Genomic DNA, 144,179 nt, shown 5'->3' on the forward strand with positions numbered 1-144,179 from the left:
GGTGGTCTTTTCAGTTATCCTTTAACCAGTTTCTGTGGGCTCTGGTTATCTATCCACCACTTGATCTTGGAGTGGGAAATACTATGTGAAGAGAGCTAAATCATTAAACGGACTCGTTTCCATGCCAAGGTTAAACTCACTTAAAATTCGGCAAAGTTTAGCCAATCCCCGAGACATTTTCCCAACATGACTCCACCTACATCTTTATAGGTTATTATAAAGCATTGAACCCTTGTGCTGAGAGCTTTTCTTTGGTGTATGGAACCTGCAAATTCATTTCTTCAGCACATTCTACTAGACTGAGTCATAAGAATGGCCACTTTAGGGTTGGAGATACTAGGAGTCACACTAGCCATGTTAGGCTGGATTGTTGGCATTGTGTCCTGTGCGTTGCCCATGTGGAAAGTCACAGCTTTCATCGGGGTGAATATTGTAACAGCGCAGACCATCTGGGAAGGAATCTGGATGAGCTGTGTTGTTCAGAGCACCGGACAGATGCAATGCAAAGTCTACGACTCGATGTTGGCGCTCAGCTCAGACTTACAGGCGGCCCGAGCTCTCTGCGTGATCACCATCGTGATGGGAGTGCTCGGGCTCCTGCTCGCCATCATGGGGGCCAAGTGCACTAGATGCGTGGAAGAGGAGCGCGTCAAGGCCCGAGTTATGATCACTGCTGGGGTCACCTTCATTTGCGCGGCAGTCATGCTCTTGATCCCTGTGTGTTGGTCTGCTCACAGTATCATCAGGGACTTCTACAACCCCATCATCATCGAGGCTCAGAAAAGGGAGATTGGTGCATCTCTTTACATGGGATGGGGGGCCTCTGCCCTTCTGCTCATTGGAGGGGGCATTCTCTGCTGCAGCTGCCCCCCACAGGAGGAGAACAGGTACGTCCCACCCAGCAGGATGGTTTACTCTGCCACACACTCTGCAGCACCCAATGACTTTGACAAAAGAGACTATGTGTGAATGAACAGACTCTTTCTGAGATGAAATCTCACACTCGCTTCGCTCATTTGTGTCTTGAGGACAGAACATGATGATGCAACAAGGACACGTGTGTTTCTGTACAGTGAGTTCTGCTACATTGCCTGAACGTATCAGATATATTTTCTTTGTTTTATTTTTATGTCCTGTGTTTTGTCAGATGCCATTACTCAGTTTATACAACAAGTTCTGAAGATTAATAATTATTGTGTTATTTGTGATAAGTATATTCATAATATGTATATTAATAATGATTATTGTGTTGAACACCAAATCCAACTTTTGTATCTTTTATTCCATGTCCGCTAGCTTTGTGGTCACTCCTAAATTTGAGCAAGTACGCATTTTAAATGTATAAAATATATAATAAAGTCTTTCTCTTCTGAGAAAAAAGACCAAAAATATTAAGACCCATCTTGTACTTGCCATCCTGAAAAGAACAGTGAAGTCCCTTATTTTGGCCGAAATTATGCCTATTGTTCCTTTTCACAGCAAATTGCTTAAGGGGAATCAATCCCCCCCATATTGACAGCTTTGTGTCCCATATTTATGCATTCAAAATGCTCTATAGCATCCCGTATTCATGTGTTGAAAAGCTGGCAACCCTAACTGTGACGTTCACTAAAGACTATTGGCTATTTTGAAGAAAAACAATGCCCCACCACAATGCCCCACCCCAAATTACTTTTTCAATTGGAAATACATCAACACAGCAAAGACAGCTGACCTTATCAAGTCTTTAATGTTTTGTTTCTAATTATTATAATTTATTTTCAGTGTTTCATTTTTTGTATTTTTTATTTTTTTATTTTTTTTATGTTTTATTAAATGAGGGATTACAGGTTTCATTTCAATGTTTTTTATGCTTGGCAGTAAATTTGACTTATTTTGTGACATTAAATAGTAACACTTTCCATAAATGTTCCCTTTGTTAAGGACTTATAAAGGGGTTTGTTAATGACTAATAATTCATTTACAAATGTATTATAAATGATTGATATTTGGTTACAACAACATGCAAAATCACTTACCACAAGGTTCCATTTGTTAACATAGTTAATGCATTAAGTATCATGAACAAGCAATGAACAATATATATTTTACAACATTTATTAATCTTTTTTAATGTTAATTAATAAAAATACAATTGTAAATGTTATTTCATGTTAGTTAATATTGCATTAACTGTTAACAAATACAACTTTTGCTTTTAAAGATGTATTAGTATATGTTGAAATTAGCATTAACTAAGATTCATAAATGCTTAATAAGTATTGTTCATTGTTTGCTCATGTTAACTAATGTTTTTAACTAACATTAACACATGGAACCTTATTGTAAAGTGTTATCCAACATGCATACTGTAAATAGGGTGACTTTCACGTAATACCTGACAAATAGTGTGCCATTTTACATCATGTTATAAATGCTTAATAACACCTTTTAAATATTATTATGTTATAAATGCTTAATAACATTTATTCAACATTATTAACCTATGAAAATCTTAATATAAAGTTGACACATATGAATAATTTATTAAGGAGTTACAAACATAGAAATGTAAGATACATGATGTGCAGTGTGGTTTAATGGTCAACAAGCTAAATTATGTGATGTAAGCTGTGAATAATCATGAAGACCTGAAAAGTGATTTTGAGGAGGACTTTAGGTAACTACAACTAGATAAAACCAACGTGACAAGGAAAGTGACATGAAAAGTGAGACAAGACATTACAGTAATGAATATAAACACAAAGCGGACTGTAAAATGGCATAATCCCTCCTGTAATCCCACTAGTCTATTTTACTACATTAGGTTTTTGATTAATGCATGTATGAATAAGCGTGTTTATTGAGTATTTATAACATATAAGCTTTAATGCTCACTATTTTGCAGGTATTGCATGAAAGTCACCATTTTTGTTCATGTTGTTAAAACTGCATTTCAATAATTTATTGTGTATTTTGTAAATGACTTATTAGTCATTAATGAACCCTTTTATAAACTCTTAAGAAAGGGAACATTAATGTGTTACCCAATACATTTTCAAAGTGGAACAAAAATACTCCTCCTGTTGATGTTGTTTTTATAGCACACACAATGTTTTGGATACTACAATAAAACATTTTATTTTTATTTGACAGTTTCTTGGTATTCTAAATTTCAAGTTACTGCAATAAAGAATAATAACTGTACGCCACTGTCCTCTCGTATCTGTTTAAAATAGCCATTGTTAAATTAGCCATAATTAGAAACATCACAAACTATTATATTGATAGTCCATGTTTTGTTTTTTTGTTTTTTCTGAATGGAGATCAAATTACTTTGTTTGAAAAATGTCTTTGAAACAGTCCTTATTTTTTAAATGTATTTTTTAACAAAGTTCAGTATTACTTACTGTGCCATCTTTCTTGAGTCTTCTCTGCAACACATTGAAGAACAGGCAGTTAAAGAAACCTTCATGGCCCCAATAATGAGGTGATGAGTTGAAGCCTCTGTCAACGTCTCAAAGGTCTATTCGCTCTCTGCACAAGAATCTTGTCTTTGTCAGGACCTTAATCCAACTGTCCAAACCAGCCCTGGACAATGGGCCTGTTTCAGGGATGAAGATAAAGACCAGACAGGCATTTTTCATCACTGGGTTATGGAATGTGGAAGAAGTACATTAGTCTCTTATCCGTCCCTCTGAGATGATCCATGCAGCTGAAAGTACAAAGATCTGAAGTGATTTCAGTTTTATATGAGTACGGGATTCTGTCAAAACAAAATCAAACTCTGGTGAACTATTTAGACATGTAAAGTCACATTAAAGATAAAAAGGTTTTAACAGAAATGTTTTAACTTCTTCATTGTCAACAAATGATTGGCAAACAATAGGATGCTTATGCAGATAATCTTTCAAAGGATTTTAGGTAAATTTCTGTTTCATCCAGTTTCCAAAACACGATCACACGGGAAGTCGGCTTGTTGTTTCCGATACTTCCGTTAATTTCCCCTGTGGCGTGACCAGAAACACATCATGTCAGCAGTGTGGGAGACCTGTGTTCGGATCCTTCATTGAAACCAGGGAGTAATTGCATTCATATAATCAGTGACACTGTGATTCAGAGGTTGCATTTTTTCCTCTAACATTACATTTTACTCCACTGATGGTTAGGTTTAGGTTTGAGGTTTGGATTGGGGGGTTCAGTTTATAAAACATGCATTCATCTGCACTGTCTTACAGCCTGTACAGCTGAAAGAAAAAAAAAAAAAACCTCACTTCACAACTCATTTTTAAGTTCATTTTAATTGAATAGTTCATTTTAATTTTTAAAACTCAATTTTGGGGCCTGGGTAGCTCAGCAAGTAAAGACGCTGACTACCACTCCTGGAGTCGCAAGTTCGAATCCAGGGTGTGCTGAGTGACTCCAGCCAGGTCTTCAAAGCAACCAATTGGCCCGGTTGCTAGGGAGGGTAGAGTCACATGGGGTAACCTCCTCGTGGTCGCTAAAATGTGGTTCTCTCTCTCAGTGGGGTGTGTGGTGAGTTGTGCATGGATGCTGCGGAGAATAGCGTGAAGCCTCCACACATTCTATGTCTCCGTGGTAACACGCTCAGCAAGCCACTTGATGCGTGGATTGATGGTCTCAGATGCAGAGGCAGCTGAGATTCATCCTCCACCACCCAGATTGAGGTGAGTCACTACACCACCATGAGGACTTAGAGTGCACTGGGAATTGGGCATTCTAAATTTCAGAGAAAAGGGGAGAAAAACAAACAAACAAACAAACCAAAAAATTTTTTTTTTACCTGTATCAAACCTTTCTCTCAACTCACGAACCTTTACGGCAAGGAAATCAACCTTTATATTAATATTATTTATTATTATAAGTTGTATTAAAGGAAACATTAACAGTGGAGACAGGAAACAAGATGGGAAAAAGTGGGACAAAAGGCGAATGGTCGTCCACACCAAAAAAAGCACATCTACAATGTCATTAAAGACCAAGGGCTTAGTTTGTCTTCAATTTCTGTTTCCCACAGACTATGGGAGTGCAAATAGCTGCGTGGTATGGCAGGTGCTATTTACACCTAGTGCACTGCAAATAGTCACTCTTTTATATACTGTATATACGTATATATATATATATATATTGTATAATCTAAAGCAGGGGTGGTGAACATTTGGCCTCAAGGCCATCTGAGAATTAATTTAATCTGTTAACTGTAAAAAAAGTACTACTAATAAAATAATAATAATAATAATAACAATTCAAAATCCTGTATATTGGAAAGTCCCCTTTAATGTTTTTTTTTTCTTGATGCGTGAGCAAGTACAGAATGCACCTGTATGTTAATTTCAACCCAAAATTAGAAATTTCGACTGATTGTACGGCCCGCAAATCATTTTGTAAATACTCAAATTGCCTCTTGATGGGAAAATGTTCTTCACCCCTGATTTAAAGGAAATGCCCCAGCACCATGGCAACATGATGACACAGGACACTGACATTTTCCTACTGAATGTTCCAGTACCCTGACATCGACCCCATTTTCCCGAGTTAATGACAAGCACTATTGGGACCGGATACTCACACTTGATTTGTGTGTAAAAATGATTGTAAATGAGTCCCACTGAGTTCAGTTACTCCAATAGTCTCCACAGTAACTAGATCTCAATAGTGCTCCTTTGGGATGTGGTGGACTGGCAAATTTACAGCAACTGCAAGATGTTATCATGTCAACATGGATCCAATTTCAATGGAATGTTCCCTGCACCATCTTGAATCAATGTCATTGAATTCTGGCTGTTTTGGAGTTCTATTAGAAATGTGTAGCAAATACAGTGGCCTCTGAGTGTAGGACCTTTGACTCAATTACAACAGTGCACTGGACTGACTAAGGAATGCAAGGAGTCACGGCAACTTTACCAGCTATTTTCCTTTTGTTCCCCTGGTGTGTTGAATTGATGCTGCCTGAATAGAAGATTTTATTTTATTAAAAGACAAACATTTTATTCTTTTTCTAAATGAGTACCTTGTTCTCCTTCCTAAATTATTCCTTTTTTCCCACATTAATTCTTTGGAGTTATACTCGTACTGTATGTCAACAATGATCTCATTTGTGTCTGTTTTTATTTCTCCTCAGGTACTTCAGGAGAAACATTTGAGACAATGTCGATATTCAAATAAAATATAATTGAGAACTCAATCAAGTCTCCTGAGATGAAAAAAAAAAAACAATCTATGTGTAATAAAACTTTTCCTCTGGGCTCCCTCCCCAAACTATTCCACTTTGTGTTCTTAAGCTGAAAATCTTAACAGCAGCAGAGATACAGTATAAAGAAGACAAAAGTGGGGAAATAATGTGTGTTACCATGTTGTTTGATTAAAGCTCTAGGTTTAACCGAGCTGGGAATGTCTTTTTGTGTTGCTTGGCAACTTCATCCAAAAACTTACCCTGTGCTGTTTTAGTCTGAGATAAAAACATTCTGCAATTATAATTACATAGAGATTACAGAATGGCTAATATTTAGTGTTAAACTTAAAGGAATAGTTGACCCAAAAATGAAAATTCTCTCATCATTTACTCACCCTCATATCATTCCAGATGTGTATGACTTTCTTTCTTCTACAACACAAATGAAGATTTTTTTGAAGAATATATGCAAGTGAATGGTGATCAGCCCTTTAAAGCTTCAAAAAAGCACAGACTATCGTAGTAAAAGTAATCCATCTGACTCCAGTGGTTAAATTAATGTCTTCTAAAGATATATGATCGCTTTGGGTGAGAAACAGATCAATAGTTAAGTCCTTTGTACTATAATTGTTTACTTACGGTCGCTCTCCATGAGGGGAATCTGTTCATGCCACGAGGGGAATTTGTGTTCACAGAAGAAAGAAAGTCATACACATCTGGGATGGCATGAGAGTGAGTACATCATGAGAGAATTTTTGGATGAACTATCCCTTTAATGTAGAACTTAGTTATGTTCAACACCCCTCAAATACTTAGAAACCAAGAAACAATAAACAAAATCAATGTTTTGGAGCTCTAAGCCTCTTGATAATATTGAAGTAATATTTAAGAAATTAAATTCAATGAAACAATGTACATAGCCATTGTTTCAGAAACAATTTATGCAGATTAATAATAATAATCTGGCTTGTTTGTTTAATGCTGTAGGTAATTTAATACCTATTTTAAACTAAAGAATAAAAGATTAAAGCAAACATGACAGATATATTAAGGTCTTTCTTTCATATCCCAGGGGTTGATCTTTTTGTTATATGAAAGTCACATTAAACTGATTTAAAATCTTGTTTTATTTTTTACCATGCCTTCATTGATTTATGATACTTTTCAAATGTATTTTCATATTCAGATTATATTATATTAGTTCTGTCCCAGGCAGAGACTTTTAATATGAAACTTAGAAAATCTATTATAACAAGAGGCTTGCATACTATACTACTCAGTGATCTCAATTCAATAAAAGCTTCTTTACTTCCATTGTACTGATGCACATGTTATATATATATATATATATATAAATTTTGTCTATTAGGATACATGAAATGTTAGCTATGTTAGGTGTTCTGAGTAGTTGCTAGGGTTGCTTAGGTATTCTGAGTAGCTGAGAGGGTGTTCTGTGTGGTTGCTTAGGTGTTCTGAGTGGTTGCAAATGTGTTCTGAATAGATGATAGGGTGTTGCTATGTGGTTGCTAAGGTGTTCAGAGTAGTTGCCAGGGTGTTGCTATGTGGTTGCTTAGGTTTTTTGAGTAGTTGTTAAGGTGTTGCTATGTGGTTGCTGAGGTGTTCTGAGTAGTTGCTAAGGTGTTGATATGTGGTTGCTTAGGTGTTCTGATAAGTTGCTAGGGTGTTGCTATGTGGTTGCTAAGGTGTTCTGAATGGTTGCTAATGAGTTCTGAGTAGATGCTAGGGTGTTGCTATGTGGTTGCTAAGGTGTTCCGATTAGTTGCTAGGGTGTTCTAAATGGTTGCTTAGGTGTTCAGAGTAGTTGCTAGCATGTTGCTTTGTGGTTGCTAAGGTGTTCTGAGTAGTTGCCAGGGAATTGCGATGTGGTTGCTAAGGTGTTCTGAGTAGTTTCTAGGGTGTTCCTCTGTGGATGTTGAGGTGTTCTGAGTAGTTGCTAGGGTGTTGCTGTGTGGTTGCTTAGGTGTTCCGAGTAGTTGCTAGGGTGTCGCTATGTGGTTACTGAGGTGTTCAGTGTAGTTGCTAGCATGTTGCTATGTGGTTGCTAAGGTGTTCTGAGTAGTTGCCAGGGAATTTCAATGTTGTTGCTAATGTGTTCTGAGTAGTTGCTAGGGTGTTGCTGTGTGGTTGCTTAGGTATTCCGAGTAGTTGCTAGGGTGTTGCTATGTGGTTACTGAGGTGTTCTGAGTTGTTGCTAGGGTGTTGCTATATGGTTGCTAAGGTATTCTGAGTTATTGCTAAGATGTTCTAAGTAGATGCTAGGGTGTTGCTGTGTGGTTGCTTAGGTGTTCTGAGTAGCTGCTAGGGTGTTGCTATGTGGTTGCTGAGGTGTTCTGAGTAGTTGCTTGGGTGTTGCTATGGGGTTGCTTAGGTGTTTTGAGTAGTTACTAGGGTGTTGCTTTGTGGTTGCTGAGGTGTTCTAAGTGGTTGCTAAGGTGTTCTGAGCAGTTGCCATGGTGTTGTTATGTGGTTGCTAAGTGTTCGGAGTAGTTGCTAGGGTGTTGCTATGTGGTTGCTGGTTTCTGGCCCAAGTAAAAGGAACCCAGCCCCAAGTCTCAGTGATATTCGGGTCCCCAGAAATTTGTGGGGCACTTTTTCAATCTACGTACGATAAGTCTGATTGCTTTACAAGTAACAGCATTCCTTTTCTCAACAAACAGCATGATTTTAGGAAATCTGTTTGGGATGAGTTTATAAACCAAACCAAAAAAAGTTGTATAGGCCTACTTAGGGGTTGTTTAAATCCCTAACCTTAAGAATGAGCAAAGTACTACCAATGCTTGATTTGGGAGACCCCCCTAAAAAAAATAACATATGAGAGACCATCACTTTAATCATCACCTTCAATACATTAAATACAATTTTTGAATATACTCAAACACAGACACACTTTTATGATGTTCAAATAAATTGTTGTCTTAAAACTGAGTACTTTTCAGGAATGGAGAACAGCTTGAGTTCTGTGTTGACTAAGCCTATCCTTTGAGTAATGTCTCCATCTGAATAGACTCCACCTCTCTACCTGATCTCCACTATAAAGGACACTTGTTTTGTCACAGATGCGCATTGTTTGCTCCAAGGCATTGGGACAAATTAGGCTTATCTTGCAGGTGCCCTCACTGCTGTCCAGTTATTTCACCAGCAGCAGCTCTGGCACATCACTGGCACAGGTCCTTCAAGAAGTCATGTCTTTAGGGTTGGAGCTTGTCGGTATTGTGTTAGGTGTGCTGGGATGGCTCTTGGCCATCGTGGCTTGCACTCTCCCTATGTGGAGGGTAACAGCCTTCATCGGCTCCAACATTGTGACGGCTCAGATCATCTGGGATGGATTGTGGATGTCCTGTGTAGTCCAGAGCACTGGACAGATGCAATGTAAAGTCTACGACTCCATGCTGGCTCTCTCTCAGGATCTCCAGGCAGCTCGAGCCCTGACTGTCATCTCCATCCTTCTCACAGTCCTGGCTGTGCTGGTGTCCATCGGAGGAGCAAAGTGCACCAACTGCATTGAGGATGAGTCTTCCAAAGCGAAAGTCATGATTGTAGGAGGTGTGCTTTTCATCGTGGCCGGGTTGATGCAGCTCATTCCTGTGTCCTGGTCTGCCAACAGCATTATCCGGGACTTCTACAACCCTTTGCTGCCTGATGCCCAGAGAAGGGAGCTCGGGGCCGCACTGTACATTGGCTGGGCAGCAGCTGTGCTCTTGATCATGGGGGGCTCGTTGCTCTGTTGCTCCTGCCCTCCACAGGAGAAAAAGTACAACCCATCTAAAATGCCGTACCCTGCGTCTCGCTCCACAGCTGGTGGTGGGTATGACAGAAGAGACTATGTATGAAATAAAGAAAGGAGAACTCTTATTTCACAGTTGCAGTGTTCGATATGGGGCGTCATTTTCCAGAAGAGGGAAAATATGCCACCCAGACTCCATCATGAGGGATCATGTTTGATTAAATTGTTTGATGTTTGTTCTGTTGGTCTCTATGTAAGTATGTGTTGAGTATTAAGACTCTGTCTTAAGACTTTATCTGAAAAATCTCAACAAAACTTGATTTTCTAAACTGAAGCTGACTTTACAGTTGCTAGTCATTTGCTTTTATGTCGAACGGCTAGGATTAGGAAAGATTTTCTAACCTTGATTTGCTTGGGCACTTTTCTGAACATAAATGTTTACTTTGTGCTGACTTGTTTGAGAATTTTCACTTTTTTTACTTTTCCGATATACTCTCTTGATATACACTGTTTACTTTTAAATTCGATTTCCACTGTACAGTTCTAATTTAATGTTTTATATTGTAAATGATGCATACTGTAATTTGTATGTCATTATTATTTATACAGTATTTTCATTGAATGCATAAGAAAAAAAATTCTAATTCAGTTTTAGAAATTGGGTAACACTTAACATTAATGTTTCTTTTGTTATGTTTATAAAGAGGTTCATTAATGACCAATAACTCATTTATGAATGCATTATAAATCACTGATATGCAATTATAACAACATGAATAAAAAGGACGACTGTTATGCAATACTTCCAAATTGTGAGTCATTTTACCTCACATGTTATAAATTATTAATAACAATTTTTCAACATTAGTAAACTATGCAAATGCATTTAATGTAAAGTGGACACATATGAAGTATTTATTAAGGAGTTACCAACATTAGAAACCTGTATTTTAGTACGGTTTAATGGTCATCAGGCTTTATTATATGATATGTACAGTACTGTCCAAAAGTCTTAGGCACATAAGATGCTTCACAAAAACATTTGTCTTAAGATGGTTATTTATATTTTCAGCTTGTGTGTCAATAGGAAATATACATTTTAGACTCCCAAACATTTATTTTGCAAATAGAATGGAAGAACAGGGAGCCCTGCAACAGATGGCATGGTCCCCACAGAGCCCCCCACTGAACATCAAGTCAGTCTGGGATTACAAGAAGAGACAGAAGCAATTGAGACAGCCGAAATAGATAGAAGAACTGTGGTGAATTCTCCAAGAAGCTTGGAACATCCTATCTGCCAACAACCAAGAAAAACTGTAACCATGTATACTGTTTTTGGTGCTGTTTTGAAGGCAAAGGTGGTCACACCAAATATTAATTTAGCTTTTTTATGTTTACTGGACTTTGTATGACGTTAATTGATAAATTAAAACAATTGATGGCATTATTTTTGAAGACATCCTCACTATCCAACATTTTTCACAAGTGCCTAAAACTTCTGCACAGCACTTGTATGCTGTGAATGAGTGTAAAGTGTATTTACGGTATTAAGCATTTATAACATGTAAGTTAAAATGGTCACTATTTGGGATGTATTGCATGACAGTCACTCTTTTTATCCATGTTGTTAGATAAACTGCTAACCTGATCCTTGGGTTATTGAAGTGGTTGCAGACACACCTAAGGCCCATTGTGGCCCAGAATTGTGGGAGGAGAGATGGGAGGGTTATAAGTACTTTATTGTGAGCATTGATGCATAAAGAACAGCTGGGGACCTGTACTAGGTAATTTTGTTCTTTGTAAACGACTGATGAGGACATGTTGTACCTTCAATTCTAGTGCATCAATTCATTAATAAATCTTACCATGTTGAATTGTGGGTTTTGTATAAATGCTTGTGAGCCTCATTCTAGAATTGAGAACTGGAATTTGTTGAGGTCAATCTGATACCAAAATCACTGGACCATGTGGCCTCCAGTTAGCAACAAAGCCAAATACAACACAGTAATCCTCAAAAGATCACCTAAAAAGTGTAGCTGGCAAATGGTGGCATGGAGAGGACCAGTGTTGTGGGTAACGCATTAAAAGTAGCACGCATTACGTAATCAGATTATTTTTTCAAGTAAAGTAACACAATATTTTTTACTTTTTAAATAAAGTAATGCGTTGCTTTTATACACCTCTACTTTCCTTGTATTGCGAGAAATCCGGAGTAAAAGTATGCAAACTTTGGGGAGGAGACGTAGTGCATGATGGGCATTGTAGTTCTATAGAGTGTGAGGCCAGAGACAATGAATGGGACAAATTGGAATGCCCAGCCAAGGAGCTCTAGCACCCAACACTCAATGGATGTAGAAAGGAAGTCCCACCTTGCAGGTAAAAGAGCCAATCACCTTTTAGATACAGATATCGCCTGTCAATCAACTCGCTAACGCACATTAGCTATACAAGCCGGGAAAATTGTGTGTTTTAGCGTAATATGAGGTTAACATTCAGTTGAGTGAAACGCATGTGTTAATACACACTGCATTAAAAAATCTGTAAAATTTAGGCAGAGACTAATCTTCCACTGGCCACTATATGATACACAGGGTGAAATACTCACTCAATTCACTGACTTATGCAGCCGAACTGCTCTGTGTTACAGCTCCCCGTAATTGGGAGAATGGGATGAGAAAAGCTGACTCTGGATCAGTGGCTCCGAGCAACGTTCTACATCGATTGTGTATGCAGAGAAAAGGTCTTAGTTTCTAAAAAGATTCTACATATTTGTTTAATAATAAACTAGTTTGATTCATGAAACAATCAACTCAAAACAAGTGTGCACAGAGATGAATTAAGTGAAAAATATTCTTTTATAATCAGACACATTCCTTGAACATGTTAGGTTGGCATTCCCCACTGAATTTTATCCTGACTTTCGAAAAACATCTTAAATTGACTCTGACATTGTCGATGAGCACAGCATATGATGACATATATGATGCAGGTTCAAGTGTTGGACTTTGCTGCTTTAGGTAAGACAGTGGTTATTCTTCATTATTCATACTGGCTGCCATGTTGATGGAAAAACAAATCATGCATATTCATGTTATTGATTCTTTATTATAAATATGACGTGAAGGCCTACTTTCTAAATATCTGTTTGTTTTTACGTGAGTGTTGTACAGTAGCTAGCATGACCTGTAATGTCTTTTGTATGCAATGCATGGCTTATTTGTATGGAATGCATAGCATAGCAGAAGAGAAAGTGGCTGTGAGAAAAAAGAGAAAAAACGCAAATGTAACATAATGCTTTACATTCCATAAAAACTAACTTTTTAATTAAGTTACTTTTTTAAGGAGTAACACAATATTCTAACAATTTACTTTTAAAAGTAACGCTACCCAACACTGGAGAGTACTGAGTACACACACAACAGAGTGAAACAAATACATTTGTAAGAGGTTAATTACATATTTAATCACTGCATTAGCTTTATAATACAAATAGGAAATGCCCATGCAACAATTAAAAAATAAGAAATAGTCAGAGGCCATCTTTATTAATTCTATTGTGCAATTTGACAGATCATAAATTATTCAAATACCTGATGGAGAACCAGTTTTGGCGGCTTCTAACAGCTGCAACTTAAAATATTGATCAGGGTCTTGTATGGGTGCAAGCATCAGCATATCACTTTACCAGAGAATGTCATCTGTTTCTATAAACACAGGATCAGTGTCAGCTCAATAAAGGAAAGGGAGCTAAATTACCTGCCCTGAAAATATGAACACTGCTGATAGGGTTATTTCTGACAGCTATCGCGAAGGCAACCTTTGGTTAAACAAGAATTAAAATGCTAAAGATGTTCCTATTAAACTATTAAAAACAGATCAAGATTTATTCTAGATTTGTTTTGCTAACAAACAAAGATTAAATATAGAACTGTGAACTTGTTGCAAATTAGACACAAATGTAAGGAGAATGGTGGTGATCGTGTCAAGCAAACAAATGTGAAAAAAGATTCTAATTGCCATACTTTCAGAGTATGTACTGCATTTGATTAAGAACTTGCTTCTTGACCATTAATAAAAGTACGTTCTTTAGGTATGTAGGTGAATAGTATAAACACATACCTGGACATACTACATGCGGGAATGCGGGTATTATCATTTGACCCTTGTGTTTTTGGACCTATGATGTATAATCCGGGCTTACGGGGGCTTAAAGGAATAGCTCTCCCAAAAATGAAAATGCTCTCATCATTTACTCACCCTCATGCCATCCCAGATGTGTATGATGTTCTTTCTTCTGCAGAACACAAACAAAGACTGATCACCATTCACTTGCATTGTATGGACCTACAGAGCTTCTACATTCACGGGAAGACATGCATGTAAACACATTCAGCGGCAGATGCTGATATAAGCACAGAGATGGCGCGCAACAGCGAAGCCCGTCTGTGTTGCGCATGGTCATAGAGTAAAAACATCCCTGTAGCAATTTTTTTCCTGCAGCATCAAAATATCACTGTCAAGCCGTACTCATCTCAGTTCCATCACAGGCTCAACAGTCTTCAGATTTATCACTCATGTTTAATCGCAATATGTTTTATTACTCTTATAAATATGAGTTTAATTACATTATACTGTCATATTGATATTTTAGGTCCCCTAACCCAACCCCATTCCTTATTCCAGGTTCAATACAAGTTAAGCTCAATCAACAGCATTTGTGGTATAATGTTGATCACCACATTTCTTGTTCCTCCTTTTCTTTAAAAAAAAGCAAAAATCTGGGTAACAGTGAGACACTTACAATGGAAGTTAATGGGGGCCAATTTTAGAACGTTAAAATACTCACTGTTTCAAAAGTATAGCCACAAGACATAAACAATATGTGTGTTAACATGATTTTAGCGTGATATAATCAATTACTAACCGCTTCTGTGTAAAGTTATAGCCAATTTTACAACTTGGTTACCATGATGATATAATATCAACCCTAAAATAACTGAAAAACTTACAATTTAAACAACTTTACAGCTCAAATCATACATGAGTTTTAACAGAATTAATGTAAGTGCTTTTATAAAATTTTAAGCTTCATATTTCTGCCTTTAAACCCTCCAAAAATTGGCCCCATTCACTTCCATTGTAAGTGACTCACTGTAATCTTGATTTTTGCTTCTTTCTTCTTTTTTAAGAAAGGACGAGTCTAAATTACTTTTTGTGGTAATCAACATTATACCACAAATGCTGTCAATTGAGCTTAACTTGTATTGAACCCGGAATATTCCTTTAACCTAAGCACTTAAACAATATAAAACATGTAAGTAAAATTAATGTGACTATATTTACTTGCCTGTTATATTACATCATAAAATCAGACTGATCTCACAGTGAAATTGCAAAAAGAAGGTTGACTTTTCTTTATCTGAAATCATTTGTGCTTACCAAAATTTGAAACACTGCCGCCAGTGGCCAAAGCAGTAAGTGTTGTTGGGCGTAAGGGAACGTGTGAGCTCCATTTATCAAGTGAAATATCCACAGTGGGTGCCAAAAGCAAGTTGGAAGAGAGTTGTTTTCAGCTGTACAGGCTGTAATACAGTGAAGATGAATAGCATATTTTATAAAGTGTACCCCCCAACCCAAACCCCAAACCTAACCATCAGTGGAGTAAAAATGTCATGTTAAAGGGAAAGAAATGCATCCTCTGAATCGTCCTCATCATTGATTAAGCAAACACAATTACTTCCCAGTCTCAATGCAGGATCTGAACCCGGGTCGCCAGCACAGCTGATGCAACACACTTCCAGTCACACCACAAGAGAAGGTTAACACACTGGAGCCGATGCAAAAATGCCTGATAGGAGATGCCGCTTGTCATGAGTTGGCATAAAGTGGCTCATCCTAGGGTACTGGAGGTCTCATAAACAACATGCAGATCATATAAGCTTTGAACAGTTGTACATACATAAAAAACATATTTTAGATTAAAACCCATTAAAAATCTCACTTTCACTTCCATATTCGTCTTCTTTTGTTTTTTGTTGATTCACATTCTTTGTGCATATCGCCACCTACTGGTCAGGGCTGGTCAAAGGTGGGAATTGATAGTAAAAAGGACTTAAATATTGATCTGTTTCCCACCCATAACTATCATTTAGCTTCTGAAGATATAGATTTAACCACTGCAGTCTAATGGGTTATTTTATGTTGTATTTTTGTGCTTTTTCTACCTTCTGTGTTCTGGTCACCATTCAGTTGCATTGAATGGACCTACAGAGCTAAGTTATTCTTCTAAAATCTTCATTTGTGTTCTGCAGAAGAAAGAAAGTCATACACATTCAAGCCAAATCTACGCCCCTGATGTCAAGGCTTATTTCTTTTGAGTTTGCTGATGAATTGTCCTCTGTATTGTATCTCTGAGGGCACAATGCATTTGTCTGCACCTGTAATCAACCTCAATCTCAAACCTTCACAGAGTTCTTGACTGTTCCCTGGAAACTCTACTCTCTTCAGAACAGTGATTCCTCTGAAACTCAGGTCACATGACTGATACTGGTGAAGGCAAGGAGTGAGGGTTGCTAGGCAAAGACATGAAAACAGTGTTTCTCTGTCTGTTTAATGGGAGGAGGCTTTCAGTTTCATCTTTAGCCCATGTGGGAACAGTGACAAAAGGAGCACATTTAAAGGTTATAATTACAATTTTGATATGGATTCTCTCATCTCATTGACGATAGTGCTACCAATAACTGATCCCTTAGATCTGAAAACTGAAAACATAACTGCATCAAAACAGTCACAATGATAAAGACAAATATCAGTGATTTAACATAAAAAAGATTACATCTTTTTGCAACCATTTACTCTTGACTAGTTATCTTATTCTCACAATTGCTGCATCATTTCCTTATGTGTGCATTTGTTCACAAAGGAGACAACACTGTCAGTGAAATATCATTTCCACTACATCTCATATGTATTGCATTCCGTGGTGCAAATGACATTTGCACCACGGAATGATAAAAATTCTCCTGTGATGCATGAATACTCAGCACATTGTTTGTAGACAAATTAAAGAAACTAGTGAAAATTGTGGTTTTCTAAAATCTACAGTGCCAAAAGTGCCCAAACCCACATAGGAAAATATAATCACGCATGAAAACTTTTACAATAAATATCTCATTTATTTCTCCTAGACTTCCAGTTGAATAAAAAGGGTAAATTGAAATTTTTGAGACCCCCAGTAATCTTGCATGTGTCTCCTCTGGAGTATCACAAGAGATTCCAACGTCTCAAACTGTGCTCAGATTTGTCAAAATACCCAATTCTGCACTCCTCTGAGCAAATAAGATCTTCCCCTGTAATAGTCGTCATGGTTACTTGTGTAACCTCCGTTCCCTGATGGAGGGAACGAGATGTTGTGTCGATGTAGTGACACTAGGGGTCACTCTTGGGAGCCCGAGACACCTCTGGTCTTTGATAAAAGGCCAATAAAAATTGGCGAGTGGTATTTGCATGCTACTCCCCCGGACATACGTGTATAAAAGGAGCTGGTATGCAACCACTCATTCAGGTTTTATGCTGGGGAGCCGATATAAGGTCCAGCCATTTCAGCGGGTAGTTCAGCGTTGTGGCAGGAGGGACACAACGTCTCGTTCCCTCCATCAGAGAACGGAGGTTACACCAGTAAACACGACGTTCCCTATCTGTCACTCACTCGACGTTGTGTCGATGTAGTGACACTAGGGGTCCCTATACAAAATGCCACAATTGGCTGAACTGTGTTACGTGAACTGGCGGTGTGTGGTGGGCAGACTACTGTGTGCCTCATAGCCAGCACACCAGGTCGACACATAACCTCCCCGAACATAGTTATGAGTGTCGAACGGCCCTTTGGGGACAAGTCAACTACCCAAGAGATAGAGAGAGGCTTAACCCAGTCGTGGCCTCTTTTCCCCTTCTCTTTTTTCCACTCCCTAAAAAAGAAGGGGGATTATCTGACTGGGCTGCCAGGTCTAGTCGGGGGGGTGTCTCTCCCAAGGGGAAGACACCGCGGAGACCACACCTTGCCCAAAGAGAGGGGGGGATATTTAAGTGGAAAAATACATCACATGGTCTTTCCAACCATGTGGAGAGTCTTCAAGGTAGATCCTAACCAACGGGATAGGAGTTACTACAAACATGGAGACTGGGGCAGAGGGGCTCTGCCCAAGGAAGACGCAGTTTGCCAACAGGGAAATGAATTAGCGGAAGATATATATTGCATGGGGTTAGCCTTACAGGGAACTGCCAAATGCAGAGCACCTACCCCAGAACAGGACTCTTAGTTAGCACGTGTACTGGGCCGTCAGCGAGTCTCTCTGAAAACTCGACTGCCACAGGGCTCGGAGGAAGTCAACCAGGGAACAAAGCTTGTGAACACTACTGGGAATTAATGGCGCACATCTTCAGCTCAAAAGGAGGTGGAAGGTGCTAAGTGCAAGCGATACACCCGGCTGGCTATCCCGGGCTTATCCGCTTGTATTGCGCGCCACTACCTGGGACAAAACCGGTTCCACCCAGAGGTTGTAGAACCTTGCAAAGGTGTTGGGTGTTGCCCAGCCTGCTGCTCTGCAAATGTCTGTTAGAGAGGCACCCCTGGCCAGGGCCCAAGAAGCCACTACACCCCTGGTAGAATGGGCTCGTAGCCCTACCGGGGGCAGCATGTCCTGGGCGTGATATGCCATAGTTATGGCGTCAATGAGCCAGTGGGCGATCCTCTGCTTGGAGACAGCGCTTCCTTTCCGCTGTGCACCAAAGCAGAAAAAGAGCTGCTCAGAGATCCTAAAGCTCTGCGTGCGATCCAAATAGATGCGTAAAGCACGCACCGGACACAGCAACGACAGGGCTGGGTCTGCCTCCTCCTGGGGCAGCGCTTGCAGGTTCACCACCTGGTCCCTAAAAGGGGTGGTGGGAACCTTGGGCACATAGCCCGGTCGGGGTCTCAGGATCACGTGAGAATAACCCGGACCGAACTCCAGGCACGTTTTGCTGACATAGAATGCTTGCAGGTCTCCTACCCTCTTGATGGAAGTGAGTGCAGTCAGGAGGGCAGTCTTCAAGGAGAGTGCCTTAAGCTCGGCTGACTGTCAAGGCTCAAAGGGGGCTCTATGTAGACCCTGAAGAACTACAGAGAGGTCCCATGAGGGAACGAGGCGCGGTCTGGAGGGATTCAGCCTCCTAGCGCCTCTTAGGAACCTGATAATCAGGTCGTGCTTCCCTAAGGACTTACCGTTGACTGCGTCATGGTGTGCTGCTATGGCGGCAATGTACACCTTCAAGGTGGAAGGGGACAGCCTCCCTTCCAACCTCTCCTGCAGGAAGGAAAGCACTGAACCGACTGTGCATCTCTGGGATTCTTCCCGTCAGGAAGAACACCACTTAGCAAACAGATGGCACTTAAAGGCATACAGGCGCCTCGTAGAGGGGGCCCTAGACTGAGTGATCGTGTCTACCACCACAGGTGGTAGACCGCTTAGGTCTTCCACCTCCTGTCCATGGGCCAGATATGGAGATTCCAGAGGTCTGGTTGCGGGTGCCAGAGGGTGCCCCGTCCGTGATGACCACGCGATGTGTCCCGTGGCACCATGCCCATCTCGGGACTCGAGTCTGGAGCCAGTGCTGAAGCGGTCTCATATGCATCAACCTGAGCGGGGTGGCTACCGCTCAGGATGCCATATGCCCCAGGAGCCTCTGAAAAAGTTTCAGTGGAACCGCTGTTTTCTGTTTGAACGCCTTCAAACAGACCATCACTGACTGGGCACGCTCGTTCGTAAGGCGCGCCATCAAAGAGACTGAGTCCAGTTCCAAACCGAGAAAAGAGATGCTCTGAACCGGGAGGAGCTTGCTCTTTCCCGAGTTGAACTGAAGCCCTAGTCAGCTGAGGTGTGAGAGCACCAAGTCCCTGTGTGTGCACAACATGTCTCGAGAGTGAGCTAGGATTAGCCAGTCATCGAGATAGTTGAGAATGCGAATGCCCACCTCCCTTAACGGGGCAAGAGCAGCCTCTGCGACCTTCATGAAGACGCAAGGAGACAGGGACAGGCCGAAATGGAGGACTTTGTACTGATACGCCTGACCCTTGAATGAAAACCGCAGGAAGGGTCTGTGTCGAGGAAGGATCGAGACGTGGAAGTAGGCGTCCTTCAGGTCTACCGCAGTGAACCAATCTTGATGCTGGACGCTCGCCAGAATGCATTTTTGCATCAGTATCTTGAACGGGAGTCTGTGTAAGGCCTGGTTCAGTACTTGCAGGTCCAAGATTGGCCGCAACCCACCGCCTTTTTTCGGTACGATGAAGTCGGGGCTGTAAAACCCCTTCTTCATCACGCTGGAGGGACAGGTTCTATCACGCCCTTCCATAGGAGGGTAGCAATCTCTGCACGCAAGGTAGCAATGTTTTCGTTCTTGACCAAGGTGAAGTGAATACCGCTGAACCTGGGCGGGTGCCTGGCAAACTGAATCGCGTTGCCGAGTCGGACGGTCCGGATCAGCCATCGCGACAGATTGGAAAGCGCAAGCCACACGTTCAAGTTCTGCACAAGGGTAGTCGTGATGACGACCGTGCACACCGGGTATATGACCCAGGGAGGAAGGAAACTGCTCTTTTGCTGGACTGTTGGGCGAAATCAAACAAAAAGGTAACAAAAGATTTTCCACCCGGCCCTCCACCGGGGGATGGAGTGGTCTTCTTACCAGCTGCAGGTGAGTTCTCCGTGGGTTCTTAGGCACCGACTGTGAGACGGGTGGCGTCTGCTTCCTGCGGTGGGCTCCACGTCGGGGCCAGGCCGAAGGGGCAGGCTGCGGTGGAGCCGGTGCAGTCACCGCAGGGGGACGCCCTTGGCGACGAGTAGACGGGGTGCAGGATCTTGAGCCGCGCTGGGGTAGGATGTGCCGGATCGCCTCCGTCTGCTGCTTCACCGCCGAGAACTGCTGGGCAAAGTCCTCGACGGTGTTGCCGAATAGGCCAGCCTGGGAAATGGGGGCAGCAAGAAACCATGTCTTGTCGGCCTCACCCATCTCGACCAGGTTGAGCCAAAGGTGGTGGTCCTGGACCACTAGTGTGGCCATCATCCGCCTGAGAGACCGCGCCGTGACCTTCGTCGCTCGGAGAGCGAGGTCGGTCGCCGAGCACAGTTCCTGCATCAAATCTGGGGCGGAACTACCCTCGTGCAGTTCTTTCAACGCCTTGGCTTGATGGACCTGCAGGAGAGCCATGGCGTGCAGGGCAGAGGCGGCTTGTCCAGCAGTGCTGTAGGCTTTAGCCGTCAGGGACGATGTGAACCTACAGGGCTTGGACGGGAGCTTAGGGCATCCGCGCCAGGTGGCGGCGCTCTGCGGGCATAGGTGCACTGCGAGCGCCTTATCCACCGGTGGAATCGCCGTATAGCCCCTGGCCACCCCGCCATCGAGGGTAGTTAGAGTGGGGGAACTGCGGAAATGGGGCCGGGCAGTAAAAGGTGCCTCCCATGATTTTGTCAGCTCCTCGTGCACTTCCGGGAAGAATGGCACTGGAGTGGGGCGTGGCTGCTTTGAGCGGCGCCGCGAGCCCAGGAACCAATCATCAAGCCATAAGGGTTCAGGGGAGAGCGGAGGGTTCCACTCTAACCCGACGCTCACGGTCACCTGGGAAAGCATGTCCGTCATTTCGGCATCAGCCTGTGACTGGGCAATCGTCCCCGAGGGGGAAAGCCCAGCTGAGGCTTCTGTGTCCGACTGGACAAGCCCGCTCTCCGATGCTGCGCTCGAGAGCTCATCATCTTCGCGGGCTCTGAAGAAGAAGCCAAACTCACCGTGAGATGAGCCCGTGAACTCATCCAGAAGCCCGACTGGGTCAGACGAGCGTGCTGGGGAATGGGAGGTCCGCGGGGGGATACCCGCGGAGGCGATCCCATTGGGGTCCCCAAATTGCCCCCAGTGCTAGCCGCGCTGGCTTCATAACCATAGGTAGAAGGACCGAGGCGGGGAGCCGCTGGGGTGGCTTGCTTTCTTACGAAAGCAAGCCGCGACCGCAACGTTGCCATGGTCATGTTCTCGCAATGAGAACACGAACCATCCACAAAAGCTGCCTCCATGTGGGTCACGCCCAGACACGAAAGATAGCGATCATGACCATCTGAAGTTGAGAGATAATGACCGCAACCAGGAATAACACACAATCGGAAAGGCATCTTTAAAAAGACGCATCTTTAAAAAGACGTTCTGCTCTTTCAGAGAAATATATACTCTTTTAGAGGAAAAAAGCTCTTTCAGAAAATGTACTCTCTTGTTTTCTGCCGAAGCGCCCAGGGTAGTTCTCTGCAGTGCACCAGTGCAGAGGAGGGAGAAGCTGCTTAAATGCGCCATCAGATCCAGCAGAGGTGAATGAACAGTAGAATTCAGCTCAATGAGCATGACCGTTCGGCTCCGAAAAGAAAATCTGAATGAGTGGTTGCATACCAGCTCCTTTTATACCCGTATGTCTGGGGGAGTGGCATGCAAATACCACTCGCCAATTTTCATTGGCCTTTTATCAAAGACCAGAGGTGTCTCAGGCTCCCAAGAGTGACCCCTAGTGTCACTACATCGACACAACGTCGAGTGAGTGACAGATAGGGAAACCTAGTTATGTCATGCATGCCAAGAACAAAGAAACAACAGGTGAACTCTGAGAACAATCTTCCTTTGCGACTCTGAGTGAACCTGTGAAAAATAAGAAGCCAATTAAATATAAAATGTCTCCAAAAGAGGTCTCTGACTTTTCAGCAGTCTGCACTGACCCATGGGCCTTTACAGGATCACATTACTGACAAGATTAAATTAGCATTCTCCACTAGTCTAAAATGGGCAGCTGGACATTATATAGAGGTAGAGTTGACTTCTAATGCCTAAATTCTCCCCCAGGTATCTTCAGAGCTTTCAGATTTCAAAGCTTTCATCAACAAGAACAGTTAAGCTACACAGTGATGTAACAGACTATGAGATGCCATATTATGTCATCTATGTCAGCTCCAGGACACCAGAGGGAGCCATGGCCTCAGTTTTAGCTCACTTCAAACTGTTTTTGGCAGATAGTGCATGTCCCAGTATTGCCATTTGCATTCTTGCCTGCTTCAGTGTGCATATGTAAGTATGCTAGAAAAATGCCAACACTTAGTAGGCTACACTTAACCCACACTAAATCCACAACATCCCTAAACCTAACCACTTTTAAACACTATATAACATGAAACAAGAAAATACATGTACAGACACAATAATTTTAACTACATTACACTACAGTATAGATATTATTGAGCACCTACCGCAACCCTTATGCCCAAACCTAACCACTTCTCAACCATATAAAAGACGCAACAAGCAGATAGAAGTACTCTCACAATAATTTATTCAAAGGAATAGATTGAAACTGAAAGTTTTAATCACTGAAAATCTTACTCTTCATGAAGGCAGTCACATCTCATTAAAAAATATACATCCAAACTTTAGTATGTTGCAAGACATGCGAGAGCATTTCACATCACCAAGAAAGCTGTCTTCATGATATTTGAGCGTTATGGCAGATGGGGACCATTAAGACCTAAATTTGAATCTGTTCCTCACACAAAGCCTTCACACAGCCTCGGAATACAGCGCATGAGTAGAGGATTACTTTATGATTGTTTTAGTGGCACTTTTTTTCTCATTTTTTTAAACACACACCCTAACCAAAAGAAAACATGATTATTTTTTTGTTTTGTTTTTTTTTTTTTTTTTTTTTGCACATCAGCATAAAATGCATGAGAAAAACATGCATGAGTCCCTTCAATGATCATTCCATAGGCAACAGGCAGCATTTTCTGAAGTGCATTTTTTTATTTTTTTTATTTTTTTATTTTTTTTATGGTGTTTTCTCATTGACCAACATCTACTTCAGAACGTTGGAGAATGTGAAAAACAACGTTATTTAAAGGGATCACAGTCTGGACAGAGCAGATTCACTGGCTTTTTCTTTTTACCAGCATGTCAATTTGCATGCACTGGACTACTGTTACCTGAGGTTATTTTTTTTGTTGCCATTTTATATATGGTAAAAGGCCATGGAATCTTTACAGGCACCATAAAAAAGTCTGGAAATGTTAGGGTACAATGGGGCTAAAGGTACCATGGGGTAAAAGGCACATTTTATTTTATTTTATTTTATCCCAAAACCCTAGCAAAAATAGCAACAAAACCTTTCCTGAACCCCTGTTTGTCACTATGCACTGCAAAATTTATGATTAAGTGTCTATTAATTCCATCCCATCCCATCCCAATTATTTGAAGAAGTGCAAGTAGATGCAGTGTCCATTTATTTGACTGATTAAGGCTTTAGTTGGTCAGCAAGGTGTGCCTCAAAGTCCGGTTGGAAGCTTGGCATTTCATTTCAGTGGAGCCCATCCTAAGCCTGAGTTACAGCCAGTAGACAGTGAAATATCCCATGTCTTACTGTTAGAATTGGTAGCAGTTCATCCTCTGTGAAGTCCATCATAGAAGACTGAAATGCAGTCAGTGATCATCGAAGTGCCCCTCGTTGTCTGGCTGGCACAGGTTGCATTTAGTAGTCATCGCTCAGCGACACATTGCAGTGGGATTGGGATATCTGGCTGGATCGAAGCTGGATCTGGCAGACTCTGGAAACCTCTGGATATGTATCCAGAGGCTGAGACAGAGAAACAACTAGAATAAAATTAGCGAAGATGCCATTCACTTTAAAGGAAATTTATAGAATATGAGAAGTGTTTTGATTTGGTTAAGGTGAGGACTCTGTGGTGGCCAATTCATTGGTGAAAATGATTCCTCATGCTCCCTGAACCACTCTTACACAATTTGAGCCTGACGAATCTTGGCATTGTCAACCTCGAATATGCACGTGCCATCAGGGAAGAAAAAATCCATTGATAAGATAACCTGGTCATTCAGTACATTTAAAAACATGAGGTGTTTAGAGGTTTTTGGTCCAATAATTAGTACCTCTGTTTTGTCAGAATTGAGCAAAAGGAAATTTTTGAAACCAACTCAAATATTCTTGTTACTCCTCTACATGTCTCTGATCACTACTTTGTTCAATTCAACATGACTCTCTCATCTACATTAAAACAGACTCCACCTTTGGTTTCCTTTCGCCGTAAACTCCGTTCTCTTTCACCCTCACGCCTTTCTACTGCTGTCTCTACCTCTCTTCCCACACTAAATTTACTTTCCATGCTTGATGTAAACACTGCCACAGACACATTAAGCTCTACTTTAACGACCTGTCTACACAACATCTGTCCTATCTCCTCTAGGCCAGCACATACTACACCACCCAGCCCCTGGCTGTCTGATGTCCTTCGTGAACGTCGGACTGACATCAGGGCAGCTGAGAGGAGATGGTGGAAATCTAAAGATCCAGCAGATCTAGGTAAATATCAGTCTCTGCTTGCAACTTTTTCAGATAACATTAAATCTGCAAAAACCTCCTATTACCAGAACAAGATCAACAGCACCACAGACACTCGCAGCTTGTTTAGAACATTCAACACACTTCTTTGCCCTCCCCCTCCACCACCTGACACATCACTGACAGCAAATGTCTTTGCCACATTTTTTACTAATAAGGTTACAACCATCAGCAATACATTCTCAGCACCACTCCCTGTCAAACACCTGTCTCCTGTATGCAACTCTTCTATCTCTATGTTCTCTCCTCTGACTGACACTGAGGTCTCTAAACTCCTCCTCTCCAACCACCCTACCACCTGTTCCCTTGACCCCATTCCTTCTCACCTTCTCCAGGCCATCTCTCTGTCCATCCTACCTGCACTCAAACACATAATTAACACATCTCTACTTACAGGCACTTTTCCCACTACATTTAAGCAGGCTCGAGTAACCCCACTGCTGAAGAAACCCGCACTTAACCCCACACAAATAGAACACTACAGACCAGTTTCTCTCATCCCATTCATGGCTCACAGAACAAGCTGCTGGATGACAATCAGTCAGGCTTCAAAAGTGGACACTCCACCAAGACTGCCCTGCTGTCTGTCACTGAGTCACTGAGACAGGCGAAAGCTAAATCCAGATCATCCGTCCTGATTCTGCTGGACCTTTGACACAGTCAACCATCAGATCTTACTCTCTACCCTGTCCTCGCTGGGCATCACAGGAACTGTGCTTGACTGGTTTAATTCCTATCTCTCAGGTAGGTCCTTCAAGGTAGCCTGGAGAAGTGAGTTATCAAAGCCACACCAGCTGCTTACTGGGGTACCTCAGGGATCAGTGCTTGGGCCACTTCTCTTCTCTAGATACACAACATCACTGGGACCCATCATTCAGGCACATGGTTTCTCTTACCACTGCTATGCTGATGACACGCAACTCTACTTGTCTTTCCAACCCAATGACACCACAGTGACTGCTCGAATTTCTGCCAGCCTGGCAGACATCTCGGTCTGGATGAAGGAACACCATATGCAACTCAACCCAGCCAAGACTGAACTCCTTGTCTTTCCAGACAACCCTGCTGTTGAACACAACATCACCGTGCAGCTGGGTGCAACTACAGTAACGCCTTCTAAAATGGTCAGAAATCTAGGGGTAACTATCGACAACAAACTAAATTTTACAGACCACATCTCAAAGATCACAAGATCATGTAGATTTACACTCTACAATATCAGGAAGATAAGACCCTTCCTCTCTGAACATGCCACACAACTGCTTGTCCAGTCACTAGTCATAACTAGACTGGACTACTGTAACACTCTCATTGCAGGCCTCCCTGCATGTGCAATTTGACCCCTGCAAATGATCCAGAATGCAGCAGCACGTCTGGTCTTTAATGAACCAAAGAGAGCACATGTTACACCACTCCTTATCTCTCTCCACTGGCTGCCGGTTGATGCACGTATCAAATTCAAGGCTCTGATGCTGGCATTCAGAACAGTCATTGGGTCTGCTCCAGATACCTAAAATCATTTATGCAGAGCTGCACACCCACTAGAAGCCTGTGGTTGGCTAAGGAATGTTGCCTTGTTGTACCAACACAGAGAGGCACCAAAACACTTTCCCAGACTTTCAGCTTCATTGTACCACGTTGGTGGAATGACCTTCCCAACTCCATCCGTGAAGCTGACTCACTCTCTGTCTTCAGAAACGACTAAAAACACATCTTTTCCATGAGCACTTCATTAGAACAGTCATTAAAAATAATAATAATAATAATAATAATAATAATATATATATATATATATATATATATATATATATATATATATATATATATATATATATATGTATACAAAAAATAAAACAATTCTTGTTGCACATTAATCTGTTTTGAATACTATTCTGTTGCTTGTGAAACTTTGTAATATGGCACTTTTCATACCACTGTTTCCTTAAGATGATTCGCTTATGTCTTCCTCTTTTCTAAGTTGCTTTGGATAAAAGTGTCTGCCAAATGAATAAATGTAAATGTAAATGTACATTTCTGGTCATCCAGTCTTTAATATCATTGATACACTCTGTTAACTTGGAAAATTGCTAAATTTCCTCAGGTCTTGAGGAAATATAAAGCTGAGTTTCGTCGGCATAACAGTGACAACTAATTCCATGGTTCCTGATATTGTCTCCCAGTGGAAGCATATATAAGGAAAAAAGCAGGGGACCTAAGACTGAGCCCTGTGGCACTCCATATTTTACTTCTACTTGATCTGAAAAATCTTAATTTACACAAACATTGGTAGCTGTTAGATAAATGGGACTTAAACAAAACTAATGCCTGTCCACAAATGCCATCATAATTCTCAAGCCTATCCAAGAGAATGTTTTGATCTATGGTGTCTACATGATCTAAAAGCACTAGAAGAGAAATGTAGCTGTGATCAGATGATAAGAGCAAGTCATTTGTAACTCTGATAAGTGCAGTCTCTGTACTATGATGGGGCCTAAATCATGACTGTAAAAAATAACATATGTGGGAGGACACTACGTTTTCTAGTATTTTAGACATAAAAAGGAGATTTGAGATGGGTCTATAATTAGCCAACTCTCCAGGATCAAGCTGTGGTTTCTTGATAAACTCATCAGCAACTCACTGATCCGCAGTTCTTAGTATTATGTCCGAATAAGGCGATTATCAGTTAACTGTACTGGTGACTCGCAAACTGATCGACTCAATGTACGGTTGACTCAAGAGCTGCTGTCCCTGGATCAGTGTACTGTTGACTCGAGAACTGCTGTCCCCGGATCAGTGTACTGTCGACTTGAGAACTGCTGCCCTGGGGTCAGTGTACTTTTGACCCGAGAACTGCTGTCCCCAGATCATTGTCCTGTCAACTCGAGAACTGCTGTCCCGAGATCAGTGTATTGTTAACTCAAGAACTGTTGTGACCAGATCAACTTTATACATTAATAAAACTGTAATACAATCAAGTCATAAACATATGTCCTGTATTTCATTGTACTGTTGACTCAAGATTTGTTGTGACTGGAGTGTTCAGTCTGATTTGTAAACTATATGGAGCGCTTCATTACAAAGAAGAGTTAGGAAAAGCAGATATCACCAGTTCTAGGATAATATTACTCCCGGTAATCTGCTCATTTCGATTCGGAGTGTCATACATGTATGAGAGACAGGTTAAGATAGAGTAAATTGTTGACTTTGTGTTGACTCAAGACGCAAACTGTTTCAAACGATTCAGTCCGATTTGGTGAACTGGTTCAACTCGTTCACTAAAAAGAACCAGTTCAAAAGAAATGTCATACTAAGCATTATTACTTCAAAAGAATTAAACTTGTATCCTGCCCTTTCAGTAACATCAAAAACATCACTGTAAATTGCTATCAGATAGATAGTTAAGCCAGTCTGTCTTCTTCCTGACCTGGGCCCCAGTTAGTCAAATACTATCACTATTAAAACTATGAGACAAATTACTAGAGAGGAGAGCCCTTCCTTGGTGGGATGGAGTCCATCTCTCTTAGGCAGGTCAGGTCTACCCCAAATTTTTTTCCAATTTTCTATAAATCCTATGCTATTCTCCGGACACCACTTAGACATCCTGCCATTCAGTGACACTAATCTACTATAAACCTCGTCACCACGATGAGCAGGGAGGGGACAAGAGTATATTACAGTGTCTGACATCGTTTTTGCAAGTTCACACACCTCTTTAACATTATTTATAGTGATCTCCGACTGGCGAAGCCAGACATTATTAGTGCCGATGTGAATAACAATCTTCATGAAAGAAAATCTACATTTAGAATTTGCCAGCACCATTACATTTGATCTGATGTCATACACCCGGGCCCCGGGAAAGCATTTTACAATGGTGACTGGAGTCTCTATTTCCACGTTCCATAAAACAGAATCTCCTAAATCCAGGGTGCTTTCAACAGGCTTCTCAATGGGTGCGTCACTGAGTGGAGAGAACCTGTTGGAAACCCTAACAGGAACGGGAACCGAAGTGTGTGTGTGTTGCTTGCTGTACTACTGCAATCCGAAAATATATCTACCGGCTTCTCTTTCTCACTGATCTCTACTAGTGTTCAGATGCGTGTCTGTGAAACATTAATTTTCTCCTTTCATTTATAGCATGTAAATCCCGCATTGCTGACGGATGAAACTATAGTAAACATGTGACATGCATTGCAAGCAGCGATAACGGGGGTTAGTGCCATGACTAACTGCAGTTGTTTGTTGTAGATGTTTTGTGGTTCTTGGGCAGTGAGGGTCGATTATTGTAATCGATGCAATAATCTGTGTAAAAACGCAGAGATGAAAAAAGATGCATGCTGTATAATCACGGTGAAAGTAGAAAAAGTAGAAAAGCAGAAAAAAATGATGCACGTGGAAACAGCAGGGATTAAAGACTAAAATGCTGAAAACAGAAAATAGAAAATGCTAGCAGGCTACAAACACAAACTCAAGCCACGCACCAGCAGCAACAGGAACAAGAAGCAGCGTCACCAGAAACAGTAAGCAGCATGAGTTGAGCCTCAGTAATGATCCTTTTTTTATTCAGTACCAATAGCAGGGCATGCTGTCACACTATATGGGTTGAGTTGTTAAAACTTAAACTTCCATTAAATCAGTGGTGTAGGTTTCATTTTTAATCTTGGTGAGGGGAAATGTTCTTCCATCACTCCAACATCATAGCCACCAAAACAAAATCTATGCCTGCTTTCCAACCTACATAGGTTTTTCAGAAAAATCTAAAAAGTAAAACAATTGAGGCACAAAATGACTTAAGAAACAAAAATGGAAAAGGTAATGCACAAAAATATAAAAACCAAATATTGTCTAAATAAATTGTGATAACCTGCTCTGATAAAAATGTGACAGCATGCCCTGACCTGACTTTCATAAAAAAATAAAGCAAAAAATAATAAAAAAAGATTGTCCTGAGAGCACATTTAAACTTTTCCGCACATTTAAACCTTTCCATCTTAATAATAATAATAATAATAAATGACCCTTACTTTAATGTACTGTACTGTATATCATTGTGGTTTGATTATGTTTGCTTCTTCTCCCATGAGCTACTGTATAAGAAAAATATGATGATAGTGAAAATGTATTTTAATTTAGTTTTACAAAACCTCTGCTAGAAAAAACGCATTCTTGTGCAATTGGACTTTTGATTCCAAATCTTATATTTACTGAGATATACCGTAGCCCTTTTGACAAATTTCCCGTGTGACAACTAGCCCCGGTCTCCCCTAAATGAGTGCACCAGTGTGACGGCAAAGTTTATTTTTTATATTTTGTGAATAAAAACAAATGAGTAAGTAAATGTGTTTTGTGTTTAATGTAATCAAATATGCTGACGTAGCCTATGACAATTTGAATTCTGCTAAATGTTTCAATGAAAAATAAAAAGACACCACTAGATATTTGATCTTGTTCTCTCACTAGTACTGTTTATGTTGTTGGTAAACCCTTTGCTATGAAAGATAAGGTGGTATAAAACATTTTTGATGATAGCAAGTGTAGGACTAGGTTGGACATGGTACGTAGGTTCCTAAAATGTTGCAAGGAGACAGGCTGATGTTATAACTACGTGTCGGCAACTGATAAAATGTGACCACAACATGGGAAAAAAAACGTTTTAAAAATGCAGTTTGTTGGAATGTTATTGGTAAACCCTTTGCTTTGGAAGATAACAAAAACATTTTGACAACAACATGTATTTGTGCATTATTCACTGTGCATTATTCATATACAGCTAAAGTTTGATTATGACTTAAAACTGAAGTATGTAATTTCTGTGACACTAGCGCCACCAAATGGAATTGCAAAAAAATTTTTAAAAAAAACAACCGCTGCGCCTGAATATCCATAGTTCCCCACTAAGTATGCCAATGGAGTAGTATGTCCTCAGTATTCATGAAGCAGTACGCGAGAAATACAGAGATGACCTGCTATTTCCTGTGAGATTCTGAAGTTCGGATCGACTGGACACTTAACGATCACATGATCCCTCGGGAGCTGAGGTGACATCATGGTCAAAATGCTGGATTTAAAAGAACAGCGGTGAATCGCAAGTCAGATGACTCTTCTCAACAGCAAGTGCTACAGTACCAAGATCATTCTTCCTTCTGCTTAAATGGTGCTTGTTTAACAACACAAGAGCAGATAACTTTTGCGGTTGTTGTTCTTACGTCATATATTCGGGTCACGAGACAATGCCCACATCCCTGGATGAAGTATGTCCGAAATCTTTTAAAATTACTCGCATGCATACCTAAAAGAATGTACTGTTTTTCTGGCAGATAAGTACATCCTTCATCAAATGCACAACATACAGTGACAGTATGTGGTTTTGGATGTAGGGAATGTTTTTAAAACACTTCTGAATATGCCCCCCATCTGCCATTGGTCAATCAAACCAATAGCCCCTAAACGTGTTGCTCAAAACAGAGGAATTTTATAGTTCCATAGAGACACAGTTTACAGTTTTTGTAAAAATTAACCTATGACTGGCTTATTTATAGTTGTCTCTGAATGTTAAGATGGGATAGAAAAAAAAAGTATTTTAACATTGAAAAAGTCACATCAACTTTAAAGAGCTCAACCAACTTAAGCATGAAGTTAACAACACATGGTTTTCTCCATCAAAATTAAGTCAGTTATTTAACATACTTTAAGAAGCTATATGTAACATGTTTTATTTTAAAGGAATGTACCAGGTTCAATACAAGTTAAGCTCAATCGACAGCATTTGTGGCATAATTTTGAATACCACAAAAATTCATTTTGACTCGTCCCTCCTTTCAGTAGAGTATAGCTGCACTTGCACTCTCCGACTTGCACTCTCACTCACCTGCATTTCTCTGTCAGTTACGTCAGTTGCAATCACCACCTGCATTCTTCGCTGTTTGTGATGTCACTTGCAGTCACCACATTGGGACAAGTGTCAGATTAGAAGAACTTCCAACTGCGTATAATAATTAATGGCTTATGTATGATTTTTTGTTGTCAATATATAATTATGCTTTGTGTTATATTCCGATTTGTTTACGTATGGCTGCTCTTTGTTGGATTAGCTAACTCAACCATGAAATACATAAACTATTTAACAGTATGAGACTGTTAAGTCTCATAAGACTTCAATCTTTTGAGTCTCATAAGACTTCAACTTCAATCCTTCGCTGTCATAGGCCATAAAGAGCTAACAAAACTTACTGAAACATCAAAAGCAACAACATGAATGTTAGATCCAATACCATCTAAGCTCTTAAAAGAGGTGTTCCCTGTAATCTCAGAACCTCATCTTAATATTATTGACTCCTCCCTATCCTTAGGACATGTCCCAAGAAACTTTAAAATGGCAGTTATCAAAATTTAGATCTGTATTTGTATCTGTTTGTTTTTTCACAATGGTGTGTTTGAGTGCTTATCCTGAATTTTTCAACCAAGAGATAAATGTGAGATTACATCCGTAAAATGCCAGTGCGAATACGTCACATGAGAGACCACGTGAACTCGGCGCTCTCAAGAATGCGTGCATGGCTGCTGACCGGAAGCGATGGTTTATAGTTAAAAAGTACTTAAATATTTATCTTTTTTGCACCAACCGCTGGAGTCATATGACTGATGTTTATGCTGACTGTCTGTGATTTTTGGAGCCTCAAAAGTCAGTGAAAAAAATGCTTATTAAGAAGCCACAGCTTGATCCTGGAGAATTGCCTAATTATAGACCGATTTCAAATCTCCCATTTATGTTGAAAATACCAGAAAAGGTAGTGTCCTCCCAACTATGTTAATTTCTACAGAGAAATGGTATATATGAACAATTTCAGTCAGGGTTTAGGCCCCATCATAGTACAGAGACTGCACTTATCAGAGTTACAAATGACTTGCTCTTATCATCTGATCGTGGCTGCATTTCTCTTCTAATGCTTTTTGCTTTTAGCAAACTAGAGAGATTTAGTTAGAGTTCATTTTGACCCATTAATGAAAAAGTTCTTGTGTGATGTGGATAGGTGGGCTTCACTACATTTGTCAATGGCAGGGAAGATCAATGTTATAAAAATGAATTGTATCCCCAAATTCAATTATCTACTACAGTCTCTCCCTCTTGAAGTTACACTTTCTTATTTTAAACTGTTTGATAAACTATCTATAAGTCTTTTATTTGGAATGGTAAACTACCTTGGTTGCATTTCAGTAAGTTACATAGACCAGTCGACAAAGGAGGTTTAGGCCTCCCCAAAATTGTGTTTTATTACTATGCTTTTAGTGTCAGATACCTGGCCCATTAGTCTCTTCCACCTGAGAGAGCTCCTCCCTGGTACAACACTGAACAAGCGGTTCAGTGTTGTACCAATCTCGCCATTGCAAAGTCTTTCTATCAAATTGCCTAGAGAAGTAAAACGCATCCCATTATTTCACACTTACATTCAGTATGGACAAAGTTTTCCTGTATGTTCAGTTTTGATACTTACCTAAATGTTTCCTCAAGCATATGTATAAACAAGTCCCCCTTTTGCTGGAAAGAATGGATTGAGAGAAGTGTTGCTACACTTGGTGACCTTTATGAAAATGGAGCTTTGAGATAATTTGAAAATATAACACAGCAATTTGGGATTTCTAGGTCTAAATTTTTCAGGTATTTGCAGTTGCGCCATCTGCTTTGTACTATTTTTGGTTGTAGTACACAGCCCCCTAAAGCTGCAGACACTATCTTTATGGTGCTCACAACCTTTGGAAAGGGGCATAAAGTGTCAGTGTATTATTCCTTGTTGATTCAGAGTCTTGGTGACTGGGACTTAACAGCTCTTAAGAGGTTATGGAAAAGAGATTTGAACTTGGAATTGGAGGTTAGGAAGTGGGAAAGTATTTTTTTTTTTTTAAACTGCGTCTATGGAGGGTGTGCTGAATGACTCCAGACAGGTCTCCTAAGCAACCAAATTGGCCCGGTTGCTAGGGAGGCTAGAGTCACATGGGATAACCTCCTCGTGGTCGCGATGAGTGGTTCTCGCTCTCAGTGGGGTGCGTGAAAATTTGTGCGTGGATCGCAGAGAATAGTATGAGCCTCCAGTGCTGTGAGTCTCTGCGGTGTCATGAACAACGAGCCATGTGATAAGATGTGCGGATTGACTGTCTCAGAAGCAGAGGCAACTGAGACTTGTCCTATGCCACCCGGATTGAGGTGAGTAACCGTGCCACACGAGGACCTACTAAATGGACATAAACATGACTTGCACTGCACACAAATAACTAATATTAGCATTATATTCATGTTGTTTAGCCAGAGGGGAACTGGCCCCCACAGTGAGTCTGGTTTCTCCCAAGGTTATTTTTCTCCATTAATCAACATCTTATGGAGTTTTTTGTTCCATGCCACAGTCACCTTCGGCTTGCTCACTGGGGTTATAAATACAATTATTATTTAATTATTAAATTTTTATACACAATTTAAAATCATATTTAATCAAACTACACAATGAATACTCTGAGACTTTATAGATATTACAGTTTTCATTTTGTTGTTTTTTGCTGCATGATTTTCTGTAAAGGTGCTTTGAAACGATTTGTGTTGTGAAAAGCGCTATGCAAATAAAAATGACGACTTCAGCAGAAGAAAGCCATACACATATTAGATGGCATCAAGGTGAGTAAATGATGAGAGAATTTTCATTTTTGGGTGAAATATACACTATATTGCCAAAAGTATTCGCTCACCCATCCAAATAATTGAATTCAAGTGTTCCAATCACTTCCATGGCCACAGGTGTATAAAATGAAGCACCTAGGCATGCAGACTGCTTCTACAAACATTTGTGAAAGAATGGGCCACTCTCAGGAGCTCAGTGAATTCCAGCGTGGTACTGTGATAGGATGCCACCTGTGCAACAAGTCCAGTCATGAAATTTCCTCGCTACTAAATATTCCACAGTCAACTGTCAACTGGGAATGACAGCAACTCAGCCACGAAGTGGTAGGCCACGTAAAATGACAGAGCGGGGTCAGCGGATGCTGAGGCGCATAGTGCGCAGAGGTCACAACTTTCTGCAGAGTCAATCGCTACAGACCTCCAAAGTTCATGTGGCCTTCAGATTAGCTCAAGAACAGTGCGTAGAGAGCTTCATGGAATGGGTTTCCATGGCCGAGCAGCTGCATCTAAGCTATACATCACCAAGTGCAATGCAAAGCGTCGGATGCAGTGGTGTAAAGCACGCCGCCACTGGACTCTAGAGCAGTGGAGACGCGTTCTCTGGAGTGACGAATCATGCTTCTCCATCTGGCAATCTGATGGACGAGTCTGGGTTTGGCGGTTGCCAGGAGAATGGTACTTGTCTGACTGCATTGTGCCAACTGTGAAGTTTGGTGGAGGGAGGATTATGGTGTGGGGTTGTTTTTCAGGAGCTGGGCTTGGCCCCTTAGTTCCAGTGAAAGGAACTCTGAATGCTTCAGCATACCAAGAGATTTTGGACAATTCCATGCTCCCAACTGTTTGGGGATGGCCCCTTCTTGTTCCAACATGACTGCGCACCAGTGCACAAAGCAAGGTCCATAAAGACATGGATGAGCGAGTTTGGTGTGGAAGAACTTGACTGGCCTGCACAGAGTCCTGACCTCAACCCGATAGAGCACCTTTGGGATGAATTAGAGCGAAGACTGCGAGCCAGGCCTTCTCGTCCAACATCAGTGTCTGACCTCACAAATGTGCTTCTGGAAGAATGGTCAAAAATTCCCATAAACACACTCCTAAACCTTGTGGAAAGCCTTCCCAGAAGAGTTGAAGCTGTTATAGCTGCAAAGTGTGGGCCGATGTCATATTAAACCCTATGGATTAAGAATGGGATGTCACTTAAATTCATATGCGTCTAAAGGCAGATGAGCGAATACTTTTGGCAATATAGTGTACCTTTAACATTTAGGTCTGAAGATAACAACATGTAGAGAGAAGTCTAGTGTGGTCTAGGTGGAACTGGAACAGTCCTCTGTCCAGCTGGAAAGCATCACTTGTGTTTTCTATGTCAATGTGCACTGAGGACTTACAACATTCCTGAAATACTGCACAGGCAATCAAAATCAAACATCAATAACAAATTTATCACAAGGCTTTAACTTTTATAATATGCTCATTTTGGCATCTGTGGGGAACAGAAAAATCTACAGGACTGAAATGTAAACAGTCTTTGAAAGTATAATAACAGTTTTAAAGTCTATGACACAGCATTACCTTCTTCAGCTGGCAAGTGTGAGAGTCATGTGTGAGTAGGGATGTCACGATGTGAATTTTTGATGGTACGATTATTGTCTGATAACAAATCGTGATTTCACGATTTTTACGATTATCTGCAAATGTACCTATTATGCAACAATAAAAACCTCCACAAACATATCACAACTTAAATTTTATTGCAGCATTCGTTAGGACATGCAGTTAACATATATATTCCTACTTTTAACTGAAAACAAGTTGAAAACAAGTAGTTAAAATACTTGTATTTAAGTAGGTGCAATTTTCTCTATCTGCCCTCTGACACCAAAACGTACTGTACCTTTTCAACAAAAAAGTATGTATACCCTTTCAATAAATAAAAATAAAATATCAATTAAAAAGAAATAACCAAAAAAATAAAATAAACAACAAACAACTATAACTTAAACCATATGTTTAAACTAAAACGGTGTCAGGCTAGGGGAACCTTCTTTCTTTATTCAGTATTGTGGAACTAAATTACATTCAGGATGTTGCCTTTTTAGGCTAGGTTATGGTGAAAAAAGTGAGCATGTTCACATTTTCAACACTCAGTCTTGACCTCTGAGGGGATAATATGGGACCACATGTGCTAAACACTAGTGATGGTTCGTTTATGAACGATTCGTTCATTTTGAACTAATCTTTTATGTGACTCAGAAGAACAAGTAATCTCAGAGAGTGATTCGTTCATTTTGTGTTGGCCACGCATGTGCATTGCGCAACCTCCGTTCGTTTGTTACGTGAAAACTGCATAGGCAGAAAGGATTAGTTCACCTTTCTACTCTTTTGGTCCGAGTCGTTTGTTCTTTTGTCACATGACAGCCGTATACGTTATGCATTACTCACACAGGAAACAGAAATGATTAGTTTACCTCTCGAGTCTTCTTGTCCAAGTCGTTAGTTCTTTTGTCACGTGACAGCCATATATGCTATGCATTGCTCACACAGGAAACAGAAATTATTAGTTCACCTCTCGAGTCATCTGGTCTGAGTCGCTCATTCTTTTGTCAAGTGACAGCCATATATGCTATGCACAGTGACAAAAGAACGAACGACTCGGACAAGAAGATTCAATCCAAAGGTGAACTAATCTTTCTGTTTCTCATAATTTGTCTGCATTATCATTTTTTCCTTATTGGGACTATAATCAAAGTTTGCGTACGTAGACGTGTTGGGGTAGACTTCCAGTGAGTGGCAGTTCTGTGGATGGAAATGCCTTGTTGATGAGAGAGGTCAACAGAAAATGGGCAGACTGGTTCGAAATGACAAGTCTACGGTAACTCAGATAACCACTCTGTACAATTGTGGTGAGAAGAATATCATCTCAGAATGCTGTTCTAAGATGCGGGTTGGTGCTGTTTTGGCAGCACGAGGGGGACCTACACAATATTAGGCAGGTGGTTTTAATGTTGTGGCTGATCGGTATATACCTGACACTTCTTACGTTACTTTCTCTTCATTACTTTTAATATTCATATAATGTTATTTTCTGTATTCTGTCATTTAATATTTATAAATATACAGGACCTTAGCCCAATAATATGGCAGAACCACAATCCAATGATGGCGTCAAGATGGTACTATGGTTTTTAATGTTTATCATGGTAGCCTACATGTTAAAAAAATGGTAATGTTACTTTCCTGAAAGTGATTAGTCTAATGGCTTATTAGTTTCAACAAAACCAAACTGGTTTTGGCTGAACCAGACAGCTCCTTCAGTTTATGACTATAAAAGCTGCATTGAATTTCTATCACTGAAAGCAACGTGACCGCTGCCATTATAATTAATAAATCTGTCTACCCTGCAAGTGTGCGATGTCGGAAATGCTGTAGCAATCAAGAATTATTCTTTTGATGAACTTACAACTCAATACATGGAGTGGACTTTTTATCTGACCTGTTACTCTTCTGAGGTAACGGCACTTCGATGCTCCGGGGTGAATTCAAAACTGCATTTTTGCTTGCACCCCTTACTGGGGGTTTGTTTTGAGAGGCCTGCAATTTGTCTCAGTTCCTGGGACATATATATGGCATGTTCAATTTATTAACCGTTTAAAAACTCATTACATAATGCAAAATTAGCACAGACTCTTACAGAAGCATCCATCACAGTTCTGCTTGTCTGTAGTTCTTACAGACTAATCTCATTACTAAATGTCAGTTTAAAATACTTTTAGCCTCTAGAATTGACACCATTATATCAGACATTTTCTCACCAGATCAGACAGCCTTATTCAGGGATCTTCATTTTTCACTAACATCAGAAGGCTACTCATGTTTTGTATTCTCCTGCATCTGGAGATGCCCCAGAGATGATGATATCCTTGGATGCAGAGAAGGAATTTTAATGAGTGCAGTGGAGCTATTTATTTGCAGTATTGAAAAAAACAAAAAAACAGTTTTGGCCCAAAATATATATCATGGATTCTACTCCCAAAGCATCGGTAGTAAAAAAAACAAATTATGCTCACAATTTTTTCCACTACCAAGGAGCAAAAGGCGGGACTGTCTATTAAGCCCTCTTCTATTTGCTTAGAGTCCTAGAATTTTTAGGGATCTCCTTGAAAGGCAATGGTTGCAAGGATCCTACTGGGCTGCAAATCTAAAATCAAAAATTATTTGCTGGTGTAAGTCTCCAGGGACCGACTGGTGTAAAGCAGAAGAAAGTACCTGTATTTCCATATCTCTTTCTGCTCTAATAACAAAAATGCCCTTTTCTCCTTCTCAATATACTTCAAGTCTGGTTGTAAGTTCCACACGTAGGATATGGTCTCAGTTTAGACAAATAAACTCCTCGATCTTATCCAATTTATGGACCTTCACCACACCACACCTACTATACAAATCTAAACTGTCTATGAGATATCCTAACGTTGACAAAATGTATGATCAATGTAATTATGTTAATGCTGACTTTGTTCATAAGTTCTGGTCCTGTCGTAAGTTGTGAGACTATTGGTTATCCATATTTAAAACCATAAATTAAGCTCTTTACTTAGACATACAACCTAGTGCTGAAATTGCTGTTTTGGGGGTTCCAGGAAGTGGAGCATCAATGACGAACCATGTTATTTCATAATTTCAACATAAGGGCTAAGCGGGGATGAAGCCCCAGGGCCCAATCACACAATTACTGTTGGTTGCATTCTTGATTGACAAGTCATAAGTGTTTTGTCTGTGTTTAATGTTTAAATATAAAGAGATGATTGGGACATTTGTTTGGCTGTTTTCATTAATTATCCAATGAAAAACACTCATCAATTCGCGTAATTACGTCGGGGAACGCCTCTTCCTTTTACCCGTTGGTATCTCGGAAATGTGGCTAGGTAGAAATAGTGGTTTTCAAACATTTTCAAAAAAAGTGACAGCGGTGTACAAAAAAGAAAAAATACATTTGAAAGGGAGAAGAGGGAGACTGATCTTAAAGCAAAGATTCCAAAACTAATGGACTACTTCAGTTTATCATCGAATAAAACGTCCGTGGAAGATCCCAAGTGCAACAGCAGCAGCATGACATGCATAGCTTCACTCACTGAACCGCATGATGCTTTGGAAGTGAAAGGTAAATGAGTTAGCAATTATTGTTTAATCTTCCAATTAGTAAGATAGTTGGTTTTATGAGTGCTTATTCTACGCCTGATTTAGATGGAGAAGATGATAAAAACAGGCCGGCAGCAGCAGCGCATGTTGAAATATCACCACCACCTATGCTTCTTGATGTCGCTCACCCAGACATTGGATTGGATCATTAGACAACAGGACAAACTGACATCTACAGAACTGATCCGGGATGCTGGCCTACCATTATTGACACAGAGGAAAAATTATTGGATTGAAAAGGACCAGTTTTTCTACTTCAGAGAAAAATATAAACATCAGAAATGTGCCTTTTCAAAGAGCTTCTTCAGCTGGAAACTCACAAATGGTGAGTCTGTTCCACATGGCTGGCTCCTATATTCTCCTACCAAAGGTTCTGTATTTTGCTTTGTTTGCAAATTGTTTGGAGGAGTTTCACCATTTTCTGGATCGCCTGGATACAGTGACTGGAAACATGCTCATAGTCGCATTCCTGATCATGAGAGCACTGAACTACACAGACAGTGTAGGGTAACATGGGTATCCAGGACATCAGAAAAGGGTCAGATTGATGCGGGCCTAAGAGAACAATACAAATGTCAAATGAGTGTGGTCTTTCTTTTCGGGGTGACACTGAGACATTCGGTTCACCCAAGAATGGTAATTACATGTGAATACTTGAACTAATTGCCGAACACATAACTCGCTTTGGAAATGCGGGGAGGGGACAACCATCCTACCTGTCCAGTACAATTTGTGAGGAAATTGTCCAATTTATGGGTAAAAGTTTTAGCAGAGATTATCAACCAGATATACCTAGCAAAGTACAATTGTTGAGGACAGTGTTACGACAATGCACGCAACATGTCAGGGGTTTATAAGGGTGTGCAATCCCGTATTCGGGAGTTATGGGTGCCTTGTGCAGCACACACACTTAATTTATTGGGCATTAACAGCGTGAATTGCTGCTTTTGAGACTGACAAGTTTTTTACATTTGTGCAGACACTATTCAAATATCTGCTCCAGAGCACCCTTGCGATGGCAGGTGATCGTCAGTGGTCTACAACCAAATGAGAACAATCGAATTGAGAAGCTGAAGCCCCTGTCAGATACTCTGTGATTTGCGCATGCCTCGGCAACAAAAGTACTGTGCTACAACTATGCAAATATTCAGCGGTCTCTCATTGATTTATCAGAGGATGAAAAGCAGAATTTAGCCACACCTAACGAGGCTGGAGTGCTCGCAAATCAAATGAACAAACTGGAAACGGCTTTTCTTTGTAATTTTTGGAACTGCGTGCTTCATCATTTTGATGCAACTAGTATTATCTCACAAGACATTGACCTTGATCTTTCCAAAGCTGTGGATTTGGGTTCATCATTGAGAGATGAAGGCCTACAAAGCCAGAAGTATGTCACCTTCTGTTTCACAGGCCTACAAAAGTGATTCAGAGAAAGCAAACACGAAAAAGGCATGCAGATGAACCATCCGAACTTGATCAGGACTTGCAAATGTCTGGTAGACATAAGGTTATTGTAGAAGTTTTTAATGTGATAAATGACAGACTCACAGCAGAGCATGACAGAAGAAGTGAAGCATATAAAGACTTATCAATAAGCTTTTCACGTTCTTAAATAATATTCATATATTCACTGATCCAGAGCTTCGTTCCTGTGCTGTAAAGTTATAACAGAAATGCAATACAGGCCTACAAGAAGACTTTGCGGATAAGATTGCGCATTTTAAAGCATTTTGCAAAAAAGCACCAGCCAGGAAATTACTGCAAGAAATAAGAGCAAGGAACATTCAAAATGTTTTCCCAAATGTGGACATAGCCTTGAGGATATACCTCACATTGCCAGTCACAAATGCTTCAGGAGAGCGCTCCTTTTCAAAATGTTCTTTAATCAAAAATCGATTGCAGTCAACGATGGTACAGGAGAAACTGAACCACCTGACACGGATTTCCCTGGAATGTGACATTGTTAGAACATTGGAGTTTAAGGATATCATCAAGGATTTCTCCTCTTCTAAAGCCAGGAAGAAGACCATCTAACTGTAAGATCCCCTCTGCACTTCTTAAAGCAGCATTATGTATAAGAGTTGTTTTAAGAACGCTGTTTGCAATGATTTCATATATGGGGTTAATGTAATTATGTTGTACTTAATGTGTTTGGAATAGTTAGTATGCATACTAATTGTAGCTCCATGTGTTGGTTTCTGTGCTTGTGATTTCATATCTGGGATTGATGTAATTATGATGTTCTTAATGTGTCTGGAATAGTTAGTATGCATACAAAATGTGGCTCTGTTGTGTGCTTGACAAGCACTGCTTGTGTGAAATGCAGTTTTGTAAAAAAAAAAAAAAAAAATTGTAGAAAACATTGTGACATAGGCAACCAAGATAGGCCATGAAGGGGTCCCTTGTGGTTGCTATAGGCCCAGGGCCCTGTGTGTTCTTGATCTGGGCCTGGAGATAACCTATAACCAATGCTTGTTGTTGTTTTCTCAGTTACGTTGATATTGTGTTTATTTGGAAATATTTAGTTTATTATGTATTTTGGCAGAAGGAGGTTAATGTGGGATAACATTTTATTACTTGCAATTGTATTATCCTTATTTTTGAAGAATAAAAAAACATAAATAAAAGAAAACTGGTGTGTGGCGAAACACTATTGTGTCTCTCGTCCTGCTAGATAATTTCTGAATGCTTTTCTATCGCTGTAGGTTTATTTTACTCCTCTAAACGGAGAGCATGCACTTGAATTGAGGTTGAGATTCTCGCAACAAATACCAATAACACGAAACCTGTCAGTCTTTCGATTTTATAGATTTATAGTTTGCACGTGTCCACCCGCTGATGGCATGCAGGTCAATCACATTACTTGAAACATAGGGGGTGCTAGAACACTGAGAAAAATTAGACATCATTTACGATAGAGCTGATGATTTTTTTCTGTCACCAGATGTGGAAGAATGTCTCTGAAGCAGACTACAAAAGTCTCTAAAATTGTCGCTAGTAGCTAGATGGCTTTTTTACTCGCTAAGAGGGTCAGAAAGTCGCAAAATCTAGCAACAAAGTCGTTAAATTGGCAACAGTTGGCTGCTCCCGGGTCCTAGTGCCTGCCGAATGCAACCTCTGTCAGTGCGACTTATACAGATGTGACTTATCTGTGTTTTTTTTTTCCCTCTCAACAATGTGATTTTGACCAGATGTGACTTATACTGTATTCATGTGCGACTTTATTTCCGGAAAATAGGGTAGAAACGATTGTACATTTAAAGAGAATCTTAAACTAAGGCAGTGTAATTTGTGGATTAAATATTAAGTTGTTTTGCTGGCATTAAACATGCTTTTATCTAAAAAACGATTAGGCTACGTCTCCACTTTATACAGAGGACCCCTACTTTTTTCAGAGGCACCCTTATGATTTTGATCTAGAAACAGTTCTGGTTCCCGACACACCCCACAGTGTTGGTCTGGTTTCAGACTCACTTAGGATCCTGTCAAACCCTGGTGCATTTCCATAAAGTTCATGTTATCACAAAAGCACTTTATTAGTGCTATATTTTTTTATTAATTTGGCGCTGAGTGAATGACTCTTGCACCTCTCTTCATCACAAGCCATGGTTCATCAGATGTGTATGTCCAGGAAAAGGCGACCATCTGCTACTCGCAAACAGTCAGGAGACAACCTGTCACGTGCAATGCATTTGCAGCCCTGCTACATTCTCCTACCACTCATGGTGTATGTGTGTGTATGTTTTTGTGCATCTACAACAGCCTAAAGTTATGGTGTTTGAAAACCCTAGTGGTGTAATTAATTGACTGTCTAACAGAGTTATTTGACATTATATATTAGTTTGTCTTTTGTTAATGAAGCTTCTCCTGAATATCAAACACTTCACACCTGAAAGAACTAAATCTGTCTGGGAGTAAACTGGATGATTCAGGAATGAGGCAGCTCTCTTCTGCACTGAAGATTTCTATCAGTAAACTGGATACAGCGAGGGAATTCTGTATAATTGTGCAGTGTACGCATGTCACAAAAACAGTTCCGATCTGATGCTTTATACATATAAATGCTCACATCAATCTGATCACTTTATGTGGCGTGCATGTAAACAGTATATTAGGAATCATCAATCAGAATGATTTCATTCCGATTAAAACAAAAAGTTTCCATGCAAACACAGCTACTGTCTTTTCTCATTGGCTGTAGCTGCACGATATTGCTCTGCATTTGCATATAAAGTTAAACTTCACTCAACTTTGTCACATCTCTTGACACACCTTGTTGAAAATCAATAGACCTTTTTTACACTCCGGGTTTTGGAACGTGCAAGTAAATGTTGCAGGGTAAACTTTGACTGCGGTGAATGGGACTGAATGGGAGACCACAGCAAATATTATTTTCTCTAACCCATTTGCTCCAAGAGCAAAAGAAAAAATCCACTATTTCATTTGAATGACTTTCCAGAAGAAAAAATGTAAAATAGAGAGCGGTGGATTTAGACAGTCAGATGGGAGAAGATGCCAAATTTACTGTCACTCTCTCAGCAGCTGTAATAGAAACCCCCTCACAGCTGTGGTAATTCATTTTTTAAAACTAATTCCAGGGTAACATAACACAAAGCATAATGTTATAATGCCTGTTGCATCCAGCAGCTAAATCGCTGACAATGTGAACGGGGCTTTACAGGCTCCGATTAGGGTGGGGGTGGAGTTAGGACATCTGTTGCCTACCAGGAACAAACCCAGGCACTTTTGCACAATGGGCAACACTTCACTAATGTTTTTCCCCACTTTCTGTGGCTAATTTTGGAATATATAAATTTTCAGGTGGTACACACTCGACTCAATTGCACATCCTAGCACAGATACTGATTGTATGGAGCAGTGCATTCTTATTCAGTGCACATAATAAACAAGGGAGCGGATTTAGTGTACGGAGAATGAAGACTTCACTCGCAAGCGGTGAGCCAGGTGTGGGAGAGACAGGGGCACAACTACTGTCATCTGATCTAGTCAAAAGAGAAACCACCTGATAATGCATTTGCAATGAATTTTAAAATTTCTCTTGCCAATAAAGTTTGATATGAATTGAACCTGCCTATTTAATCCTATTATTAATAAAAGAGACAAAGTAAATGTATTTATGATGATTTTTTAATGTTTGTTGTAATGTATCATGTACTGTAATTTAATCGTGATTAATCACAGAAAACTGTGCGATTAGTAAATATTTTTAGCAATTTACAGCCCTAATCTTTATATAATTTCCTTATCAATACCCCTGTTCCCTGCACTGATGAAGCTCTATGTGCATACAAGTCCCTTGAAGCCTACAATTACTATGTTTGTGGCTATGTCAAGAGCATACAACAACATGATAGTACTGAGACCTGTCATGTCACCTTTGGAACTGTCACTGTTGACCCTGTGCAGAAAACCAATGTATCTTACAAACCATGGGTATGCATTGACAAGTTTAAAAGCTACACTATATGGACAAAAGTATTGGGCCACACCTCTTAATCACTCAATTCAGGTGTTTCATTCAGTCCCATTGCCACAGGTGTATAAAATCAAGCACCTAGCCATGCAGTCTGCCTTTACAATGAATGGGTCATTCTAAAGGGCTCACTGAATTCGAGCGTTGTACTGTAATAAGATGCCCCCATTGCAACAAGTCAGTTTGTGAAATTTCTTCCCTCCTAGATATTCCATGATCAACTGTAAATGGTAATATTGCAAACTGGAAGCGTTTAGGAACCACAGCAACTCAGCCACGAAGTGGCAGATCATGTAAAGTTACAGAGCAGGGTCGCCGAGTGCTGAGGCGCATAGTGCGTAAAAGTCGCCAACGCTCTGCTGACTCAATATCTGCAGAGTTCCAAACCTCCTCTGGCATTAACATCAGCACAAACACTGTGCCATGAAGCAGCTGGTCGAGCAGCTGTATGCAAGCCTTACATCACCAAGCACAATGCCAAGCGTCAGATGGAGTGGTGTGAAGCACGCTGCCACTGGACTCTGGAGCAGTGGAAACATGTTCTGTGGAGTGACGAAACACGCTTCTCTATCTGGCAGTCTGATGGAGGAGTCTGGGTTTGGTGAATGCCAGGAGAACGTTTCCTGCCTGACTGCATTGTGCCAACTGTAAAGTTTGGTGGAGGAGGGATAATGCTATGGGGTTGTTTTTCTGGGGTTGGCCTAGGCCGCTTAGTTCCACTCAAGGGAAATGTTAATGCCTCAGCTTACAAAAGACATTTTGGAAAATTTTATTCTTCCAACTTTGTGGAAACAGCTTGGGGAAGGTCCTTTTCTGTTCCAGCATGACTGTGCCACAGTGCACAAAGCAAGGTCCATAAAGGCATGGTTGGATGAGTTTGGTGTGGAAGAACTTGACTGGCCCGCACAAAGCCCTGACCTCAACCCTATCGAACACCTTTGGGATGAACTAGAACGGAGATTGCGAGCCAGGCCCTCTCGTCCAATATCAGTGTCTGACCTCACAAATGCTCTTCTGGAAGAATGGGCAAAAATTCCAACAGACACACTCCAAAATCTTGTAGAAAGCCTTCCCAGAAGAGTGGAAGCTGTTATAGCTGCAAAGAGGGGAGCAACTCGATATTAATGCCTATGGATTTAGAATGGGATGTCATAAAAGTTCCTGTAGGTGTAATGTGTAGGTGTCCCAATACTTTTGTCCATATTGTTGCAACTCACTACACTTGTACAGCTGGTCTTGGAGAAGCTGTAGCTGTAGACTTGAACCCGATTGAACATCTCTGGAGAGATCTGAAAATGGCTGTGCACCGACATCTCCCTATCCAACCTGATGGAGCTTGAGAGGTCCTGCAAAGAAGAATGGGAGACACTATCCAAAAATAAGTGTGCCAAGCTTGTAGCATCATACTCAAAAAGACTTGAGGCTGTAATTGGTGCCAAAGGTGCTTCAACAAAGTACTGAGCAAAGGCTGTGAATACTTATGTACATGTGATTTTTTTTTTTTTTTTTTTTTATAAATTTGCAAAGATTTCAAACAAACTTCTTTCACATTGTCATTATGGGGTATTGTTTGTAGAATTTTGAGGAAAAGAATTAATTTAATCCATTTTGGAATAAGGCTGTAACATAACAAAATGTGGAAAAAGTGAAGCGCTGTGAATACTTTTCGGATGCACTGTATAGCAGGAGTTTTATTTGTTATTGAGGGATGTTGTACACAGTTGTTCCATCAACGTGCGCTTTCCGGCAGCTATCTCTTTCGCTGTTGCATGCTGTCTTCGTGTTTATATCTGCGTCTCCCGCTGAACATGCTTAAAAGCAATATACAATATGGAACAGCCTTTCTGTATATATAACTGTGTATATATTCTGTATATATAACTGTATTCTGTGTATATAACCTACAAAATGTACAACAACATACTAATAACAAATTTGCATGATATTACAAAGATAATTATTTTAATAACACATTGTGCAGGTCAGTTACAGAAGTGTACTGTTGAGCTTAAATGCATGACAGTGTGAGCAGTGTGACTATTATAAATCCTTCATATCTGATAAAACATCAGTTGGTTGTCAAGAATGTCATTTTTTAAAGCTCTGTCTACTTGAGTACTCCATTATACTCCATTGAGACATACTTTCATGCACACATACTTGCAAACCATGTCATTGTTGCTATTTTAGAACTAAACAAATATTGCATCTTTCTCTGTAATGTTATTATATACAATGTCATAACTATAAACATGATCATCATGACCAGCATGATGTCATTGTTCATTAATTCTCTAATCCCTTACATTTGGAATTAGACAATATCAAACAAGTACCATTTAATACACAGTGTTTCTTCAGTTATAAGACCGTTGATAAGTAGAAACATTCATAACATACAATATTGTGAATCTCAGCTGTCAAGAACAGGTTTATGTCTTATTTCACCCTGAAATCAAAAGAAATACATTTTATTTTGCTTAAACGAAATGAAGCCTGTTTTTATGATCATTACGAGTTTTAGGACCCCCCCACTCTCATTACAGTAATGCATAAAAAATATCATTCTCCTTACCGTAATAAAAAAATAAAAAATAAAAATATAGATATATTATGTAATATAAGGCATCCTGTAGGTCCACAATTACAAAAAAACAAAAAACAAAAAAACAAAAAACACACAAACAAAAAATCCAGATGCATTACAGTAATTGCATATCAGGAGAAATGTGCTTAATTGTCATAAAAATAAAATAAATACAAATTAATGGTCCCAAAAATAGGCTTCTTTTTTTTTCATCCAATATATATATATTTTTCCCTTTTAATTATATTTGTTTAAAGAAAAAGTAGCCGGTTTTTAGAAACACAGATTTTTTTTTCTCATGAAAATAAAACACACACATTCTCATTACTGTAATTAAAAAAAAAAATTGATGCATTATTAAATGTATTATTTTTATACTTTTTTCACTGTAATACAAAACATAACTGTATTAGAGTAATCCGAATCGAATAAGAAGTACAAAAAGTAAAAGTACATAAGTAGTTAAAAAAAAAAGTAGAAAAAAAGTCCAGATGCATCACAGTAATGAGAAATCTCACTAAAAGTGTTGAATTGTCATGAAAACAATATTACAATGCAAATAATTTGAACAGGCTTCATTTTCTTTGAGCAAAACTTTTTTTATTTTTTATTTTTTATTTGATGTTGGGCTGAAATATGACCTGGACATATTTTTCGTTAGATTCAACCATTGTTCTTAAATAAGCAGGTCTTTTGTTTTTCCTCCATGACAGATGCAACCAGTCTGTCTATCGTCCCAAAACTATATTTTTAAATACTTGGCCAGTGTCTTTGGCATTCTTCAGCTGATCATAATCCATGAGTGTCTGATGCAGTCTCAGGTTGTGCTTCTGCGGTCCCCGTCCGTGATCATGCCGTATGGGCGCAGACGGCCTTTAAGTTCTGAGCGCTAGCATTGGAGGCTGAGCAGCAGGTTTATTTGCTTAGTTTGAGCCAGTCTCTCCAGGGCGACCCGTTCTGCTCCGAGCTCATCTCTGATATGGTGGATGGGGAACACGACGGTCGTCTGGATTTATGCAGGAAAGACATGTGACCAGTTGATCTCTTCTGAGGCAGTTGTTCTGTCTGCTGTTGACTCCTCAACTGTTGATTTATGATAATCTGGATATCATCCTGAGAGGTACACAGAAAAAAATTATTAATGGTACAGCAGCAACTTCAGCAAGCCAGAGTACAGTAGGGCTGTCGACAGGGCTTACTTTAGGAGTACACTACCATATCGAGGAATTGGTTATGCTTTGTGAATATGCTAATAAATTCACTCAAAATAACATCAGTACACAATATATTATTATAATTTCTTTATCTCTTCTTTTATCTTCTCTCATGCAGCACTGTGACAGCACATCAATCAGCTGCATTTTCTAAAGTGAACAGCAGGGGGAGACAGAGTCTAACCAGCACAAACTCTGCAAACCCAACCACACTATTCAGAGGCATTGCTTAGGTGATCCAATAATGAACACCACCGGGTGTGGTGGTGGTGTAGTGGGCTAAAGCACATAACTGGTAAGGTTGCTGGTTCAATCCCCACAGCCACCACAATTGTGTCCTTGAGCAAGGCACTTAACTCCAGGCTGCTCTGGGGATATTGTCCCTGTAATAAGTACACTGTAAGTCGCTTTGGATAAAAGCATCTGCCAAATGCATAAATGTAAATGTAAACAATTTCCGTCTGCTAAATCAATATGACAAATAGCAGGAAACAAACTGCAAGCATCAATTATTGGAATTCAGAGACGTAGTGATAGACTTTGTTAATAACTGAAAAATGGGCCAAAATATGAGCCGTCTCAGTTAATGTGCAGCAGATGGCAACCATATGTCAAAATCTCTGTGACAGCAACAGAGTCTGTAAACAGAAAAACAAGGGTCAGGTGGTCTACCTGTCAATCGATTTTGATTAAGGCAAGTGTGTTTTTGCAGTAACTAACCTGCCAGGCCTCCAGTTCTTGTGAAAGTTCTAGTTTGCGCTGAATGGCCTCCAGCAGCTGGTTGTTTAAACACATCATTTCATGTTTAGTCCTCAGCAGCTCTGCCTCCATCGCTGTCTTCCTGCATGAACGTAAAGCAAAACTCTGTCTTTTCTAGAAAAGTCAGGGCTCGAATTGAGGAGGGATGCCATCCCCCTTGTTGCAAGAAATACCAAATACCATCCCCTTTGTAAAACAACCATCGCCCCTTACCGTCCCCTTTAGATCAATTGTGTCATATATTACTTAGAACTAATCATGCAAGTAAAATATTGAATTCTCTACGTTTGATAAATAACAGACTTTAAATATTGGCGATTAGCTGACCAGAATTAGATTTTGACATGTTTGGAGTTGCTAGATTTCAAGAGGTGAAAATCCCCCATCAGATCTGTACACTTGCACAGTTTGGAAATATTCTGCCTGGGTGACGCTTTAGTTGTGCAATCTGGCAACCATGAGCGCGCGAGCTCTCTATCCACCGGCAAACAGGTATGTCGGAGTTTAGCGATGGGTTGACTTGCCCTTCTCAGTGTTCACAAGAAACTTACGCCACTGAAGGTAATGCAAGTTTTCAAAAGTTTCGCGGACTTGCAGAAATGGCAAAGAGAACAGTTAGAGGAAATCTTTTGTCTTTCTTTAAAAAGAAGAGAACAGAAAATTAGATATTGCTACAGAGTACAGTTACAACACATACATGTTTTTAATTTAAAACATTTTCGTGGTTTCACTCATAAACGCTTTTGTGCGTAGAACAACTTTTTGCACCACTGTTTAAGCATCCTTCATAGAAACAGCCCAGACGACTTCATTTAGTTTGGTTATTGGAGTAGAAACAAATGCGTGCAGTTTCTTTCATGATCAAAACATGGATTTTGTTCACAAAATTAATCATAAAATACAATAACAGAGGGTAACAGGTGTATATTATGGCCATGTTTAAGTCAATGACGTGACGCTCGTTTTTTATTAAACTAAAAATACATAAAAATGCAATTCACACTAAACGTTTTACTTGAATACACCTCTTAAGAATATTTTCAATTTTTTCTGGGGCTTAAAGTAAAATATGCCATGTGGTGTCCAGAAACAGAAAAAAGGCTCATTAAAAGCTGAAATTCTTGAAATAATAAATGTTAGCTTGACCAGACTGAACACAAAGATTACATTTCTAAGAACTTGCCATAAATGTTTTAATTTAAATTAGACTTTTATAAAGATTTCTTATTTTTAACTCCTCAGACAACCTTATTTGTCAATGACCCATAGCATTAGCGACCCCACCATCCCCTTTGAAACTGTTTTACAAATCGACCACTGAGAAAAGTGAAGTATAGAAATATGTCTATTAGAAAGAAATGCCACTCACATGACCAGTTCTATCATATCTATATTTACTTTCTCCTAAACATTTATACTGATCACAGTTCTAAGTAAATGCTCAATATTTACTTAGCAATGGCATCATCACGGTCCTTTATGGCCTGTTGAATGACTTCCTCATCCAGCACTGTCTCTGCACGCCGCTTGAGCTCGGTGTTCTCCGCTATAAGACGCTCATTCTGAGAGAGAAGAAAAATGAGTTTAATGGTTCTGAAACGTCTGACTAATGCTATTGTTGTGATCTTAATATTTCTTAAACAAGTGTAAGACATACAAGACATACAAGTGCAGCTTGGTCTGAAGATCATCTGAGTCAAATTTCATGATGATCGACAAAATTTGAAGGAGTAGCGAAAAATTTTTTCTTTAAAATTCGAAATGCCGGAAAATCTAGTCAGGCAGAAATTGAAACCATGGTATGCATTCGACTTGTCATGAACAAGGAATCAGAAGAAAAAAAGATAAATGACTTTTCTAGCCCACACGGTTCAAAAGTTATAAGTAAAATTGTAAATGCAAATTTGACCTGATGGTGGCACTAGACGGTTTGAGATTGAGATCCCAAATTTGCTACCAGGAATGTTCAGACTCTCCCTTATCTGTGTGCCAAATTATACAACTTTTTACCAAAAACTACTGTTCTATGGGCTGACATATACTTCTATGGCAGAATAGAAATAATAGGCTAATAAGAAACAAGAAAAAAAAAAATTCATGTTGACATTTAAAACATGGGTTTAGAAAACAAACCATGCTTGCCTCATTAAATATTTTAGCTTTACAGAGTCACAGAAACTTTCACATGCTGTCTAGTTTCAGCATCTGAGCATTAAAAACAGTTGAAACTGTTGCACATTTCCATCAAACAAATTAACCGGAGTGATGAGGAGACAAATAAATTGACATTTAATCACGTACAGGATATGAATTATAGATATCCATAATTCAATTTTCACTTGTTTAAATGCTTATTCTTAGTGATGGAATTACTACTAGTGAAAATGCACATTTTTGATAGCAATAATTACATTTGAAGTAGTAAAAAAAAGTGTTAATTCCATATTCACGGAAATGCCCATTTCTTTTTTTTTTTTTTAAATGGATTTTCAACTAGCAAAAAACCAACATTATTATTAATATCTGCTAAAAACTGCTTTTTTACTAGTAGAATTTCACAATGATCTCTCATGCACTCCTGTTCGAAATGCAATTAAAAATAAATAAATAAAAATATGTCTTACTATTTGAAATCCCAAATGCACATATCAGCTTCTTGCTAGTAAAAATAAAAATAAAATGATATCAATAATTACAATTTTATAGTTCAAATGTCCATTCATGATATCAACAATTGAATTACAACTAGTAAAAATGCTAATTTTTGATATCTGTTTATTTTTTTAACATGTTCCATTTGGGGTTTCAGATTTCCGGAAATGGATTTTACAGTAGAAATCATTGAATTAAAGAGTATTAAAGATATCTTAACAGGCTTTCTAACTAGTTACAATGACATCATAGATATCTGAAATGAACATTGCCACTAGGGAAAACCAAATTACAGATGTAAAAAATTTGCATTTTTACTAGTAGTACTGTGTGGCAGGGCGGAGGGCGGGGCCAGATTGTGATTCTGCACACCCGGTCCCTAATTAGGCTGATGAAGCCCGAGAGGGATAAAGGTGACCAGAGACGGTGGTGCGACAGAGAGAGAGAGTTACGGGCAGCTGCCCGACACCTGTGTGTGTGTCTGTTGGTTCAGTTATGGATTAAAATATTATTTATACTGTCAAGCCGGTTCTCACCTCCTCCTTTCCATTGAACTGTGTTACACTGGTACCGCAACCCGGGAAGGAGGAGGGATGCGCCGTAGTAGAGTCCTCGCCACTACCATCCACCCCAACGGAACAGCCACGGCCATCCGCCGACTGCGAGGGGAGGAGGGGCTCCTAACCGACCGCCTGGAGTGGTCAGGGCCGCTGAGAGGGGCGGAGGAGACCCCTACCAGCCGCTGAAACACGGGGGGGATGTATGTCATGCCGGGGGCTCCCAGGCCTGAGAGAACAAGGGAGGAATGTGACAGGGTGGAGGGCGGGCCGGGTCGTGATTCCACACACCCGGCCCCTAATTAGGCTGATGAAGCCCGAGAGAGATAAAGCCAACCGGAGACGGTGGTGCGACAGAGAGAGAGCCGATTCTCAAGCCGATTCTCGCCGCCTCCTTTCCACTGAACTGTGTTACATACTGTAATTCAATTGTTGATACTAGGAATGGACATTTGAACCAGTACAGATGTAAATATTGAAATAAAAATGTATGGTTTTACTAGTTAGTACATTGCTAAAATGTGAAATAGTAATTTAAAATAGTAAGAAATGAATATATATATATATATATATATATATATATATATATATATATATATATATATATATATATATATATATATATATACACACATACATACAGTACTGTGCAAAAATCTTAGGCACATAAGATGTTTCACAAAAGCATTTGTCTTGAGATGGTTATTTATATCTTCAGCTTTAGTGTGTCAATAGGAAATATAAATGTTAGAAAAGATTAGAATAGAAGAACCATCAACATTTTTGACCTAATATTGACCTTAACCATCTGGGGTCGACGGACGTGCCGGCGTGTCCTGCTGGATTTTTTCCTCATAACAGCGGAAACGACTTAAAATACTCCATCATTTTTGGGCATACAGATATGTGTAAGACATCATTAGAGACTATAAAGGGTCTACTTTTATTTCTGTACACTCACAATAACAACAAAACCTTGTGCTTTTGTAAAATAAATAAAATAAACAGGGTGGGCTTTCAGCAGTCTCTGTCACCGCGGGCATCTTTCTGAAACACGTCACAATAATGAACTGGAACTCTGCGAATATTTATCACACAAACATGAAACATATGTCTAAAGAAAGCTTAAAATGTCTACTTTTAAATAAAACAATTCAAATTTAAAACAAATATTCTCCTGCAATGTAATCTGAATGAAACAAAGTAATGTACAGTTTCTCCTGGCTCAGCTAATTATCGCTAATGTGATCACACCCACCAGCAGAGCGCGCTATTCATACGGTAATGTGCTGAGGAGATCAATGCAAATGGTAAACGCCCCCAACAGTGCCTTAAAAACATCAAGTTCATTCACTTTTCTGCGCGTTTGGAAGATGGCATGCTACACAGGTGAGGAAGCTCCTGGATAGTGACGAAGAATTCACATTTTCCTCAGAAGAAAAGCGGAAATCCGAAGATAAACATTTGCATTTTGAAGAGTGACTTGATCCAGCCGAGGATACAATTTTGGATGAGTAAGTCATTTAGTTTGACTTACATATTAGTTGACATGCTGTTTTATATAAACGTACATATTTTACTAGTTGGATTATTTCGAGACTTGTCAGCCAGGATTCAGAGTATTGAAATTTGAAATATGTCCTAATAGGCAAGTTTTAGTTACATTTAAATGTTATTTATGCTAAAGCAGGTTTTTCAATTGTATGCTGTATGATATAAATATGATATGTAATATGATATAAAAATAATATGAATGTTTAGATTAGATTTTAACTAGTGTTTATGCTGCCTTATTATAATCAACAAAGCTCGTGCTTGCAAATATCTGTTCGGGTGTAAATGTGTAAAATGTGCTGTAAATATGCCCATATTAGAAAATCAGCATATTAGAATGATTTCTGAAGGATCATGTGAAACTGAAGACTGCAGTAATGATGCTGAAAATTCAGCTTTGATCACAGGAATAAATTGCATTTTACAATATATTCAAATAGAAAGTTATTTTAAATTGTAAAAATATTTCACAATATCACTGTTTTTGCTCTATTTTGGATCAAATAAATGCAGCCTTGGTGAGCAGAAGAGACTTCTTTTAAAAACTTTAAAAAATCTTACAGATCTAAAACTTTTAAATGGTAGTGTAGGTCTAAAGTTTTTAAGTAAAGTCTTTATGTAAAGAAAATGTATAGTCAGATTAATTTTTAACTTAAACTTGATTTTGCGAATAAGCTACAAACAATACATTCAATCATTAAGTCTCCTCACATTCATTCTCTATCAGGGGAGGGGTCTTTGTCTCCTCATGATCATCCACGCCTCCTCGCATATGGCCTTTCTAACACTAAAAGTGTCTTACAAAAGTTAAATGACTATATTGTTTTGTATGAATGAGTGATCAGGATGGTTTTCACATCATTTTTGTAGCAAAAACTCTAGGCTACAAGATCCAGTTCTCAAAAGTCTTGTGAACAAATGTTTAGTATGTGTTATATGGCCTTATTTCAGTGACTTAAAATTTTTGTTTTTTCAAAAACCACGCATAAACGTTATTTCTCAAAAATACAAACATGTACATACATGTTGTTCACATATTATTGTAGCCCAGTTTGTGCTGAATACAGTGTTATCAGACTTTAGCCATTAATATGTTTTTAAGCAACTGAAAAAAGCACAAATGTCAAGGCATGTCAAAACTTCTCCATGGCCCAAAACACCCTCAGACCCCAGAGGGTTAAGACATGCCAGTCTATTGCATACTGTGGCAACTCAAAAACAAACACAAAGACAATGTTAAGCTTAATTTAAATAACCAAACAGCTTTCAGCAGTGTTTGATATAATGGCAAGTGATTTTATAGTACCAAATTAGCAATTTAGCATGATTACTCAAGGATAAGGTGTTGGAGTGATGGCTGCTGGAAATGGGGACTGTCTAGATTTGATCAAAAATGACTTTTTTCAAATAGTGATGGTGCTGTTTTTTACATCAGTAATGTCCTGTCTACACTTTGTGATCAGTTGAATGCCACTTTGGTGAATTAAAGTACCAATTTCCTTCCAAAACAGCAAAATCTGTACATTATTCCAAACTTTTGGCTGCCAGTGTATGTGATTGTGTTCTAAACAGGAGTGGATGACAGATCATTGTGAAATTCTGTTTTGGCTATTTTTTGTTATCTGGTCATGTAGTATTCTTTTCTGCCTGAAAGCAAGTATAACTGAGACTCAAAACAAACGCACTACTTGACTCTATTTCGAAAGTGTCTAAAGACAATTGAGAATCCTTGTAAGAAGCACAGAGAATCTTTGCTAAAAGATTCCTCAGGCTTTGCCAGGCACTACAAACAACGAGCAGGAAACCGACCCCAGGTCAGTGGCAGTGCTATTGGGCTGTTATTAGTTGCGTCTGAAAGCTTGAATGCATGAGGAATGGTCACCTGATCCCGAATCTCCTGCAGCCATTTGGTGTTCTCACATGGATCGCTCACTGCTCCCACAATGGATTTCCTCATGTCCTGCAGACACATACGATACGCAAGTTCAGCACTGCATGGCAGTCAGCCCAGGTGATTCAGTGAAGTGTCCTTTTATTAGAGGCTGATGGCAGGGCGTATCTGTCTGCAGCATCAGTATCAGGTAACACAATTATGAGCCTCTATTCCATCTCTCTTTCTGTTTCTCTCTCTCAATTGCTCCCTCTAACTACATTTGTGGCTTCATTGATGCGTGAACACACCCTGACCTGAACAATTCACTCTGACGCAATTCCCACTTCAATGCAAACAGCAGCACTCAATTACAGAAAACCAGGCCATCAAACAATGTCAACTGGGCAAAACTAGGACAACAATGCATTATCAATAGCTTAGTGGAAATTGTATTAGAGTTGGGGTACTCGAGTTCAGACTTGGACTCGAGACAGTCATGTCGAGATGTAACTTCTCAGCGTGTGCTAATTACTACTGTGTTGACTCATTATTTTCCCAAACCAGTCGGCAGATAGAAACAAAAAGAAATCTCAGTATATATTATTTCTTTAGATAAGGATAATTTTAGATAAAAGTAAACTAAATTGAAAGGACAAATTGAAAATGAAGTAGAACTAAAAAACAAAATTCAAATTCGAAACAATAATAACTCTGGTTGTAATGACTAACACAGCTTTCACTTTCTTTAATCTACACTATATTGCCAAAAGTATTCACTCACCCATCCAAATAATTGAATTCAAGTGTTCCAATCACTTCCATGGCCACAGGTGTATAAAATGAAGCACCTAGGCATGCAGACTGCTTCTACAAACATTTGTGAAAGAATGGGCCGCTCTCAGGAGCTCAGTGAATTCCAGCGTGGTACTGTGATAGGATGCCACCTGTGCAACAAGTCCAGTCGTGAAATTTCCTCGCTACTAAATATTCCACAGTCAACTGTCAGTGGTATTATAACAAAGTGGAAGCGATTGGGAATGACAGCAACTCAGCCACGAAGTGGTAGGCCATGTAAAATGACAGAGCGGGGTCAGCGGATGCTGAGGCGCATAGTGCGCAGATGTCGCCAACTTTCTGCAGAGTCAATCGCTACAGACCTCCAAAGTTCATATGGACTTCAGATTAGCTCAAGAACAGTGCGTAGAGAGCTTCATGGAATGGGTTTCCATGGCCGAGCAGCTGCATCCAAGCCATACATCACCAAGTGCAATGCAAAGCGTTGGATGCAGTGGTGAAAAGCACGCCGCCACTGGACTCTAGAGCAGTGGAGACGCGTTCTCTGGAGTGACGAATCACGCTTCTCCATCTGGCAATCTGATGGACGAGTCTGGGCTTGGCGGTTGCCAGGAGAACGGTACTTGTCTGACTGCATTGTGCCAACTGTGAAGTTTGGTGGAGGGGGATTATGGTGTGGGGTTGTTTTTCAGGAGCTGGGCTTGGCCCCTTAGTTCCAGTGAAAGGAACTCTGAATGCTTCAGCATACCAAGAGATTTTGGACAATTCCATGCTCCCAACTTTGTGGGAACAGTTTGGGGATGGCCCCTTCCTGTTCCAACATGACTGCGCACCAGTGCACAAAGCAAGGTCCATAAAGACATGGATGAGTGAGTTTGGTGTGGAAGAACTTGACTGGCCTGCACAGAGTCCTGACCTCAACCCGACAGAGCACCTTTGGGATGAATTAGAGCGAAGACTGCGAGCCAGGCCTTCTCGTCCAACATCAGTGTCTGACCTCATAAATGCGCTTCTGGAAGAATGGTCAAAAATTCCCATAAACGCTAAACCTTGTAGAAAGCCTTCCCAGAAGAGTTGAAGCTGTTATAGCTGCAAAGGGTGGGCCGATGTCATATTAAACCCTATGGATTAAGAATGGGATGTCACTTAAGTTCATATGCGTCTAAAGGCAGATGAGCGAATACTTTTGGCAATATAGTGTATGTTTGAGTGGAGGGGGAAAAGCAACTAATTGAAATGTCAACAGAACGCAATAAGAAGTGTGCTGAAGGACAGTTTGTCTTCATGTACCTAAAGCATATGCTTTCATTCTGAAACCACTTTGAAATTTGTTCAGCAGGATACTAATCATAAAATATAGAGGTGTTTTTGTTACATTTATATTGACCATTGTGTTTTCTTAGTTCTGAAAGTTAAAATAAGCTTAAAATATTGATGTTGAGTTTACGGTTACAATTTGAATTCAGATTCATGAACAGATTCATTCGGACTCGGACTCGCCTCGGACTCGACTGTTTAATGACTCGGACTCGACTAAGGTGGACTCAAACCCAACACTAAATTGTATAATAACCAAACATTTTTGTCCATTAATAATGTAGCATTACATTGTGTGATATCTAACTCTTAATTTTGTAAATTTATAATAATACATTTTTGAGCTCACAGAAGGTGTTCCCATGTATGCTGGACACTTGTTGACTGTTTTTCTTCACTTTGCACATTAATTAACCCTTACCTAACCTAACCCTAACAAATATTTTTATTTTATATAGACATTCATATGTTGGCACAATGTATAGCCATCTACAACTAATTAATAAAAAATAAAAAATAAAATAATAATAAGCATAATTCTTCGTAATAAAAGATTTTAACCCTTGTGCGACCTTATTTTTCAATGATTTTGGCTGTGTTAATGCCAACGGCATAAATTATGCCAAAGGTGTGTATTTTTTGGGAAATTTTGATATTTCAACCTCAGTTCCTATAATACATCTATAATACACTGTGTACACAAAATAGTTACACTCAGGACCTTCAGGACAAAAATGTCCCCATTGAAACCCATTAAAACTGCAATATTTGATCCCAGTGCCATTAAAGTATGAAATCATGAATTCTATGATATTATGCTTTCATTCTGGAGCCCTGGCTTCAAAATTTACATTTGCAATATTTTCCACCAGATGGCACCATTTTTCTCATGTTTAGCCTATGGAGCAAATACATGCTTTTTTCCTATTTTCTGTTTGCTGTATTATAGAGCACTGCAGGCCAACTGAATAAATGATGCAGCTATAATTGTGTGGGTGTGTTGGTATGGATGTCAGAGTATGTTTTGTATGTGTATTGAGAAGTGTGTAAAAAACAACAGTGGCATTATGTAAACAAACTGGTATTTAAAGGGTTAAAATCCTGAAAATGAATGAATATTTGGTAGTTATGATCAGAACTGATTTTGGTTAAAAAAAATTAACTCATTGAAAGTGGAAAATAATATTAATATATAATATTATTATGGTAGTTTTTTTGACACAGACATTTTTGTCCTCTACGGACCTCTGAGTAACTTTTTTTATTGACGCACAAGGGTTAAAGATAACGAGAAACAAATTAAATCAAGTGTGTCCAAATCTATAAAAAAATTTATTAAATTAAATTAGCACTTTCATTTGACACAATATTTACTTAAAATTCTCTCAAAAAAAGATCTGAAAACAGGAAATGTATACTCTTTCATTCAGAGTTTTGACTTTTGCTAATTGGCCAATGCTGATATTCACAAGATGATCAAATATCATCCAATTAATTGCACTTGCTAAAATCTCATTCTGTTACTAATAAACAGTAAGGTAAGTTCATTTGAAACTGAAGCTACAAGCCATGAAGGTTCCATTGTAAATGTCTCACTGTAACCTCAATTTTTGCTTTTTTTTTTTTTAAAAGGAGGGACAAGGCAAAATACATTTTTGTGGTAATCAACATTATGCCACAAATGCTGTTGATTGAGCTTAACTTGTATTGAACCCGGAATATTCCTTTAAGGCTGCGCGGGACTCCAGTGAATCATTTATGTGAACTAGTTCAGTTACATAAACAACCTAAAACAACTGACTCCTTAAAATGAATCCTTATGCAACGTTAAATATAACAGAATTATTTATTTTAACCGGTTCATTTATACGAACTGTCCGAAAGGATGATTCACTTAAATGATTCGGTTTTCCCAGCACTACGAGAGAGAGGATGGTTTAGGTGAGTGTGATTTTACAAGCCATGAAGACAAATAAGTTGTAACTGATATGGTGTCAGGGAAGATGTATGCCAAAGTGTTTCAATGTGAATCAGTGTCATCTGTCCAAACAATTCAATTTGAGTTCCACTGAAATATGAGACGGTAACACAAATGGAAGAGCGGCAGATAACGTGTCAGCTATTGTCATGTAAGTGTCCCAAAGAAGTTTCACCTGTAGTGTATCACAGTGTGCGATTCTTTTTGCTGTTTGCTTCAGTTGCATCAGCATGCCCTGCAGGCTGTCATGCGAGTTGTGCTCAGCCTCTGAACTGCAGGTCACGGGTCGCAGTATTTCCAGGATGTAGTGCAATTCCTGGGAGACCTGCAGGAAAAGCGGTGCGTTTGTTTGACAGTACTTCTACTTCTGGCATTATCAGGTTACTGCAGGAGGGATTGTGTTAAATGCTTGAGTGGATCACCTGTTCTCTGTCCAGACTCCAGCCTGTGGGCTCCAGACTGTGCTCAAGCTCTGAGAGTAATGACGAGTCGTTGTGACTTTTCTCCTGGAGGGCCACTTCCTCCTGGAGCTCCTCGACCTGACAATGCAGCTCCTGAGCCCGAGAACGAACCACCTCCACCTCACGACAGGCCTCTGCCAGCTACCATCAAGATAAACACCTTAGCACTAATGTACAGTAGGGTCCAAAGTGAAAATGCTACTATTTTGCATTCTTTTAAAATATAAAACTCTGGTTTTTTTTTTTTATAACAAATTATATTGTCAGCATAACATTTTGAGTGAAAAGTTGAATTGAAAAATTGACATTAATTTCAGAATGTCTTAGTACTTGTATTTGGAATGTCCCTCTTTTGCTTTTAATGGCAGCAAGCACCTGAGCTGACATGTTTTCCAGCATGATTTGCGAATGTTCCAAGAGCATCTTGTGTGTGTTCAATGAAAACAAGGACATTTTACATTTTGTACATAGGGGTTAACATGATCTATGTCATTAATTTGCATACATTTGATTAGCGACACATGTAGAAAGAGTTCTGAATCTTAAGTATTTAACCTCATAACTCATCTTTGTTTTCACTTTGTCAAAAACCTTAAACTTCAAAGTGGTCTTAGAGTTTTGGACCACCCTGTACGTGGGTCACTGACAAATAAGGTTGTCCGAGATGATAAAAATAAGAAATCTTTTAAAAATCTACTTTAAAATACATGCCAATTTAATAGAAAATGAGTCTTTGTGTCAGTAGTTTTTTTCTTAAAAAAAAACAAAAAACAAAATAAATAAATAAATAAAATAAATTAAATGACTTTAAAAATGTCAAGTTGTGTAACCATCAAGTAAGAGGTATTAGAATACTTTCAAAACATTTTTTTTTTTTTAGGTAAAAAATTAAAATAAGAAGTTTAAAATAACAATAAAATATTATTCCAAACTACTTATTACAAAATGTCTTGCTTTTTCCCCCCAAACATTTCAGCTTTTAATGAGATTTAAATATTTATTTATTTATTTTTTAATTTCTCTGGACGGTTACACCACAGCCTTAGAAAAATATCAAAATTACTTTGAACTCAGAAATTGAAAACATGCATCATAGTATGGTGTATTTTACTGTAAGTACTTTTTTTGTGTTAATTGCATTTTTAACCTTCCTGAAATGTTCGGTCATTTTTGACCGAAATTACTTTTGCAGATTTAATAAAAATAGTTTCCTTTATCTGAGAGGAACAAGACTTGGTGACTTTTCCTCAAGTCCAAAGTGGACCTTTCCTCCACTGTGGACTTGATTGGATAAGTCTAAGTAGTCATAAAAAACTGTCACCTTTACTCTACATGGTCAAAATTGACTGACAAAAGGATATGAATGGGAGAGACTATAACACAGAGCAATTATTTGTAATAGATTTTGGGTGAGACCATAACATGACCACGACACAGAACACTCGAGAACACACCCACACACTGAAATAAATGAGGGAGACTAACACAGCCAGAAGGCAGAATGCACAACACAACTTGAACTCGAACACACATGCACCCTTGCATGCGAGCGCACACATGCACCCACACACAAAGTCTGAGTGTGTGTGTATGTTTTGCACTCTGCGTGTATTATAGTCTCACCCCTTCATTTCTGTGTAATTGTTCAGCATTGTGGCTAATCTCTCTGCTTATTACTGTTCATTTTCTTAACATTATTATTAATTTACTTTGAGTTGTCAATTTTGATATTTGAAATAAATTATTGGTGTCAAAATTATTTATCTATGTCTTCTCTTTGTAACACCATGGTCAGGTTTGATGTGAAATTATTGCAAAAATGGACACTTCAAAACAATTTAAAAAACAAATGCTAAACTGACAAATATTAGTTTGATAAATGTCTAAATATTTATCCAAATGCATAACTTGTGAAAAAATTCAGAATTACTACACAGTAGGCGGCTGCACAGAACAATGCAGCCATCTACTGGCTATTGTAGTCATTGTTTGATTTTCATGTCTTGTTTTTTTTCCACACCAGATTTCAGCAATCTGCCCCAATGCATGGCACGTTCTCTTATTTTATTAATGTTTCAACTTACAGAACTGTAGGTTTTTACTGTAGTGAAATTATGTAAATTTGCGTATTTGCATATGCAAATAAATGGTGAAACTGAGAAATGTACATGCAAATAAGAAGGAGTGCGTAATTTTGTTTATTACTTGTTATTAATTCAGGGAAGAAAAAAGTTACAATGGTCCTGTTTCTGTCAAAATTATTGCGAACTGTAAAGTAAGCGGCCAATTTGTTTCTCAGAAAAGCAGGGTTAAATGTAATTTTTTAAAATAACTTAACAGACCTAGACAAAAAAAATTGTCACGTCATTAACCCCTACACATGATAACTAACCATGATACACTATATTGCCAAAAGTATTCGCTCACCTGCCTTTAGACGCATATGAACTTAAGTGACATCCCATTCTTAATCCATAGGGTTTAATATGACGTCAGCCCACCCTTTGCAGCTATAACAGCTTCAACTATTCTGGGAAGGCTTTCCACAAGGTTTAGGAGTGTGTTTATGGGAATTTTTGACCATTCTTCCAGAAGCGCATTTGTGAGGTCAGACACTGATGTTGGACGAGAAGGCCTGGCTCGCAGTCTTCGCTCTAATTCATCCCAAAGGTGCTCTATCGGGTTGAGGTCAGGACTCTGTGCAGGCCAGTCAAGTTCTTCCACACCAAACTCGCTCATCCATGTCTTTATGGACCTTGCTTTGTGCATTGGTGTGCAGTCATGTTGGAACAGGAAGGGGCCATCCCCAAACTGTTCCCACAAAGTTGGGAGCATGGAATTGTCCAAAATCTCTTGGTATGCTGAAGCATTCAGAGTTCCTTTCACTGGAACTAAGGGGCCAAGCCCAGCTCCTGAAAAACAACCCCACACCATAATCCCTCCTCCACCAAACTTCACAGTTGGAACAATGCAGTCAGACAAGTACCGTTCTCCTGGCAACCGCCAAACCCAGACTCGTCCATCAGATTGCCAGATGGAGAAGCGTGATTCGTCACTCCAGAGAACGCATCTCCACTGCTCTAGAGTCCAGTGGCGGCGTGCTTTACACCACTACATCCGACGCTTTGCATTGCACTTGGTGATGTATGGCTTGGATGCAGCTGCTCGGCCATGGAAACCCATTCCATGAAGCTCTCTACGCACTGTTCTTGAGCTAATCTGAAGGCCACATGAACTTTGGAGGTCTGTAGCGATTGACTCTGCAGAAAGTTGGCGACCTCTGTGCACTATGCGCCTCAGCATCCGCTGACCCCGCTCTGTCATTTTACGTGGCCTACCACTTCGTGGCTGAGTTGCTGTCATTCCCAATCACTTCCACTTTGTTATAATACCACTGACAGTTGACTGTGGAATATTTAGTAGCGAGGAAATTTCACGACTGGACTTGTTGCACAGGTGGCATCCTATCACAGTACCACGCTGGAATTCACTGAGCTCCTGAGAGCGGCCCATTCTTTCACAAATGTTTGTAGAAGCAGTCTGCATGCCTAGGTGCTTCATTTTATACACCTGTGGCCATGGAAGTGATTGGAACACCTGAATTCAATTATTTGGATGGGTGAGCGAATACTTTTGGCAATATAGTGTATCTTCATGCCGTATTAGCTGCCAAGAAGCCAACCAAGAGAATCCAAAATTGTTTTCTGCTTTTGTGAATCTGAAACAGCAGTTTGCTAAGAAACTCATAATTTGAAGTTGTCGAACTACAGTTAAACTCTTTTGAAAAAGTTGTTGGTTACACTACAAGTTGCACACAAAAATAGCCAACTACATTTTAAAGGGACTTTTTATATATTTTATTATTTTTATAATTTAATCTATTAATAAAATCTATTTAATCTATTTGTAATTTTAATACTACATGTGTTTTGGTCATGCCACACAGCTACAGTTGCTTGATGCTGGAAAAGTCACACTATTTTGAAATCAGCTCAACTGTAGTGTCACTACTTTTCATTAGTCACTCCTGAGCATTGTGTGTGTGTGTGTGTGTGCCGTGAGAGAGACTGAACCTGTTGTATGTGTGTGTGGCTCTGTTGTTCCTGTTGATCCAGGCATGTGTGTAGTGAAGACACACTCTCTCTTAGTTCCTCATTCTCTTGGCATGCGGTCTTCAAGCGCTGCTCTAGTGTTTGTTCACGTTGCGTGAGTCTCGCTACCTGAACATATACAAACAATTCTCACAACATTACCAACATTATTCCATCTGCCCCTCAACTTCAGAAAATACTATTTCACACTATAGATGCTATTTTACTTTATTACCATATGGTTAATTGTACAATAAAACATTTAAATTAATTTGGGTGATACTATTCAGTTTCTTCAGACTCAGAAGCTCTGTTCTAATGTCTAGTGGGCTGTCTTGCTGTCCACTGCCTACATAGGCAGCATCATAACTAGTGGTCGACCGATATATTGCAGAAGCCAATAAATCAGATCAGTAGATTGCTGCTGCTCGTGCTGAATCCGCATGAGCGCGTGAGTGCAACCAAAGTCTTTCTAGCAAGTCAGTCCACTGTCGGCCATGTTTGGAATGCTCTCGGGAGGCTATTTCCAGTCATTACAGAGCAGCTCCTATCTACTTGAATGGGGAAAGACCGAAATCTCCAAACGGTTGGTCAAGACCCGATCAAAGAACATATTTCAAATCAGCAGTAAAATCTGACAACACTGGTATCATAGATGGTGCTTCTTTACCTCAGATTACGCTAAAAAAACGCAATTGTCCCAGCTTTTATAGCTAATGAACGTTCTCTAATCGATTGACAGGTGATGTCTGTATCTAAAAGGCGATTGGCTCTTTTACCTTTAAGGCGGGACATCCTATCTACATCCGTTGACCGTTGGCTGCAGTTGGGCGTTCTAATTTCTCCCATTAATTTTAATAGAAGTGGCCCGTCTCTGCTAAATAGTCTCTGGTGCAACTTCAAAGTAAAAGCGCTTCATGTGTGCTATGAGTAAATGTCATATTCACTACTTTGATTCTGTATGTTTTGAGAAAATGCGATTGTTAATTTGCACATGCCATATATGGTTGCTGGACTACTGTATGAACTGTTATTTCCTTCTTCCTAATATATTAATTTCTTCATGTGCAAATAAATTACTAAAATTTGATGACTAAACAGAAATCAGAAGAAACTGTTATCTACCATTTAAAATACAACATTTTTTTAGATTCTTTTTTACAAAGTTAAAGTTTTGTGTGAAATTAAGTATATATTGAATATAGTGCTAAATAAGAATTTATTAATTTTTTTAGCAATTTTATGTTTATGTTATTTACTATATTAAATTGTGTTATATATCTGCATTGTATCGGCCACCTGCTCTCTGGAGATCGGCATCGGCCATTAAAAAACCCATTTTGGTCGACCACTAAACATATCTATCATGGAACCTCATTAATGATTGATCAAGAAGACTCTACATAGCCAGAAAGTCTACACACCCCTTCAATAGTGCTCTTGTCATGAAGATTAACTAATTTCAATAAAGTTTAACATTAGCATGTGTCTAATCTAACAATGCGATCCACTAATAAGCATTAAAAAAACAAAGCACACACAAACATTTTGTAAAACAGTCAAATTTAACCAGCTTGTATTATTTTCAATATTTCTCGGCATTGAAAGAAATATACGTTTATTTATAATTACCACTTCTCTCGACTCATATTTCATTAACCCTATAAGCTCTGCTGCATATTTAGGCTGCTGGCTGAAATACTGGTCTCAATTTACAGAACCCCCCAATATATTCCAATAATTCACAAATAATATTGTAAATGTCTGGATCTTATGATGAACATATATATTTTTTTATCCTGTCCTTGAAGGCCTGTGATTCAGGCTCTGTTTGCTCTATGTCCTTGGAAAAACTGTTAGTATATTCCACTAGATGGCAGCAAGTATAAGGTACAGTTTTGCAGGTGGCGAGTTTCTATCGCAGCTGGGCACTTGCCATGTGCTTGTCCATAGACATTTAGTCTATTTTGTGATTCCACGCACCTTCCCCAATGTTTCATTGAATAACTCGTCCTCTGAGTGGACTAGAAGCTTAATATACACTACCGGTCAAAAGTTTTGAAACACTTACTCTTTATTATAATTTTTTTTCACATTTTAGAATAATAGTAAAGTCATCAAAACTATGGAATAACATAAATGGAACTATGGGAATTATGTTGTGACTAAACAAAATCCAAAATAAATCAAAACTGTGTTATATTTTAGCATCTTCAAAGTAGTCACCCTTTGCCTAGAATTTGCAGACATGTACTCTTGACATTTTCTCAACCAGCTTCTTGAGGTATCACCCTGGGATGCTTTTTAAACAGTATTGAAGGAGTTCCCATCTATGTTGGGCACTTATTTGCTGCTTTTCTTTATTATTTGGTCCAAGTCATCCATTTCAAAAACTGTTTGTTTTTTAATTAAATTGTAGTTTTATAATGAAATAAATTAATATGGTGGCACAATTATATTTTTGTCTACAAAAGTAATTTCAAACATTTAAGCATTCGCCTTCAGATCAAAAGATTTTTAAGATCATGAGAAACATTTCAGTCAAGTGTTTCAAAATTTTGACCAGTAGTGAAAGTGTCATTGGAAAGCTGAGATCCTCATCTATGTATAATATTTCATCATTGGTAGATAGACTCATATTTTGCTGGTGATTTGTTTGTCAAGCTTTTTCTTCTGGACTGCATATTTTATTATTGGTTGTTTACACAAGCAAGCCCACAGACAAGTAGAAAATAGCTAATTTTGAAGAAAACAGCCAAAGGTTGATGGAGTTTGGGGCTTACAGAAGCAGTAATCAGAGCAGACATAAGACATTTGTCTTTGTTGTAATACATAGATCATTTTTCAATTCATGATTTGATAAACATTTAAACTGTGGTGTTATGGCAACAAAATAAACTGCTTAGTCACATTCCTGAGAATGAGAGTGTTGATTTGATTTATGACTTGCATATTTAAGTGCTATTTGAAATGTTTTACTCCTACATCACAGGGTGGCGCTCATTTGCGATCTGTGGATTTCTGTGGAAAGGGATTTAACTCAAAACTGTACATGTCTTACACTGAGCTAAGAGTACCTAATTCTTATTAGTTGCTGATAGGATTAAATTAGTCAAAATACGAACATGCAGCAGATGGATCTGTAGAACTTTGAAAATGAAGGGCATTCCAATTCTGTGGAAATCTGTGGCTACAGATTCCATGTAAGCAGAATTTACAGTTATACACTTTAAAATAATGAATAACCATGTGCGACCCCTTGCACACATACAGGTGCATCTCAATAAATTAGAATGTCGTGGAAAAGTTCATTTATTTCAGTAATTCAACTCAAATTGTGAAACTCGTGTATTAAATAAATTCAATGCACACAGACTGAAGTAGTTTAAGTCTTTGGTTCTTTTAATTGTGATGATTTTGGCTCACATTTAACAAAAACCCACCAATTCACTATCTCAAAAAATTAGAATATGGTGACATGCCAATCAGCTAATCAACTCAAAACACCTGCAAAGGTTTCCTGAGCCTTCAAAATGGTCTCTCAGTTTGGTTCACTAGGCTACACAATCATGGGGAAGACTGCTGATCTGACAGTTGTCCAGAAGACAATCATTGACACCCTTCAAGGAGGGTAAGCCACAAACATTCATTGCCAAAGAAGCTGGCTGTTCACAGAGTGCTGTATCCAAGCATGTTAACAGAAAGTTGAGTGGAAGGAAAAAGTGTGGAAGAAAAAGATGCACAACCAACCGAGAGAACCGCAGCCTTATGAGGATTGCCAAGCAAAATCGATTCAAGAATTTGGGTGAACTTCACAAGGAATGGACTGAGGCTGGGGTCAAGGCATCAAGAGCCACCACACACAGACATGTCAAGGAATTTGGCTACAGTTGTCGTATTCCTCTTGTTAAGCCACTCCTGAACCACAGACAACGTCAGAGGCGTCTTACCTGGGCTAAGGAGAAGAAGAACTGGACTGTTGCCCAGTGGTCCAAAGTCCTCTTTTCAGATGAGAGCAAGTTTTGTATTTCATTTGGAAACCAAGGTCCTAGAGTCTGGAGGAAGGGTGGAGAAGCTCATAGCCCAAGTTGCTTGAAGTCCAGTGTTAAGTTTCCACAGTCTGTGATGATTTGGGTTGCAATGTCATCTGCTGGTGTTGGTCCATTGTGTTTTTTGAAAACCAAAGTCACTGCACCCGTTTACCAAGAAATTTTGGAGCACTTCATGCTTCCTTCTGCTGACCAGCTTTTTAAAGATGCTGATTTCATTTTCCAGCAGGATTTGGCACCTGCCCACACTGCCAAAAGCACCAAAAGTTGGTTAAATGACCATGGTGTTGGTGTGCTTGACTGGCCAGCAAACTCACCAGACCTGAACCCCATAGAGAATCTATGGGGTATTGTCAAGAGGAAAATGAGAAACAAGAGACCAAAAAATGCAGATGAGCTGAAGGCCACTGTCAAAGAAACCTGGGCTTCCATACCACCTCAGCTGTGCCACAAACTGATCACTTCCATGCCACGCCAAATTGAGGCAGTAACTAAAGCAAAAGGAGCCCCTACCAAGTATTGAGTACATATACAGTAAATGAACATACTTTCCAGAAGGCCAACAATTCACTAAAAATGTTTTTTTTATTGGTCTTATGATGTATTCTAATTTTCTGAGATAGTGAATTGGTGGGTTTTTGTTAAATGTAAGCCAAAATCATCACAATTAAAAGAACCAAAGACTTAAACTACTTCAGTCTGTGTGCATTGAATTTATTTAATACACAAGTTTCACAATTTGAGTTGAATTACTGAAATAAATGAACTTTTCCACGACATTTTAATTTATTGAGATGCACCTGTACATGGACGTTGTATTTTGGCTTTGATATATGCAGCGAATAATTTAAATTCATTTAAACGGTCTGTCTCAGTTCAGAAGACTCTGGACTGTCAGACAAGCATTAAACTTTTGACGCACTGAGTCATGTGACAAAACAACATTGTGCCGAACTCAGCGGAGTTTGTCTTTGGGAGAAACGCCAACATAACTGCATCTGGTAAGAAATTGAATTACGTTTTTTCATTGAAACCTGTTTGAGTCAAAAGACTAGTGTCTAGTTTCATACAATATGCCATTTTTAAAATTTGAGTGATTTATCACAAAACGCTGCTAAATAAAATGTACACTATTGTGTACTTTAGTGCTATTTTCCCTTAAAAATCTTATATTTACTGTGCATTTTCACACTCAGAATCAATGAGATCGTCCAAGAGCTGAAAAATTTTGCTTTCAGAGGCTTTGTATGGAGTTAGGATGCAAATAAGGTGCATTTTGAACTGTTCTGAGACCAGTGCAGACAAACAGCACACAGGAGGGTAAGTCATTCACTAAAAAGGGAGCAAAGGAGCATCCTATAGGTTTCCTATGCAGCTAAGTGTATTCACTTCTAAAACCCGACCAAAAGTTCAGTTTCAGGCTTCAGATGATGTTTGGACAACTCAACATGTTTGGCAGACATGGGACAATGATAATCAGTACATAGATTCAGAATTTATAATGTATCATTTTAACATGGTTGGCAGTGACGATGCTGACCATTACACTGAATCAGAATTAATTATGCAAATTTATGATTGGTAAAATGCTTCAGCACTGTCTATCACTTGTTTGTTTGATAGTGCAAGGAGAGAACAGTAAGATGCCAAAAAAAACAACAACAAAAAAAACATTGTAACAAAGTCAAATAAAGTCAATAATTTTTATTTGTATATGGGTTTTTTTATTTGTGCTTTTACCAATACACATTGTTCCAAAACAGCTTTGCAGAAAATCAGCTGTAATTAAATCTTTCTGTAGCATGGTATTATTTAAAATTTCACAACATATGAGGACATCAATTTTAAGGAAAACTATTTGCTCTAGATTTTTTTTATTGCATGTTTATTAGTTGCTACTTGTTACAAATCGAAATAGGAAATGGAAAATGTGCACAGCAGTCACGCTCGGGTCTCAGTAGGTTAAATATACGAGTATGTGAGATATGGAAGAGTCTCTCACCTGTTCTCTAAGAGCGCTGATAATTTCTTCATCCTGAGGTCTGGCGTGTCCCCTTTCTCTCATTTCCTGTTTCAGTCTCTGCAGCTCGCTGGTCATGGTTCGCTCTACTTCCATAGCCTACACATACACAAAATAGCATGCCAATCAAAACACTTGTATCTGAGCAATACAAATGTTTCAGCTTTCAGATATATTCAATCAATGTGTTCATAAATTAAATGGGTTGATTTGTAACAGAGCCCTCATTTGGAAGAGACAGCAATGACAATTAAAAAAACAACAACTTATTTTTCCACTTAGGAATGTGACCCACATTCATAATGAAAAGGAGTTACGTTCGCTCGCTGAGAGCAAAACAAAAGCACTGATTGGGAGCACGGTGGCCTGCAGTGACAGACTTGAATCAGCAGATAACTAGCAGAAAACACGCTCAAAACCGCATCAAAGGGACACATGACTGATGCAGAGTGGCAGTGACATCATTTTAGTAGATTACTAACGGTCGGGGGTCGGGGAGGGGGAGCAGCGTATGGAGGAGTGGCGAGCCGTCCTGGTTCAGTGGAACTGAACTATCACCAACAACACAGTTAGTGTTCCTGAGAGGCTGAACCTATTCAGGACTGGTGATAAAGCTAACGGGCGGTGATGTTAACCAGTGCATGTCCAGCTGCTGTACTATTCAGCAACGCTCCTGGCATCTGACGCCCCAAGCCAGACCATATCCCCAGGGAAGAACATATCACTCTCCTGTGGCGTCTCCATCTATAAGATTATATCTGAATATAGGACTTAAACATTAACGGTATGGTTAAAATGACCATTTCTTGAAATGCCCCTGTGACAGATTTCTGGTCAGTTTCGGGGGAAATGAGGAAGCGGGAACCAGCGTACACACCTTAGTGTTATTTTCTGCCGCTTTTCAGAGTACACACAAACAAAAACTCAAACGCTCAATAATCATAAAGTAACACTCTCTCAAATACAGGTATCGCCGTCGTAGGACTCAGGTCCCTCTCTCTTTCCCATCTACAGCTCTGGCTGCTTTATCTCTCTCCCACTCTCACTGCAACACAAAACAGCTGTTAGAAATCATTCCCCAGAGGTGTCAATCCTTACTGCTTCCCTCTCCCGGCCTCACTCAAACACGAAGGGACGACTGCGTACCACTACCTCTGGGGTCATTTCGATATGGTGCTCTATGAGATTTGTGCGATTGGGGAGAAGCGAGAACACGTCGGAGAACAAATGTTCTCAAAAGAGGGATTTTTCACTATGGACTTGGAATGTTTCTAAAATTGCAGAACATACTGTATTATGACTTGTTTTCAGACAATATAGCTTTAATGTACTGTAGAGTAAATCTGCTTTTCCACCATTGGGCCAAACAGTTCTCATAGCAAAACAGTACCGACCCGGGCCAGTTGATGCGGTTACAGTTACTTTTTCCACTAAGGTGCGGTGAAATCAGGAGAATGTCCGTAACTGATGCGTCGGTTGGTGACGGCGTGAGAAGTAAACATTGGAGCGAGTGCAGCGCGCTATGGAGGATGATTGCATATTTCAGTTTTTAGGACTGCTTTTTCCCTGGTTTTACTCTGCTAACAAACATAAAGAGGAAAGTCAAGAGAAAAAGACGAGAGGTTTTCCATAATTTGCTGAGGGCTTGTGTTTGCCATGAAAAAAAAAAAACATGAAAAAAAAAAGGATATTTATTGACAAGATAGTATAAAAGTATTATATTAAAATAGTTTATGAGAATGTATTGATGTATTTTGAGTTTAAATGAGCTAGTAATCTACTTCCCTGACAAAAAAGGAGTAAAATGTAGTCTACAATACTAGTTAAGCCATCATAATAAAATCACGAAGATACACTAAACGAGTCACCAGGTACTAAAGCCATTCCAACCAGCATGGCTGAGTATGGTTAGCTAACCATGCCGAGAATTCCAGGCCGAGAACAGTTTATAATCGTACCGTAAATGTACACACTTATTCCAACATGATTAGCTTCCGCGGTAGCTCACCTCATAGAATGTTGGACTTTGGACTCTGGAGATCGCGTTTCTAACCCAGCCAAGCACACAAGCTGACACATGAGACAAAAGTGTGAGAAGCGACACAATTTGACAAGGTTGCTTCAGAAAATGTGCTTTTCATGTCGCATTTGCGTTTAGGACACTAGCAGTTCGGTTTAGGTGTTGGTTTAGGTTGAGGATGTCTGTTTTGTTCACCTCTGATTCGATTTTAGGACACTATCAGTTAGGTTTGGGTTAAAGTTTTAGGTGAGGGAGATATATTTTACTCATTAAAAGCTCCATCTATTAGTCACCTTAAAAACCTCGTCTGATTACGACACCATTTCACTTGTTCTTGGTGCCTTCCGCTGGACATTTCACTGGGAAACTGCAGTGAAACATAATGAAGCACAAAATTTTGTTTTGCAGAAATATTGCCAAGGTCACGTAAATCTCATTATATCAGGCTGTTTTTTGCATTGCTGGTTTCTGATCTCTTCTAGGTAAGGTCAGGACATTAGCTTGGAGGCTTCTTACATTAAATGTTTGTTTTTTTTGGATAGTTTATGATGACCATATTTTATTCAAAGATACCCTTAGCCCAGAAAGAAAGCCAATAACATTGCTTGCGCCCAAATGTCCAAGCTTAAAATCCAGTAAAATGCCAATATAGATGTAGCCTATGCTGCACAAATCACTGTAGATATATGACCTCACAGCAGATGACTGTATAACATCACACGTGTGAATGATTTACAAACTCATACAATTAAACTGTAACTGATTTGCTGAATCAAAGTAGTGTGACTTCAGCAAAAATACACTTCCTTATTTAAGGTTTGCAAGTAAATTATCGTATATCCCTGGAAAACAGACTGGACAACATGATTTCAAAATGTGAAGAGGAAACATGGATTATTCATGGGTTTATGTTCACAGAGAATTCACCTGTTTACTGTCTCAAAGTAACAGCGCACTCAACAACACCTCTTCTGTCGGATTGTCGGATCAACATTTCAGCCTATTTAAATGAAAAGTTCAACCAAAAAGGAAAATTCTGTCATCAATGTACCAAGTCCCTCTGACTAGGAAACCAGATTTACAAATGCTCCTGTGTCCATATTTTCTTCAAACATTATGAGTCCTACTTATTTACTGAAGGTTCAGACATACTTTTGTTAAAACAATTTTCATTTCCCACTGAATTCCCACTACAGAATTTGAAATGAGAAGCGCATACAAACGTGTCCCCCTGAGAGATCCGCTCCCTCGTTCAGACAGGCACGTATTTCCTAGAAAAACTCATGTTTCTAATGAGGATTCTGTGTAAACACTGGTGATGCATACCTCCTCTGAGTTAGAACACAGTATTCTCCTGATAAACTCCCTCACACGTCTGTACTGTACACTGTATTATGTATGACCAGTACGAAACAAACAGTGGCACCAAACTATAAGGAATACTTACAAACACACACATATAGGGCTGGGTGATATGGCAAAAAAATTAAATCTTGATTTTTATCAAACTTATGGACGATTCACGATTCGATTTTTTTAAACTTTTAAATGTACTCCAACATGATTCAAACTAAATGTTCTTAATAAGAATACAAGGCAAACTGGTAAGAGAAATCCAAGTACTTTTCATTACAGGAAACAAAGGTGTGCAAGAAAAATGTACAAATGCACCACAGAAATCAATATCTATAAATTATCAAGTAGAGTAGTACTCGAGTTTGAACTCGGACTCAAGTCCAAGTCACGAGTCCATTTTGAATGGACTTGGACTTGTCACGGACTCGGATGCATTTTTACTCAGACTTGACTCGGACTCGAGCCTTTGGGATTTTTTTCCGAGTCCAGTCATGACATTTGTGATGCAATTAAAAAAATAAATAACAAAACAGAAATTAATGAACACATCTCTGTCTGCACGCAGCTGTATTAGCCCCTGAAGTCATAGACGTAGCCAGAGTTATTTCACTGTGTTTAAGCAAACACATGCATACACACATATGCACGTGCACAAGCACACTCATCAGTCAACCAATACGCTTGAATGTTACTACAGAGACTACTGTATAACATCGACTACCGAGGTGGCTGGCACGACAAAAACATAAAGACGGGTATGTATCCAATGTAACAGAAACGAAACAAGGCAGTTTCACGACACAGGACCTGACAACTGGAAATATTGCGTGTGGCGTTTGTGCAGCCAAGACGGTGCTCGCATTGCGGTTTCATCGTGGTTAAAAACTTGAAATCAAGAACTTCATTGAGTCAAGTCACCCACATCATGTCTCTCACAGTTTACTAAAAACAGCATATTGAAATAAAAATACATCAAAATAGTATTAATATTAGATATTAAGTCTTATTAGATGTAATGTTTCTACACATGTAGGCTTCTGTAGTCTCTTGTGGTCCACGCAGTGTTGTCAGCTTGAACTGCTCCATAATAACTTGATGAATTAACTGTGTAACTTTTTAAGTAGTCAGGGAAAACAAGCATTATTGCTAAAGCAGACAGCAACTCTAAATAGATAAACAGCACCTATTTATTATTGATTGATTATATTCAAAGCATTGACGAGCTGCTTAAAATACATTCTTTTACAGCATTTGTCCACCATTCACAACATTCGACCATACACAATAAAATATTAGGATATTTTGGGCAGTGAAATGTTTTGTTTATAATTTAATTATAAATGTATTATTCGATGACAGAGTTAGTATATGAAGCTAAACTTAATGTTACGAAATGAATTTAGTTGGTTATGACGTTTTTATTTTAAATGTTTATTGTATTTTATTTTTATTGTAAACCACCTTATGCACGTCTTTTTTTTTAGCCTACATCTCTGACACTTTTGAAGGACAATTCTGTTAAATTTATGACTCAAAATTATTATTCTCCATGTTTTTGCAGTTAAAGAAGAGCTCAATGAAATTTTGTTTGGTGGGTATTTTAAAGATTTCAGACTGACTGCAGACAAACGCGGCTGCCGCTCAAGCAAATATAATTTTTTAATTTATTTTTTTATTTTTTGCGGCAGCTGCTGCGAGACGCACACGGACGTATCAGGGATTTAGGTACATGAGCAGCACGCAGAACTGCCCTGCATTGTGTGGTTTCCCGCAAATTAACTAGAAAATAATATCTGTGACGACATGGCCCTAATATTATCAGTGGGCTTTTCCAGTGTTTTTGGATGTAGCATTTGCAGTCAAATCGTGAGACATATCTTCTCAGTGAGTGCTAATTACTACTGTGTTGACTCATTTGTATGTACTGTATTTTCCCAAATCAGTCAGCAGATAGAGAAAAAAGATTCAGAAAGAAATCTCAGTATCTGTTACTTCTTTAGATAGGGATCATTTTAAATAAAACTAAATTCAATTGAACTGACAATTTTAAAATGAAGTAAAATAAAAATTCGAACAATAATAACTCTGGTTGCAATGACTAACACAGCTTTCACTTTCTTTAGTCTATGTTTGAGTGGAGGGGGAAAAGCAACTAATTGAAATGTCAACAGAACGCAATAAGAAGTGTGCTGAAGGACAGTTTGTCTTCATGTACCTAAAGCATATGCTTTCATTCTGAAACCACTTTGAAATTTGTTCAGCAGGATACTAATCATAAAATATAGAGGTGTTTTTGTTACATTTATACTGACATTGTATTTTCTTAATTGTGAAAGTTAAAATAAGCTTAAAATAAGCTTAAAATATTGATGTTGAGTTTACGGTTACTTTAGATTAATTTGGACTCAGACTCGGACTGTTATGGACTCGGTCTTGAGTCCGACTCGGACTCAATTGTTTAAAGACTCGGACTCGACTACAATATATCTAACTATAGCGTTTGCAGATTTAAATTTTGAGATTTAAATAAAAAAAAATAGTGTCAAAACGCAAATCGGAAAACTGCCCAGCCCTACACACATATACATTTACAATTTTGCTAACTTCTGGAGAAATTTTGTCCCCAAACTAGTAATCACATGGTGATTCTCCTAAACCCTGTGAAAAAAATGTCCTGGTCCTATTTTATTCCAAAATGAAAAGAAACAAATAAGAAATTTTATTTTGCATATAGAAAATGAAGCCTATATTTAGGGCCATTAAGACTTTTTACACTGGGACATTATTTTCATGACAGTTACGAACATTTGCCCCCTCAATTCTCATTACTGCAATGCAAAAAAGATGGTCATTATGATATTCTCATTACCGCAACTATAATCTATATATTAAACTGTAAGATATTTATACATCATAGCAGTACTCCATTCTTACTGCCTTTCATTTTCACAGATATTAATTTTAAAAATCATTGTTCAACAGCATCTTTTTTACTGTAAAACAGTAAAAAAAAAAAAAACAACTGTTATGGTAATGAGAATTCCCATTTAAAGCAATGGTAATAATAAAAGACATCCACAAGTATTTCAGTTATGAGAATTTGGGGGTAAATTGTGCCTGTGTCCTGAAAATAATGTCACAATAAAAAAAATAAAAAAAATACTTGTCCTAAATGTAGGTTTAATTTTCTTTATGCAAAATATAATTAATTTATTATTATTATTATTGATCTGGGGTTTAATATGACCTGTGAGAGAATCACCCCCACCCCTACTGTCACAGTGTAAAAAGTCTTAATGGCCCTAAATATAGGCTTCATATTCTATATGCAAAATAAAATTTCTTATTTGTTTATATATATCAGTATAAAGCTAATTATAATAATATAGTCTAAGCCTAACCAAAACACTTACCCCTAAAAAAAATTTAGCGAACATTTATCGGAATGGTTTTTCTAAATGAGACCGTCCCCAAACGGGATTTTTGTCAAATTTAACTCACATCTGGGGACAATTTTGTACTAAACTATAGCCAGCTGAACCCATAGACAAGCACACAATTACTTACCATTCAGTGCTTTACACACCTGGAAAAAGGGCTGTTCACCATAACGGGCAAAAGCACATCTGAAACCAAACTCCAAAAGTCATTTATCCAAAACTCCAACTCTAGTCACTGTTTGATCGCGCTCATGAAATGGGCTCATACATGGTGGAAGCAGCGGTGGAATGAGTAAGACAAAACTTCCCCTTCCTCCAAAGCGGGACAGGATACATAAAGATCAGTATTTCCTGAACTTTGATTTCTTGGAAAATATCGGTCAGAGACGTGGTCAGTGTGGTGTGTGGGGGGTGAGAGGGTGTGGGACCTCCCCATGGGACGGAACGAGTTATCCATTACACCAGTCCAAACCAACAACAATCCACGACTACAGACACAACAGACACGGCCTCAGTCTGTCACTCTCATGTGATCATAAAAACTGCTTTAAGTGCCCTCGTGAGTTTGCACCAGGTGTGCAAACACAGAAAAACTGTGCATGCCTAGACCTTGCAGAACAAACCTAAGATAAGATACCAACCCAGAGTGAAAAGAACGTGAGTGTAAAAGCAGTTTACACACAGAATGAGTCAACAGCAGCAGGTAGCTCTAAATGTAGCCTTCCCAGAAGTTCATGAGAAAAATATTGTCAGGAGAATTTACACTAAAACAACAGGAAATAATATAACAAATCTGAAAAAACTAAACTTGTATTATAAATCAGTTAGTTCCGACTCTAAATTCTGATTAAATGAGCCTCATTCAAAGCCAAAAGAATGGCTTAAATATGCACACACGTGACTGGACATTAACTGAATTCCACTATATTAATCTGCAATGTTGTGAAGTTGTTACGGAAATTGTAAACAAATTAACTGTTTCACATTGTGCCCGATAACAACAACATTCTATTTTAATCCCAAATCACTAAAAAAAAATGAATAAATATGTAATTAAATTTTCTGTATAGAAAATGAGGCCTATTTTTAAGACCAATTAGGATTTTTTTTGCATTGTGACATAATTTTCTGGAAACTTAATGGGAAAGTTCACACAAAAATGAAAATTCTCTCATCATTTACTCACCCTCACACATCTGCACATCTGGGATGGCATTAGGGTGAGTAAATGATGGCAGAATTTGTATTTTTGGGTGAACTGTTCCTTTAAGCACATTTTACCCTCCGATTCTTATTACCATAATGCATCTGGCCGTTTTACTTTTACTATTCCCATTATTTTCAATTATGATTCTCATTACCATAACATGTATTCATTTTTTTTATATGTATTACAGTAAAAAAGATGCTGTTGCACACTGATTTTTTTCAATTAAATTAAAATAAAGTGCAGTACCATGCGAATACTGTTATGATATCTAAATACTTTACAATGTAAATAATATAACATTTTACACGTTGGGGTAATGAGAATATCATAACGACCATCTTTTTTTTGCACTGAAGTAATGAGAATTGGATGTGCGCAACTGTCATGAAAACAATGTCACAATGTAAAAAATATTTTTTAAGACATACTGATATATATATACCTGTACATATGTTTACACATACATTGCAGTATCTGATAAGAACCACCATCGAGAATAATGAGAAATAATAAAAAATATAAACCCAGTGTCTGGAGTCATTCTGGTAATGAAAATGGGATTTGTTTTTTCCATCACGGTAATGGGAATTTGGGAGTAATATCACAATGTAACTATTAACGGTCCTAAAACAGGCTTGATTTTCATCATGCAAAGTATAATTTGTCAATTCCTTCTTTTGATTTAAGAGTTCAATATGAACCAGACATGTTCTTGACAGGTTTGTGAGATTCACTCTGAACTGATGCTGGCCAGTGTTTTTTTCTTTTCTTTAAAGAAATATTCCGGGTTCAATACAAGTGAAGCTCATTCGACAGCATTTGTGGTATAATGTTGATTACCACAAAAATGTATTTCGACTTGTCCCTCCTTTTCTTTAAAAAAAAAGCACAAATCTGTGTTCCAGTGAGGCACTTACAATGGAAGTCAATGGGGTCAATATTTAGAGGGTTTAAATGCAGAAATGTGAAGCTTCTAATTTTATAAAAGTACTTACATTAATTCTTCTGTTTAACTTGTGTATTATTTGTATTAATCGTCTCTTTTTTTTTTTTTTTTTTTTTTTTTTTTGCGGCAGGCTACTAAATTACCGGGATTACAGGGCATACAGCGTTAAAACGTCATGGCAAAGAAGTTGTAAAATTGGCTTTAACTTTACACAGATGTGGTTAGTAAGTGATTTTATGACACTAAAATCATGTTTACACGCATATCCTTTATGTCATGCGACTATACTTTTGAAACAGTGAGTATTTTAACGTTTACAGATTGACCCCATTGATTAAGTGTCTCACTGTAACACAGATTTGTGCTTTTTTTTTTTTAAGAAAAAGAGGGATGAGTCAAAATACATTTTTGTGGTAATCAATATTTTGCCACAAATGTTGTCGATTGAGCTTAACTTGTATTGAACCCGGAATATTCCTTTAAAGCACATCTATCTAATTGAAGTGGTTTGTGATTATCTTTGGAATTCAGGTCAGATGAAACACTGATTTAGCTCACGAGACCTTGAGCGGGAAGGATGAAGGAAGTAATCAGGAATGCCACCAAACAATGTGCTAAATACTGTAATCCATGCACACTTCACAAAGTAACCGCACTTGAAATCTATTTCACATTTGATATATTTACTGCAAGTCTGTGCTGTAGGCCTAGGGTTATCTTCTTGATACTGTGTTCAAAAGTATGGATGTCAGCTCAATTTAACAGACATGAACAGTATGAGATCATGTTTATCTGAACGAAAAAGAGTTATTGGCCTTCTAATCAAGGGTTGTGTATGTATCGCAGTAGAGCGCAGTTACATTCTGCTGACCATCTAATAAAGGGCACACCTTATCTATTCTTTACACGAAGCATAAAGAGACCTGCCCTTAATGACCGTATCATGAAAACTGACTGCTTGACACTATAATCACTCAATACATGACAAAGGGTTATAATGACATTGATATGATATTATGTAATGTTATATTATGCATCAAAACCTTGACAATGTGTGGTTCCAATGTCCACTGTGAGGTGCTAAAAGTGAGTGATGATGGGGTGTAACTGACCCTGTGCAGTTGTTCTCGGAGTCTCTGGCTCTGTTCATTGTGTTCATGGTTTAGTCTGGTTTTCTCTCTCTCTGTCTCACTCAGGGTCTGCGTCAGTCTCTCTACTTGCATCTGCAGCTCCTGCAGGTCTCGCTCCAGCTCGCCCACCTGACTCTCCCACAGCGCCTGGCAGCCGTCCAGTTTCACCCGCAGCTCGTACCTGCCCTGCTGCAGCTCCTGCCATGCAACACCAGCCACAGATCAGCTTGAGTGTCTGATTTCACTGACATATCAGACTTAAGATCTACACATTCTGAAGATAATGTAGTTGATCTTTACACCAATACTGGATCCAACACTTGTCAGAAACGCCAGTGGATGCACCAAAGGAGTCAAATGTAATCAAATAAGATCCTACAACTCTAGATAAACTTTATCAGTCTTATTTGATTTTAAGCAAAGTCTTGCAGGATTCTTATTTTATCTTTTTAGGATCTGTTAGGATTGGTTCCAAATAATGATATAAATCCCTTTAGCAATCCTGTACTCATGCATTAGTACTTTTACTAGCAAAAACACAACTAAGTCAAAAGCATTTGTTATGTAATCTCTTTTCAGTAGATACAGTACAGATTTCAAATCAAAGTTAGCTTTTTAAAAATGGTCAGGACCTGAGCTGACGCTTTGTGATGGTGGAAAATCAGACACAGAAATTCATCCTGCTTTTGAATCTGATTTAGAGTCCATCAATGCAATAATGCATAATGAAGTCTCATTGCAAAACACACACACACACACACACACACACCCACAAGAAAATCTTAACAGTAAGGAATTTGAATATTTATATATTTTCAGACAGGGGCTAGTTGTCATATGGGAAATTTGTCACAAGTGCTTTATCTCAGTTAATATAAGGAATGAGTCAAAAATCCAACTGCACCCGCTAAAAACTTAAATTACAATTACAAATATTTTTTTATTTTTTGTCCTCCAAACTAAAATTCCAAAATCATATTTTTGTAATAGCTGCTGGGTAAAAAGGTAGGTTTTCACTGAAAGGTTGAAATGTGTTCTTGGGACAAGAATATTTTTTTTGCAAATGGCATGTTGGGGCAATTTGTCACAGGCATATCAGTGCATTTTTTATACACTGATATTGCAAATGATTAATTACATTGTTTGAAATTCAGAAATCGGATATATGGCAACATATTTTTCAAAATACTACAAAAATGGACGTTTTCATATACCGTATGTAACATATATGTTCCCAAATACTAATGGGACCTGAAAATATACAAAGAAGTTAAAATACATGAACTATAATTTATATGGCCTTCAGATATCAGTATGGGATATGTTACCTTTTACTTGTTTGATGTCTAAATTGTCTTGAGTTTCATAACTGTTTTGTTTAGATTTAGCTTGAAAGCCATTAAATAGCCCTTAACACATTCAAAATACAGATATGTTGTGAAAAATGGCCTTTTATTATTTTTTTATTTATAAGAAGTAGTCCTACTAAAGTATCTAAAATAACATAAAAAAATAATAAAAGGCCATTTATATATATATATATATATTTTTTTTTTTTTTTTTTTTTTTTTTTTTAAGAACGCTGGCAATGTTCAGTTACTTTTTTGTAGTAAATATACCTGACTTTCGAAAATAAACCCACCTTGAGATAAAATAAAAATAATAATGATAAAATCGCTATAGTAAAAAGTTTGACAACCCTGCACTTTTCTAAATATAGTTCTCCTTGCGATTAATTCGCTGGTTTTGTTTTCATCATGGCAAAAGGTGCATGCGTTCAAACATTAATCATACATTGGGCTATTTACAACAACAACAGGTTTGGAAGACTACAGTGTTGCCAAATACGACAAAAGACGGACTTTTCTATGACGGGCCTCTATAAATACACGGTGCGGTGAGAAATGGAAACGCTGACAGGAACTTGACTCGTGTCTCACCTCCAGCTGCTGTGTGTATTTGTCATGAAGTATCTGTCTCTCTTCCTTCAGTTGTCTGTTCTCCAAGAGGAGCGCGTTCCCCACCTGAGCGGCCAAAAGAACTTCATCCTCCTTCTGCCGAAGAGCTGCGAACAGCTCCTCACTGTCCTTACACACCGGCAGATCTTCATCGGCGCTCAACTCAAGCGAGTAAAAGTCTTCCTCCACCTCCATTCGGTGCGCTTTATAGCACAGCTCTTCCCCCCGACTCATGGCTTCAGGATGAGGAGTGAAGTTCACATGTAGAGAGCGTCTTCAGGCTCCATGTGTGTCTCTCATGAGTGAGTGTTCTCAGGTTATCTCTCTCATGGGTTTGTTTGGAGGCGGATGGTGGAAAGCAGCTCTTGTGGGCTGGGCTTCGGTTAGTTTCAGTTGACTGCAGACTGGAGCGATCAAAAGAGTCGCTATATGAATGTATTCTTCTCCACTTGTTCATTATAACCTTTAAAATACTTTTTTAAAAAAACTGTTTTTAAAGGAATAGTCCGGGTTCATTAAAAGTCAAGCTCAATTGACAGCATTCGTGGCATAATGTTGATTACCACAAAAATTATTCTGACTCCTCCCTCCATTTCTTTAAAAAGAAAAAAGAAAAAGGGGTCCATTTGACATTATTCTAAACAATTTTGAAGCAATTTGGGTAAATATAAGAGGAATATTTTAAAGTCTGTTGTAAGAGCCATACTTCCTGCTGCCAGTTGGTGGCGTTATGACCAAGACCCCATAACAACTGCATCAATATGATCAGCCCACATTACCAAACATACAGCTGAATTTTCATCAAAATCACACAATGCACACAGAAGATATAAGGCACTTCCTGTTTCCCATTTTTCGCCATAAATGTATTGCTTCGCCATGGCGACACTGTTCAAAATATAAAAAAATCAGTTTGCAATTTAGCATCTACAATGTTGCACAAATTTAGTGCCTGTCACATGAATCCCCTAGGAGGAGTATTTAAAAGTTCAAAGACTGCGATTTTCAGACAATCCAAAATGGCCAACTTCCTGTTGGGCGGAGCTAATGACTGTGAGTATGAAAGTTGTTCGGCTTGATGAGAACTATATATGTACCAATTTTGGTGACTCAAGGTGAAAATGGAGGTGCTACAGAGACCCGTTACATGCCCATTTTAAAGGGGGCTCTACAGAGTACCCCCCTGCCCATGTGTGAACTTTTGCCCAGTCCTAATGGTCGACGACTCTGAAGTGTGTGCAAAATTTCATGACATTTTAAGCATGCCAAGCTCCTCAAAAACACCCAAATATAGGAAGAAAGGAATAAAAATAATTAATGCGTTGCCATGCCAACAGTATTTAAGATATCAAATATTCCCCTTGCATGGCCCCCAAAGTTGTAAAATTGCCTTTAACTTTGCACAGAAAAGGTTAGTAAGTGATTTTATAACACTTACTTTTTAAAGAAAAGGAGGGACAAGTCAAAATAAATTTTTGTGGTAATCAACATTATGCCACAAACGCTTTTGATTGAGCTTAACTTTTACTGAACCTGGAATATTTCTTAAAGAGGAGGAATGGACCTTAGACGACATTTTTAAAGGTGCTGCAAGCGACTTTAACAGTTCTAGAACTTCACGTACATATAGCAAAAAGCAACAGCAGCAAAATAGCATCCTCAAACTTAGCATCTATGGTCAAACTGAATGCGGCAAGTGGCCAGCTGAACAAAATTGCTTACAGCACTTTTAATACTAATGAATACGAGGCTGTATGTCTATGACTTTCTTACTTCGGCAGAACACAAATGAAGATTTTTAGAAGAATATTTCAGCTCAGTTGGTCCATACAATGAAAGTGAATGGCAACCAAAACTTTGAAGCCCCAAAAAGCACATAAAGGCATCATAAAAATGATCCATAAGACTCCACTGGTTTAATCCATGTCTTCTGAAGCGATATGATAGGTGTGGGTGAGAAACAGATCAACATTTAAGCCTTTTTTACTATCAGTATCCACTCTTCTTTTGTTATTTGGCGATTCACATTCTTCATGCATTTCACCACCTACTGGTCTGGGCTGGCCAAAGGTGGAGATTTATAGTAAAAAAAAAAAAAAGGACTTGCATATTGATCTGTTTCTCATCTACACCTATCATATCACTTCAGAATACATGGATTAAACCACTGGAGTCATATTGATTACTTTTATGCTGCCTTTATGTGCTTTTTGGAGCTTCAAAGTTCTGGTCACCATTTACTTGCATTATGAGGACCTACAGAGCTGAAATATTCTTCTGAAAATCTTTATTTGTGTTCTGCTGAAGAACAAAAGTCATACATATCTGGGATGATGAGAGATTTTGAGAGAATTTTCATTTTTGGGTTAACGATCCCTTTAATTATGCACAGATTTCCCATTTATAAAATTATAGTTCATAAATTTGAGCATATTAGTACATATTCAAATTCCACTAGTACTTGGGAAAATATATTTTACACATATGACAGCCATTTTGTAGTATTTTTAAGTATATGTTGCAGTGCAGTATACAGTGTGTACAATTACGTGCCTTTTTATATACTTAAAACCCATATAAACCAACATATATTTGTGCTGTGAATATTTTGTCATGTGTCAGCTTTCTGTATGACTTTACATAATATATCAGATGGATAACCCCACAGAAAATGTCACCACTTTTATACTTCATATAGTTTGAATTTTATAGTTTCAACAGGTCAATGGTTGAACCTTTTATATAAATGCATAGACATTAAGAACATAAAGATACCTCAGAAAAATGTATTTATTGCTATTTTCCAACAACTTAGGGTCCAAGTAATGCATTTCAATTTTTTCTTCAAAACATTGCTTTTATTTTCAGTTTCACAGCATGTAAAATTAATGAATATTGAAATAGGAACATTTGCCTCGAGTTAATACCAGAGTTTCTACAAAGTCACATGAGCTCAGTCTTTGCAGGGACCCCCTTTTTACAAACATTTTACATTTATTGCTCCTCTCCCCAGCCTCTTAAAGTACTCCAATATCATGTCTAAATGTCTGTTCGAAAACCTTGTGAAGTACCTCAACACAACATAAACTCTCAGAGATCATTTCCTAGATCAATTAAACATGCCATCATCATCTTAAAATCTGACATCATCTTTTTAAAAACTGTTATTTGTGCTGTATTATTTGATGCAGTATTTGCAGCACATTGCACACTTTATTATTGCACATCACACATTACTAATATTCATGACTGATTACTGGCAGTACTTTTTTATATTTATTATTATTATTATTATTATTAATATTGAGGCTTTTTGTTCCCTTTGATTTGTACTGTGTTGGCATTTGCACTGAGAAAAAAACTATCTTATATACAAATGGTGAATAACATCCTATAGTTCTAAAAAAAAAAAAAAAAAAAAAAAAAAAAAAAAGAGGCTGAAGTTGGTGATTTTCAACAGTTTCTTCTCTTATAACGTATTTGTCTGGTAGTTGTCTTTTTAGGGATACAAAGCATCTGGTTTGAATATGTATAATAAGCATCATGGGGGTTGAGTGTGTGTGTTGTGGGTCAACAGAAGCATTAGGGCGTGATTAAAGCGGGCAGCATCCTGACGCATGTCCCAGTATTGTGTGTGAGGGGCCTAGAGCTTGTGTACACAAGGCCCGGAGCGGCTCAAAGACTGCACATCAAAGTGTGTCTGCTTACATGCTATTGTTCCATCATTTCACAGTTTAAAGCCCTCTCATAAACCAGAAAAAGTGTGCCACACATATGCCTCCATACACATTGAACGACAGCATATTGTTTAATAGATTTAATAGTTTAACTATTACTCTCTGTCAGTGCCCACTGCCGCATATCACTTTTAACATGTTATTTTAACCGTAACTTTTTGAAATGCTCTTAAGTTTCAACTAACTGTGCGGATATCATCTATTACACAAGGTGCTTTTTAATGTCTGACAGAAAGAATCCCTTTACATTTTCTACCTCTCTTCGTCTGATGTAATGAATGAGAAAATCTGTGCTAATATATGACATCTAGTGGCTATGACTATGCAGTGCCATTGTTTTCAAACTTAGTTTGACAAAAACCAAAAGAACATTTCCTAACAGTTGCTGCAGCATTGGGTTAAGCATCATTACTTTTGTCACCAGCATTCTCAATCATATAAAGCTCAAAACCAAATCTCTGGAAGTGTCCATTGCTGCACGTCGCACCAGTGAACTCATAAAAGTCATTCAATCGGGAATCAGTCGCACTACACTGGTTGCACTCTATTATTTGGGACAAGATTCAAAAGACCCGACTCATTAGAGTCATTCTTTCGGGAATCAGTCAGGCTACACTAGTTGTGCTGTGTGTTGACATTCAAAAGAATCGGCTCATAAGAGTCATTCATCTGGGAATTGAACTACACTGGACGCACTGAATATTTTGCGCTGTGGATTCAAAAGAACTGACTCATAAGAGTCATTCTTTTGGGAATCAGTTGGGCTACGCTGGTCACACTCCATGTTTTGAGCTGGGATTCAAAAGACCCGACTCAAAGAGCCAGGCGGAGGGAGATGAAGCGCACATTACACCTGATTCACACATTCTCCGTGAGCGGTGAATAAAGCTGTGCCTCAGTACTGAGTTCCAGGGAGAACTTCGTTCCCTATCTGTCACTCACTCGACGTTGTGTCGATGTAGTGACACTAGTGGTTGCTCTTGGGAGCCCCAAACACCACTGATCTTTGAGAAAAGGCCAATGAGAATTGGCGAGTGGAATTTGCATGCCACTCCCTCGGACATAAAAGGAGCTGGCTTGCAACCACTCATTCAGATTTTTTCTTTGGTGCGGAGTGGTTGATTCTCACGAGCTGAGCACCTCTTAAGAAGCGTTATGCTGTTTGATATACGGCGCATTTCAGCGGCTCTCTCTCCCTCCGCACGATCAGTGCCACAACTAGGGGGCGTTACAACTAAAAAAACTGTCATAACTTTGCAGCCATTTGAGCGGCAAAGTTCAAATTAAATATGCATCTTCTTTGGTTCAAATGCTAACATATTCTTAAAAAATCGATTTGACAAATGAAAAAAAAAATGACTGCCACCAGCCAATCAAATTTCAGCACCTTATAACTCGTATTGAGAATGGCCGAGGCTTATGAAAATGACTATACACAAGTAGGGTGTCAACTCGAAGCCGCATATACAATTTTATGAAATTTTTGTATTATTAGCTAATTCGCATTTTTTCTCATATCTCCGGAACCGCATAGGCTACAAAACATATGTGTAGCTTCTCTGAATCAACCAGTGCCCCACAATGATTTGGTCCATTTCCATTTCCACAGTAAACTATTTATTTATTTTTTTTTACAATTTCGACTCATTAAAAAAAACAACTACTTTTTCAACCTAGGCCGTCTGCCCGATTATCACAAAACTTGGTATATATCATCTACAGATCCTTAATTAGATACAGTAATATGAAATTACAACTTCACTACACAATGTGAAACTGAACTTAAAATGTTTGCATTCAGCAATAAAATATTATAAGGTTAAATAAATGTCTATAGATAACAAAATGCTGTCATCAGTCATTCAGACAATGGGTATAGTATCCCTGTTATGTATGATATAGACAACATGACTATTATCATTAGTCATAGACAACATGCCCAGTATAATATACGTTATGATCAGAGAAAGACATGCTATAGTGATGAAAGGCAAATTTCAAGAAAATGTCTTTGATAATTGAAAACAGTTTTTGATTTAGCCTAGGTTTAGTTCACTGTATACTTTAGCTTAATTAAGCTAATTTCTCTGCCCCTCAAAAAGCAAAAAGCAGTAGTATTTTTATTATTACCGAAATAGGAACTTTATGTCTTATAAAAGACGGTGTTGGCTCAACTATGCTCAGGTCCAGGGAAAACGAAGACTGTTTTAAAATCCAGTGTAAATAATTCAGTGTTTGGTGTATCATTTGGCTTTGTAAAAAATCAAAAATCAAATCACTTTATTGTCACTCAACCATATAGAGTGTGTGAAAGTCTTGGGTGCAGTTCCGAGCAACATGGCAGTCGTGACAGTGATGAGACATATACCAATTTACAATAAACTTCAGATATACACAACACAATTTACAAAACTAATATATGCAAGGTTGGGGAATAACGGAATACATGTAACAGGATTATGTATTTATAATACAAAATATAAGTAACTGTATGCCACTACAGTTACAATTTAAATCACTGGTAATTAGAATACAGTTACATTCAAAAAGTATTTTGATTACTGAAGAGATTACTTTGCATTTTATTGTCATTTGTTTCATTTAATATTTAGACCTTTCAGATGGAAAACATTTATACATATAAATGATGCGATCCAAAGTGCATTTGAACAGCGGTGAAACACTTTCTTATGATGTGTTACATTCATACGAGCAGACAGAGAAGTAAGTTTGAAGTAAGTTTGGAGCACAAGAAATAGAAATAAACCTTGTGTAAATTGTAAGCTTTACATTAAGCTAAAATGCTATTTCTAGCCATTTTACATGCATGTTACCAGACACAATCATATTTTTTTATCAAGAAAATTCACGTTAGATCATAATTTCTTTTTTTCTAGTAAGATCTTTGATATTAGGGCAAAAATCATATTCTTGATAATTTTTGTATTGTTTTCCTGTAAAAAATATCTAAAAATCCTTAAAACAAGATCATTTAGATTTATCTTGTTTTAGAAACAACACTGCATAAGATATTTGGGTTTTTCAGAGAATGTATTTTTAACATGTGTATTTTGTCTTACTGTACAGGCAGAGTTTTTATAGTCAAAACAAGTGAACAAATCTACCAGTGCTGAAGAAGTAATCCAAAGTATTTCAAAAGTAACCCTCCCAACACTGAATATACACATAATTACACAACAATATACAATAATAATATACAATGTACAGTATACAATACACACAATATAGAACACACATACACAATAAAATAGAATAGTGTATATATATACAATAAACATAGTATATATAAAATATACAGTAGGTTGTATTGTACTGTATTGACATTCAGGCTGTCGGTTGATAGTCAGTTGCCAGTGTGTTAAGAGAGAATATAATTTATGACAGTCCAGTGCTGATGTATATTGATCGTGAGAGATCAAGAGTTCAGAAGTCTGATTGCTTGGGGGAAGAAGCTGTCATGGAGTCGGCTGGTGCAGGTCCTGATGCTGCGATACCGCCTACCTGATGGTAGTAGTGAGAGTCTCTGATGATCCTCCGAGCTTTTTTCACACACCGCCTGGTATATATGTCCTGGAGGGAGGGAAGCTCACCTCCGATGATGTGTCTGGCAGTTCGCACCACCCTTTGCAGGGCTTTGCGGTTGAGGGCGGTGCTGTTGCCGTACCAGGCAGTGATGCAGCTAGTCAGGATGCTCTCTACAGTGCAGGTGTAGAACCGTGTGAGGATGTGGTGGTTCATTCCAAACTTCCTCAGCCGTCTCAGGAAGAAGAGGCGCTGATGAGCCTTCTTCACAACGACTTCAGTGTGGATGGACCATGTGAGTTCCTCAGTGATGTGGACACCCAGGAACTTGAAGCTGCTGACTCTCTCCACCGGTGCTCCATTGATGGTGATGGGACTGTGTTCTCTGTCTTTTCTCCTGAAGTCCACCACAAGCTCCTTGTACTTGCTGACGTTGAGGGAGAGACTGTGCTCCTGACACTGGTGTCAGGAGCACAACCTCTCCCTCAACGTCAGTAGGGCAGCATAGTAAATTATTGGTATGTTTACTATTCATTTTATTCTGTTGTTGGTCTTGTATTATTTTCAAACATATTTTGTGCATTTGAGTTGTATTGAAAAGTACATAAGTGCCATCCGTATATATCATGAACTAAAGTCTGTATCTTCACCGTTTCTGTCATTTCACCTAACCTTACATTACACCACAATTAAGATTGAAACAGTACAGTACAGCAGAGGTTCTCAATTATTTTGTTTCATGCACCCCTTTGAAACAATAATAACTTCGCCTAAAACTTTACTGAAATTTTCAGTATGAAAAAAATAATAGTAATACAGCAAGACTTCATCACTTCCTGACACAAATAGTCAAAATGGCTGTAAAATAACTTTCAAAATCAAAGCCCCTACATTTCTTCCTTCAAATAAGAGAAATAAAAACAAGTTTCATCCGATTTTAATTTTTTTATTTAAAACAATCTGCCAAACATGATGCCTACTGTATATATACTGTATATATGTGTGTATATATATATATATATATATTCTGTGTATATGCCCTTCACTTAGGGGTGTACTCACTTTTGTTGCCAGCGGTTTAGACATTAATGGCTGTGTGTTGAGTTATTTTGAGGGGACAGCAAATTTACACTGTTATACAAGCTGTACACTACCAATACATTGTAGCAAAGTGTCATTTCTTCAGTGTTGTCACATGAAAAGATATAATAAATTATTTACTAAAATGTGAGGGGTGTACTCACTTCTGTGAGATACTGTATATATATATATATATATATATATATATATATATATATATATATATTTATTTATTTATTTCACAGTTGTGCTCAAAAGTTTACATACCCTTAGAGAATTGGTAATATATGTACCATTTTTGAAGAAAACATGAGTGAGCAGGCAAAACACATTTATTTTATTTCTTATAGGATTCATATTCAGCTGTAGGTTATAACAGAATGGCACAATCATAAAACAAAACATGGCAACAAAGAAAAAAATGCAATGACCCGTTCAAAAGTCTGCATACCCTTAGTTCTTAATACTGTGTATTGCCCCCTTTAGCATCAATGACAGCGTGCAGTCTTTTGCAATAGTTGTCTATGAGGCCCCAAATTCTTGCAGGTGGTATAGCTGCCCATTCATCTTGGCAAAATGCCTCCAGGTCATGCAAAGTCTTTGGTCATCTTAAATGAACCGCACGTTTGAGATCTCCCCAGAGTGGCTCGATGATATTAAGGTCAGGAGACTGTGATGGCCACTCCAGAACCTTCACCTTTTTCTGCTGTAACCACTGGAGGGTCAACTTGGCCTTGTGCTTAGGTCATTGTCGTGCTGGAAAGTCCAAGAGCGTCCCATGCGCAGCTTTCGTGCAGAAGAATGCAAATTGTCCGCCAGTATTTTCTGATAACATGCTGCATTCATCTTGCCATCAATTTTCACAAGATTCCCCGTGCCTTTAGAGCTCACACACCCCTAAAAACATCAGTGAGCCACCACCATGCTTCACAGTGTGGATGGTATTCTTTTCACTATAGGCCTTGTTGACCCCTCTCCAAACATAGCGCTTATGGTTGTGACCATAAAGCTCTATTTTGGTCTCGTCACTCCAAATTACAGTGTGCCAGAAGCTGTGAGGCGTGTCAAGGTGTTGTCGGGTATATTGTAACCGGGCTTTTTTGTGGCATTGGCGCAGTAAAGGCTTCTTTCTGGCAACTTGACCATGCAGCTCATTTTTGTTCAAGTATCGTCGTATTGTGCTCCTTGAAACAACCACACAATCTTTTTCCAGAGCAGTCTGTATTTATCCTGAGGTTACCTGTGGGTTTTTCTTTTTATCCCGAACAATTCTTCTGGCATCTTTCTTAGTCTACCTGACCTTGGCTTGGTATCAAGAGATCCCCAAATTTTCCACTTCTTAATAAGTGATTGAACAGTACTGACTGGCATTTAAGGCTTTGGATATCTTTTTATATCCTTTTCCATCTTTATAAAGTTCCATTACCTTGTTACGCAGGTCTTTTGACAGTTCTTTTCTGCTCCCCATGCTCAGTGCATCCACGTGAGAGCTAACAAACACATTGACTATTTATACATAGACACTAATTGCAATTTAAAAAAAGCCACAGGTGTGGGAAATTAACCTTTAATGGCCATTTAAACCTGTGTGTGTGTCACCTTGTGTGTCTGTAACAAGGCCAAACATTCAAGGGTATGTAAACTTTTGATCAGGGATATTTGGGTGATTTCTGTTATCATTATGATTTAAAAAGGAGCCAAACAACTATGTGATAGTAAATGGCTTCATATGATCACTATCCTTAAATAAAATACATGTTTTTTGTGTGATCAGTCATATTTTCAAAATCAATGCCAAAATGTCACAATTTCTGCCAGGGTATGCAAACTTTTAAGCACAACTGTGTATATATATATATATATATATATATATATATATATATATATATAAAACTGCAAGTTAAACCATTCAGTCCTTGATTACTTAAACATTCATCCTTATCAGCTGCAGCCTATGCTGATAATGCAAACCTACTGCTGGTGCAACTCAAGTCAACTAAACAAAAAACACAGATATCATCCACAATAAAATAAATAACCACATTCTAGATTATTGGAATGGCATTTTTTTTATTATTATTATTCAATAACTTCTTTTTTTAACATGTACACAGAAATTTCAGTGATACAGTATGTATATATATATATATATATATATATATACACACACACACACACACACACATCCACGTTGGTGTATTTAATATTCTTTCTCTAAAAAGTCAAGGGCATGGGACATGGCTGCTGTGCGTTTAAAGAGAGGAAGGTAGGTTTCTGCTGTCGTATTTGAGTCCACACGAAAGAATCGGGATCCGCTATACAAACATAAAGTGGAAGGTACAAGGTTTATACAGCATCTCCAGTGCACTTCAAGCATGTTGGGAGAAAGACATTTAGGAGCTGCCTACAAAATGGAGTACACTAAACGGTTACGGAGCTTCACAATACTGCACTTTCCCCAAGCTGAGAGGGAAAGAGCTGAAAGTGTGCGTGTGAAGTGATCTACTAAAATCATACAGATACCTAAAGTTTGTACATTTATGACATTTATCACATTCATGTCACGAACAAAGCTTGGACCACGAAACAGATGAAAAAGAAAACCGTAAACTGGCTTTGTAATGTTTTTGATATATCACATACGACACTTTCTCTGCTACAGTATTAAAATGAAATTGTTCTTCCTCCCAACAGAACTTTACAACATCGGACATACGATGAAATAGGAAGGTGGTGATTTTGTTTGTGGGGGGAAAGATTTCAAAATAAAGGCCCTATGTAAAGCACCTTAGAGTAAAAGTGTTGACCAATATTTTTCAACTCCGGTCCTCAATACGGCCGTGATTTAGTTCTACATCAACACTCTTAATTTGGGGTGTGTTGTATACATTTACTGATTCTTTGGTACAATTCAGCTCCTGTAACATATAGCTAAACATCCAATCGGTTCATTAGAAACTAAGCAGCTTTATATGGACTGATCCATAAATGACGAAGGGGGATCCATTAGCGGGCATGTGGATAATGACATTCCTATTTCTTTTTCTGAATTCAAGGCATCACCAACTTACAAATCTGTACGTGTTTCAGGAAGAAATAAACGGAGCCACAGGTATGTTGAATACTGTAAAATTGTGTGCATGTAAATGAGGAAGAAATAGTTTGTTCGACACAGAGACGAGTAGAAAGTGTGTGTGAATATTGAGGGTTTGGTGTGGATATGAAAGCGGAGCAACTACATCATCCCCAGCTGCATGAGAGAGTTGGCATATGCCATCGGTTTGACATTTGGATGAGGCTGAGGAGAGAAAGAGAAAAAAAAAAACGTTTTTTTATGCTGCATTTATTACAGTAATAGATATCGCCAAATAAGAGGGGAAAAACACAAACCGTCTTTCCTTGCCTGAGAATGCATGCTAGAACATGTAAAAGTGTCAAGCCACTTACCACAGCATTAAACTGGTGGAACTCTGGCTTGAGGTCTGATCCACTGAGGTGAATGTACGCTCCTTTGTTACCCATCTGGTCACTAGAGGGAAAAAAGCAGGACACAGAAAAGAAAAACTCATGAATAAACTAGTGGTTTCTGTCGTGAACGATTTGAACTCAAACAGATGTGAGTGACTGTTTCTGAACGAATCTTCTAAGTGAATGAATCGTTTCTCCTTCACTGGAGTCTCTTCTTTGTGACTGCTTTGTTTTTTCTTGCATTCATAGTCTGCATTCGGAGCAGCACCGACCGAACTGAGACATGTTGTTTGTGAACAAACTGAATGAATTAGGAATCTTGTAGGTGAACAAGGATCTGCTGACAGACAACGACTGAACAAAAGGGAGCATGTTGTTCACTCAGTTGAGCATGTGAATAAATTACATCCTACAAGGGTTATCCCAATTTATGAATGTGTAAAATGAAATATGACTTTTAACAAAGAAAATGGCATAGCGGCATTATTGCAATTCATGATTTATTTAGGCAATGGAACTTTCAGTATTCATATTTAATTTTTGACTGGAATGGAAGTGAAAATGAAAGCTTTATCGTCTTGCTTTCAAACATGAAAAATTAAGTATGGATTGTTGTATTTTTCAAGCCCAGCAGTTGACAAAATGAAGGAAAATGACAATGAAATACAGGACATCCTACAGAGCCCCTTGAAGGACAGGGAAACTTGTTTTTGCATTCCTTCACATCAGTTTTGGTTCCCTCACAACACCTTCATCCATCCCTTCCCAAAATTAAGGTTTTACTGTAGTAACTATAGTTCAACTATGGATTTGGTAGCAAAACCATCATAACCACAAAATTTACTATGGTTTTACTAAAGTAACCATTTATTAACCATATTTCAAACCTAAACTATAGTAATAAAAATCAATCATTCTGCCAAACACATATTTACTGCAGTTTAAGTGACACTATGGATATTTATGGTAATGTACCATGAACGCAAAACTTATTGAGAGGGAACAAAAATCATTGCAAGGAAACGTGACACTTATTCCGAGAAAACCAAGCATAATTGTGAGGAAACGCAAACTTATTGCGAGGGAACCAAAAATAATTGCAATACAAAACTTGTTGCAAAGGAATGCAAAACGTACTGCGAGGGAACCAAAAAATATGCAAGGGAAAGCAAAACTTGTTGCCAGGTAAAAAAAAAAAATTGCGAGGAATCCAAAAAAACCAAAAAACAAATATTGTGATGGAATGCAAAACAAAATGTATAGTGAGGGAACCAAAAATCATTTTGAGGGAACAAAAAAATATTGCGAGGAACACAAAATTATGAATGGTTGGCAGGAATGTTGTTCCAGAAACAAAAGGATGTTGCTCTAGGACCAGTCAAATGTTTGGATGCTTGACTGACTTTGTTTTAATGTTTTAAAAAAAAAACCTTGGTATTTCGCTAAACGATTGACTTCTGGTGCTGTGCATTGTGTAGTGCTAATAAAGACAATAAATAAAGAGAAGAGAGTACCAGTAGTTTGGCGCTGAGAAAACAGTGATGCACTTCCCTGAGTGAGTGACCTCATAACCCTCGGCTTTGACCTCATGACTGCGCACAATATACTGCAGTTTATTCTGTTCCAGAAAGCGCTCAGTGACATCAGGCCCGAACTGACAGCTCACGCCCCGTTTACTGATGGAGCGCCCATTCTGGAAGAAGAGAACTGGGGTTAATCAATTGCAGAAGATATTAAGGAGAGCTGTGAATGCTGTAATGTAACAGAAACTGACCTGAGGCTGAGGATCTGACCACAGCAGATCACACATCGGACCTGCAACAAACCGTTTTGGCATATTACAAATTACAACTTTTCGAAACAAATGACTTTTCGAAAAATACATTAGTTACACACAGTATTCATTTGGTGACATCAAGCACATCTTACCAGATTCTGGAGGCTGTCGGTTCCTTTCAATTTTTCTAATGTCATCTAAAGTCACACCATCCTCACTAAACAGTCCTCCATGCATCACCTAAAACACAATTTAACACACTCAACACACCAGACAAAAACAAAGATTTACTGGCCCCACTTTACACCTGGCAATAACATGTATTCAATATCCTCACAGTATCTGGATATTCCTGAGCTGGATTGCACCTTGCATTTCAATAGCCACATTTCCACTGTCAGGCCAAATGAAGGCATGCTAGTGTGTGCCAAGGCCAGTTGCGTTCCCACTGTCACTTCCGGGGCTTAATCGTGCCTCCTCGGGGCTTATTCGGAGCCAATGGCCTTTGGCCCGCCGATTATCCTTGGGCCAAGCGAGGCCAACTAGGGATTAAGGCACCTTCAAAGTCAAAGGCCTCCACCTTTAGCGAGACACTTGTGCTGCATTTCACTGAAGTCGGATGTGGGATATTCCTACTTGAATTCTCCGATCTCCGACCATAAAGGAATTCCATTGCCAGAAGTTTAAAATGATGTTTAAACAACCAAAACCACAACACTCCCATTAGCATAACAGGGGTTTGACTGTTTCCTTGCAACCCAACTGATAAACAAAGCTGCTATGCTAGCATTTGTGCTACAGGTGTATGATCATCAAAAGAGAGTTTAATTTACTGTGTTTTGTACACCAGTCTCTGAAAACGTTTGTTAAATAAGCTTTAATATCTTGTGATGTAGGAACTTTGACTCACTGATTGATATTATTTAATAAAAGTGAATGTTTATCACTAACTTTGTACATCTCTGGGTGTCAACATGTTTGTGTGATGTCACGCACCTGCATCTCAGCGGGAAAAAAAAAAAAAAAAAAAAAAAAAAAATGCGGACACGCTACAAATCCATTAAGATGCACCATGGACAAAGGTATGCCCAAAGGAAGAACTTTCCATGGTTCGTGATGTTGGACGGTGTGCTGGGACATTGTCCCGCAGTTAGTGAAGAGATAACTCGGGACACGTGGCAGTTAAAGTCGGTGAGTTGTCAACATTAAATTACTTTGCTAACTAGCTAACGTTTCCATACAATATAAACTTGATATTCTAGATAACTAGATAACATGCGTGTTTGTTTTGGCTTGTGTAATGGGCAGGTGTGTGACTTTTGCACCAGGGCGGCATAATAAAGGCGGGTTTTAGGGCAACGCTGCGGGACTTTTGGCCCAATGGTGGTAAGGCAGAACGGTTTTGGTCTCGCGGCTTGTGGTCTGGGGCTATTGACCCCGGCTGACCAGTTTATGGCCCAGACTCGATAGTGGAAAAGTGGCTGATATCTCCAGCGGGACTGGACAGACATCTGATCACAATTAACCATGCAAAATGGAAAAAGCTCCTTTCATATTAATAAGAGGTTGTCAACCAAAGATTTTCTTTCATTTACCAAATGTTTAAAACACTGACAGCTTTATTAAAATATTTCCTGTCATTTGACAGATAAAAATAAGAGACCGGCTGATTAATTGGCACCGATAGCTGTTTTTGGAGTTATCAGTTATCTGCAAAAGTCAATGATGACAGTTCGCCATTAGTTTTTACTAACCCGGTGGATGGCGCTGGAGGGATCCAGAGTCTGACCACAGCCTCTGGTTGCCTCTATGTCAGAGTTTCTGCTAAGAAATTTTGGTGCAAGCCAACATGTCCAGGAATTTTTTACGTTTATGAGACAAACTGGAAAAAATTCAGTCATCTCATTTTGATGTTTTTTTTTTTGCACTGTAACTTGATGTACCATGCATAATATGCAATATAATAATGACACAATCAAGTCAAATGAACAATAAAGTTTGTTAATTATAGTTACTTTTCCATTTAAAAAAATATAAATAAATAAATAAATAAAAAAAAAAAAAAAAAAAAAAAAAAAAACGGCAGTCATGGAATTAGCGTCTAATTAAAAAAAGCATTCAAAACAAAAACGGGACAAAGCAAAAAGCTAAACGGCAACATGCCACATTTTTTTTTTTCCGTTCACAAAGAAATATTAAAATAACAAAAGTCATTAGGGGTTATTTCATATAATTTCTCATCTTGGCTAATTTCTTTCTCTTTATTTTTTTGACTATTAATTGGGATCATTGGGATGGCAACACTGTACACTTGTGGCATTAACTAAAGGGGCTGCTAATGCTTCGTGTTTTTCACCAGACAGTGTGTCTGACAATTTTTGAATTTGTCGGCTATTGGGATGCTTTAACGGTCAAAAAAAAATATATTTACAACTAACGGAAACCTTGATTTTAAAAACTATTGGCTGATTTATCGGTTATCTGCCTTTTACACCACCTTTGTTATCTGTCCCGGCAAAATCCCCAAAATAAGGTAGTCCGTTGCGTTTCCCTACTTTAGAAACATTTCCACAGTTACAAAAATTATTGGAATTAGAAGTAAAGAAAATGGGAGAAAATAAAGTTTCAAAACTCCCCTGTGAAATCAGTTCTCTTCTTTTGTCTTTTTCACATTGCGAGAGAATATTAAACACAGTGCTAGGTAAGACTGAAAGAGTTCTTGCCACAGGACAGCAGCTCTTAAAAAACAACAAGAATGCAATAATTTCAACTTTTGACTGTTCAAATCAAATATTTCGATTCAGAATTAATAGACAAAACTAATCAAAAGGCATGTCCCGATACCATTTTTTTTTTTTTTTTTTAAGAACGAGTACCGATATTTCATTTTTACAGAGTCCGATACCGTTGTTTTTTGTTTTTGTTTTTTTGAACTCCATATCAACAGTTTATTTCAATTTTATCATCAAAATGGTGTTTAAATAAATTTTCATTAAAATTGTAAAAGAAAATAATTTTCAACATAATATTGTATTATTTTTTATTAAATGAAGTGCTTTTATACAGAACCTTTCAGCACAATTCAAAATACAACATTGGATTTATATTTTGTCAAATAAAGTGCTGCATATCAGAGCATCACAGATGTTAGATACTGCTATAGATATACTAGATAATAGTAGTAGTATTACAGTGAATATTACATAAAAGTAGTGATACATTTCTGCCATACTATTTTCCTATAACAGGGTTCCCACTCATTTCAAGGCACAATTTCCAGGACATTTCTAGGACACTTTATGTGCCCAACAAGTGTAATATTTAAGTGTAATGTTTCTGTTTGTTTTTGATGGTAGTTTCTCACCTCCAGATAAGCAGTTTGCTCCATGGCCCAGTGTGATTATTAATCCCCATAAAGCTGTGATTCATTTAAATTACATAGTCTGTATGTGCTGCACACAAGATTCTGTGTTTTCCACATATTGCACGTGGTAACCGCGGTATAAACGGACTCTGATTGTTGAATTATTGAAAATTAATTCTCATCCCGAGGTATTAAGGCCGAATCGCCACGTAACCAACCTAGTGTGAAATAATTTTTAAAAATACAAAAAATTAGTGGTCCGACTGTCAGTATTGTCTAAATTTATAACACACAGGGATGCAGATCCACAAAAATGTTTCAGGTTTTTTTTTTTTTTTTTTTTTTTTAAGAATAAGCTAAAAGCACCAACTTAAGCTATTTTAATGATTGAAGTACAGCAAATTAACTGCACAATTGTGCAGAATTAGCTGCAAAAATAAAGGGTATTATAAAGGTTTGCTTCTGTTTCACAAATTTGTTCAGTTTAATTTATTGACTAGTTTAGTGACTACTTCTGGAGAGCATCTTATGTGCTATGAGTGAGTCATTGAATCATTTTTAAATGTTCACGACCGAAATCTGCCAAGAGACTTTATAGTATTTAAGCACTATAAGAATAAAGCAGATCTATAATGTCCATTCAGTTTGTGAACTGCCGAGCATAAATTTTCATACAAAAAGACAACAATAATAGTCTAATAATATTAATGGTATCAATTACGTCCTTACCTTCTCCTTTATTACAATTTGCACGTTACTTTATTCAGTTTCTCTCCGTGATGAACAAGGCAGACTCACATGCCGATGCTGAAGTAAACTAACAGCATGCCCCTCTCATTCAGTCAGTCGGTACATGTACCAGGTCATTCAGTTTGTTTATGAATCAGAAGTTTCATGAGTGCCGCTTCTCACTGTACACGCACCAAGCACGTGACTGGCTGTAGCTGTAACCAATCAAGCGATCTGCCTTGGTTGAACCGTGATTGCCAAGCACACGATTGGCCGCTGCTGTAATCAATCACGAGGGTGTAAGCGCCTAAACCAGTGATGTTGTTTCACAATGCGCAGCCACCGGCATTGACAAACTATACAAATGTGTATTTGATTCCTATTCTGAGTCCCGATCATTACCATGTTTTTGTACATGTAACGAAAACCTTGTTGACACAGTCAAACCGATTTATTATACTAAAATATTTTCCAGGACATTTAGGTATTTTTCTAATTTTCCATGATTTTTCCATGACTGGAAAACTGCATTGCAAAATTCCAGGTTTTCCAGGACCCATGGGAACCCTGTATAAATGTAGCTTTTATTTTTGACTAAGCTTTTATTTTGAAGTGTTTCTGTGTTGTTTTGACCAAGGAGCTCTGACGCTGGACTGCAGCTTCCCACTCTGGAAAAGCCTGTCGCTACGTGACTCAAAGTGATTATTAAACCGCAAAAGCCTGCGATTTAATTAAATATGTACTCTGTATGTGCCTTGCGCTACAATGTGAATTTTCACTCCGTTTACTGTCAAATGCTACAAACAGAGCACACAATGCTCATGGCAGTGTTTTCCCTGTATGAGCCAACAAGGAGCTTTAAAAGGTATGAGCAGCTGGCACTGTCTTCACACATTCACAAGCGTTCACATTTGAATTACATGCAAACTATACATTTACCTCATTAAATCGCAGCTTTTGTTCCAAGCTTCTTGGAGAATTCGCCACAGTTCTTCTATCTATTTAGGTTGTCTCAATTGCTTCTGTCTCTTTATGTAATCTCAGACTGACACGATGTTCAGTGGGGGGCTCTGTGGGTGAATGCCATCTCTTGCAGAGCGCCCTGTTCTTCTATTCTAATCTTTTCTATTTGCAAAAGTATTGTTTGGGAGTCTAAAATGTATTTTTCCTATTAACACACTAAAGCTGAAGATATAAATAACCATCTTAAGACAAATGTTCATGTGAAACATATTAAGTGTCTAAAACTTTTGCACAGTACTGTATGTGCTGTTATCTTTCTTTCCTTTATGCAGTGTGTCTTACCAGCACTTTGTTGTTGATGCACTGTGCAAGTGGAAGCCACTGGAAGACCTCACTGAAGAGCTGGAACATCTGAGCAGTGTACTTCGCTTTCACCTCGCCCTCAAACCCGTACATCTGATTCATGTTATCGGTCTCATGGTTACCTGCATGAAACAACGAACACATGTCAAATACGGATCCGATTCAGCCAGCACAAAACCACTGCTGGAAAAGTCTTTGGTGCATGCTCACCTCTCAGCAGGTGGAAGTGTTCTGGATGGAGCAGCTTGAAGCCAAAGAGTGTGAGAATGACTTCAACAGAGAAGGAGCCACGGTCCACAAAATCACCGTTGAACAGCTGGCACCATATAGTCAAGGCTAATTTATTTGTGATCCATGAACAAAATGTGAGAGAAAAACTATTATAAAACAGATAGTTTCGATGCTACAGTTGGATTAGATGAGCCATGTTTGAAGCTGTTATACAAAAGCTGATATTCACACACCTGTAACCGCTTGTTGGCCCACAATTAGGCTAGTTATTCATTGTTATTATTCATAAATGAAACAATTCATTGAATATTGGTGTGCTGCCATTTGTTTTATAAAGCATTCACTTATTACATATTATTTAACATATAAAAAAATTATTTAACATATTTTGGCTGTCGCCAGCATTTTCACATCCAAATTTAAAAACTCACCTTACATGCTTACAGTGGACCAACTCCAAAATATTGATTTAATTTGACAGATCCCTCCATATTAAAAAAATAAATACAAATAAAATTACATTAATTCATAAATAACATTGGATGTGTTTAAAATATTGTGAAAAACAATTTTTTACCCGGTCTTTGAAAGCCTGTGATTCAGGCTCTGTTTGCTCAGTTCACAGAAATGTCATGACAGCAGCTCCCACGCAGGTATAAATGTTTAAATACTTAATGTATTAATATAAATATCAAGTGGTATTACACAACATTACCAAATCCAAGAGGTAAAGGATACATATGGATTAGTTGGAGATGGTAAACCATTCAACTCAAAGATATTTAGAAGATCATAGTACTGACCATGTGTGTCCCCACAGATAGTTATTTTCTCTGTCTAAAACAAAAAGAAATGAACAGAGAGAGCAAAAGAACAACAAATTCAAATTGTTGAGAAAAATGTCATTAAATAGAAGTCTGCTTAGTCTAATGTTTTACATTTTAAATAATAAAAATGATAAATAATGATAAGAATTCTACTTCTATTACCTCTTTCAACGTAATTTCAACTAGACTTGGAAGTTTGGATAAAACCTCTTTTACTTGAACCAGCATCTGAAAGAGAAGTGATGATTAACAGTTATTTTATTTATTTATTTTTACTCAGTTTGTGTGTATTTTAAGAGTGTTCACCTGGTAAGCACACTTTCTGTGCAGTTTCTTCTGGTCTTTGAACCACTCCATCAACTCTTTCATGAACTTCAGTGTGACTGTCCCATCTTCAAGTTTAGGTCCAGTATAATCATCCTCAATCGCTGAAGGGACCGAATTAACAAAGACATGTGAAATCGTAAAACAGCTTCATGAAACGAAACATAGCTTTGAGGATTTCTATAAAAAGCATTCAACTTTAAACTTAACATTCACCCTCCTTTTATCCTTCGGACCATTTTGACCCATATTGAAAACCATTTAAAATGCCTAAGTTCTTGATTAGTGTACAACAGCACTAAAGACCTCCCTTAATGACAATCTGCTTTGTAGTGGTCCCAAAGTGTACAATGGTTGGGGGTGGAATGCCACATTCTGAACATATTACTTGATTACTTAAAAAAAAAAAAAACACTATCAGTGTGTGTAGACATGTGCATGTGTGCAGGAAAGAATGCAATTTGTGGGAAAGATGCAGAACCCAGTGGAGCAGGTGAGGGGGCTAAAGAACCGTTAGGGGCTGAATTTGAGATCATTTGAAATATTTTTAGGTAAAATGTGCTTCATATATACACACACAGATATTATTTGAGTGATTATTTAAAGCTGAATAATATCCACAAAGTCCGAAGGTGAAGGGTCACAACTGTTCTTCCCATACAGGTCAAAATTGAATATACTGTAAAACTAGATTTACTAGATTACATTTAATGCTACTGAAGCTGAACTTGTTTTAAATGTATCATTATGAATTTCGACCACTTAATTAGTAGGGGTGGGAATCACAAGGTAACTGGCGATGAAATATAATATCGATATTTAGGTCACAATACGATATTATTGCGATTATTTTTGGTGTACTGCGATATTTCACTCAATGTTTCTCATTCGTCTTCATCGGACATAGGAGAACTGTTTCCAAATCACCAAATGCATTGTTAAATTAATATAGAAATGCCAGTTTACAAAACAAGGCCAGTTTATTTCCTAATATCCATGTACAATGCAAAGCCATAAACATATAAGACCATAATGGCTCCCTATTTCTGTGGTTAGGTCAATGTAGCAAGTCTTTCTAATAATAAATGATAGTATTTATGAATACAATAGTAGCCTAAACATTTGAAAATCATTATTTATTACAACAGTTTCAATACACAAAAGTGTAACAGATTTCACCTGAAAGGTTAGCCTATTTTATGTGAATAATAATAGCGAGATATCACAAGGAAAAATATCACGATACTTTAGCATATCGATATTTTTTCCCACCTCTATTAATTAGTTACATGTGAGAGGACGCAATATTTTTTGCTCAGTTAAAACTGATGCCTCTATTATTAGCGATTTTCGTTAGGTCATTACCACAATGTGCATGAATAAATGAGAATTTTTCCAGACAATAACCCTGATATTCTCCTCAAAAGTATGATTCTCTCACACTTAGAACATATTAGGAAATTAGTCAGGCAGAAATCGAATAAAGCTCTTACTCATATTCTCGATGTCTAAGGAGTCGACCACGGACCGTTTCAGCTCATCGCTGGCGATTGCTCGCTCAAACGCCTTCTGCTTCACAATCTTATTGCATTCCTGATACTTCATCTTGGCATCTTTGTCATTGGGCCGTACCCTCACTACCTGTTATAGAAAAAGACAATAGAAAGAAAAACACTCACAATAAAGTGAAGTCATTTGAGTTTTATGTGGCGAGCTGAATGTTGTTTTCAAGTGTGTGTCATTGTTGTTGATGTTAAAACATTTTCTTCTATCCCAGCTTAATATGCAGTCAACTATCAGTAAGCCATTGGTCGGTTGATTTTCCCCAAAAATATTGGGTGTGCTTTAATGCAACAAATAATATTTAAGGCACATTTAGTGTGCTGTTATGAATATCAGCTTAAATGTTTTTCCAAGGTATAACACAAAAGGTATACAGGCCAAACATCACATCTTTAGAAGTGTGTGTGCGGTGTTTCAGCTGAATTTTATCTTCTCAGCAATAGAAAAAGAAAGAAAGACAATGGAGACTAATTTAGCCATTAACAGCATATTCGGTCATCTCTGGGGGATTTAATTGCTACATTGCCACATTTCAACATCACACTGATCTGTGTTCACACAATGTAGAGCTTGCAAAATCGAATTGTGGATGATTACATTTCTGTTCCCAACATTGAGAGATTTAAAATCCACAATTGAAAATACAAATTCAACCTCTTTTTGCAGAAATAAACCATCTGGGTTATTCCATGTTTCAGAACCACATTTCAGAAACGACAAATTATTTAAACACTTTTTGCATCAGGGTGGTTGCTTGAGATTTGGTCGGTTTGACCAGAATTTTTAACCAATATTTACACAATGAACTTAATAACTGAAACTTAATCAGTTATTGGTTCTTTAATATCAGGTTAGAACCAAAAAGTCTTTAAGTGAGAGGTTTGAACAAGTGTGTACTGTTACTAAAACTAGTCAAATTAATTCTTTGTGGATTGTGTGCAATATTAGTTTTGTAAAGTAGTTCACCAGAGGTTAGTGATAAATGATTAAATTGTGAATGTGCCTAAAAGCAGAAAAAAAGAAGCTTTTTTATTTGCATACATCGGTTATGCATATCGGTTACTGGACACTTGAACAAAAATAATCAGTATCAGTCATAGAAGAAATATTGGTCTCTCTCTAGTCAGTGACTGCTTTTACGTTGCATGTTAAAATGTAATACATTTTTCAAATGTAAAGTCTTTTGTGAAACTCCATATTAAAGAACCGATAACCGATTAAGTTTCAATGATTAAGTTCATTGTTGTGTAAATATCGGTTAAAACTATCGGTCAAACTGATTATCAGTCTCTCTCATCTCTAGCCATTACCCAGTGTGAAGTGAGTTTAAATAATTGAGATGTTTCTGAAATATGGTTGATTTGACATGGGGGAAAAAAAAAAAAAAAAAAAAAAAAAGATCGGTCTATCTCTAGTCGATAGATGGTTTTGTGTTGTGTGTTAAAATTCAGAAGCATGAGATATTCAAGACAAAAGGAATTATTTTTAATCTGTCAGGCTCTGTTCATGCCTGGTTAAAATCAGTCTCTGATCACAAGTGGTCAAGCAAGACCCATTGAGCATGTTTACATGCACGTTCTTACACCGATTATGCTTAATAAGGCGACAACGTGTGTGTGGTCATGTAAACGCATTACAAATTTTTACTTTATCGCCGTAAGGCCTTCAATGGCTTATCCAATGCCTCTTCATGGTTTGATGTCAAAAGCAGAGAAAAACGTGATTATTTCAAATGTCATGTAAACGCAGTTTCTTGCTTTGTCTGATTTTTAAAATAAGCAGATTTTTGGGAGTAATCACTCTATTGGTGTGCATGTAAACATGCTCGTGGTTTACACCTGGTTGCTTAAATAGTCTCGTGTGACCACCTGAGATCGGATTTCGAAAGGGAGGGTCTCTGATTTCATCACTGCATGTACAGTTGAAGTCAGAAGTTTACACACACCTTAGTCAAATACATTTAAACTCAGTTTTTCACAATTCCTGACATTCAGTCGTAGAAAACATTCCCTGTCTTAGGTCAGTTAGGAACACTACTTTATTTTAAGAATATGAAATGTCAGAATAATAGTAGAGAGAATGATTTATTTCAGCTTTTATTTCTTTCATCACATTCCCAGTGGGTCAGAATTTTACATACACTTTGTTAGTATTTGGTAGCATTGCCTTTAAATTGTTTAACTTGGGTCAAACAATTTGAGTAGCGTTGCGCACGCTTCTCACAATAAGTTGCTGGAATTTTGGACCGTTCCTCAACACTGAACTGGTGTAACTGAGTCATGTTTATAGGCCTCATTGCGCGCACATGCTTTTTCAGTTCTGCCCACAAATTTTCAATCAGATTGAGGTCAGGGCTTTGTGATCGCCACTCCAATACCTTGACTTTGTTGTCCTTAAGCCATTTTGCCACAACTTTGGAGGTATGCTTGGGGTCATTGTACTTCTTGGAAGACCAAGCTTTAACTTCCTGGCTGATGTCTTGAGATGTTTTTTTGAATATATCCACATAATTTTCCTTCCACATGATGCCATCTGTTTTGTGAAGTGCACCAGTCCTTCCTGCAGCAAAACAACCCCACAACATGATGCTGCCACCCCCATGCTTCAAGGCTGGGATGGTGTTCTTCGGCTTGCAAGCCTCACCCTTTTTCCTCCAAACATAACGATGGTCATTATGGCCAGACTATTCAATTTTTGTTTCATTAGACCAGAGGACATTTCTCCAAGAAGTAAGATCTTTGTCCCCATGTGCACTTGCAAACTGTAGTCTGACTTTTTTATGGTAGTTTTGGAGCAGTGGCTTCTTCCTTGCTGAGCAGCCTTTCAGGTTATGTCGATATAGGACTCATTTTACTGTGGATATAGATACTTGTCAAGTCATTTTTATTTGTATATCGCCTTTCACAACACACAGTTTCAAAGCAGCTTTACAGAAAATCATGCATTAACAGAAACTGAAAGCATAATATCTATAAAGTCTTAGAGTCATCGTGTAGTTTGATTAAATACGATTATGAAGTGTGTATAAAAAAATAAGTAAATAAATAATAATTGTATTTAGAAACCCAGTGAGCAAGCCGAAGGCGACTGTGGCAAGGAACACAAAACTCCATAAGAGGTTAAAAGAGAAAAATAACATTGGGAGAAACCAGACTCACTGTGGGAGCCAGTTCTCCTCTGGTTAACAGCATGAATATAATCTCAATATTACTTATTTATGTGTAGTGCAAGTCATGGTTTAAAATTATTAAACTAAGTAAGTGTTAAGGGCCAGTGTTTAAACAAAGACTTTGTAAGAACTGTGATTAATGACTAATGTCTTTGAAGTTCATCCTGGATTAACTGCAGAAGTTCATATACTGTAGATGCATTTTCCTTTGTTAGTTGGCTGATGAAGGCTTTTGCTGGCAATTTATTGATAGTCTATGTATTCCATTTTAAGAGTGTAGTCCATCATTAGACCAAGGTGATGCAGGCTGAGATCAGTGAGGTGCTTCTCAGTCTACCTGTTTCCTCCAGAATCTTCATAAGCTCCTTTGCTGTTGTTCTAGGATTGATTTGCACTTCTCACTAAACTACGTTCATCTCTAGCAGACAAAATTAGTCTCCTTCCTGAGCGGTATGATGGCTGCCTGGTCCCATGGTGTTTATACTTGCGTACTATTGTTTGTACAGATGAATGTGTAACCTTCCGGCGTTTGGAAATTGCTCCCAAAGATGAACCAGACTTGTGGAGGTCCAAAAAATTTTTTTCTGAGGTCTTGGCTGATTTCTTTTGATTTTCCTATGATGTCAAGCAAAGAGGAACTGAGTTTGAAGGTAGGCTTTAAAATACATCCACAGGTACACCTCCAATTCTGTACACCTCCTATCAGAAGCTAATTGTCTAAAGGCTTGACATCATTTTCTGGAATTTTCCAAGCTGCTTAAAGGCACAGTTAACTTGGTGTATGTAAACTTCTGACCCACTGGAATTGTGATATAGTCAATTAAAAGTGAAACAATCTGTCTGTAAACAATTGTTGGAAAAATTACTTGTGTCATGTACAAAGTAGATGTCCTAAACGACTTGCCAAAACTATTGTTTGCTAATATTAAATCTGTGGAGTGGTTAAAAAATGAGTTTTAATGACTTCAACCTAAGTGTATGTAAACTTCTGACTTCAACTGTATCACTCATCAAATCTAATGTGTTACTGGATGATGATAAAGCACAAGAGAGAAGCTCTGTGAAGCCTTGTGCAAGTATACTGTATGTATGTGCTTTTTCTAATTTCCCTTTTAAAGCCAATGTAACCAACAAAATGTAAAACTCTTTTTTACTCTTTTGATTGACAGGTGAGGGGTGGTGCTTCACTGCATCACATGTGTTTTTGACTACCTCAATATGTACTTTTGTGATCTCATTAGAAAACATTTTAGACCCCGTTTACACCTGTATTTAGCACTGACCACTTGTGATCCTTAGTTTGGATGTTTCCTGAAAGTTTGGAAGCTGAAGCCAGAACTGTTCATTTCAAGAAAAACCATCACTTATGCCTGAAGTACATCACCATATAGTAATAGTATTCCCTTTTTAATTTTTTCTGATATATATATATATATATATATATATATATATATATATATATATATATATATATATATATATATATATTTATTAGGGCTGTCAATCGATTAACATTTTTAATCAAATTAATTACATGGCATGCCGATTAATTAATGGAATTAATCACATACATAATTATTTGCTGAGAAAGGCCACCAAATAAAAATAATTCTTATAAATAATGCTTAATTCAAATATTTCTAATTATAATATGTAGGGCCTATAATAAATATATATAATACGGATTGAAATTCAGTTTGAAATTAATTGCATTACTGTGGCAGATGAATAAAGCATTGATTTGACAATACAAAAAGTGGCTTAAGAACACAATATATTGTTTGTTTTATTCTCCTATCATTGAAGAAGCCTACAATTGACAGCAATCTGTTTTGCATTGAGATCGTCAATGTTTCCAGTTTTCAAAATACACGTTTTTGCATTCTGTCTGTGCTATATTTAATTGTCGCTCTATGTACATGTGCGTCAGACGGACGCGTTTGTAGAATCTCATTGGTATTCAGCTTCATAAATGTCACGTTTTTAGGACGCTTTTTCAAGTTAAAAGCAGAGGAAACATTGAAAATCACATTTCAAGATTCCTGTATTCTGTTGTGCTTTGCCCACCTTTGGTGCTTCCACCGAGAGCGGTTCTCATTCAGTAAATAAATCGACAGCTCTAACATACCAAGTGTTTTCAAAGTGTGGGTGTGCCTCCCCAGGGGGGCACTAGAGCATGTCAGAGGAGGCACAGAGAGTTGTAAAAAAAATTAATAATTAATATATATATATATATATATATATATATATATACACACACACACACACACACAGGTGCATCTCAATAAATTAGAATGTCGTGGAAAAGTTCATTTATTTCAGTAATTCAACTCAAATTGTGAAACTCGTGTATTAAATAAATTCAGTGCACACAGACTGAAGTAGTTTAAGTCTTTGGTTCTTTTAATTGTGATGATTTTGGCTCACATTTAACAAAAACCCACCAATTCACTATCTCAAAAAATTTGAATATGGTGACATGCCAATCAGCTAATCAACTCAAAACACCTGCAAAGATTTCCTGAGCCTTCAAAATGGTCTCTCAGTTTGGTTCACTAGGATACACAATCATGGGGAAGACTGCTGATCTGATAGTTGTCCAGAAGACAATCATTGACACCCTTCACAAGGAGGGTAAGCCACAAACATTCATTGCCAAAGAAGCTGGCTGTTCACAGACTGCTGTATCCAAGCATGTTAACAGAAAGTTGAGTGGAAGGAAAAAGTGTGGAAGAAAAAGATGCACATCCAACCAAGAGAACCGCAGCCTTATGAGGATTGTCAAGCAAAATCGATTCAAGAATTTGGGTGAACTTCACAAGGAATGGACTGAGGCTGGGGTCAAGGCATCAAGAGCCACCACACACAGACATGTCAAAGGAATTTGGCTACAGTTGTCGTATTCCTCTTGTTAAGCCACTCCTGAACCACAAACAACGTCAGAGGCATCTTACCTGGGCTAAGGAGAAAAAGAACTGGACTGTTGCCCAGTGTTCCAAAGTCCTCTGTTCAGATGAGAGCAAGTTTTGTATTTCATTTGGAAACCAAGGTCCTAGAGTCTGGAGGAAGGGTGGAGAAGCTCATAGCCCAAGTTGCTTGAAGTCCAGTGTTAAGTTTCCACAGTCTGTGATGATTTGGGGTGCAATGTCATCTGCTGGTGTTGGTCCATTGTGTTTTTTGAAAACCAAAGTCACTGCACCCGTTTAACAAGAAATTTTGGAGCACTTCATGCTTCCTTCTGCTGACCAGCTTTTTAAAGATGCTGATTTCATTTTCCAGCAGGATTTGGCACCTGCCCACACTGCCAAAAGCACCAAAAGTTGGTTAAATGACCATGGTGTTGGTGTGCTTGACTGGCCAGCAAACTCGCCAGACCTGAACCCCATAGAGAATCTATGGGGTATTGTCAAGAGGAAAATGAGAAACAAGAGACCAAAAAATGCAGATGAGCTGAAGGCCACTGTCAAAGAAACCTGGGCTTCCATACCACCTCAGCCTTGCCACAAACTGATCACCTCCATGCCACGCCGAATTGAGGCAGTGATTAAAGCAAAAGGAGCCCCTACCAAGTATTGAGTACATATACAGTAAATGAACATACTTTCCAGAAGGCCAACAATTCACTAAAAATGTTTTTTTTTTATTGGTCTTATAATGTATTCTAATTTTGAGATAGTGAATTGGTGGGTTTTTGTTAAATGTGAGCCAAAATCATCACAATTAAAAGAACCAAAGACTTAAACTACTTCAGTCTGTGTGCACTGAATTTATTTAATACACGAGTTTCACAATTTGAGTTGAATTACTGAAATAAATGAACTTTTCCACGACATTCTAATTTATTGAGATGCACCTGTGTGTATATATATATATATATATATATATATAAAACATTATTTAAACAGTTCTGAAAATAATAGGTGAAAAAATATTTATCAAGAATATTTGTGAAGATTCTCTGATATTTGTCAAGCCCACCAATAAAGCAGATGTGACGTATTAGTCTGTAATTAAAATGGAGCGGTTTCTGAGACCACCAAATTCAAATCCTTCAGTTTCAGGGGTCAAACCCAAAAGATGATGATATGATGAGCAGTATTTAAGTTTAGGATTTACATGGACAGGATCAGTTGATGCACCACGACCTTTATGTGTTGTTTGTCAGGAGATTTTAGCTAATGACAGCATGCGCCATGCTAAACTCCGCAGACACCTTAACACCAAGCATGCTGAGGTAGTGGGAAAACCTCCTGAGTTTTTCCAATGAAAACTTCAAGCCTTTCAAGGTCAGAAAAAAGTTGTACTCAAACCAGCCCATCTGGCACCAACAATCATGCCACAGTCCAAATCACTGAGATCAAAATTTTCCCCCATTCTGATATGATATGTGCACCTTAACTGAAGCTCCTGACCCGTATCTGCATGATTTTATGCACTGCAGCCACACAGTTGGTTGATTAAATAATCACATGGATGATTGTTGGTGCCAGATGGGCTGGTTTGAGTATTTCTGTAACTGCTGATCTTCTGGGATTTTCACACACAACAGTCTCTAGAATTTACTCTGAATGGTGCCAAAAACAAAAACCATACGGTGAGTGGCAGTTCTGTTGACTGCAATGCCTTGTTGATGAGAGAGGTCAACAGAGAATGGCCAGACTGGTTCAAACTGACAAAGTCTACGGTAACTCAGATAACTGCTCTGTACAATTGTGATGAGATGAATATAATATCTGAATGCTATTCTGAGATGTGGGTTGGTGCTGTTTTGGCGGCACAATGGGGACCTACACAATATTAGGCAGGTGGTTTTAATGTTGTGGCTGATCGGTGTACAAAACCCTTCTGGTGAACATATAGGCTACAAATTGCTTAATTTTATTAATACTTACTATAGAGAATTGTAACGATTTCAAAAAAAAAAAAAAAAAAAAAAAGAGTCTGGGGTGTGTTTCGGGCTTCTTCATAGTCTCGCATTATGCACCTAACCTTCATTTGTTTCTGGTTATTATTGGGATTTTGGTTGCACTATAAACTGCATCTGGGATTTTATTCATTTTGGACTCTTGTAGCATCATTGTCTGTGCGCATCATAGTAAGGAAAGAATTTTTTTTTTTTTATTAATCAATTTTAAAAACTATCGGCAAATTAATCAGTTATCTGCCTTTTCCACCACGTTAGTTATCGGTATCGGCAAAATCCACTATCAGTCAACCTCAAATGAGAATAAACTTATTTGCACAACAAGTATTTATTGCTTCCAGTAAACATCAGGGTTAAATATGATTAAACACGGTCAAATATGTTACAGAGTTCGAGCATTAGTCTTACCGTCTCGTAATCTTTGAGCGCAGCTTTGAACTTGCCAAGGGCCATGTTAGAGGTGGCCCGTCGGTAGTAGCCCTTGATGTAGTTCTTATCCAGCTCCAGGGCCCGAGTCGCATCCACCAGAGCGTAGCCATAGCACTCTGTCCGCAGGTACGCCAGACTTCTGTTACTGTAGTAGATGGCATTGGTTGGGTTCAACTCCAGCGCTTCTGAGTAATACTTGATCGCGTTCTCATAGTCCTTCTCTGAAATAAGAGCACAGGACCATTTATGCCCAAAAGACGCAGAATAAACCCGTTACAATATGAGAAACAATTAATTTCTGTTCAAGGTTATTGAAATTGGTATCGAGAATCGTGAAATTTTACTGATATTGGTACCGACTACTGAAATTGTGGTATTGTGACAACCATAAACTGAAATATACCCATATGAATCACAATTGAATCGAAATCCGAATCAAATCGAGAGCTTGTGAATCGGAATTGAATCAGGAAATCCGTACAATACCCAGCCCTAAAAATGAGCCAAATATCAGTCTATCACTAATATTGAATTCAACAGACCTCCTAACTAGTGTCCCTTTGTTACACTGTTCTTTATAAATAAAACATGAATTGCACAAAACGACAAACACATCTAGACGTTAGAAATGTTGACCACCCAATTCATCCTAAAGTGCTCAGTGGAGGCAGCATAAAAAACAGGAAAGAACAAAACAATCTGCTGTACAGTCCAACTCTTCCTAACAAATCTGTTGACACACATCAAACAACATAAGGCATGGTTCTTACTACTTTGTGTATATTAATGTGTACTTCACTTTTGTGAGTAGATGAAATTGTCAGACATGCTCAGTTCAAGGTCACACCCGACACTCAGAGGGAAACAAAACAGGTCTGCATGCTCAGCTAGTGTAAATGCACACTTTACAGGTAATGGTGCTGGTGTCTCATTTATCTCAGATAAGTCTAAAACTCTCTGGAAGCCAAGGTAACCCTCTACAGACACATTGTAAAAAAAGAATCGCCATTGGCTAGTAAAAATTTGTTTTACTCGCCAGACTTTTGACAACATGTAAGCGTAATGCAACTGAAAACTAAAATATATATTTTTTAGCCACATTGGAGGGTTTTTGAGCATGAACTGTCCGTTTAAGGTCCTGCCACAGCATCTCAATCGGGTTCAAGTCAGGACTTTGACTAGGCCACACCAAAACTTTAATATTCTTCTTTTGAGCCATTCAGAGGTGGACTTACTCCTATGCTTTGGATCATTGTCTTGCTGCATAATCCAGTTGCGCTTGAGCTTCAACTCACGGACTGATGACCGGACGTTCTCCTTTAGGATATTCTGGTAGAGAGCAGAATTCATGGTTCCCTCAATTATTGCAAGTCGCCCTGGCCCTGAAACAGCAAAGCATCCCCACACCATCACACTTCCACCACCATGCTTGACCAAAATGATGTTCTTTTTGTGGAATTCTGTGTTTGATTTACGCCAGATGTAACGGGACCCAGTCTTCCAAACAGTTCCACTTTCGACTCATCAGTCCACAGAACATTCTCCCAAAAGGTTTGAGGATCATCAAGCCTTAATGTTCTTCTGGGTTAGCAGTGGATTTCACCTCGCCACTCTTCCACGGATGGCATGTTTGGCCAGTGTCTTTCTGATAGTGGAGTCATGAACAATGACCTTATTGATGCGAGAAAGGCCTGCAGTTCCTTGGATGTTGTCCTTGGCTTTTTTGTGATTTCCTGGATGAGTAAGAGCTGTGCTCTTGAAGGAATTTTGGAAGGTCAGCCACTTCTGGGAAGGTTCACTACTGTGTCAAGTTTTCTCCATTTGGAGATAATGGCTCTCACTGTGGTTCTTTGGAGTCCCAGAGCCTTTGAAAAAGATTTGTAACCCTTCCCAAAAACTGATGTATTTCAATAATTTCTGGAATTTCTTTCGACCTTGGCGTAGTCTGTTTCTGGGTGAGACCTTTTCGCTAACTTCATGCTGCTGAAAAAGTTCCATTTATGTGTTGATTTGATTGAACAGGGCTGGCAGTAATCAGGCCTGGGTGTGTCTAGTCCAGCATTATGAATGCAGTTTCATAGATTTGGGGATTTAGTAACTACAGGCCCAGTTGGTACTGGATAACTTTTTTGCTTCAATAAATAATATTATCATTTAAAAACTGTATTTTGTTTTTACTCAGATTGCCTTTGTTTAATGTTTGATTTTGTTTGAATTTTTGAAACAACTTAGAATTTGATATACACAAAAACAGAAGAAATCAGGATACTTTTTCACAGCACTGTACATAGGCAAAATTTACAATAAACAAATTTCAAGCATTTAAGTTTAGTTAACAAAATTGGAGGGATCTATGTAAGTACAGAGGCGATTCTTAACAAATCTATCAAGAAAATGCTCTGGTCCCATTTCACTCCAAAAGTAAAATAAATCAATAATTAAAAATAAAATGTTCAATCTACAAAAATGTAGATAAGAAGCCTATTTTAGGGCCTTCAAGAGTTTTTATATTGAGATATTATTTGAATGACAGTTATGCACATTTTATCCCCGAATTACCGCAATCAATACCTCAAGCAGACCGTATATTTGTTTAATTAAATCTCAGCCTTTTGTGGTTTAATCATCACACTAGGACATATCACGATTTTAATTTGATTAATTGTGCATTTATATATTCATTTTATCCCTAATATGTCTAATTCTGTGGCATTCTACATTTAGCAGTTAGCGGTTTTAATTCCGTTTTTATGACTGGATTCTGTGATACTGTCCGTATATTCCGCAACGCGGAAATCATAGGGCGCTACAAGCTGCCAAAACAACTTGTTCTCTACTTCCTCCACATTGTGATGTCACACTGTGGTAGACATTTGCATCTGACGGCCTCCACAACAACACATCAACGCCTACTTTCCCTTATCACTTCAGTAGCCCCGCCTAGTAAAGGTGCAGTGAGATGGCAGGTCAGTCAAAAGCAGACAGCCAATCAGAACAATGGCCGTTTACTGTCAAGTCTTAAAGGAGAAGCAGCACCAAAACGGAGCGTTTTGGACAGAGGGTCAGAATGAGTGTGAAAAATGACCATGTTTTACAAATACATGAAATGTACTAATATTATAAGTGAACTTCAAAGAGCATATTAAAATAATAATAACAAGAGACTGTTTTAGAAGGGCTTGCTGCAATTTCAGGGTCAAAATGTTTGTCAAACAGCCAAAGGGATGTGCTAGAAACATCTCACAGAAACTACATAATGCACAATGAAATTCTTAAAAAGTCGCGGTCAAATATGAGGAAGATAAACAAACAGCATGACGCTGATTCCGTTGCAGGGGAATTATTCGATTAGTTCAGTCATTAAATACAAATAAATGACGGATGTCAATGAATGAATGAGTTGTTCAGGTTCATCTAACTTAATGAGTGAGCCGACTCTGTCGCATAAAACACGTGTCACCTCCATCTGCTGTCATCAGAGTATTTTCGGTCATTTTTACTGTGATCATGACACTGAAGCAGCATTTCTATCCAATCATCATCAGTCGCTAACCTGATCATTTCACAGCAGAACTGAATGAAAACATTTTTAACCATAGCTGGTCTCCGCTTCACTGTTCTGTGTTGAATAAATCAATAATGATAAATATAATGAGATAATTCTTAAGTTCGCTGTATGAGTGTTAAGATTCATCATGTTTCAGCTCATCTCTGTGTGCTCATACAACCTTAACCCCATCCAATCCAGTCCAGACAAGTGAATGTGAGTCCGATCTCGTGTATGCATCAGTTAATTTGCTGGGTTTTCACCTTTAAAGTAGTTATTCGCCTTCTCCTTCAGTTTCTCAGCACTGGAATTCTGCTCCTCTTCCGCCATCTTCTCACTGCCGGATTCCGTCATGCTGCCGTGTGCACGCTCACTGCTGTCACAAACACCCGCTGGGAGGGTCGTAAAGCTGTATTCCCTTCACCTCTAGAACAGTCCAGAGACAGCGGAGCTGTTCCAATACACACACTTGCGGTCTTGGTCACTTGAGTGCGCGTGCACGCGACAGGAAGTAAGTGTTCAAGACTGTCCCATGTCTAAAACATGCCAAAGCTCAGTGCACTTAACCCACACTAAATCCACACTAGTGCGAATACCAAGCGTATCCCAGAGTTCATCACCATCAGGTGCTCACACCCTGCCTACCCGAGCAATCAGTGTATTTTTGCTTTTCAACATAAGTTATTTATTATAATCAGATAGTGAAATGTAAGTGAAGCATATATTTATTTTAGTATAAATGAAAGTATTCAACATTATATAACATGTTTGGGATGACTTAATATCAGCAACATTTAAAATAAATATCATTTAAAATAAACACTGGCGGCCAAAAGTTTGGAATAATGTACAGATTTTGCTCTAATGGAAAGAAATTGGTACTTTTATTCACCAAAGTGGCATTCAGCTGATCACAATGTATAGTCAGGACATTCATAACATGAAAAATTACTATTACAATTTAAAAAAAAGTTCAGAACTTCTTAAACTACTTCAAAGAGTTCTCATCAAAAAATCCTCCATGTGCAGCAATGAGAGCTTTACAGATCCTTGACATTCTAGCTGTCAGTTTGTCCAGATACTCAGGTGACATTTCACCCCACACTTCCTGTAGCACTTGCCATAGATGTGGCTGTTTTGTCGGGCATTTCTCACACACCTTACAGTCTAGCTGATCCCACAAAAGCTCAGTGTCAGTGTCAGGTTTATTTTGCACCATATACACACAACCTAGGTTGACCAAGGTGCTTTACAACAATACAAATAATACAATAATACAATGAAAAATAAAATAATACTAAGAATATTAAAATAATACAGCAGATAATAACAGTACAATATAGATAAACAATGTCAAATTAAATATCAAAATAAAAAACATCCAAGCATTCTCTATATTTATTCAAATGCCAGAGAGAATAAATAGGTTTTTAACTTGGACTTAAAAATAGTTAAAGTGGGAGCAGTTCTAATATATAAAGGTAGATTGTTCCAAAGTTTAGGACCAGCTTCTGCAAAGGGTCGATCACCTCTTTGTTTCCTTCAGGTTCTAGGCTCTGTTAACAGTACGCTATCACATGACCTGAGAGATCTGGAGGAGTGATGAGGGGAGAGAAGGTCTGAGAGATATGATGGAGCAAGTTTGTTTATGGACTTATAGACTAGTGCGAGAGTTTTAAACGTAATTCTATACAGTACCGGCAGCCAATGAAGAGAAGCGAGAAAAGGAGTGATGTGATCATGCTTCAAATTGCAGTTGAGCCATAGAAGTGTGATTAATACCCGTGTAAAGAGAATTGCAATAGTCCAAGCGGGAGAAGATAAAAGCATGGATGACCTTTTAACTATCATTAAAAGTAAAAAATGGCTTAACTTTTGCTATCTGCCGAAGGTGGAAAAAACGTAACCAGACAACAGCATTAATTTGCTTATCCAACTTCAGATCACTGTCCATTAAAAAGCCCACATTTTTAACATATGGTTTAATGTAAGGTTTAAATTGATTCAGTTTAACTTATAAGGATGCTGTGGTAGATGCAGGGCCAAATATGATAATCTCAGTTTTAGTTTCATTAAGATGCAAGGAATTTGAAGACATCCACATTGTTAAATCTTTTAGGCAGTTCAGAAGAAGTTCTAAGGCATTTGGTTGTCCTTGCTTCAGTGGGAGGTAAATTTGAGTGTCATCAGCATAACAGTGAAAGGACACTCCATGTTGAGGTAAAATTGGCAATGCTGACTGTGAAGCATCTCAATGGGGTTAAGATCCATAACACTCTTTTCCAATTATATGTTGTCCAATGTCTGTGTTTCTTTGCCCACTCTAACCTTTTCTTTTTGTTTTTCTGTTTCAAAAGTGGCTTTTTCTTTGCAAATCTTCCTATAAGTCCTGCACCCCTGAGTCTTCTCTTTACTGTTGGACATGAAACTGGTGTTGAGCGGGTAGAATTCAATGAAGCTGTCAGCTGAAGACATGTGAGGTGTCTATTTCTCAAACTAGAGACTCTGATGTACTTATCCTCTTGTTTAGTTATACATCTGGCCTTCCACATCTCTTTCTGTCCTTGTTAGAGCCAGTTGTCCTTTGTCTTTGAAGACTGTAGTGTACACCGTAGTATGAAATCTTCATTTATTTTGGTAATTTCAAGCATTGTATAGACTTCATTCCTCAAAACAATGATTGACTGATGAGTTTCTAGAGAAAGCGGTTTCTTTTTTGCCATTTTTGACCTAATATTGACCTTAAGGCATGCCAGTCTATTGCATACTGTGGCAACTCAAAAACAAACACAAAGACAATGTTAAGCTTCATTTAAAGAACCAAATATCTCTCAACTGTGTTTGATATAATGGCAAGTGATTTTCTAGTACCAAATGATCAGTTTATTATGATTACTCAAGGATAAGGTGTTGGAGTGATGGCTGCTGTCTAGATTTGATCAAAAATGACTTTTTTCAAATAGTGATGGTGCTGTTTTTTACATCAGTAATGTCCTGACTATACTTTGTGATGAGTTGAATGCCACTTTGGTGAATAAAAGTACCAATTTCCTTCCGAAACAACAAAATATGTACATTATTCCAAACTTTTGGCCGCCAGTGTGTGTTTTAATGCTTTTTATTTGTTGTATGAAACCACATACTGATAAGTTGTGTAAAGCAGTCTTTGGTCATCTTATTTAAATGAAAAGCCAAAGCATATCATTTAAATGGTTTGTATTATTAGCTATTAATGGATCACACAGGCTTATAGAATGAAGTTTTTATCTTTTTATGTTTTTATTTTTTTATGTTTTTATTTTTTATGTTTTTAGGTTTATGCAGTGTATTTAGAATCAAAGTGGAAAGAAATTGCTTATATTTCATATTTTACAGCAGTTGTGGATGATGCAATTTTACAGTTAAACTTTTTTAATGTGCAAAGTATTGAAAATCAAAATGAGTACAAATAATTAACTTTTACAATTATTTTCACACAATAAAAACAGTATAAAATTTTACTTACATATTTTCTACAGCACAATACACTTCCAACAACCTCTAGTGTATTAATAAATGAAAAGATGGGTAACATTTTCAGTTATTTATTATTTTAAGTAGGCTATAACAGTCAGTGCTACCAAGTACAATAAGTCTTCAGCTGAGTGAAAAGGAAAAAAACAGTTGTTGCAACCAGCACCAACATCGTTAAGTCTAGGAGTGTCCCAAAGTGCAATCAAAAGTCATCCACACACTCGCAGTCTTCACGTCTACTTGCACACTAGTGGCCAAACACCAGAAATTAGTAAGACAAGTGGGTAAGTACGCAAGACCAAAACCACAAGTAGGGGTATTGGGACAGGGACAGCATACAATCACATGAACTAGTTTACTGAAAAAAGACACTGCATGTATTTTGTATTTTTTTGTTTTTCAAAAAAAGATAAGGAAAGGAAAGGGTAAAAAAGGAAAAGTTTTCATTGAAAAGTGTAAACTTCTATAATTAAATATATGTTGTTGTTGTTTTTTAATTATTGTTAATTGATATAGGCTATTTGTAGAGTGAATCATTATCATTTATCCTTTAATATTGTGCACTCTTCTTCTTGGAGTTTCAGTAAAATATAACTGTTCATTTTTCTGAACACAAGAAACAAATCATAACTGTGTTATTTATGTTTAAATACAGTTATTGTATTACTAGAAACACTTTCAAACAAACAAGCAAATAAAAAAACTAAATAATGCAGTAACTTATTCCAATCAAATTCTCTTTTAGCAAATGCATTAGGCTAGTGATTCTCAAAATTTTAGACTCCAAGAAACTATATAAGTGTCTATAGATTAAAACACTTAATAATGATTCATTTCATGATTTCAGAACTATCAGAACTCCGCGGTGTCTTCCCCTTGGGAGGGACCCCCCCCCCAGTCGGGTGGCCCCAGTCGGTTAATTCCTTTTTTTTTGGGAGAGGAAAAAAAGAGGATAAGAGGCCACGACTGGGCTAGCCTGTCTCTATCTTTTGGGCAGTCAACTTGTCCCCAAAGGGCCGTTCGACACTCATAACAGCGTTGGGGGAGGTTACGTGTCAGTCTGGTGCGCTGGCTACGAGGCACACAGTGGTCTGCCGTCTATGCTGTAGACCTACATCTTGATTTTTAGCTGTTTTTAGCATCTTAATTCACTTTGATGATTATTTTAATTTTAAAGGTCCACTCATTAATTGTTTCCTCATTTAAAAAGTTTAACTTCTAAAGAAATGAAAAGTAATTTTGAAACATGTGTGTAAAATCATTACCAGTTCAGTCATATCAGTAACGTTATAAAACCTCTTTTATTCTACATGGGACACCTCATGGGAGCAGCCATGATAGAATCACATGACCAGCTGAATACTACTCGCTTAATCTCAATAACTGCCCTGTTATTGTACATTTTCACTCATGAATTTAAATTAATCCTGGTTTACTGTGCATTCTGTGCATTTCTACAATGGCATTGGTAGCCAGTGGTGTAGTAATGTCTGAAGAGGTGGGCATACTGTGAATTATGATGTGTATTAAATGTGTAAGAAATATATATATATATATATATATATATAATTAAAAAAATAATATTGGCTGCTGTAATTATAGTCCAACATGAACATGAAAATGTATATCAGGGTAAGTTTCTTGCTGGCATAGTGTACAGTTCACTACTAAGAACCATAGTATTGTAACTTGATGTTAAATATGTATTTAAATTAAGAGGTGTCATTAGTGTTCCTTTCATTAGGCTACTATTGGAAATTGTTAATACTTTATAATTACTCTAATTAATAAACTAATACATACATATAACGCAATAAACTATTAAGCATTGTGTAGCTAATATGAGTGTAGTACTGTTCACATTAAAACGTTATCTTGTATTACCATATACAGTATAGCCTACATAAGAATTAATGGTTATTTGTTTTATTTGTGTACTATTATGTGCTTTTCTGCATATAGTGAAATTGTTTTCCTACTTAGAAATATAAATTGAAATGATTTGATATTATGATATAAAAATAATAAAAAAAGACATTTTAGATAATTAAGGGACACAGTTGCCCAGCATCTGCGAAGAGCATCAAAACTAGCACTTGTGCAAAAACATGCAGTATTTTCAATTTCAAGTTTAATTGCATAAGTTAAATTTAAATGTATATATTTACTGTACATTTAGCAGGGAAATAAATTTACAGTGCAAATTATGGTTACTCCAGGGTTGTGCATTAGCATTAGATGCTGGAAAAGTCCCGCCCCTTACTGAAACGGAAAATATGATTGGTTTCAGTCACGTTTGAAATGAACGTTCTGATTGGTTGATCAGCTTAGTCAGACTTTCTGTCTTGTCAGTGCCAGCAGTTGCGATCCCGCCTCCCACAGCTCCGTGCACATTTAGAGAGAATCACTGTATACTTTTTAAAATAAAATAAAAAGCACAATTCACTCACCGGTGCTGCGGCATCGCGTTAGTAGATTAAAAGTTCCAAGTCAAAAGCCTACTCATTGTTCTGGTGGCCATACGTATCATCACTTATTTTAGGTGGGCATACACAAAATCCTAAGAAAGTTAGGTGGGCATACCCTAGACTACACTACTGTTGGTAACTGAAAACTACTGCGTTTGAATGATGCAGCATCCAGGCCGCTAGGTGTCAGAGTAAGCCATACTTCAACATACTTCAAAAAATTACTGAGTGCACCTTTAACCCTTGAGTGTCAATAAAAAAAAGTTACTCAGAGGACAAAAATATCTGCATCAAAAAACTGCCATAATAATATTATATATTAATATTATTTTCCACTTTCTTTTTTTTTAACCAACATCACGTAATTTAGAACAAAATCTGGCCAAAATGAAGGTGTCTTTGTGTTCGTTCAGGTGGTTCGTAACAGCTCGCCAGCGCCAACTTTCAGGAGAACCTTGTACCGGCTGCTAAACACCTTCTTACTGCCATTGGTCCACATTATCTATTTTAAGGCTGACAGCAAATTCTCGTTCAGTCAGTTCACATCTGTCAACATGAACACACCGGCATGTAGAATTATTATTGTGCTCAAGGATGGACTAAGGGTGGTTTCACATATAGTATGTTTTAAGTGGACCAAACCCAGTTCGGTTACAGTGAACCAGAAAGGGAACCAGCCGCAAATGACTTCAGTGCTTTTTTGGTGTTCACACTGTAAGTGGACTTAAAAGAGGACCCAGTTTCTTTTTTGGCCCTCTTCATATTATTGTGATCTCAGACCCCTTGTTGTTCACACCACAGCTCCTTAAGAACTCAGACCCCATTGCAGCTAGAGATGTCACGATTATGAAATTTGGCTGACAATAATTTTTCATAAATAATTGCGATTATTATGATAAGCAATTGTCATACTTCTTAAGGTGTACGTATACTTATTACAGATATGCCTACACCTTAAGTAGTAATTTATTGATCTTTAACTTGAAATCATATAATAAAATGGGGCTATATGAATACTTTTAAGGCTTTAAAAAATATTGAATTTTTCATTAAAATTATTGCACAGAGATAGAATTACATAAAAAGTAATATTTTATATGTTATATAATTTATGAAACCCAGACAACACCACCAATTATATTACAATATGCAAAAGTAATAATGTATACTGTATTTCTGTCACAAAATTCTTCACTCTCTTCACTTGTAGATAAAACCTACAAGCCCTTATTTCACAGGAAGGAAAACCTTTGAAATTCTATGTATGTTTGAAATCATCTCGAGAGTAATGGATCAAGCAAGCGTCTCCTCCTGCGTATCATTTACATTGTGTGTATGAGCCAAGAACATTTGCCATTGCAAATCAAATTAAAGTGAAACTATACAAATCCTCGCTTGTATTTTCGTTTGAGTTTGGCTCGAACCTCTGTAGACGGTACGTCCACCAGAGCACTTTAAAGCAGTTCATCTTAACATGCTGCTTTGCTCTGAATGCGGCGGTCCGTTCATTTTAGGTGCTCAAATAATACAACAAGAATGGAATATAAGACACAAAAACATATCATGGTAATCATGGTATATCTATATTTGCTTAAAATTGCCATATGTGAACAGTAAATTGTGACTGGAATATGAAGTATATAATGCAGCTATGTATGGCAAGCCACAAGGTACTTATGTCATAAAATGCAAAGCAGACTGGTACCTCTTCGCTTTCACATCGTATAAATCAATCGAACCACAAAAGGACCCACAAACGAACCGTACTGTTCGGTTTGTACTGTTCACTTTTGGGTCCTTTTAGGGGGGTCTGAGACCACTTGGGTTGTTCACATATGCACGTTATACTGCTCTGAGTGCGCTTGGAGTGCTCAAATGAACTAGGTGTGAAAACACCCTAAGAACTGAGAGGCCCTTAGGCCGGTACACTATGGAGGCCCCTCATGACATGACTACATTTATCTTTATGTGCTAAAGGACACTTGGCAGATTTGGTTGGATTTTTCAAATTGACGGAAGAAAATGTTATGTGTACTTTTTAATTATGAACCGTACCAAAATCACTATTCGGTTATTCTGCATGTGTTTAGAGGTCTTCAACCCGATCTGAGTCTGACTGTACAGGGCCAGGTTCAGGTTAGTTTTCAAGTAGGCTATAGAGCGAGTTACAGGCTGTTCAAACGTGTGTCTAGGCCATGTAAACATGCACTGGATGGACATCTTTGATCGTTGTGCCACAACTCACTGTTAAGTTTAAAAGAACTTAAATGAACATCTCAAGACACCTGTGTTCTGTTTTACAATTCGTTGTGCAGGACTGTCACATTTTTTAGACACTGTTAACTTAAAAAGAATTTCAATATTTATTAACGCATCTCGAGACACCTGTGTTCTGTTTCACCATTTGTTGCAGCTGCATCAAGCTTTTTCAGCGCTGATGTCACAAATTGACATTCTGATGAATTCAGGTGGCAAAGAGGACTTAATGTGACTGTTATACATGATTCCAGATTGTTTTTCACCTGGCAAAGTTTCAGCTCTTGATAAACATTTTTTTGCTCTGGAGTGCAGACAATAATTACACAAGTTTTGCTAAATCATTTCAAATCAAAGTATCCCAAAGAGGTTTATAAGCCGTAGTGTTCGCTGCCTCATAGAAAGTGAATCTGTCCAGGCAGAATTACGTATTTTCCATTGATTAATAATAGGCCTACTATGTTGCAGGCAGTGAAAAAGATTATTTTTGTTTGACTTTAATGTGATTTTATCATTTGAAGATCTATGTATTTAGCTGTTTAGGCTCATAGTTCACTGTGCACTTTATTCCCTGCTAATCTGAGTTTGTGTTTGACAGATCCATGACAATAAACGTTCTTTATTCCAGAGTCCCGAAAAATAATAGAATACCCGTTCGTGAGCACTTGCGGTTAACTAATTATTACAAAAGGTTACTGTGCACATATTTAGGGTATTAAGGTATTTACATTAAATGCATGCAGGACTTTTTAAAGTCCTCCATACTGTTGCACAAATTCTGTTGCTAATATGAATTTAAACCATCAGCCTTGTACACAGCCAGGGTAAACGTCCTGGTTACTTGCATAACCTCCGTTCCCTGATGGAGGGAACGAGACGTTGTGTCGATGTAGTGACACTAGGGGTCACTCTTGGGAGCCCGAAACACCTCTGGTCTTTGATAAAAGGCTAATGAAAATTGCTGAGTGGTATTTGCATACCACTCCCCCAGACCCCCAAAGGAGCTGGTTTGCAACCACTGACAAGGTCCCGGCCATTTCAGCAGGTAGTTCAGCGTTGTGGTAGGAGGAACACAACATTTCGTTCACTCCATCAGGGAATGGAGGTTACGCAAGTAACCAGGACGTTCCCTATCTGTCACTCACTCGACGTTGTGTTGATGTAGTGACACTAGGGGTCCCTATACGAAACGCCGCAACAGACTGAACTGTGTTACGTGAACTGGCGGTGTGTGATGGGCAGACCACTGTATGCCTCGTAGCCAGCGCACTCACAACGCTGTTATGAGTGTCGAACGGCCCTTTGAGGACAAGTCAACTGCCCAAAAGATAGAGACAGGCTAGCCCAGTTGTGGCCTCTTATCCTCTTTTTTTTCCTCTCCCCCCAAAAAAAGGAATTAACCAACTGGGGCCACCAGGTCTACGTCGGGGGGGTGTCCCTCCCAAGGGGAAAACACCGCGGAGACCACACCCGCTGAACCTGGGTGGACGCCTGGCGAACTGAATCGTGTAGCTGAGTCGGACGGTCCGGATCAGCCATCGCGATGGGTTGGAAAGCGCAAGTCACGCGTCCAAGCTCCGGGTGAGGGGGACCAAGGGGACAATCTCGTCGGACATACCGGCGGGTGGGGCCTCGCGGTGGGGTGGTGCCTGAGGTGCCACGCCGTGTTGTGGCCGTGCTGAGATCAGGAACATCGAAGCACTTACCTGGCTCCTTGTGACCACCCCCGGAACAGCCTGGGAGGGGGGAGGAAGAGGCCTGTCCTCGTGACCCATGGAGACTGTCACATCGGGGGTGGATTTGTGCCACAGCTGGGCGCGCAGGGGCGGGGAGACCGCTGCTGGAGCGCCAAACCTGCCAAAATGGAATGGTGGATGGTGGTCATGATGACGCCCATGCACACCGGGTATGTGACCCAGGGAACAAGGAAACCGCTCTTTTGCTGAACTCTTGAGTACCGCAGCCACTTGGGCATGCGGTGAAATTAAATGAAAAGGCAACAAAAGATTCTCCTCCCGGCCCTCCACCGGGGATGGAGTGGTCTACTTACCAGCTCCAAAGCAGTGGGTTTCGTCGTCCCTTGGTCGCCCGTCTCAGGGGCGCTTCAAAGCCTTTCGCGGGTTCTTCACCCGGCTGTGAGACGGGTGGCATCTGCTTCTTGTGGTGGGCTCCACGCCGGGGCCGGGCCACAGGGGCGGGCTGTGGTGGAGCCGGTGCAGTCACCACAGGGGGACACCCTTGGCGACGAGCAGGCGGGGTGCGGGATCTTGAGCCAAGCTGGGGCAGGATGTGCCGGATAGAGTCTGTCTGCTGCTTCACCACCAAGAACTACTGGGCAAAGTCCTCGACGGTGTCGCTGAATAGGCCAACTTGGGAAATGGGGGCAGCAAGGAACTGTGCCTTGTCGGCCTCTCCCATCTCGACCAGGTTGAGCCAAAGGTGGCACTCCTGGACCACCAAGGTGGACATTGCCCGCCTGGAGAGTGAGGTTGGTTGCCGAGCGCAGCTCCTGCATCAATCCCGGGGTGAAACTACCCTCATGCAGTTCCTTAGCACCTTGGCTCGGTGGACTTGCAGGAGAGCCATGGCGTGCAGGGCGGAGGTGGCTTGTCCAGCGGCACTATAGACTTTGGCCGTCAGGGACGACGTAAACCTACAGACCTTGGATGGGAGCTTTGGGCGCCCACGCCAGATGGTGGCGCTCTGCGGGCAAAGGTGCACCGCAAGCGCCTTGTCCGCCGGGTGAATCGCAGAATAGCCCCTGGCCGCCCCACCATCGAGGGTAGTGAGGGCGGGGGAGCTGAAAGATCATGACCGGGCAATAAAAGGAGCCTCCCACGACCTTGTCATGTCCTCATGAGTGGCACCGCGAGCCCAGGAACCAATCATTGAGCCGTGAGGGTTCAGGGGAGAGTGGAGGGTTCCACTCTAGCCCGACGTTTGCGGCTGCCCGGGAAAGCATGTCCATAATTTCTGCGTCAGCCTGTGACTGGGCGACCGTACCTGAGGGGGGGAGCCCAGCTGAGGCTTCCGCGTCTGACTGGATGAGCCCGCTCTCCGATGCTGTGCTCGAGAGCTCATCACCTTCGCGGGTTCCGAACAAGAGGTTGAACTCACCGTGAGACGAGCTGGCGGACTCATCCGGAAGCCTGATCGGGGCAGACGAGTGTGCTGGGGAATGGGAGGTCCGTGGGCGGATACCCAGCAGAGATGGTCCCATTGGGGTCCCCAAATCGCCCTCAGTGCTAGCCGCGCTGGCCTCATACCTGTAGGTAGAATGACCGAGGCGGGGAGCCGCTGGGGTGGCTTGCTTTCTTATGAAGGCAAGCCACGACCGCAATGTTGCCATGGTCATGTTCTCGCAATGAGTACATGATCCATCCATGAACGCTGTCTCCACGTGGGTCACGCCCAGACACAAAAGACAGCGATCGTGACCATCAGAAGGTGAGAAATAACGACCGCAACCAGGAATAACACACAAATGGAAAGGCATCTTTAAAAAGATGCGTCTTTAAAAAGACGTTCCGTGTGTGCCGCTCTTTTAGAGAAATATACTCTTTTAGAGAAATATACACTTTTATTTCTACCGAAGCGCCCAGGGGCGTTCTCTGCAGTGCACCAATGCAGAGGGGGGAGAAGCCGCTGAAATGTGCCGTCAGATCCAGCAGAGGTGAATGAACAGCCGTGGGAATTCAGCTCAGTGAACGTCGACTGTTCGGCTCCGAAGAGAAAATCTGAATGAGTGGTTGCATACCAGCTCCTTTTATACCCGTATACTACTCGCCAATTTTCATTTGCCTTTTATCAAAGACCAGAGGTGTTTTGGGCTCCCAAGAGTGACCCCTAGTGTCACTACATTGACACAACATCAAGTGAGTGACAGATAGGGAACTGCACCTGATCTTTGTGTTTGGAACACTGATATACAGCTCTAGAAAAAGAGACCACTGAAATATTATCAGTTTCTCTGGATTTACTATTTATAGGTATGTGTTTGAGTAAAATGAACTTTTTTTTAATTCTAAAGTACTGACAACATTTCTCCCAAATTCCAAATAAAATACTGTCATTTAGAGCATTTATTTGCAGAAAATGACAACTTGTCAAAATAACAAAAAAGATGCAGTGTTTTCAGACCTCGAATAATGCAAAGAAAACAAGTTCATATTCATTTTTAAACAACACAATACTAATATTTTAACTTAGGAAGAGTTCAGAAATCAATATTTGCTGGAATAACCCTGATTTTCAATCACAGCTTTCATGCGTCTTGGCATGCTCTCTACCAGTCTTTCACATTGCTGTTGGGTGACTTTATGCCACTCCTGGCGCAAAAATTCAAGCAACTCGGCTGTGAATGGAGGACCACCAGATCAAGATCCTGTCATGGCCAGCCCAATCTCCAGTCCTGAACCGCATTGAAAACCTCTGGAATGTGATCAAGAGGAAGATGGATGGCCACAAGCCATCAAACAAAGCTGAGCTGCTTGAATTTTTGCACCAGGAGTGGCGTAAAGTCACCCAACAGCAACGTGAAAGACTGGTAGAGAGACACATGAAAGCTGTGATTGGAAATCAGGGTTATTCCACCAAATATTGATTTCTGAACTCTTCCTAAGTTAAAATATTAGTATTGTGTTGATTAATAAATGAATATGAACTTGTTTTCTTTGCATTATTCAAGGTCTGAAAACACTGCATCTTTTTTGTTATTTTGACCAAATGTCATTTTTAAAATTAAAATAAAAAATAATTTTACTCAAACACTTACCTATAAATAGTAAATCCAGCGAGACTGATAATTTTGCAGTGGTCTCTTAATTTTTTTCCAGAGCTGTATCAGTGGTTTGGAAGAGTTTTGTAAATCAGACACATTTCCCTGTAGTCCTCCTAATAAACACGCTGCACATTGTGAGACGCAGATTCCTTGAACATGAATTCGAGTGTCTGTGCTCGCGCTGCTGTCGTCCAGCACACATTCGACCAAACAAATGGTATTTCACATAAGGCTGACATTTACGTGGATTTAAAATAGATATCTCAAAATAAATAAATAAATAATTGATTTAGACCTCGGGCCCTTTGCGTTTAGAGGCCCCTGGGCAACAGCCCAATCATCCCAGTGGTTAATCCATCCCTGAGTGAGCTGGTGGAAACTTAACTACATCTGTATGATCTTTCGCATAGACACATTTTCACATTTCCAATTGTTTCTGCCCATTAACACTCTTTTTCACATCCATATTTGCAGTAGTATTAGTGTCATCATAAATTACAATAACAGAGTGTAATCTGTGCATATTATGGCATATAGTGTGTTAGCGCATTAGCATCATGTATGTAGAAACATTATAAATTAAACATTATCTACTGCTAATTTATTACTTTAAATCATCATCGAGTGGTTAAAACAGCTTCTTTTACTGATCTCCTGTGAATTCTACGTATAGAATGAGGCATGACGTCATTAATAATTTTAATGTCATATTAGTTGATGTTTCACATGTAGTCTTGTGCGTCCTAATATTCCATGCTACTCTAATTACCTCCCACAACGGTGTAGCGGGTGTCTGAATGTTCGCAAACAGTATACTGTTGCACAGCTCTTTCAAACTTCTTTTTGGCTTTGAGCAAAGATCAAAGAAGAACTTCTCTGTGAGTGTGCTGGGGCCTTAAGCCTATTCATAGTATTAGAGTTGCCATCTGGAAACCTTTTTTTCCCCACTCATTTTTCTGTAAAACTTAAACTATGTTCTGTGAACAAAAAACATATATTTAACATGTATAAAAAATAAAAACAAATGCTCCTGAGGAGCATGCATGTGTCTGTATGGAAGACACCAGAAAAAACATAAGGAGAAATCAAATGTCATGTTGCTTAAAACAGCACATTATTTGATTGTTTAGAGTAATTTTAAATTTGATTGTGTTTTGTTGTACTTTTCCTGATGTGTGAAACATGAAATTGTGAAATGTTGCCATATGTAAAGTGTGCCAAAGTCATATCATTCAGAGAGTTAAACATTGTTGATAAATTTACAAAAGAAGCTGTTTATATCAAAAAAGAATACCACCAGAAATAAAAATGGCACACAGAAACTAAAAACTTGTGTCTACAAGGCTAAATTGAACAGTTTGTGTATGTCCCTGTAGTGCCAGTTGTTGTAATGTTTGGTCTTGGCCGGTAGAGGGCAGGACAGCTCTACTCTACAGGTTTGGGTGGTCACTTATCGGCTGAATTTAGAATCCCATTTCAGATTATTTTAATGTTTATTAAATGATTAATATTTAAAATTAAGAATCCTTAAGGGAGAATCATGTAGGTGGATGGACTAAATATGTAATTTGCTAAAAATGCGTAAAAAGTTTATAAAAAATAAAATACTCCCCTTTGACAATTGCCAGCAATATCAATATAATAGAGATTATTACTACGTGAGCAAAATGTACACTGGCAGCCAAAAGTTTGGAATAATGTACAGATTTTGCTGTTTCGGAAGGAAATTGGTACTTTAATTCACCAAAGTGGCATTCAACTGATCACAAAGTATAGTCAGGACATTACTGATGTAAAAAAACAGCACCATCACTATTTGAAAAAAGTCATTTTTGATCAAATCTAGACAGCAGCCATCACTCCAACACCTTTTCCTTGAGTAATCATGATAAATTGATCATTTGGCACTAGAAAATCACTTGCCATTATATCAAACACAGTTGAAAGATATTTGGTTCATTAAATGAAGCTTAACATTGTCTTTGTGTTTGTTTTTGAGTTGCCATAGTATGCAATAGACTGGCATGTCTTAAGGTAAATATTAGGTAAAAAAAGAAACCGCTTTCTCTAGAAACTCATCAGTCAATCATTGTTTTGAGGAATGAAGTCTATACAATGCTTGAAATTGTCAAAAAACTGAAGATTTCATACAAAGGTGAACACTACAGTCTTCAAAGACAAAGGACAACTGGCTCTAACAAGGACAGAAAGAGATGTGGAAGACCAGATGTACAACTAAACAAGAGGATAAGTACATCAGAGTCTCTAGTTTGAGAAATAGACACCTCACATGTCCTCAGCTGACAGCTTCATTGAATTCTACCCGCTCAACACCAGTTTCATGTACAACAGTAAAGAGAAGACTCAGGGGTGCAGGCCTTATGGGAAGAATTGCAAAGAAAAAGCCACTTTTGAAACAGAAAAACAAAAAGAAAAGGTTAGAGTGGGCAAAGAAACACAGACATTGGACAACAGATAATTGGAAAAGAGTGTTATGGATCTTAACCCCATTGAGCTTTTGTGGGATCAGCTAGACTGTAAGGTGCGTGAGAAGTGTCCGAAAAAGACAGCCACATCTATAGCAAGTGCTACAGGAAGTGTGGGGTGAAATGTCACCTGAGTATCTGGACAAACTGACAGCTAGAATGTCAAGGATCTGCAAAGCTGTCATTGCTGCACGTGGAGGATTTTTGGATGAGAACTCTTTGAGGTAATTTAAGAAGTTCTGAACTTTTTTTTTTTTTTTTTATTGTAATAGTAATTGTTCACATTATTAATGTCCTGACTATACATTGTGATCAGTTGAATGCCACTGAATAAAAGTACCAATTTCTTTCCATAAGAGCAAAATCTGTAAATTATTCCAAACTTTTGGCTGCCAAAATCATGATGCTAACTAGCACTAATGTAATTGGTAATATAGCTGAAAGTCATACAAATTTAATTCTGTTGGCAATAGAGCCCACTTAATCAGCGTCTGGGTTCTGGAAGTATTTTTACCATTCATTTTTTGCATAGGTTTTTTCATAAAATCCTCCATAAAAGAGTTTAAGCCTTGAACAAAACCAACCAGCTCCGAGGTGAATCACAACATCACAAACTTTGTTTTGAGACAAAAATAGTATTTGAAAATTGGACAAAAAGACAAAGATGCAAGGCTGTGTACTTACTGTCTTTCACGAGGGTACAAACTACAATCCCATGAAGCATTGTGAATGATGTAATTGAATAAAAATATATATATCAAACTACTGATTTTAGGTTGTTGATTATAAGTATATAAACAATATATTTTACATTTATTTCAAAATATTCTGATATGTACAATTAGATAAGTAGTTTAAGGATAAAGGGAGACTTACGTCACTCACAGTGCATCATGGGAGTGGGCGGTTACTCCGAGGCAAATTTTGCTGGCTTCGATTTCTGCGGTTCTCTGATTGGTGAACCATTCTCTGATGTACCATGGGTAATATAGTTGTTTACCAGGAATTCTGCTATCGAACACGCTATTTATACAATAAAGTTGAGATAACGCAGACGAATGGCTTCAACAGAAGCAAATACCATCGATGAACAACCTCAGAGGTCATGGTAAGTTTGTCTTGAAATGTTTATAAGCTATCATTGAAAATCAATTAGTCTATGGAAAAACTGAATGGGATTTTTACTTCCGGAACCAGAGTGTTGCACTCTAATGAACCATGATGTTTTATTTTTCTTCTAAAGTTTAGTAGTTGAGGTTACAAATTATTGCAGAAAGTTAAAATTGTTAAATCTCACCAAAACCATCATTTAAACCTGTTGTACCTCCCCCTAAAGTCTAAACCTGAGCGCTAAAAGTGCCCACCCCACCCCCAGAAAAATCAGACACCCCCCTCCTGATCCGATGAAGAGACAACCACTTGCCCACCCTAAAGTTTAAAAGGCCAACCTAAGATCACATTTTAGTACTGGCCCTGCAGAATATTATATGTAAAATGAATTTGATATATATTGCAAATTAATTAAGTAGACAAAGGGGTGTCACAAATGTCGTTTTAGCAAGTCAGTTCCCTCGGCGGCCATCCATGGAATGCTTATGGGGAGCTAAACAACTGGCATGCCAGTGCAGCTCCTATCTACTTGAATGGGGTAAGACCAAAATCTCCAAAACTGTTGGTCAAGATTACGATCAAAGAACATATTTTAAATCAGCAGTAAAATCTGACTACACTGGTCTCATAAATTGTGCTTCTTTACCTCAGATTATGCTAAAAAATGAAATTTTCCCAGCTTGTATAGTTAAAGCGCACGTGCTTTCTTGAGTTGATTGACAGGCGATGTCTGTATCAAAAAGGTGATTGGCTCTTTTACCTTTAGGGTGGGACTTCCTTTCTACATCTGTTGACCACTGGTGACCGTTGGGCATTCCAATTTCTCCCATTCATTTTAATGGAAGTGACCCATCTCTGCTAAATAGTCTCTGGTGTCAAAGGATTCATTCAAATCAACACTATTTTGAATCATTTTACAAGTTTTTCTCTTCACTTCACATATTACTTTGCTGTGATTTGAAATGAATTTAGTTTCCCATGAAATTTCTCAACATCTGGAAACCATGAACAGGTTCACATGAGAATCTATCATTTTAATCACACAGATTTAACATCTGTGTTTGCTTAACCATTACCACAACAGCTCCAGCAGGAATCTACGAGAGTGTCCATCTATGAGACCTTTAGGTTTTTGTCTGTAAACAAATACAACTTGAGAGGCTTAAATCTTTGATCAACATTAATATGTCTTATGGAGCCCTCTGATTCATAGAGCCTGACTATGATAAGTATTTCTCTCTTTCCTAATAATTATCATGGTCTCTTTGTGACACAGGCATCCCATCATTCCAGAACCTGAATAATATTGTGAATCAGTGTTAAATGTGTTGGTCAGTAATGTGTGAAACACACAAACATCTCTCTGAAATGGTCATTCATGCAGACATGGGAAGTTGATTATGAGAATGTTTCCCAGACCTGTTTGATCTCTTGACTCATAAAGGATACCCTGCCGTGGAGAAACAGTGAGCAGACATCAGGATGAATCAGCAGCCCATGAAACGGCTCAAAGTAAATCTGCAAGTGTGAGTGAACTTTCACTCCCCGATGAATGTGTCTAGTGACCTCAAGCCTCAACTTTCACTCTATTTGTGTATCATTCTTGTTAGGCAGTTCCTTTTGAACTCTGTAACTTTTAATAAAATGAATATGCTCATGTTGCATTTCTATAAAAGGGTATAGCAGACTTTCAGAAATATGCTCTGGTTACGCTCAGCCACTTTAACTGTGCATACCATGACATGCTCGCCTACAGTTCGCCTACAAATGATGACGAAATGCAGTGACTTTTTTGTTCTGCCAATGTATTCAGTTGGTGATATTTTTCCTGTTCGTGCACAGCTCTGAAATTCTTGACCTATAGGAGAACTCAGCTGGTCGAAGAGCATTGATGATTGGTCAAAACAAATTGGGGGTGTGGTTTGGATGTGATGTTTTTTTATTTACAGTCGGGTGCCAGCTGAGGAGTTGTTACCTGGGTTACTGTCATTAAAATCGATAACTTTGATACCCGTCTCTCAGAGACTGTACAGAAGTACACTTCCCTATTTGTCACTCACTCAACACTGTGTCTCGGGCTTCCAAGAGTGACACTAGGGGTCACACTTGGGAGCCCGAGACACCTCTGGCCTTTGATAAAAAGCCAATGAAATTGGCAAGTGGTATTTGCATGCCACTCCCCCAGACATACGAGTATAAAAGGAGCTGGTATGAAACCATTCATTCAGGATTTTCTCTTCAGAGCCGAACGGTCTTACTCATTGAGCTGAATTACTACTGTTCATTCACCTCTGCTGGATCTGATGGCACATTTCAGCGGCTTCTCCCTCCTCTGCAATGGTGCACTGCAGAGAACGCCCCTGGGCGCTTCGGCAGAAAAAAGAGAGTATATATTTTCTGAAAGAGTTTATTTCTCTAAAAGATTATATTTCTCTAAAAGAGCGGCACACATGGAGTGTCTTTAAAAGACATAAGAAAGCAAGCCACCACAGCGGCTCCCCGCCTCGGTCCTTCTACCTACGGGTTTGAGGCCAGCGCGGCTAGCACTGGGGGCGATTTGGGGACCCCAATGGGATCGCCTCCGCTGGGTATCCCCCGCGGACCTCCCATTCCGCGGCACGCTCCTCTGCCCCAGTCGGGCTTCCGGATGAGTCCACCGGCTCGTCTCACGGCGAGTCTGGCCTCTTGTTCTGAGCCCGCGAAGATGATGAGCTCTCGAGTGCAGCATCGGAGAGCGGGCTTGTCCAGTCGGACGCAGAATCCTCAGCTGGGCTTCCCCCCTTGGGGAGGATTGCCCAGTCACAGGCTGATGCAGAGATGACGGACATGCTTTCCCGGGCAGACGCGAGCGTCGGGTTAGAGTGGAACCCTCCGCTCTCCCCTGAACCCTCGTGGCTCGATGATTGGTTTCTTGGCTCGTGGCGCCGCTCAAAGCAGCCACGCCCCGCTCTAGTGCCTTTCTTCCCGGAAGTGCACGAGGAGCTGATGAAATTATGGGGGGCACCTTTTACTGCCCAGCCCTGATTCCTCAGTTCCCCTGCCCTCACTACCCTCAATGGCGGGGTGGCCAGGGGCTATACTGTGATTCCCCCGGTGGATAAGGTGCTCACGGTGCACCTATGCCTGCAGAGCGCTGCCACCTGGTGCGGACGCCCAAAGCACCCGTCCAAGCCCTGTAGGTCCACATCGTCCCTGATGGCTAAAGCCTACAGCGCTGCTGGACAAATCGCCTCTGCCCTGCATGCCATGGCTCTACTGCAGGTCCACCAAGCCAAGGCACTAAAGGAACTGCACGAGGGTGGTTCTGCCCCAGATCTGATGCAGGATCTGCGTCCGGCGACCGACCTCGCTCTCCGAGCGACGAAGGTCACGGTGCGGTCTCTCGGGCAGACAATGGCCACTTTAGTGGTCCAGGAGTACCACCTTTGGCTCAACCTGGTCGAGATGGGTGAGGCCGACAAGACACGGCTCCTTGCTGCCCCCATTTCCCAGGCTGGCCTATTTGGCGACACCGTCGAGGACTTTGCCCAGCAGTTAAGTAGTGAAGTAAGCGGTGAAGTAGTAGATCTCCATCTCACAGTCGGTCGCTAAGAACCCACAGAGGAAGTCAAAGCGCCCCTGAGACGGGTGACCCAGGGTCGAAGAAACCCACTCACCTGGAGCTGGTAAGAAGACCACTCCATCCCCCGGTGGAGGGCCGGGTGGAGAATCTTTTGTTGCCTTTTTGTTTAATTTTGCCACATGCCCAATTGGCTGCGGTACCCAACAATTCAGCAAAAGAGCGGTTTCCTTCTTTCCTGGGTCACATACCCAGTGTGCACGGTTGTCATCACGACTACCGTCCACGGGTTTTTCCTTGCAGGATTGGCGCTCCAGCGGTGGTCTTCCCGCCCCTGAGCGCCAAGCTGTGGCACACAGCCACCCCCAATGTGACAGTCTCCACGGGTCACGAGGACAGGCCTCTTCCTCCCCCATCCCAGGCTGTTCCGGGGGTGGTCACAAGGAACCAGGTAAGTGCTTTGATGTCCCTAGACTTAGCACGGCCACAACATGGTGTGGCACCTCGAGCTCTGCCCCGCCGCGAGGCCCCACCTGCCGGTACATCTGACGACAATGTCCCCTTGGTCAATTGCCCGGAACTTGGATGTGTGGCTTGCACTTTCCAATCCGTCATGATGGCTGGTCTGGACCGTCCGACTCGACTACGCGATTCAGTTCACCAGGCACCCGACCAGGTTCAGTGGTATCCACTTCACCTTGGTGAAGGATGAAAATGCTGCTACCTTGCGCGCGGAGATCGCTACCCTCCTACGGAGAGGCGCGATAGAACCTGTCCCTCCGGCCGAGATGAGGAAGGGGTTTTACAGCCCCTACTTCATCGTTCCGAAAAAGGCAGTGGGTTGCGGCCAATCTTGGACCTGCGAGTACTGAACCAGGCTTTACACAGACTCCCATTCAAGATGCTGACGCAAAAACGCATTCTGGCGAGCGTCCGGCATCGAGATTGGTTCGCGGCGGTAGACCTGAAGGACGCGTACTTCCACGTCTCGATCCTTCCTTGACACAGACCCTTCCTGCGGTTTGCATTCGAGGGTCAGTCGTATCAATACAAGGTCCTCCCTTTCGGCCTGTCCCTGTCTTCACAAAGGTCGCAGAGGCAGCCCTTGCCCCGTTAAGGGAAGTGGGCATTTGCATTCTCAACTATCTCGACGACTGGCTAATCCTATCTCACTCTTGGGACATGTTGTGCGCACACAGGGACTTGGTACTCTCACACCTCAGACGACTAGGTCTTCGGGTCAACTGGGAAAACAGCAAGCTCCTCCCAGTTCAGAGCATCTCTTTCCTCGGTTTGGAGATGGACTCCCAGTCGGTGCTGGCCTGTTTGGAGGTGTTCAAACAGAAAACAGCAGATCCACTGACATTTTTTCAGAGGCTACTGGGGCATATGGCATCCTCAGCGGTAGCCAACCCGCTCGGGTTGATGCATATGAGACCGCTACAGCACTGGCTTCAGACTCGAGTCCCGAGATGGGCATGGCGCCGCGGGACACATCGCGTGGTCATCACGCCGGTCTGTCACCATCTTTTCAGCCCTTGGACCGACCTCTCATTTCTACGGGCAGGTGTTCCTCTAGAACTGGTCTCCAGGTGCGTCGTGGTCATGACAGACGCCTCCAAAACGGGCCTGTGGACAGGCCTGCGACTGCATTGGCACATCAACTGCCTCGAGTTGTTGGCAATTCTGCTCGCCCTGCGGAGGTTTTGGCCATTGATCCAGGGCAAGTACGTGTTAGTTCGGACAGACAACACGGCAACGGTAGCATATGTCAACCGCCAAGGCAGTCTGCACTCTCATTGTATGTCACAACTCGCCCACTGTCTCCTCCTCAGGAGTCAGCAGCACTTCAAATCGCTGTGAGCCACTCACATCCCGGGCAACCTCAACACTACAGCAGACGCACTGTCAAGGCAGGTTACCCTCAGGGGAGAGTGGAGACTCCACCCTCAGGTGGTCCAGCTGATTTGGAGTCGATTCGGACAGGCACAGGTGGACCTGTTCGCCTCCCAAGAATCCTCCCACTGCCTGCTCTGGTGCGCCCTGACCGAGGCCCCCCCTCGGCATAGATGCGCTGGCACACAGCTGGCCCTGTGCAAGGTCAGGGAGGACGAGGAGCAGGTCGTCCTTGTAGCACCCTACTGGCCCACCCAGATGTGGTTCTTGGACCTCACGCTCCTCACGACAGCCCCCCCCCCCCCCGGCGAATTCTCCTGAGGAAGGACCTTCTTTCTCAGGGACAGGGCACCATCTGGCACCCATGACCAGACCTCTGGAATCTCCATGTCTGGCCCCTGGACGGGACGCGGAAGACCTAAGCGGTATACGACCCGCGGTGGTCGACATGATCACTGAGGCTAGGGCCCCCTCTACGAGGTGCCTGTATGCCTTTAAGTGGCGTCTGTTTGCTAAGTGGTGTTCTTCCCGACGGGAAGACCCCCAGACATGCGCAGTCGGATCAGTGCTTTCCTTCCTGCAGGAGAGGTTGGAAGGACGGCTGTCCCCTTCCACCTTGAAGGTGTATGTTGCCACCATAGCAGTACACCACGACGCAGTCAACGGTAAGTCCTTAGGGAAGCATGACATGATCATCAGGTTCCTGAGAGGCGCCAGGAGGCTGAATCCCTCCAGACCACTCCTCATTCCCTCATGGGACCTCTCTGTAGTTCTTCAGTCTTAACTGACTTTGAGCCTTTGCAGTCAGCTGAGCTTAAGGCACTCTCCTTGAAGACTGCCCTCCTGACTGCGCACACTTCCATCAAGAGGGTAGGAGACCTGCAAGCGTTCTCTGTCAGCGAAACGTGCCTGGAGTTCGGTCCGGGCTACTCTCATGTGATCCTGAGACCCCGACGGGCTATGTGCCGAAGGTTCCCATGACCCCTTTTAGGGATCAGGTGGTGAACCTGCAAGTGCTGCCCCAGGAGGAGGCAGACACAGCCCTATCGTTGCTGTGTCCGGTGCACGCTTTACGCATCTATTTGGATCGCACGCAGAGCTTTAGGATTTCTGAGCAGCTCTTTGTATGCTTTGGTGCACAACAGAAAAAGCGCTGTCTCCATCCAGAGGATCGCCCACTGGCTCATTGACGCCATAGCTGTGGCATATCACGCCCAGGACATGCCGCCCCCGGTAGGGCTACAAGCCCATTCTACCAAGGGTGTAGCAGCCTCCTGGGCCCTGGCCAGGGGTGCCTCTCTAACAGACATTTGCAGAGCAGCAGGCTGGACAACACCAAACACCTTTGCAAGGTTCTACAATCTCCGGGTGGAACCGGATTTGTCCCAGGAAGTGGCACGCAAAACAAGCAAATAAGCCTGGGATAGCCGGCCGGGTGTATCGCTTGCACGTAGCGCATTCCACCTCTTTTGAGCTGAAGACGTGCGCCATTAATTCCCAGTAGTGTTCACAAACTATGTTCCCTGGTTGACTTCCTCCGAGCCCTGTGGCAGTCAAGTTTTCAGAGAGACTTGCTGCCAGCCCAGTACACATGCTAACTAAGAGCCCTGTTCTGGGGTAGGTGCTCCGCATGTGGTGGTTCCCTGTAAGGTAAAACCCCATGCAATGTACTGTATATCTTCCGCTAATTTGTTTTCCTGTTGGCAAACTGCGTCTTCCTTGAGCAGAGCCCCTCTGCCCCAGGTTCCATGTTTGTAGTAACTCCTCCCCGTTGGGTAGGATCTACCTTGAGACTCTCCACATGGTCTGCAAGACCATGTGGTATTTTTCCACTTAAATATCCCCCCCTCCCTTTGTGTGAGGTGTGGTCTCCGCGGTGTCCTCCCCTTGGGAGGGACACCCCCCGACTAGACCTAGTGGCCCAGACGGATAATCCCCCTTCTTTTTTAGGGAGTAGAAAAAAAGAAGGGGAAAAGAGGCCACGACTGGGTTAGCCTGTCTCTACTTTTTGGGTAGTCGACTTGTCCCCAAAGGGCCATTCGACACTTATAACTATGTTGGGGGAGGTTACGTGTCGACCTGGTGTGCTGGCTACGAGGCACAGTGGTCTGCCCGACACACACCGACAGTTCACATAACACATTTCAGCCAGTTGTGGCGTTTTGTATAGGGACCCCTAGTGTCACTACATCGACACAACGTTGAGTGAGTGACAGATAGGGAACATCCTGGTTACTTGCGTAACATCCGTTCCCTGATGGAGGGAATGAGACGTTGTGTCCCTCCTGCCACAACGCTGAACTACCTGCTGAAATGGCTGGACCTTGTCTCAGCTCCTCAGCATAAAACCTGAATGAGTGGTTGCATACCAGCTCCTTTTATACCCGTATGTCCGGGGGAGTGGCATGCAAATACCACTCTCCAATTTTCATTGGCCTTTTATCAAAGACCAGAGGTGTCTCGGGCTCCCAAGAGTGACCCCTAGTGTCACTACATCGACACAACGTCTCGTTCCCTCCATCAGGGAATGGAGGTTACGCAAGTAACCAGGACGTTTTTTTATATGATTGAAGTTTAAATTTAAGTGATGCAGAACTAAAAGCGGTGATCCACAGAGAGAAAAACATGCATTACTGACATTGCTTCCGTGGCTGGAACAGTACATTAAACAAGTGGCATCACCCTAAGCTATTTTAAAATGATGTTGCATGTAGTATAAACGCTGGCTTTGTTCGCCTAGGGTGCTTTAGTTCATCTAGGAGAAAAAGTTTGGCTTCTTTCATAGAATAAATCAGGCTTTAAGAGTCGGTTCTTTCACTCTGAATTGATTCACGATTCAATCTGATTTGTTCAGACCATACATTCACCAAATCATTTGGAGCGGCTTCTCCCTCAACTCACATTTGGCACCACTCTGTGGACATTTCACCTGGAAACTGGAGCTCACATGTGCCCATGCATTCAACAGCACTTCCAGGTTCTACCACTGGGGGCAGTAGTTTTAATTTTGGTCAGCCAGAACAGGCGATTTCAGCTGAATTCACAATGAAATCAGTCTGGTCAAAATACACCATTCACAGTCAGTCAAGATTAATTCATTCTGCTAGTGTAAACGTTAAATTACAGGAAATTATCAAGATAAAGTGAGTAATATCCGGCTGCTCATATGAGCTTAACATGCCGTCGCTCATGAATATGCACCTAGCATTGGCTGAATTCAAAATTGCACACTACTTTACTGCTCTTATTGTTTTTGCAATATCAATATATGGCAGAAATAGTAAGAGTAGTATGATAATATGCCAGGCCAAACTCAGCTCATGTAGCATTCAATGTAGTTCCGTTTCCTGTAAAGGCAGTTCTGAGCCAGAAAGATCCATGTAGGTATAGCTGCAATCAGGACCCAGTTGTTCAGAAGTAATATGATTGGATTTCAGCTATTGGATTGGACCAAATCTTGAAAATGGGTTGTTCAAAAGAGAAAAAGGATTCTGAAATCAGATTAGATCACATAATCCAGTCTTGGTTTGGATCTGGATCAAACCTTCATTATGTGTTGTTTAAAACTTTTTAGTAGGATTGGGATACCTTTGATCCAAAAAATCCGGATTATCCTTATCCCAGCAGAAGGTTGGATTCAGGTTGGATTTCAGGAACAAAATGTAATAAAACTTTAAAATTGGTCAAATAATACAACATTTGTATCATGTAGTATACATACATTTATTTATATTTTGCACTTGATTTGTTTAACCATTACAGTGATAAATTAGATAAAGCAGACATTAGGCTACCTATTAAGCCTTTCAGTACAGTAAAGTAAAAAATAAATAAATACAAATAATTATTTTGTCCCCATAAAAGAATCCCCCTGTCAATATCAAACAAAAGTAAAATATTTAATTTTAACTGTAATTTATCACTGCACATTAATTAAAATGACACAATCATCAGAGATGAACCAGTCAAATGTAGTTTCTAACAATTGCATCCCTTATTGCACATCCAGTCAGTCCCTCATTCTGAGAGAATGCCGGAGGTTGGTCTGGGTCTTCAACAGGCTCAGGCAGTGTTGTAGTCAAGACCACCTAAACCAAGACCAAGTCAAGACCAAGGTCAGAGTGTATCGAGACCGAGACAAGACCAAGACCACGGAAAGGGCAAGACCGAGTCAAGACCAAGACCAGACCAGTGCGAGTCCCACACTGCATGACACATTTATGATATAATGTGGAACATGCAAACCATAGGCACTCCTCAAATTGATCTGAAAGATCCACATTCCCATAAAAACACCCACAGAAAACAAATGAAGATTCCTCTTCATTCACCTCTTTTATTGCCATATGTGTGTGTGTGTGTG

At 39.2% G+C, this 144,179-nt stretch overlaps 3 protein-coding genes across 4 annotated transcripts; 1 reads left to right on the top strand and 2 right to left on the bottom strand.

Moving 5' to 3' along the window:
* Window positions 1–266: 266 nt before the first annotated feature.
* Window positions 267–10,578, top strand: LOC127429504 (claudin-3-like). The gene is made up of 2 exons (XM_051678549.1): window positions 267–793; window positions 9,371–10,578. The coding sequence occupies exons 1-2, from the start codon at window positions 313–315 to the stop codon at window positions 10,021–10,023; spliced, it is 1,134 nt and encodes a 377-aa protein (XP_051534509.1). The 5' UTR covers window positions 267–312; the 3' UTR covers window positions 10,024–10,578.
* A 37,105-nt stretch (window positions 10,579–47,683) lies between these two features.
* LOC127429492 (BICD family-like cargo adapter 1) lies at window positions 47,684–84,040 on the bottom strand. Of its 2 annotated transcripts, XM_051678531.1 has the most exons (10): window positions 83,693–84,040; window positions 81,735–81,950; window positions 71,633–71,749; window positions 65,564–65,710; window positions 61,452–61,631; window positions 61,205–61,354; window positions 56,949–57,026; window positions 51,756–51,865; window positions 50,265–50,385; window positions 47,684–49,443 (listed from the first exon to the last, which is right to left on the bottom strand). In XM_051678531.1, the coding sequence occupies exons 1-10, from the start codon at window positions 83,942–83,944 to the stop codon at window positions 49,246–49,248; spliced, it is 1,569 nt and encodes a 522-aa protein (XP_051534491.1). In that variant the 5' UTR covers window positions 83,945–84,040; the 3' UTR covers window positions 47,684–49,245. The 2 variants fall into 2 exon arrangements, with proteins under 2 accessions (XP_051534491.1, XP_051534492.1); XM_051678532.1 differs by lacking the exon at window positions 56,949–57,026.
* Window positions 84,041–94,127: 10,087 nt separating this feature from the next.
* LOC127429498 (serine/threonine-protein phosphatase 5-like) lies at window positions 94,128–118,150 on the bottom strand. Its single transcript, XM_051678539.1, has 13 exons — window positions 118,012–118,150; window positions 114,181–114,422; window positions 105,610–105,757; window positions 104,099–104,220; window positions 103,955–104,020; window positions 103,704–103,802; window positions 102,945–103,050; window positions 102,714–102,856; window positions 97,468–97,555; window positions 97,313–97,353; window positions 97,053–97,231; window positions 95,518–95,599; window positions 94,128–95,368 (listed from the first exon to the last, which is right to left on the bottom strand). The coding sequence occupies exons 1-13, from the start codon at window positions 118,100–118,102 to the stop codon at window positions 95,306–95,308; spliced, it is 1,470 nt and encodes a 489-aa protein (XP_051534499.1). The 5' UTR covers window positions 118,103–118,150; the 3' UTR covers window positions 94,128–95,305.
* Between the last annotated feature and the right edge of the window lie 26,029 nt (window positions 118,151–144,179).

The sequence above is a fragment of the Myxocyprinus asiaticus genome, chromosome 39, assembly GCF_019703515.2.
Source record: "Myxocyprinus asiaticus isolate MX2 ecotype Aquarium Trade chromosome 39, UBuf_Myxa_2, whole genome shotgun sequence".
NCBI lineage: Eukaryota > Metazoa > Chordata > Actinopteri > Cypriniformes > Catostomidae > Myxocyprinus > Myxocyprinus asiaticus.

Excerpts from the sequence above, each read along its gene's own strand:
- LOC127429498 (XM_051678539.1), bottom strand. The coding sequence starts at position 118,102 with ATGACGGAATCCGGCAGTGAGAAGATGGCGGAAGAGGAGCAGAATTCC. Across the intron at positions 97,556-102,713 it reads GCATCAACAACAAAGTGCTG|GTGATGCATGGAGGACTGTT; the intron begins GTAAGACACACT and ends ATTGTGTTTTAG. Across the intron at positions 95,369-95,517 it reads TCCACCAGTTTAATGCTGTG|CCTCATCCAAATGTCAAACC; the intron begins GTAAGTGGCTTG and ends TTCTCTCCTCAG.
- LOC127429504 (XM_051678549.1), top strand. The coding sequence starts at position 313 with ATGGCCACTTTAGGGTTGGAGATACTAGGAGTCACACTAGCCATGTTA. Across the intron at positions 794-9,370 it reads GGCTCAGAAAAGGGAGATTG|AAGTCATGTCTTTAGGGTTG; the intron begins GTGCATCTCTTT and ends AGGTCCTTCAAG.
- LOC127429492 (XM_051678531.1), bottom strand. The coding sequence starts at position 83,944 with ATGAGTCGGGGGGAAGAGCTGTGCTATAAAGCGCACCGAATGGAGGTG. Across the intron at positions 57,027-61,204 it reads CACACTGTGATACACTACAG|GACATGAGGAAATCCATTGT; the intron begins GTGAAACTTCTT and ends ATGTGTCTGCAG. Across the intron at positions 51,866-56,948 it reads TGCAGGAGATTCGGGATCAG|AATGAGCGTCTTATAGCGGA; the intron begins GTGACCATTCCT and ends CTTCTCTCTCAG.